At 36.2% G+C, this 144,179-nt stretch overlaps 1 protein-coding gene across 1 annotated transcript; it reads left to right on the forward strand.

Moving 5' to 3' along the window:
- Positions 1-25,647: 25,647 nt before the first annotated feature.
- FGF10 (fibroblast growth factor 10) lies at positions 25,648-106,603 on the forward strand. The gene is made up of 3 exons (XM_004265945.2): positions 25,648-27,324; positions 101,288-101,391; positions 105,602-106,603. Exons 1-3 carry the CDS (start codon positions 27,003-27,005, stop codon positions 105,797-105,799), a joined length of 624 nt encoding a protein of 207 aa, XP_004265993.1. The 5' UTR covers positions 25,648-27,002; the 3' UTR covers positions 105,800-106,603.
- Positions 106,604-144,179: the final 37,576 nt, after the last annotated feature.

Genomic DNA, 144,179 nt, shown 5'->3' on the forward strand with positions numbered 1-144,179 from the left:
ACCGCCATTCCATTCTGCTCTTCAGTGCCTGCTGCTGAATCTAAAAACTTTTGCAAGGGTTCAAGGTTCTCCGTGTACCTTGGCTTTTGGAGCTTTCTATTGAACCATTAATTATACCTGTATGTTTAATATTTTGGATAAAGTACAGTTTTCCACTCCCCAAGGAAACTTCTCAACCCTCAAAAAAAAGAAAAATCACTTGGAGCAAATACATGTGTTCTGATAATCGTGTTGCTAAAAAATACCTGCCAGTTCTACCTTATATCTCAACTCCAACTTTTCTGGAATCTTTGCTAGAAATTTGAGATGAACCTGAATATTAACTGGAACTTATGTAGGCATAGGGGCTGAAGAAAGAATTCCAGGTGAGAGGTAAAATTTGAACAAAGACTGAGAAGAAATCATTTATTCATCAAATATGTATAGCTCTGAGGCTCAGAAAAAGAAAATGACTTGTCACTTTATAAACCAGATATAATATTCTTTATATAGACTGCAAACTACCTTATGGTAGGTGCTAACTATTGTCTTCTCGGTAATCTTCAGAGAATTGATTACAAAGCCTTTTTCACTAAAAATTTAAAAGTACATCTTAGAACTCAAAAATAACACTTGGGGGCTTTACAGATCTTAGATATTAGATTTTCTCTTAAAATCAAGATCATAAGATTAGAACAAATGTAAATAGATTATAGGTGTTTTCAAGATTCAGGAAACAAACAACTAAAAATAAGGCTGAAAATAAGGATAATATATTTTAGAATTATAACCATAGGCAACAGTCCAAGGTTCATGAAACTCAGTCCTCAGAACACTGGTTAAGCAATGACATTTGGGAAAGTCAACAAGCAGCAACTCTCCAATCCTCCTCTTGAAGGACAGCGTAGACAGGCCTGGCCCAGCTGGCTGGAGTTTGAGGGGCCGCCTCAGAAGGTAGAAGTGCCTTTGCTTGCATCTGTGGTGCACGGCACCAGAGTCCAAATACCACTTGTGTTCCAAGAAGAGATGCCAAGGGTCAATTTGCAGAAATGTGTCCAAATGTGCTGTCAAACCAAAAAAGCCTGATAGTCAAATCTAAGACAGCCAAGAATCCAGGCAGGGCTACACCAGGAGACAACAGGACAGAACTAGGAACTGGGAGGTAATGACCAGGATTAATGCCTTTGGCTATCCTTGTTCTAGGTGGGGTATAAGGTGGACAAACCAGTATATTTAAAGGACCTAAGACATAGCAGACAGCAAGCAAATTGGCTTTAAAAATTATCTAGTATAGAAATTAATTCTACCAGAGAAGATTTCTAGGAATGTGAAATAAGTGGTAACAAATGTAACTTCATTTAAAAAAAAGCTGATAGACTTGGCTCTTCCTAAACATATGCTTTATTGCCTCCATTTTCGAATAGAGCTTTGAATTTTAAACACTGAAGTCACTGCTGGACAACAATCAATTATTAAAAGCAAATTTATATAAAATCTGAGAAACTTCAAAGAACCCGAAGTCATCAAGCCCTTTTTGGAACAGTTTAATTAGTTGTTGGCTATCAAGACAGAAGACTAAAGAGTGAAGATTTGATTATGACAGGGTGAGAATTTAAAAGCATATTTTTTGAGTATATCTTTCTTAGATCAAATTTCCTTGAAATAGACACAGCTACAAGAATACATGTTCAAGTGATTTATGAAGAAAGTACTCCCAGGAAAACCAGTAAGGGAGTGGGAGAAGCAGGACACGGAGAAGAAAAGCCAAGCAAGAATGCAGTTTCAGGGCTTCCCTGGTGGCGCAGTGGTTGAGAGTCTGCCTGCCGATGCAGAAGACACGGGTTCGTGCCCTGGTCCGGGAAGATCCTACATGCCGCGGAGCGGCTGGGCCCGTGAGCCATGGCCGCTGAGCCTGCGTGTCCAGAGCAAAAGGAATGCAGTTTCAGCAAAGACCCTGCCCCTATAGGCTATACCTGAGTTATCCTGTTCCAGGGCGAGAAAGCTGCCTTTCATACCCTTGCATCGCACCAGACCAAGAGAAAATATTCAGTAATGTGGATAACCCAGAATGTATTAAATTATTTTTCTATGAATGATTAACATTAAAGATGTTTCTATAAATAATACTACACTAAAATATTTTGTACATGTGTCGTTATAGGCCAGTGTTTTATTTCTGTAAATAGATACCTAAAAGTGGGATTTCTGGGTCAAAGAGTATGTTGATTTCTTTTTTCTTTTTTTTAAACAGTGTGGAGGTTTTGAGTTCTTTTAGTGTCACTGGTGGGTTTTTTAAATTATAAATTTATTTATTTTATTTATTTTTGGCTGCTTTGGGTCTTCATTGCTGCGCGCAGGCTTTCTCTAGTTGCGGTGAGCTGGGGCTACTCTTCGTTGCAATGCATGGTCTTCTCATTGCAGTGGCTTCTCGTTGCGGAGCATGGGCTCTAGGCACGCAGGCTTCAGTAGTTGTGGCTCATGGGCTCTACAGCAGAGGCTCAGTACTTGTGGTGCACGGGCTTAGTTGTTCCGCAGCATGTGGGATCTTCCCGGACCAGGGCTCGAACCTGTGTCACCTTCATTGGCAGGCAGATTCTTAACCACTGTGCCACCAGCGAAGCCCATATGCTGATTTCTAATATTAAAAGTTAAAAAGAAATTCAGTTGATGACCTTTCCTCCCATTTTACTGAGAAAATAGAAGCAATCAGAGGTGAACCTTCACAAACTGCTTCAAAGAGATTTAAGATTTACAACTGGCCAGGATCTGTATCATATACCATGTCCTCCCTCCCATTATAAATGATGTATTCATTCTCCTCTCTAAATCTGATCTCTCTGTTCATGCACTGAATCTCATGTCCTACTCAAGGACATTGTTACTCTAGCAATGCTCCGCTCTTTCTCCCTCTCCTCAACTTTTGCATTTGCTCAAGACAAAAAACTTAGCGCCATCCTTGACTATTCTCTTTCTTTCACGCTACACATACAATAAATCAGCAAATCAGGTTGATTATAGTTTAATATGTATACAGGATATAACCACTTCTCACTCACTACCTTTAATATTACAACTTTTGGTCCAAGCTATTATTTATTTTTCCAGATCATGGCCCTATCTGCCAAAATGGTCTATTTTACCTTTGTTACCTTACAATCTATTCTCAACACATAGCAAGAGTAATTCTTTTTAACTTAAGACAGATAAAGTGTTCAGAATGAATTCTATAACAACCCTATTTAAAATTGTTAATCACCTTTCACATCCCAATCCCTATATTCTTTCCTGCTTTATTCTTTTATAGCATTTATCACATTTAAATAAAATGTATAATTTACGTATTCCAGATCACTTTGGATATCTTATAATTGAATGAAAATGATTTTTTATGTTCAATTCTTATCATTGCATTTTTTGGTCCTTACATTTTCCAAGGTTTCATTATGAAAAATTTTAATATACAACAAAGTGGCAAGAATTTTGCAGTAAACATTCAGTACTCATCACCTACATTTGACCATTAATATTTTACTTTACTTGCTTTATCACGTGTCTCCATCTCTTTCCTCATTCCATCCAGCCAATCAGCTATCCTATTTTTGATACATTTCACAGTAAATTTCAGAAATCAGGTTTAATTTTTATCTTACTGATGCCTGACGATGTTGAACACCTCTTCATGTGTTTACTGTCCTTTCGTATATCTTGTTTGGTAAAATGTCTATTAGAGTATTTTGCTGATTTTTAATTGTGCTGTTTCCTTTTCTGCTTATTGAGTTACAGATTTTCTTTGTATATCCTAGACACCACTTCTTTGTCAGACATACGTTTGTGTATATTTTCTTCCCATCTGTGGTTTGACTATTCATTTCCTTAATTGTATTTCAATAAGCATAATTTTTAACTTTTGATAAAGTATAATGTGTCGATTTTATAGTTACTGCTTTCTTTAACCTTAGAAACTTTTGCCTTTTGCTTATACACACATAATGAGAAAATTCTTATATATTGTTTCTAAAAGTTTGATGATTTAAGCTTTTGCATTTAGGTCAATAATCCATCTTCAATTAATTATTGTGTGTAAGGTGAGGTAGAGATTAAGCTGCTTTTTTAAAGTAATACATTTTATTTTTTAGAGCAGTTTTAGGTTCACAGCAAAATTGAGCAGAAAGTACAGACAGTTCCTGTTGGTCAAAGTACTCTGTACCACCAATTACCAATCACAGGGCAAGACTGCAAACACTTCTGCACATTGCATCTTTGTATCAGAGTCACCAAGGGAAACACAATACAGCCAAGCACTGGATAGAATGATACTTTATTTAAATAGAGAAGAGATAGAGCAAGATCAGTTTCAATATTTGGTGTGGGTATCCCATAGCCAACAGGTCTCTCCTGGTAGAACAATTTGCTTGCTCACATCCTTCTCTAGCCTTGGTGGAAGAAACCCTGACCCCTCCCTGTGGAATATGAAATACTGAAAGTTGGGGGAATACCTGAGGGCAACTGACTCCTATGCTTAAGCAGAATAAAGGAACGCTCATTGCTCCTGAAAGGGAAAGATAGTTCCACACAAAGCTATAAGCCCTGCACGGGCTGTGTGGGCCCTTTACCGGTTGGTAAGGAAGAATTCCAGGACCAAGGCCCATTTTTGGTGGCTGAGTGAGGGGTCAAAAGACTGAATGCATGAGTCTGTATTTCTCAATAATTCCATTTTATAACCCCACATATGCATAACCTCCTCCTACTATCAATATCTTGCACCAGAGTACTTTTATTACAATCCATGAATCTACATTGACACATTATTATCACCCACACTTCACAGCTAACATTAGGGCTCCCTCTTGGTGTTGTACATTCTATGGCGTCTGACAAATGTATGACATATGCCCACCATTACAGTATTGTACAGTACTACCATAAATACCCTCTGTGCTCTGCCTATTCATCTCTCCTTCCCCCTAAAGCCTGGTTACCACTAATTTTTTTACTCTCTCCATAGTTTTGCCTTTTCCAAGGTGTCATATAGTTGGAATCATACAGTATGTAGCCATTTTGGATTGGCTTCTTTCACTTAGTAATATGCATTTAAGGTTCTTCCATGTTTTTTCATGGCTTGATTTAGATCATTTCTTTTTAGTGATGAATAATATTCCACTGTCTAGATGTACCACAGTATATTTATCCACTTACTACTGCAGTATATCTTGGTTGCTCCAAAGTTTTGGTAGTTATGAACAAAGCTGCCATAAACAACCATGAGCAGGTTTTTGTGTGGACATGAGTTTTCAACTGATTTGAGTAAATACTAAGGAGCATGACTGCTGGATTATATGTTAAGAATATGGTCAGTTTTGTTAGACACTGCCAAACTGTCTCCCAAAGTGGCTGTATCATTTTGCGCGCCTATCAGCAATGAATGAGAGTTCCTATTGCTTCACATCCTCATCAGCATTTGGTATTGTTAGCATTCTGGATTTTAATTTGCAATGTAGTAGTAACATATGATATTGAACAACTCTTTATATTTTACTTGCTCTCTGTTATATCTTCTTTGGTGAGGTGTCTGTTAAAGTCTTTTGCCCATTTTTAAAACAGATTTTTTATGTTCTTATTGTTGAGTTTTAAGAGTTCTTTGTATATTTTGTATAACAGTACTTAATCATATGTCTTTTGCAAATATTTTTGCGAAGTCTGTACTTACCTACTCATTCTCTTGACATTGTCTTTTGCAGAGCAGAAGTTTATAATTTTCATGAAGTCCAGCTTATCTATAGTTTATTTTCATGGATCATGCCTTTGGTGTTGTTTCTAAAAAGTCATTGTGATACCCAAGGTCATCTGTTTCCTCCTATGTTATCTTCTAGGAGTTTTATAGTTTTGTGTTTTACATTTATGTCTATGATTCATTTTGAGTTAATTTGGGGGAAGGTGTGAGGTCTATATCTAGATTAACTTTTCTGCATGTGGCTGTCCAGCTATTCCAGCACCATTTGTTAAAAAGACTATCTTTGCTCCATTTTACTGTCTTTGCTTATTTGTCAAAGATTAGTTGACTATACTTATTTTATGTGGGTCTATTTCTGGGTTGTTCCACTGATATATTATCTATTCACTCACCAATACTACACTGTCTTGATTACTGGTAGCTTTATAAAAATTCTTGAAGTCAGGTAGTGTCAGTCCTCCAACTTTGTTTTATCCTTCAATATTGTGTTGGCTCTTCTGGGTCTTTTGCCTCTTTATATAAATATAAACTTTACAACTACTTGTTAGTAACCAAAAAATAGCCTTGCTCAGATTTTGATTGAACTTGCATGGAATCTGTAGATCAAGTGGGGGAAACTGCCATCTTGACAACGTTGAGTCTTTCTATCCATGAACATGGAATATTTCTCCATTTATTGTTTTTCTTTGATTTCATTCACCATCATTTTGTAGATTTCCTCACATAGATGTTGTACATATTTTGTTAGACTTATAGCTAAGTATTTTATTTGGGGGATGCTTATATAAATGTGCTTTTAATTTCAAATTTCACTTGTTCATTACTGGTATATGGGAAAGCAATTGACTTTTGTATATTAATCTTTTATCCTGCAACCTTGCTATAAATGTTTATAATCTCCATGAGGTGTTTTTTGTTGTCGTTGATTTTTTTCTTCAGATTTTCTACATAGACAATTGTCATCTGCAAACAAAGACAGTTTTATTTCTTCCTTCCTAATCTGTATGTATTTTATTTTATTTTATTTGTCTCATTATACTAGCTAGGACTGATAGTACAATGTTGAAAAGCAGCAGGTAATAGGGGACATTCTTCCCTTGTTCCTGATCTTAATGAGAAAACTTCAAGTTTCTGATCATTAAGAATGATGTTAGCTATAGGTTTTTGGTAATTGTTCTTTATCAAAATTTGGAAGTTCCCTCTGTGTGTGGAGGGGAGAAGAAGCATTCTATGATTATGTCTCAGTTTTTTGGTGAATCTATCTGCTGTACTGTGAGTTTCATCATTACTTCTAAATTCTACATCCCCCTGACCTTAGGTGGGACAGAATGGCTATAGGAAAATTGATTTGGGTATTTCCCTTCTCCTACCTGGAAGGCTAGAGCTGGCCAGAGTTGGATATTTCCTTTCCCCTGGGTAGATTAGGTTCTGATAAAACCCAGAAGGTTAGGCTCTGATAAAATAGTTTTTCCTGAGAAGTCCTCATTAAGAAGACCAGAATGCTCTGGCATATTTCAAAATGGTTCCTTTTTCCTCCCCTTGCAGAAGCATAAGATTTTTCTTCAAAATTTACTCTGAGGATATGGTAGAGCTTCTGGAAGTAAAACTCCTTCCAGAAGTGTGGGAACACTCCTATGACTGGGTCCTCATGGAGTTTTTAACTCTCAAAGTCATACACACTGATCATCCAGCAACTTGCCAATTACTTTACATTTTTCTACCCTAGGCACTTCTTCCTGTGGAGATTTCTGCTGATGGATTTCTGCTTCCATAAATTGTGACTCTCAATCTACCTGTCTGTCTCTTCAATATTTGGGGTAGTGGTTTGGACTGTGACCTCGGAATCTCTAACAGATCTAAGAAGAATTGTTGATTTTTCAGTTTGTTCAGCTTTCTACTTGTTGTTAGGATGGAGTGGTAACTTCTAAACAGCTTACATGCTGGTTTCCAAACCCTCAATCTCAACTAAGTTTCTTTTTATTTTTAATCTGGATACCCAGCTATTACATGCTTTGTTGAAAATATTTTCCTTTACCACTGGATTGCTTAAGTCACTTTGCTGAAAATCAAATCACCATACAAATATGGGTCTATTTCTGAGATTTCTATTCTGTTCCATTATCAGTCTTTTTCTCTGTCCCATGCTGTCCTGATATGCAGAATTATAGTAAGACTTTAAATCATCCAATTTTGTTCTTCTTGAAGAGTGCCTTAAGTATTTTAAATTGTTTTGCATTGCTATATACATTTCAGAATCATTTGTAGATTTTACAAATAAATCTGCTAAGATTATGGTTGGGATTGCACTGAATCTATACATCAATTTTGGGAGAATTAACATCTTAAAAATACTGAGTCCTGGCTTCCCTGGTGGCACAGTGGTTGAGAGTCCACCTGCCGATGCAGCGGACACGGGTTCGTGCCCTGGTCCGGGAAGATCTCACATGCCACGGAGCAGCTAGGCCCGTGAGCCATGGCCACTGAGCCTGCACGTCTGGAGCGTGTGCTCCACAATGGGAGAGGCCACAGCAGTGAGAGGCCCGCGTACTGCAAAAAAACAAAAACAAAAACTAAATCTTCCAATTCTTGAACATGGGGTATCTCTTTATATAGCTCTTCTTAATTTCTCTCAAGAATGTTTTGTTGTTTTCAGTACAGAGATCTCATACATTTACTGTTTAATTCATCCTTAAGTATTATGTGTATTGTGACATGATTGCAAATGCAGTTTTTTAATATTTTATTTTCCAACTATTTACTGCTAGTATGTAAAAGTACAATAGGTTGTTTTTTTCTGTTGTTTGTGTTTTTTTCCCTATCGGGCTTGTATCCTGCATCACTCTCAAATTTAACTATTATATCTGGTATTTTTTGTAGATTCCTTAGGATATTCTATACAAATAATCATATCATCTGTGAATTAAAGGCAATTTTATTTCTTCCTATCTGATCTTTACATCTTAACATTTTTATTTCTTGTCTTATTCCAATGACTAGGACTTCCAATCAATGTTGAATACAAAGGGTGACTGTGAGTATTTTTGCCTTGTTTCCAATATTTGGGAGAAAATGTTCAATATTTTGCCAATGTGTATGATATTAGCGGTATATTTTTACATGTGTCCTCTATCAGATTAAGGAAATCCCCTTTTATTCTTAGTTTGCTGGGAATGTTTATCATAAATTGGTGATGAATTTTCTCTAATGCTTTCTCTGAATTTATTGAAATAATTTTTATTTTGTTAATATAGTAATTTGTTAATATAGTTAATAAAATAGATTTTAAATGTTAAAATGGACATTCCTAAGATAAACTGCTTAGTCAAGATTTAATGTGCTTTTTATGTTAATGTTTTGTTATGCTAATACTTCATTATTAGCATATATACTTCATCTATATTCAAAAGGGATATTGTTCATTAGTTTCTTTCTTCTTTTTTTTCCCTTGCAGTGCCTTAGTCAGACTTTCTACTAGTCTCATCATAATTCGGGAGAAATTTTTCCCCTTTTTCATGAAATGTTTAGCGTAATATTGGGTTATTTCTTCATTAATGTTTCTTAGAATTTATCAGTGAAACCCTCTGGGCCTGCAGTTTATTGCATGATAAAATTTTCTATAATAATTCAATCTACTTAAGAGATCTAGGGATATTTTTCATATAAGTCACTGAGCTGCTGTGAATCCATAAATTTTTGTCTTTCACAATTTCAGCCACTATTTCTCCCTCCTCCTTTTCTGCCTCCTCCTTCTTCCTGCCATATTTTCTCTTTTCTCTCCTTAGGGGTACCAATTACACATATATTAGAACTAATAACATTATTCTATAAGCCCCAGAGTCTCTTTTATGTTTTTAAAATCTTTTTCTCTATATTCTTTAGATAATTGCTTTCACCCAGTTGAGTCTCACTGATTATTTTCCTTGAAATATCCATTATATTATTAAGTGACATTTTTATTGAGGATGCTGTATTTTTCAGCTCCAGAATTTCTATTTGTTTTTCCTTTTGAATGTTTTTACCTCTATGATTTGATTTCTTACCTTTTTAGTCATTGTGAGCATATTTTTCTTTACCTTAATTTGCCTCATTGAGTAACTCCTTAAAGTCCTTCTACGCTAATTTCAACATTTGGGTTATCTTGGTATTGGTATCTGCTAATTGTCCTTTCTCTTGAGAAAGGGTCATATTTTCCTGATTTTTCATATGTTGAGTGATTTGGGGTTATATATTAGACATTGGAAATGATATGCTGTGGATCTATTATATTTCTCTGGCTAATTAATTTGATTGGATTCAAAGTACAAATTCTTCAGTAGCTCAGATCTCAGCTCAGTTATTTTATCTTCAGCTAGGGTTTGTTCCACACATGCATGTTTCAGTGGTTAGCCAGGTAATTATGCAGAGCTTGTAAAGAAAACTTGGGACTACAATTCTCTGACTCTTCACTTTCCAGAACTGCCTTCACTTTCCAATGGTTAAGGTCATCACTCTGTATTTTGCTGTTTCAGACTAGAAAGCCTGTGGTTTCATCAGAGTTTCAGTCACTGCAGATGGCTGCTTACTGTAGTCTACACCTCCCTTCATAGACACAAACTGCCATTGTTCCAGAGACCTCATCTACATAAGACAATGGCTGGCATATGAAAAAAGGCATCTCTTTATTTATCAGTAAGGTTGCCAGAAGTCTTCCCTTATTCCAGAACTATGTTACATGCCCATCCTAAAACCAATCACCAACAAAAACAATAGTATATAGAGAGTTATATGGTCCTGAAGAGGAGGGTGGATTTACCAAATAAATTAGCAACTATGTCACAAAGAGAAAGGCTGGCAATAGTTCTTGGCTTGGCAGCCGGTAGTGTCTGCTACATAAATCTCAGCATTGTGAATGCATTGCAAAATACCAGGAGACATTTTTCACATAGACTAACACAGGAATGATGGACCCCAGAATTGTGCACTGTGGTGCTGTTAAAATTAATTACTAGATAATTTTATGAAAATGGGATTGGGAAATTCATAAAGTGAAAATCAGTTTTATTTCCAGCTAATGGAAGAACCACTTAAATGGAAGTGAGATTAGTGTTGATTAAGAATTCAATGTATGAACCCTCTAAGCATGGATATATAAGAAATAAGGAGAGCATTCTAAGGGGAAAGTACACAGAGTAGTATAGAATCATACTGAGAAAATACATGGATAAAGAGAAATCATTAGACGAAGATTTTATAAAAAGTCTAAGTTTTCTCAAAATAAATAAAGCAAAACAAAAGCATATTAAAAACAAAACCCACAAAGTGATGATAAAAGCAAACTTCTGTGTTTAAAGAAGTATCCTAGAGGAGACAGGACCAAAATATGCAAGGTTGAAGTCCAGTTAGTGCAAAAGTGAGATAGGTACTAAAACGTAAGTCACCTTTCCACAGATGACAAGGAAGCCCAAGGACTACTTTCTTGGGGTAAATTCCTAGAAATCACCTGATGAAAGAGTTCATAAAAACCTGTGGGACGCAGCAAAAGCAGTTCTAAGAGGGAAGTTTATAGCAATACAATCCTATCTTAAGAGAACAGGAAATATCTCAAATAAACAACCTAACCTTGCACCTAAAGCAATTAGAGAAAGTAGAACAAAAAAACCCCAAAGTTAGCAGAAGGAAAGAAATCATAAAGATCAGATCAGAAATAAATGAAAAAGAAATGAAGGAAACGATAGCAAAGATCAATAAAACTAGAAGCTGGTTCTTTGAGAAGATAAACAAAATTGATAAACCATTAGCCAGATTCATCAAGAAAAAAAGGGAGACGACTCAAATCAATAAATTAGAAATGAAAAAGAAGAAGTAACAACTGGCACTGCAGAAATACAAAAGATCATGAGAGATTACTACAAGCAACTACATGCCAATAAAATGGACAACCTGGAAGAAGTGGACAAATTCTTAGAAATGCACAACCTGCCAAGACTGAACCAGGAAGAAATAGAAAATATGAACAGACCAATCACAAGCACTGAAATTGAAACTGTGATTAAAAATCTTCCAACAAACAAAAGCCCAGGACCAGATGGCTTCACAGGCGAATTCTATCAAACATTTAGAGAAGAGCTAACACCTATCCTTCTCAAACTCTTCCAAAATATAGCAGAGGAAGGAACACTCTCAAACTCATTCTATGAGGCCACCATCACCCTGATACCAAAACCAGACAAAGATGTCACAAAGAAAGAAAACCACAGGCCAATATCACTGATGAACATAGATGCAAAAATCCTCAACAAAATACTAGCAAATAGAATCCAACAGCACATTAAAAGGATCATACACCATGATCAATTGGGGTTTATTCCAGGAATGCAAGGATTCTTCAATATACGCAAATCAAACAATGTGATACACCATATTAACCAATTGAAGGAGAAAAACGATATGGTCATCTCAATAGATGCAGAGAAAGCTTTTGACAAAATTCAACACCATTTATGATAAAAAACCCTGCAGAAAGTAGGCATAGAGGGAACTTTCCTCAACATAATAAAGGCCATATATGACAAACCCACAGCCAACATCGTCCTCACTGGTGAAAAACTGAAAGCATTTCCACTAGGATCAGGAACAAGACAAGGTTGCCCACTCTCACCACTCTTATTCAACACAGTTTTGGAAGTTTTAGCCACAGCTAACAGAGAAGAAAAAGAAATAAAAGGAATACAAATCAGAAAAGTAGAAGTAAAGCTGTCACTGTTTGCAGATGACATGATACTATACATAGAGAATCCCAAATATGCTACCAGAAAACTACTAGAGCTAATCAATGAATTTGGTAAAGTAGCAGGGTACAAAATTAATGCACAGAAATCACTTGCATTCCTATACACTGATGACGAAAAGTCTGAAAGTGAAATTAAGAAAACACTCCCATTTACCATTGCAACAAAAAGAACAAAATATCTAGGAATAAACCTACCTAAGGAGACAAAAGACCTGTATGCAGAAAGTTATAAGACACTGATGAAAGAAATTAAAGATGATACAAATAGATGGAGAGATATACCATGTTCTTGGATTGGAAGAATCAACATTGTGAAAATGACTCTACTACCCAAAGCAATCTACAGATTCAATGCAATCCCTATCAAAGTACCACTGGCATTTGTCACAGAACTATAACAAAAAATTTCACAATTTGTATAGAAACACAGAAGACCCCGAATAGCCAAAGCAATCCTGAGAAAGAAAAACGGAGCTGGAGGAATCAGGCTCCCTGACTTCAGACTATACTACAAAGCTACAGTAATCAAGACAGTATGGTACTGGCACAAAAACAGAATGATAGATCAATGGAACAGGATAGAAAGCCCAGAGATAAACCCACGCACATATGGTCACCTTATCTTTGATAAAGGAGGCAGGAATATACAGTGGAGAAAGGACAACCTCTTCAATAAGTGGTGCTGGGAAAATTGGACAGGTACATGTAAAAGTATGAACACTCCCTAACACCATACACAAAAATAAGCTCAAAATGGAATAAAGACCTAAAGGTAGGGCCAGAAACTATCAAACTCTTAGAGGAAAACATAGGCAGAACATGCTGTGACATAAATCACAGCAAGATCCTTTTTGAACCACCTCCTAGAGAAATGGAAATAAAAACAAAAATAAACAAATGGGACCTAAAGAAACTTCAAAGCTTTTGCACAGCAAAGGAAACCATAAACCAGACCAAAAGACAACCCTCAGAATGGGAGAAAATATTTGCAAATGAAGCAACTGACAAAGGATTAATCTGCAAAATTTACAAGCAGCTCATGCACCTCAATAACAAAATAACAAACAACCCAATCCAAAAATGGGCAGAATACCTAAATAGACATTTCTCCAAAGAAGATATACAGATTGGCAACAAACACATGAAAGGATGCTCAACATCATTAATCATTAGAGAAATGCAAATCAAAACTACAATGAGATATCATCTCACACCGGTCAGAATGGCCATCATCAAAAAACCTAGAAACAACAAATGTTGGAGAGAATATGGAGAAAAGGGAACACTCTTGCACTGCTGGTGGGAATGTAAATTGATACAGCCACTATGGAGAACAGTATGGAGGTTCCTTAAAAAACTACAAATAGAACTACCATACGACACAGCAATCCCACTACTGGGCATATACCCTGAGAAAACCATAATTCAAAAAGAGTCATGTACCACAATGTTCATTGCAGCTGTATTTACAATAGCCAGGAGATGGAAGCAACCTAAGTGTCCATCACCAGATGAATGGATAAAGGAGATGTGGCACATATATACAATGGAATATTACTCAGCCATAAAAGGAAACGAAATTGAGTTATTTGTAGTGAGGTGGATGGACCTAGAGTCTGTCATACAGAGTGAAGTAAGTCAGAAAGAAAAAAAGAAATATCGTATGCTAACACATATATACGGAATCTAAGAAAAAAAAAAAAAAGGTCATGAAGAGCCTAGGGGTAAGACAGGAATAAAGACACAGACCTGCTAGACAATGGACTTGAAGACATGGGGAGGGAGAAGGGTAAGCTGGGACAAAGTGTGGGAGTGGCATGGACATATATACACTACCAAACGTAAAATAGCTAGCTAGTGGGAAGCAGCCGCATAGCACAGGGAGATCAGCTCGGTGCTTTGTGACCACCTAGAGGGGTGGGATAGGGAGGGGTGGGAGGGAGGGAGACGCAAGAGGGAAGAGATATGGGAACCTATGTTTATGTATAACTGATTCACTTTGTTATGAAGCAGAAACTAACACACCATTGTAAAGCAATTATACTCCAATAAAGATGTTAAAAAATAAAAAAAAATTAAAAAATCATTTTTCTGCTCATTCATGTAGTTTTTTGATCATTTCTTTTCAATTAATTCCTATTGGCTGAGAACGTTCAACTGCAGACTATTTCAGTATCATTGAGGACTCTAAAATATAATTATAAATAAGTAATCAAACATAATTGTCTTGTCCCATCAGGGTCACCTATGTTTACTCTTGATTTCTTATCTTTCATCAAGTACCATGGACTTGACTTCCAACCCCTTTCCATCCTAAGTAGCCAGATTTATGCCAAAGTCTTTTTTATAGTAACTTGCATAAGATTTTTTTAAAAAATCCATTTAGTCAGAGTTCCCTTTTATCTACATTTGCATTTACTCACTACATTTCTCACTCTATTACTTATTATCTTGCTAAAAACAAAAATTTTACATTCCATTTGCTTCAAAAGATGGGTATAGAGAAAAGAATATTGGAAAGTTGGGGCACACAGCTTCCACAGGTTCTGTCACTAATTAGCTGGATAATCTTGGGCAAGTAATTTTTCCTTTCTGGACCGTAGTTGCCTCCTGTGCAACTGTAGGGAGAAAAATGAAAATAGAGTATGATAGTAAATGGGCATTCAGTTCTATCATTCCATTATTCCACAAATAATTCAAGTGACAAGATCAGACTCTCAATGTTAAATGTTATTTGTTCCTACTAGTGCCATATGCAGTACTGGTAAAATACATCCTTCATTATTCTGGGTCTCACATGTTAGAGAATTTTAGAGCCAAAGGGTATCTACTCTTTTACCTAAATATTAATGCTAGGCCTCAAAATTATTAGTGTTAGAACTAGAAATATAATCTAGATTTCCTAACTTCCAGGGCTAGTGCCCTTCCCTCTTTTCCTATTCACCTGCAAATGTAATAATTACAATGATTACACTTATAAACATAATAATATACAAAAGCCTGACAAATATTCTGAGTCATTCTTTCCCCCCACATGAACAACAGTAGAAGATACTATTAGAAGAGATAATTAAAACACAGATTAACAAGCATTTGCCATTCTTCATCTAACTTGCATCTGGACAGACTTGGGCAGTCTCCAGCAATGTGAAAGTATAGAAAGTGAAGGCTGAGAAACTGCATATTTTCCTATAAGAGACAGTTCCAAGAAATACACCTCTGTCAGAAAATAAACCCAAAATAATATTCAACAGCACGTAGCATACACAACATCTGCTGAGGTAAAGACTGATTTGAGTTTCCATGTATTGCCCAGTTTCAAACACATTACTTTCTCATTCTATAAAAGATTCTCTCCCATTTAAACAAAAGCATGTTACTATTACTAACTTTGATAATATCCATACAACAGTGCTGAAACTAAAACATTACAAGAGAAGAGTGATGACTTATGTTAGGGTTCTTAAAGTGGTTTTGCTTTTAAAAAATGTGCACCAAAGGAGCAACCACTCCCTCCTGTCATGCTCCTACCTAAGCTTCCAGCCTCCTCCACTGAACCTTACACACCCTTAGAATTGAGAACAGTGCCTCATCTACTTCTCTCCACCAAAAGAGGAAAGTGCCAAGTCTCAGGCTCTTGGTCTTACAGCTGCTTTGACGAAAGGCAGGGATCTGGATCAGAACCCCCACCATTTGCATGTGAGCAGAGTGGCAGGGCTCTCTCCATCCCCCACCACTGGGCCCTAGGAGGGAACAGCCTGTGTGACAAAATATTTCACCTTCCCTTCATCCCTTCTTAATAGTAATTTACTTCCAGATTCTGCTCTTTCCTGATGGAAGTTAGAGGGTACAGAGCTTTTTCTTTCTCCACCTACCAACATAATGTCAGGCACAGATTTCCAATTTTCCCCAATAGTCACTCAGCAGAATAGCTTTGGAAAATCTACTCGGTGATAAAGACAATTCAAACAGGAAAAAATGGATTCCTTCCAAGTGACAAAAGCAAATATCTTCAAGACAAAAAATGATGTAAATGAAACTGGCTCCCAAAACTTTATACAGCAATTAATTTCTTCCTAAAACATCTATCTGCTGTCATGTGGATATAGCCTTGTGTATTTTCAGTAGGCCTAAAAGGGTAGTGTTTATCAATAAAATGTTCTTACGTACCAAAACTAATTATACTTTATGTTGCTAAATCTGAAAATTGCTTTATTAAAAAAAAATCTGAGGTTTCTGTCTTTACCAAATATGTGGCTTCCTTGCTGTCTGTATTTCATTTCCCGTGCTTATTTACCAAAAGATAAACTAGTCACTTTTTCTCACTGGCTTTGCTTAGTTATAAATTTTTTTAACATCACAGTCAATTTTATTTTGCATTTTGATAATGGGAGATCCTCTCCTTAGGTGTTCCATGTTTGTTCTAATTTAAAGTTTTACTTAATTTAAAAGTACATTAACAAAAATTCATCTGACAAACTCAAAATACAAAAGCAAAGTTGAAAATGACAGCAGTTTGTTACCTAAATTCTAATCCTTAAGCAGTGAGTAAATACGGATTTTTTACCCCCATGGCTCCCTTTGTTCTCTGAAAAAATGATTTGGCATCATGCCTCAGGTTTTAATGGTCAGATTGGGGTCTTGTGTTAAGAATCCTCACCAAAGGAAGTTCCAGTTGCTCACTGGGAATGTCCTCAAATAGTGTGAAATTTTTTTTCTCTACTAATTATGTAGAATCTATGTGCAGCCATCAGCCTTCAATTCCTAAGTAAGATAACCAAATTATTTTTTATCTTGGCACAAAATTAGCTCAGAAGTCAGGTCTCTGCCCCCAAGGGATAAAAGGAGAAGGGCAACTTAACACATAAAGCACATCCCCCAAGTTATGGGAAAAGGCTCTCTTTACCGTTACTGCTGCAATATCAATAATGAAGCAGAAGAAGCAGTTGTGCAGAACAAATGTCTGCATTTAGAAAAGGAATAAAGAAGCAGAGGACATGCTTTCATTTGAGCCTACATTCAGAACCCTGAACTTTCTGGAAGAAATAATAAAATGAGGTATCTAAAAAAGAAAACTACAAAAAGACATCATTACAAAGTACCACTGCTGTTACCCACTGGATCTTCCCAACAGATACCCCCAAACTTTGCTAACTGGCATTTCTGAGGTTCAAAGTACTCAATCTGTGTACCCAGTGTTTTTCTATTCACAGGATTGTGTGGGAATCCTGCCATTTGGGCAGGTTACTCCACCTCCCTGGACTTCAACGTGTACTTCTAAGGTCAATACTCCTTTCTACTTCCTCCGCTATCTTATTCATTGATGACAAAGAACTCACAGTTTGTCTACAGTTTCTATTACTGTAACATTTAACTTTCTTTGATAAACCAAATGTTCATAGTTGCCTTCCAATTACAATAGACTACTTTCTCTGTTCCACTAAGTAATTCCTTTGCTAGTTTTATTTCTGTCAATCTAGAAGTTGACCTCTAAAACAGAGAGCATCCAGTACTAATTTGTATAAATAACAAAAATCTGTTATAGGTAAATATTGAACTAGTGCAAAAGTGGTTTATGTATTTGGAGGAAGGTGGTCAAAAGGTTTACAAAATAAATAAGTAGTAGGGATGTAATGCACAACATGATGACTATAGCTAACACTGTATAATATACAGGGAAGTTGATAAGAGAGTAGATCCTAAGAGTTCTCATCCCAAGGAGAAATTTTTTTCTTTTTCTTTTCTTTTTGTTTTATCTATATGATATGATGGATGTTAACTAAACCTGTTGTGGTAATCATTTCACAATATATGTAGATCAAATCATCATGTATATCTTAAATTTATACAGAGATGTGTGTCAATTATTTCTCAATAAAACTGGAATAAAAGAGAAAATAATGAAAATGAGCCACTGTAATTTTTGGCCATCTTCCTAATTCAAGCTTTGGAGTTAAAAAAATTATTTTTCAATCAATTCTAAATGATCTGACAGGCTTTATTTTTCAATAATTCAAAACAAAACTAGATAGCTAACAAGAAGTGCTTAAAGGTGTGTGTGTGTGTGTGTGTGTGTGTGTGTGTGTGTAATGATAGGAATGAGGGAATGGGTAAGGTGATTTCCCACAATTAAGTTTCTAATTGCAGAAAATATGAGATTAAAATATTTCTCATATATATTTTCCTATTTTTTAACCATGGCAAATATAGGTAAAACCAATACGAGATAAATACATAAATCCAGAAAATGTAATGCTATAAAGTAGGAAGAGCATACCCTAATCCATGCACAAATGAGTATAATTTTGGTTAAAGACAAAATAATATTTCTTTCTCACAAGTTAGCCAAAGAAATATTTCTAAGTCCTTTTTCTCTCTGCCCATAAAATTTAAATATATCAAACCAAATTATCCAAACCTCCACTGATAACTGAAATAGGAACATAAAAGCCAGAATGGCAGGGACAAGAAGAAGCCCTTATAGATTCTTGATTAATTTTAAAATGACATATTTTGAACTATTATTCCAAGAGCAATCTCTTTACCCCTTAGCTAGGATTTATGTAGATGCTCTCCTAATTCGGGGGTAACTTCATATGTTAACCACAGGGACTTGCTCTTCTAAAGGCACGCACTGGAATAAACCCTGAGAATTCTCCAAACAGCATGCTAAATGCCCTGGAGATTCTGAAATGTTCCTTTTCTCCCTCCCTGTCCCACAGCCTCAGCAGGGGCCACTGTTGTTCTTGCAAGGAGATTACATCCATTAAGTATGTGAAAGCTGAAATTCTTGCAATTTGCTATTTTAGTGCATACGTACTGGCTCATCACTGTCATCCTGAACAGCTTGCTTCATCTTCCCAGGCCTTTTCTCTTCTTCCTTTTTCACCTACAAAGAACTAAGGAAGTTAAAACTCTTTTCCAGCTATAAGGCTTTATCATTGTTCAGGGTGATAAAGTGAGAGGATAGAAGTGAAATCCTTGATCTGCGCTCCATATATTCTAGGCTATATTGATTTCTATAACAAATTATACTGCTGTCAAATTTGTGGAATTGTCTGAAAGGTGGTCAGCTCACAAAATTATCTGTATATGTATTTAATTTGGGGAGTTTTGGTACCATAACCAGTTTTATGCCCAACTGTATATTTCAAGCCTGCCTACATCTCTGTTCTTAAAGATTTGTTTTTATATAAAAACAAAGTAGTCCAGAAAATAATACTGTTAATTCCCCTCCTTCCTTTCTTCACTAAACTATAAGCAAAGGTCAGTTAGTACAACAAATTTACTCACAAAAAATTAATGATTTTTAAAGATTAGTAAAGATTTAAATTAGGAAACAGTTAAATTTTCATACCAGACTAAAAAGAAGAAAGCTAATTTTAATATAGAGCTTTTTATAGCTTTCCACAAATACATATCCTTTTTATGAACACAATTTCTACTTTACTGAATTCCTTTTCTAAATTTATTTATGTAAAAGTGTTCTATTGCACATTTGGTAGCCAAAATGTTCTACTCTTTAATTTTGTACTTCAAAATCATTCACCAAATTAAAAAACTTCCACGATAATCAATCAAAACTTAATACTAGATTGTACACTTCTTGAGGGCAAATGACATGTGTCGTTATCTTTCGTACAGCTCAAGGAATATAGCACGTCAAGCAAGCACTAGATGCTCCCCAAGGTACTTTGTATTAAATTACACTCCCCTGTGGAGTTTTGCATATATACAAAATGTATATTATTATACGCTGGTTATCAGAATATATATACCGTAGTTGGTGTCCTGACTAGGACACAAAATTTACCCTCATTGCTTCATGTGAAGAGACTTGAACAAAATTACTAGTTATAGAGGTGTATGTATGTGAAAGGAAAGAGCAAAGGATGATGCAGATTAGCAATAGAGAGGAACTGTTACCACTCCTTGCACTTCAGGGCTGAGGGGAGGAAATATTGTAGGAACTCCAGTGGTAGCTGGAGCCCTGGAGGAGAGGATCTGGAGGGACACAGACACTCCTAGAAAAGTGACACTGAAACAAAGAGGAGGAGAGGAAGAAATACCCAGAAGTTCTCTAATCTTCTGAAGATCCCATTCCCCCACTGCCAAAACCAACTGCAAGTCATCCATCCGTCCAAGGGACACTGGTGATGCAGAGATGTCAGAACAGAGCTGAGCAGAAAAGGGCAGAAAATCGGTCTGGGGACCAACCCAAGAAAAACCAGCACCGTGCATATTGCATTCCTCCAAAACAATAATATTTCTGTTAATACTAATTTGTAATATTCTATGAATACTAATTCATTGATAATAAATCTTTGTCAAAGTCTATTTATCAGAGAAAAATTTGTCAAATAGGGAGAACGGATGTTAGGTCAAATTATATTTGATGATATGTATGTTTTAATGGGAAGCACACAGCAGCAGATAGATTAGGGAACTCTTAGTGGGAAATAATTAACATATTTCTAGAGCTAGAAAACACAAAATGTGCATCCAGGAGTCTGAGAATAGAAGGAAAAGAAACCGAGTCAGATTCAGTTAGCAGAAAGGACATAGCCAAAATCCCCAGAGTGCAGGAGAAACTGTAGGGGTTGTGCCAGGGCCATAAAGCCGCCAAAGATCGAGTCTTGCTCCTTCATGAAGCTGAGAATAGAGTTCAGGGTTTCCTTCAGCTCTTCCTGTAAGGAGTAGAACAACCAGAAAGAAATTTCAGGGGCTCTTCTTTCTCTTCTCAATCTCTCTATTTGCTGTCTGAGTCCTAAGATAACCCTGTTTTTTCCATCAATAATAAAGTGCCTAAAATCATTCATTTGTTCATTCATTCATTCATTCATGCTCTTTGCAAGGTAAATTGCTCTCATTTATTGGTAAAATCCTGAAAAATGTACAATGCCCAGCTAGCACACAATAGGTATCAATAAACATTAGTTGAATAAAAACCAATCAGTGAATGGATGGAGAAATGAAGATACTACAAATGTCTGTTGTTATAAAGCATTGCAACTTTAAAGAAAACGTTATTACCTGCCAATTAATTCACAAACATAAATGACTGAGATCTAAATGCTTAAAATTTTGATCTAGGATACATGACTAAGAAACCTAGAGAGCTTGAAGTGAAAGGAGGCACATTTTGACAAAGGGACAGCTGAGAACACAGAAAACAAACAGAACTCTTCAGAGACTTCACAGCTTTGTCAAGGGAAGGTTCTGTTTACCATCAGCTGGAAGGAGACAAACAGCAGCTTTGTGGAAATATGTTTGTTGTGTTTGGTGCCAAGATGCAGAGTTCAGTTTCCAGGAATTTTTGGTGATTTATTATATGATTTAAACATCCTTATATAGAATATATTTTCCTTCAAAAGGTCCTTTTCACCATCTTGACCATTTTTCCTTCTCAATAAGAGATCATTAAGTCTGTCTGAAAGCTAGGGAATAGGAAATTTACATTAGTTTCAAACTTTGAAAAACATTGTTTAAGCCAATACTTATGCTCTGAAATATCTTACTGCTTTACAGAAACTTAATAGTAGAATACAGAAAGAAGAATCAAATTATAAATCTACTTTTCTAGAAGTTGCCATAAATTTTCTGGAGGATAACTTATAAACTCAGATTATATATTTTAAAAAATCCTTGAATATTCTGGAAATATGTATATACATTGCTTTCCAATTGTGTTCATTTCACAGGCTTTGATAAAATAGCCCCCTTTGCCAAATAAATCTCAATATTTATTTGGCTAGTCAACTGGTACTTAATAATTCAACACTAAACTATTTTATTACTTTTCTCTGGCTAATCTACTGTAACAAAGAAATATTGGTTTTCCATAAGTAAAGCCTCCTAACCCTTTTTATCATTTCCCCGCTGGCATCTCCGACATTAGAGTGATGAGTGGTCAATGATAAGGAGAAGAGGAGCAGAAAGGGGAAAAGAGAAAATAGACAAGACAGGTGTTACCAAAAAATTAGGACAATAGCCCATAACCTAGTACCCGAGTTCCAAACTCTGTTCTACCACTGAGTGACTTGGGCATCAGTTGTTCATTCACCTATGAAATGAATGAGTTAGATTCAATTATTGCTAAGAGTCCCATTGGCTCTGCAGTATTACACTACTCTCCATGAGGTAAGACCTCTTTTCCTTTCATTTGAAACCCCTAGTTAAAAACCAATAAGATATCACTATTTTATTTTCCCCCAGATATTATGACTATTATCATCTCTAGCTGCATCCTAGTAAGATCACAAGTCCCAACAAAGCCTTAAAACTGGCATCTTCCGTATCCCAAAGAAAAAACGAGCTGGAGTACATACTCATAAAGGCTGCACTGCACACTTCAAAAATGAGGCCTGCACATGTCTACTTTGTAGAACAGGCTGGCTGACTTTTGACCTGACTTGGTATTATTTAAAGCAGCTTACTGACACTGCCAATAACATCGCACATAATAGAACACACATCTTGTAAGTGAACCACAGATAGTGCCAGGCAACATAAAGAATCCAACTGCTTCAACAGAATAGCTACTGAAAGATCTGGAAGCAAATACACAAACTGCTTCTCTGAGGTGAAATAACCACGTTTTAGGATTCTTCGATGGCTGCTGCCACAGTCTTGCTTTTAAAAGCCTCAATAATTTCTCAAGACATCGTGTTTAACAAAAGGCCACATCTATTTCCCCCAGTAAAGATTTAGCCTAACATTACTGGATATGTTTAGGGCATAGAAATAAAGCATGCCTTCCAGAGGTTGGAAAGAAGAGAAAAACTGCCTTTTAGAATTAGTAGGTACCATTCTAATCTGAAGCTTGTACTGTCCTTTTCAATCGTTGCAGAGAAACAATTAATAAAGGAATCCATTAAGACCTGATTATTGCTGCTAAAAAAGGAAGGTAGAATTTCAGTCCTTTGAAGTAACTGAGAATGATTCAGGCCTCATTACAGAGATATAATCTACATTCATACATTTATGTTAGTGATTCGAATCTATTGGGAGAGATTGAATTCCGTTAAATAGTGCATCTTTCCTGTGGAACTTTTCTCAGGCTTTCTCGGGCTAACCTAAGAGGTGACCTAACAATGCAAAGCAGTGAAGTATTTAGGGATTCAACTGTGCTATAAAAGAAAGGCTGTACAGAAAAGAGAAAGAAGAATGAGATATAATCTAAAAAGCTATGTCAGCTTTTCCTTTGGGCTGTTTTGTAAATGCCCTTCCTGTCATCACGCTGTACAGAAGAGAGGCGAAAGGGCTCTAGAACTTTTAAACACTGCACCTGCCGCAAGCAGATTTTAATATGGAAGTTTTAAAGATGTATTTTTCCCATTTAGGACAGAATAAAAACACAAAACCTCTCACTTAAATGTCTGAACAACTTCTTCTACTGGAGAAGAAAGTTGGTAGATGTGTGTGTGTGTGAAAGAGAGACGAGAGAGTGTGTATGCGTGAGAGAGAGAGACAGAGACAGAGAGAGACAGAGAGAGACAGAGAGACTACTTTCGAGGTTTGGGGTGGGGGGTTGTCTATTATGAGTTAAAAGAATTGAAATGATCTCAAGCTGGCACCAATACTGTTGGTGCCCAGTGCAGAGAAACCTCAAAATAATAACTTTTCATGGCAGGATTTTTATTGTACGGTTTCATCAAACATATTTTTATTTTCAAAAAAATATGTAGGTTTAATTACTTGTCAATTCAAACATTTGGATTCAGCTGAACAACTGGGCTGAAACTATTTCCTTAGAAACACTACACTCTTTTTTAGGCATTTTTCAGCTCAGGTATAAAACAGTGAACTAGAAAATTGAAATTAGCACTGTGAGTTTATTTTTAAATATCCATGCTTTAATGAAAGAACCAGACTTGTTTGACATATGCTCTTTATTTGCTTAACTCTCCAATTAATAGCTACAGAAATCAGAGCTAATTACATTGAATATAAAAATCTACTGTGTGTACCACATTGTCAAAGTCTTCTGAATAAGCATTGCAATGGTTTATAAATAATGCAGTTAAAATCCTGATTCTAGTATTAAAATGTTCTGTTTCAAAGGCTCTGAATGCACAGGAAACTATAAGAGCACGGTGTAAAGTCATTTTTCAAGTCACCAAACAACATAATTAGGCAATATTCCTAAAGCCCATTTCCAAAGGTAGATTTTTAAATTTCTTTGTCTTTTCTCCTGTTCAATGAAGACTGAGACCAAATGCACATTGCAGGGACTCTGGTTTGTAGCATATACACAAGCTCGCCTGATTAGTTCCCTCCGAATTACAGTTGCAGAGGTCAAACTCCCAAGTTCACCTTGAAGTGATTCATCCTCTTAGGATAGCTGCCTAAAAATTAGGTTGAACCATATGAAACTGCCACTTTTGAAGGTCAAAAACCATAAAATACTGGCAATTTCACATGCTTCAACATAACACAAAGGTCCAACTGCCTTACAGAACATAAATACTTTATACCAATACATCTTCAGTCACTTCTTCCAGTCAGGCTGTCCCTAGTTTAGAGTAATTCTTAAAGAGACTCTCTAGGAATTCTTACTAAGATTGGAACGGATTATCACAGTATCTCCTTCTTTGTGCCTCTTAATCCTTGGCAAAGGCTGCCTAGCCAGGGACTTGATTCTGTCTGTACCTGAGACATGAGCAAGTTTATTAGCAATGAAGGAGTTTCAGGGTGGTGAATGTGAAAAAGAGAGGGAGACTGGTGGTACAGTTATTTTATAAAATAGAGCCCTTTAAACATTAAAATTTGAAGACAGAAGAAAGAAAATACCTCTTGACGGCAAAGTGCAAAGGAAATTGCCTAGGAACCAGCAGAATATTCGGCAAAATCGTATGGTTAAATCTTCACAATCTCAATAAAGTGAGTTCGCTTTGAAGTGCACGCGTTATTCTGTAAACGACCCTTGTTAGCTATCAGAAATCGGTCATTTCGGTCCCTGATTTCATTTGCGCCGAGAGAGGCGACTTTTAGGGGTGGTGATAAATCTCCCTGAGCTTAAAAGTCAGAGAGGGCCAAAGTGTGAACTTTTTACTTCAGCAAAGGAAGCGAGAAATCAGTGATTCATTAAAGCAGAGACCTCCTTGGAAGCTGGCAGAAGAGGAGGAAAGGAAGCTAATTATGTCTTCCTTTTCTTTGCTCGCTCCCACCAGTTTATAATCTACTGCCTTGGAGGGTTTATCCTCAGCATCTTCTGTTTTCTCCCTCAGCCCTCCCCTGCTTCTGCGAGCGAGGGGGGAAAAAAAAGTCAGCCAAACCCCAGGCTCCAGGTGGCTCTCAAGTACTTCACTGCCAAAAGGAAAAAATAAATAAAAAATCCTATACTGGAAAACAAGTGAGAAAGGGGCTCCCCAGAGGGGATTGGTTCAGACTGGAAGACAGCAAAACTCGGAAAGCGTGAGGATACTGCTCGCTCCGGTGACCAGCGCTGCGAGCACAAGGACGCTTTCGCAGCAATTAGCCCAAGCTGGAGGCGCTGGCGGAGGCTGCAGGCTGCGGCGGCCCGGGTGGCGAGGAAAGGACCCGCAGCCCCCGAGCCCCAGGCAGAGGCATCGCGCTCCCTTCTCCTGGCTCCCCTGCTCTCCCCACTCCCTGCCCCCTCCCCCTCCCTCTCCTCGGCGTTCCCAGCAGCCGAGGGTTTCAGATGTCCCACCGCCGTTTGACCCCCTTTCCCCCCGCCCGCCCCCCGCTTCTCCACCCCTGCAAATGAGGTTTGGCCAGCAGAGGCAGAGCCCACCTCTGGCTTAGAATCACTGACATTTAGACTCCAGGCTTCAACCTGTTTACAAGCGGGCTTTCCAAAGGAAGGGGGGCGGCGGGGGGAGGGAAATAGGGCCAAACAAAACACCAACCGCCATCCCCTCCAAACAAGAAGTGACTTTCTGGAGGCTTCAAATCAACAGGCACCACCAAAAAGAGAAAGCAAGAGGGGGAAGAGAACAACGGCGACCGGGCAGCTGACTCCAGTTCTGACAACTCAAAGGGACTCACTTTTAGAACTGGCCAGCAAGCTGGGGCTGTGCGGAGAGGGACCAGAAGGTGCCAACCGCAGAAGGGCGCAGATACCTCCCCCAGCCTCCCACCCCAGCCCCTTTGGGTTTTGTTCACCGTGCTGTCATCTGTTTTTCAGACCTTTTTCTGCATCTAACATGGTGAAGAAAGGAGTGAAGAAGAGAACAAAGTAACTCCCGGGGGAGCGAAGATCGAGGGTTACCCACACCACGACGGCCACCACCAGCTCCTGCTACTGCGGCCACCCACGTCCACATTCACCGGGAGACCGAGGGGCGCGCGGCAGCGGATCCGAGAAAGGAGCGAGAAGAGGCAGCCGGCCCTTCCGAGGAGTTATGGATGTTGGTGCTTTCACTTCTGGCCAGATCCGAGCCCAGAGGGAGCTAACCAGCGGCCGCCACCTCCAGCTGTCTCCTTGCCTCGCACCAGGTCTTACCGTTCCAGTATGTTCCTTCTGATGAGACAATTTCCAGTGCCGAGAGTTTCAGTACAATGTGGAAATGGATACTGACACATTGTGCCTCAGCCTTTCCCCACCTGCCCGGCTGCTGCTGCTGCTTCTTGTTGCTGTTCTTAGTGTCTTCCGTCCCTGTCACCTGCCAAGCCCTTGGTCAGGGCATGGTGTCACCAGAGGCCACCAACTCCTCTTCTTCCTCGTCCTTCTCCTCTCCTTCCAGTGCGGGGAGGCATGTGCGGAGCTACAATCACCTCCAAGGAGATGTCCGCTGGAGAAAGCTCTTCTCTTTCACCAAGTACTTTCTCAAGATTGAGAACGGGAAGGTCAGCGGTACCAAGAAGGAGAACTGCCCGTACAGTAAGTAACAAATGCGCGCTCCCCTCCTTCCAATTATCCACCCCACCCCACGGAGGGGGGGGGGAATCTGTTCCAGATGTGGCCAGCTAAATATTTACGTCCCCAACTCCTGTAAAATGATTAAGTGGAATACTTTCACACTAAATCACCCCCCCCCCCCCGGGTGTATACATTGCGCCGCCTAACCCCCTCCCCGTAGCGCGCTCCCTCCCACCCCCCACCCAGGCTCTTTGCCACCCTGCCCGCCCCGTCTCTCTGGCTTGTCACTCGCGGGACCACGCAGGGCGCCCAAGAGTTGTTGCAGTGCATAGATGCCCCTCTCTGTCTCCATCGCCTTTCCCCACCTCACCCCAAGGTCTCCTTTCCCTCCCTTCTGGAAATGGCTCAAGTAAACACATTTTGTTCTTTTGGCTGGCAATCTTATTAAGAGTTTCAGGACAGTTTCCTCAAGCTGAAAATAATTATCCGCTGTCAATTATAGGGACTTTATGGGAACTTTATTTAAGAAAGAAAAGTCAATTTCACTCTCCCCCACCCCCATCCCTTTACCCTACCACCCCTCTAGATAGGAGCAAAAGCATTTTTCTGGTTTTGATTTTTTTTTTGGTCCCTCATGTTGGTTTGAGTGATTGCAGTCCATGAAGTTAGCTTTTCAGGCACCACCGCTGCTATTTGTCTTCTGCCTGCCTTCTCTCTTGGTAACATGATGCTCATGTCTGCATTGTCAATAGCATATGCGCTGCTTTGTGGTGTCCTGTTGTACTCGTTTCTTCTCAAACCTCTCATATTGCAGAGCCATAGTACTACAGCACTGTAAACATCTGGGACTGGAGTCACACAGACCTCACACAAATTTCATTGTCATTCTTTTATTTTCAAAGTAAAAGTCATAAGTCTGTTTCCATGGTGTTGGTTTATCCCATAGGATGAGGTTTTCACCTCAGTACAAATTATGCTCCATCCTTGGATTTCTTGCCTTTTTCCTTTCTCCCTCCCTCTTTCCTTCTTTAGCTCTTTCTCTTCTTTCTTTCTTGCAGGGATGTGGGTTGGGTAGGGGGAGGGAGAACCAGAAGAGGAGGAGTGAACATTGTGTCTCTTCCTGAATCAGTCCAGCAAAGCCAGATTACTCTGTTGGCTTCCTTTCCTGCTTACTTTCAAGTGGTGAGACTTATTCATCCTCTATTGATTGCAATTTGAAAGGATCCCTGAGGCTATGTAATGGCACACTGAAGACAATAACATTTAAACATCTTTAATGACCATTTAGCATTATCTCAAAGGTGGTTCCAAGTCACCTTTTCAAAGGATTTTTTTGTGTCAGTTGTTTGGGAATTCCAAGCATATATTTGCTAGCTAACTTAAATACATGAGTCATATACTTCATGATTCCTTAGCCCAGAAAGTATCTGGTATTAATGGGAAAGACAGTTAAGAAGAACTTAGCATTATCTTTTTAAAATAAAGATTTACAAGAAATAAGACATATTTCTTACTTGGGGACTCACATACCTTCAACATTAACTTCTGTTCCTCCTCAGCTGCTATTTCCATTTACTAAAATTAACAATATGTTTACAAGTAATAAAAAAGATTTGTGTAAGTGTTTTAAAGTATTCCATTTGATGTTTACTACCAGAGATGTACCTATAGTCCATTACCTATATTTTTTCCATTCTTATTCATAAGAAGTGGCTGAAGTAATGTCATTTTTTTTTTTTTGCTCCAAAGTAACTTGTTACCTGAATTTATTAGATATGATGTATAGATGTTATGGTTATTAATTTAAAATTTTAATACTTTTATTCACTTCTAAAACACAAGAGTTGTGATATCATCCAGGTAGGACGATGGGGAAGAAGTGGCCCAAACACTTACTGAAGAGTGAGCTGGGAGATAAAAAAAAAAAAAAATTCACAGGGACTGAAATTCTTTGTATTTTTAGTTCATGGAAATAACTCAAAGAAATATAATAAAATTTCAGAGTGTTAACCTTGAGCAAATTTTTTTTTACACTAACTTGACTTTGCTATTGCTGTATTTTAAGTGTCTTTATGATGTGATGTAAGGAGCAATCTATAGTGGTTTATTTATGCAACTTAAATTACCATTTTCTAAAATAATGATCACTGTGTGATTAACCATTTAGCAAATGTTTTCCAGTGTACACATTAAAATATCTTTTTACAGTAAGAATTATCTGCAAAGAGAAAAGTATATGATTTTTATCGTGTAAAAACAAGTGTGGAAAATTTTCATCCTGTTTAAAATATACTAATACGTCTTCCATGTGATAAATGATAACTAATAGTCCCTGTTAAAATTATAATATCATATAGTAATGCAATCGTAATCAATGGTTGAAAATGAAAGGGGGTGGAGCTTGCTATGTTAAATAATGTCAAACCATAAATAATTTAGGTTTTCCAAGAACATCTGTATCAAGACATAGCAAGTGAATAGTAGAGGTTGAAACAGCTTTCATTTCACATGTGGCTGGGTAATCAGAATGCTGCTACAGTTTCCAGCTGGACTGATTCAGCTGAACTACATGGTATCATTAAGATATTGTCTAAATGTTGCATAATTACATGAGAACAAACTTTTGCTATGCCTACAGGGTAACCAGCCAGCCAGCCCACCAAATGGTAGCCTGTTAAATATTAGGGTATCTAACCTCTGAAGAGTGTCAGTTCCTTGTCCAAAAACCACATTTCAGTGACATTTTCCTAAACAAGTTATTAATTATTCTCAATACACAAAGCTGTTCTTTTAAGGTTTGCTTATTTGAAGCTTAATTTTCTCTGTTACTTTTGACCCTAGTATTACTGCTGCTAAAATACAGTAACAGCTTATCTAAGAGGTTACATGTTTGTGATGGTCCTGGGTAATTAAACAACTGTTTTACTGGCTTTTTGCCAGCAAAATGCTAACAAAAGAGAAGTAAGGAAATCACCCTTGAGCACTGAAAAATCATTTTTAACTTCTACCTCCAAAGTTGGTTCCCAGAAATTGGATGGTTCTAAAAATATTACATGTGCTAGAGAAACTCTTCTCCATTTTGAGTGATTATTATAAATTTTTAGGGGTGGGGTATTTTTTGTTTGCTCCTTTGCCATTATATGAGAGTAGAATAAAGGGAGCAGTGATGAATTATGTTTCTCCTGCTAGAAGTCTGAGAAAGCTTGAATAATTTAGAATCGCTGTGGCGTATCTGTCACTAGATATGCTCGGGCTCATTTAGGTTTGTTATATCATTCTTTACATCTAGAGCTTTGCCCTTGAAACATTACCACTCGTCTCCAGTTCTGGCCTACTAGAAAGGCTGGATACAGCTGTTAGGTACCCGTGCAACTGGAACCAGTGGACTTATTTCTGGATGTGAGTAAAACAGCTGTGGGCTACTCCCCTGATTGTCACGTATAGAAAAGGGGAGTCTAGTGAAAAGAATATGTATCCCTAAACTTGAGAGAGTCAAGGATAGATACTCTCAAAATGGAAAGCCACAGTGCTTATGAGTCTTTTCAGGAAAGGAGTATGTGAGACATTAGAGAAATCAGTGTGCACTGAGTATGCAGTATGTGCCCTATTTCTTTAAATACATATCTCATTTAACACTCATAATAGTTCTGTGATTTAGATAGGACTATCCACATTTTTCAAATATGAAAACTAACCCTGAAAAAAAGTAAATTAAAAAAAAAAAAAAAAAAAAAAGTAAATTACCCAAGGTCATTCAACTAGAAACTGACAGAGCCAGATTAAAGCCCAAGTCGATTTGGTTTTATCATTACTTATTTCTTCTACCTCGCTACTACTGACAACATTGCTGTCGATATATCAGAAGTAGACACCACAAAACTCTAAAAACCAAAGTATCCAGATCCTTAATTGCTTTTTGCTATGCACACCAACTGTTCATCAGAAGGAAATTGGAAAAGCAATAAAATGACAGTGGAACAGAGTGAGTATGTTAAAGTTATTATTGTAGGTATCTGCATGTTATCAGACAATGTTAGTGCATTCTCTGGGTGAAATCTCTCTTTTGATATTACATTTGAGAATATAACTGCTCATGGACACACAATGTACACATACATCCATCTCACAGAAGGCATTAGGAATACATGACTAAGAAAAATCCAGGAATATCATTGTATATAGTAATTGTTTACAGCTGAGGGCCAAATGTTTAATTGTTCCCACATGTAATAAAACAATTTGATTGTAAGTACAAGTGTGAAATTGGGCTGCTGAAGAAACTTCTGATGTATGACTCTAAAAGGAGCAAATCTTAGAGACCTGAAGCTTTAAAATGACTCCGCAAATCAAAAAGGTATTCCACCACATAGAAATGACTGATTATTGTCTTGTAAATAAGGTTTACATTATTACTTTTTAATCAGGACTAGAGCTTATTTTAGGAAATTAAATAAGAAAATAATTTTTGAGGAAAATAAGGACTTGAACATTATCTCCTAATAAATATACAACAGTTTTCTGGGAAGAAAAACCTATATAAAACTTATGGCTTCCACTGGTGTCTTATTTAAGTTGTGGTTGTTTCTAGAGCTTGGTTGCATAATTTATAACTGGCAGCATTTAATCATGAGGATCGAGGATTTATGAAGGTGGAAGGCACTATTTAATGTTTACATGACACTGTCCTGTTACCTTTACTGCATTCCTACCATATGGACCCTCCACTTTGATGGATTTATCATAAATCCATTAAAAATGCACAATTACAGAGAGTTTCCTCTTTATAAACCTGATTTATAACCATCTACTACAAGAAACTCAAGAAAACAGTTGGCAGAAATCACATGCCAATACTGGAGTATGAGAATTCAGAGACACCAATCTCTAGCTCTTGAGTATTTTAGTAATCTATTACCGAAAGGCATGCACCATTCTTTAAAAACAGGTGTTTTCAAAATGATGTTTAAGCACAGAGCTTAAAAGAAGAAGAATTGTGCCTTATACAATGAAGGAAACTCCACTGCATGCATTTTTCCTCTACAATTTTACTACCCAGTTTAGAGCGAAAAGCCTTACTCCAGTTCATTTCTTCATTTTTTAATGAACTTATGGTAGAACCTGAATGAGCACTTTAAATTCCTACACAATTACCTTAATGTTCAGAGGCAAACCCCATTTATTATCCAAACGTCTGACTTTCCACAAGCCAAAATGTTGGAAAAAAGTTGACGGCTCATTTGAAATGGAGCTAATGTTCCTCACATTTATGAGCTGCCTATGAATATCTCCATCTTTCCTAAGCCTTAAATGTCTGTACACTTATCCAAAATTGCAGTACAAATGATATTTCTTTATTATGCTTCAGAAGGAAGAATAATACATGCGTATTAGTTCAAAGTGATTTTAATCTATCTTAACATTAATTCTGTGAACTTTGCAATGAAGAGTAATTCAGATGACGTTTTTAGTATTACTGTTCCAACATTTGTCAGCATTAATAGTTGATGTTTGCTTAGTGTAAGTAAAACATTAGCATTTCCCTCCCAGAAATTAAAGTTCTCCTTTAATTTTCCAGTAAAATTGGGCATAAGATTTATGATAATTTTAATACAGTTTTATTACAATCTAGCAGAGTAATGAAACTCATTTTGTCTCAAGCTTTTTATGCAGAAGTATCTTAATTTTTCATGTATTGATATATTGCAATGTTTTAAGATCATTTACCTTTGCCATTTGACAAATGGTGTTTGTTACTTGGCTTTGCAGATTAAAAATATTTACTTTTCATAATTGGGACTTGTTCTTTCAGTGCCTATTACCTCTACCTGTGCTGGTCAGTCGGTATAACAAGTGATAACCTAGAAATGTGCCTTATAAAATTAGTGTAAGAAAATATACCTGCACCTTGAGAAGCCACCAGTGACACTCTGGTACCGAATTAATGAATAAAATGTGTCAATGTTTTACAGAATTAGTTTAAAACCAAGTATTTATTTAGTACAGATTTTGCACAAATAGAAAATTTCAAGATATCTAAAAGGGAGCTGGGTCACCCACAAAATAATGACCTTAAAGATTTCCTTGCTTTTAAATCAGGTCAGTTGTATTCTTTCTTTGAACGCTATGTCCTAATTGGAACAATAAATCAAAGGTGACACTCAGAGTAGATTCCCATGTAAGGTGGACAACTGGACAGTGACTTTTTACTGCTGCTAACACGTGCATCCAATTACCATTTGATAGATTCATGGTGCTGGCAGTAAAGTATTGCCTCATTTTATACTTCACCTAATAATTCTTCAGCCTAAACCTGTCTACCTTTACCTATATCTAATCTGTCAGTATGTGTGTTATCATTAATGAGGAAGTTTCAAATGTTTGGCATGCTTCCTACAATGAGCAATGACATTAAGATATTAATGAATCATTTAATTAACCATAACAGATGAGGTAAAATATTAAGTCAATATATCCCCAACTTCACGTAACTGTCAACTAAATATAACCTAATAATTTCACTACAGTGATAACTTAATTATGAATAGCAGGGTTTAACTGGAACTTAATTCTAAAGAGCAAAATTAAGAACTTTAAAAATATTATTAACTTTAATAATTCTAATTAATTAATCCTAATTGCAAAATTAAGAATTCTTTTAAACAGGCATTTTTCCATAATAATTATTAGTTCCTATCATCATTATTCTTTTCTTTCAAGGACCTTACGTTAACATGTTTTACTGATAAACATATGTGTTAGCTCATCCTTAACCTTTTTTGAAGCACTGCCCCTGTTTGGGGATAACTTGACATATTCATAGAATCTACAATTCAAGACCCATCAGCTGCTTTCTAATAGTTCTATCTTGAGGCAGTTATACGTCTGAAATAGCAGCCATCTGAGGCATTGTGAATCCCTGATATTTTATCACCCCTTCACCACTTCATTATTTTCTCCTCCTTTTCTTTTCTTTTTTTTTTTTTTTTCTTTTCCCTCATGTCTAAACCCCTTACATACCACTTAAGCAAGAGAAAGTCATCCATTATCATTCCTTAGCATCCCATGTTACATTTAGAACCAGTAGCCTAGCTGTTTTTGGATGTATCACTTGGGCACATCAACAACCAAAACATGTAGTTTATATTCTATGCAAAAAAGTCTTCAGCAATGCAAATTCAACATACTCCACCAGGTGCCTCTTCTCATTTTGAATCTCCAGTGAAGTCCCATTATCCCAGCACTCAGGCCAATTTCTTAAAGCTTTGCCTTTCGTGAACTGGGCAAACCACGAATAAGCACCTTCTGAGAATGGATGCTGATTGTCTAGTTACTAAACCATCAATCTGCATTTTCCCTTCAGGTTAAATATTCTGTTCCCAGTAACTCTCCCTACACATTCATTTCACCTTTCTTCTAAAAGCTGTTTCAGTATATGCAACACTTACTAATTACTTTGTCAATTTTCTGACCTTTTTGCATTTGTCTGGACTCCTATAAGAGAAAGAAAGTGAAGATGATTTAAGAAATCAAATAATTATTTTACTTCTTTTTGAAGTCATCGTTTACTTCAAAAAGATGAACACTAATTTGGAGGTCTTTAATATTTCCAACTTCCAGAACCTCACTTAGATTATAAAGCTTCTCTGTACACCCCTGCCAACTGTAGCTCTTTAAAATGAAACGAATGTTCTCATTTTAATACTGGTTATCAAAGGGGAAAAATGTAAAACGTACATGCATGTGTATTTCAGGTTGACCAAATATAGAAATGCACATAGCTTTATTAGAAAACACTGAGACACTGACAGGAGTTAAAATTTAAATTCATAGCATATGTGTATTCACATACTTCTCTCAAGAAAGAACCTTTTGGCACTGATTGCTGAACTAGATTTATTTTTATTATATGCAGAATCTGACTATTTACGTATGTTAGATTGGTTTGTTACTGTAATAATAATTAAAAGCCAAGCTTCTTTTTACAGTTTGTTTCAAATTATATAGATAGATCGATACAGATATAGACAGATGGATTTCCATCTATCTATAGGGATAGCTTTGATTTATTGATAGAATTATTAAAAGAAAAATTAATATTCTGCAACATGAGGAAACATGACACTAATTTTTACACTATTTATGATCTGAAGTGAGATATATTTACAATGTTATTAATAACAGTAATTAGCAATGTAGCAAGCCAGATTTCTAGGGCATTTTTGGAATGTCTCTATAGAAGGATGTGATTCCACAAAGATGAAGAGAAAAAGTGCTAGGGATATTAATCAGATTATGGTATAAAAAGTTGGCGAATGAAACTACATAAATGCTTTAAAGCTGAAGCAAGAGAGATGGTAAACATATAATTAGAATGTTAGAAGCCAGAGGAAAAGCAGAAAAGGCCATAGAGCATTTAGACATAGACTGTGAAAGGAGGAGGAGATGCTTTGCTGGAGTGATGAAGACAAGGGTTTTGAACTCTCAGGAAGGAGATCAAGCTAATGAGTAGCACTGCAAAAGGGCTGACATGACAAGAAAGGTGTGAGGGAAATATAACCCAATCCCTGGCATTCAACTGGATGTTAAATTAACTGAAATGAGAACCTGTGATCTAAAAGGAATCCCACAGAAGTAATCGCAGCCACGGTATCAGAGCAAGGAAGGCTAAATCTGAGTTCCTGCTAAAGAGGCAGAAGGGTAGAGGGGTTAAAAGTGTGGGCTTTGATTAAAAGTGATTACAATTATGGGCCTGGATCAAAAGTAAGCTTTGTAGACACAGAAGTGGGTGCATTTGAGGCTCCAAACTGCCAGACAATAGTGTATCACTTGGGCAAGTTGTCATCAGTAAAACAAGGATATTAACAATACCTATCTCTCTTTTCTACATGGTAGAGATTAAATGAGATCATTTATTCATTCAACAGAAATATACTAAGTGCCTGCTTTGTGTCAGATACTGACTGACACTTAAATACATGCTGAACAAAGATGCTGGTTTTGCTCTGTCAGAGCTTCACTCTACAGACAATATCAAAAAAAACAAACAAATAAAGAGATATGTGATGAAAAATTGGGGTAACTGTATGGAAAACAAGCAGGGCACTCTAACAGAAAACAGTTGGGAAGTATTCTAGGCTAGAGAAGCCTTTTGAAGATGGGAGGTAGGAGGAAGGGAACAGCATGGGGAGAGTTTGGTACATCCTCCAAGAAGTACAGAAAAGGCACACTGAGCCTGGGGTTTGGTGAGAAGTTTGGAGAAGTTGAAGTTAGTGTTTGTAGTAGCTTAACGGTGCTCTCATCAGATGGGTATTATATAAGGGAAAAGTAAATGTGATGCTTCTCTTATTTCAAGGGAAAGTATCAGGAAAGCAACCAGCAGATTACTTGATGAAGTGGAAACTAAAACTATTAGAAAAAAGAAGGAATGAGGAATGCACTTGGCATTTTTTAAAAAACAGAAATATTAGAACACCTGAAATAATTTAAGGTTTGGAATTGTAGTATCCATAATGTTCTGAAGTTTGGGGGAAGCATAGAGTTTCATTAAGAGACTAGTAGCAGACATTTGAAAATTGAAGATGAGGAGAGAGTGAAGAACTAAAAATAAAGAATAGAAGGTAACAAATGTGTTCAAGGACAGAACAATAAAAAAGAACAAAAGAAAGAAAAACAACAACAAAATAAGGACAAAACAGGTAACCATGAAGACTAGAAGAAGACAGATTACTGCATGAAAGGAAAAAATAAAAGTGACTCAATTTTTAAATATTTCAAAATAAATCTTATATTTCAAGTTATGATATGGTTTTGAACCAGGATTATCACAGATGCTCAGCTTTCAGGATATTCTGTAGTTAAACTTGTTTCTCATCCCATGACTGTGAGCTTTTTGGCCCATACCCTCAAAGGGTTTGCAATCTAGAGATAGAGACAGATCTTCCCAGGCGGCTGGAAGGTAATATAAGGCAGTTTATACTAAATTCCAAAGAAGCAGGGTGGAATTTAAGTAAACAGCAACCTGTAACTGAGGGAGGGATGAATGACAAGGGGAGTATCACCCTGAGGATAAGGGACTCCAGATAGAATTAGATAAGAAGAAAGGAGTAAGAATATTCTAAAAGAAGGCACAGAACCTTACATGAAGTTTTCAGGAAACAACAGGCAGGCCACTGGGGTGGAGCAGAATTTACAAATTGGTGGGTATCTTATGAAATACAAAGCAAAATACACTAGAATGTGTCATCACGTGAGAGGGAAGTATGTAAATATACTTAGATTTGAGGACTTAAGTTCTCTGCTAAAATATTACCCTCATATAGTTTGCATTTAAAATCGGCCTTCTCTATTTTATATTTGCTTTACTTTTTGAAGTAAAGAAAAAAGAGAAGGCAGAGAGATATTTGAAAAGGGTATAAATTACAGTATAATTGACATAACCTAAAAATATTAAAACTGTAGCTTGATCTGACAAAAAAACCCAGAACTACTTTCATACTAGGGACATGAAAAAGTAGTTCCTGTGATCTATACCAAATGGCTTCATCTTTAGCATTCCTGATTTGCTAAATGATCACTACTTAAAATTTTAAAATAGCTCCTCCTGCAGAAGTTCTTAACTTACACATATCCCTGGGAAGGGGTTTTACAACTTCACAGCAGATTCCCAAAGGGAACTACTGAGGCATCAATATTACTTGCTCCACCTGTATATTTTTTCTTGTCATTGCCATTCTAAATTGTCTCAGATTTACTTCGTTTAGGTGATTAGGGAAAAAAAAAATCGACTACAGCTCTTTTTCTTGTGAAAGAGTATACTTAAGTCTTTTAAGGGAGCAGGCTGCTGACAGCATATATGCAACTGCATCCACTATTAAGACCGTGAGCTTTGCAGACAAACTTCTTGATGTAGAATCTGGGTTCTAAAACTGCATAGTTGTGTGGCCTTGGACAAAGGACTCCCAGGGACTTGATCTGTGCAACTGTTAAGTGAGGATAATAATATCACCTACCTGATCACTGTTAGAAGGATGAGTTTGTAAATTTACAAATGAGACTATAAATGTAAATTTCTCAATATAGGGCCTGTCACATTTTAAGAGTTCAAAAATGTTAGCTCTTATTACTGTTTTATGCTGTGACTACTGTGTTGTTTTTAATAATCCCATTTTCTGAAAAGACCCCTAAGTCATAAGATAATAAAAAATTAAACAGAAAAGTGATATCATATACCACCTTACTTTATTTTATAGTTTATAAAGAATTCTAATGTTTTCATCAGTTGGATTGTAGAAAAATTCTGTGAAATGGGTAAAAGAGTCACTGTTACCCCCATACTATCTTTAGATGAGAAGACTGAGTCTAAACGTTATGGTGCCAGACTGAAGTTATATAGTTACCATACATGAGGCAGAATTCAAACCTAGGACAGCCTTGGCTAGGGTGACCTTCCATCCCGGTTTGCCTGGAGCAGTCTCAGATGCGCCTCTTGTTCTGGCATGTTATCAGTAGCAGCCTATTCACTCTTAAAGTACCGCATTACAAAATCACCCTAGTCTTAGCCATTCTGATCTGTGTAAGGCACAAATCTACACAAGCCAGTTCTCTATGAAATACTTCAGTTTCTTCCCAGTACCCTCAAAATAATAACTTCATCTCTTTGCATGTCATGTAAAGCCCTCACCCCCACCTCCTTTCTTACTACACTCCCCATCACAGACATACTGAGTTGATTTTAGCTCCCGAACATACCTTGTTCCCTCACATGCAGCCTTTGCACACACTCCTAGGTCTGGCTGGAGTGATTGATGTTCCTGCCCCTTGTCCCCTTTCTTTCAGGTCTCAGTTAGATGTCATCTCTAGGAAACCTTCCTGACCACTCTACTGACTCCACCGAACCCAACACTCAGTATCTAGTATTTTAACACAATCTCACACTTGATTAATTTACCCACCTAGTTTCCTCATACACAGAGAGCTTGTTGAGGGTGAACACTGTATGCATCACACCGACCTTTGCCTGCCAGCCCTTAATATACTGTCTGGAATATAATGGGTCCTCTCTATATGTTTATTAGATAAATTTCTCTTTTTAACCACGTGTCCTTGAGCCAAGACACTTAAGACTTTCTTTGGTCTCGTCACCTGGTCTGGAAAGTGTGATTAACATATTACCCACCTGAAAAATGCGGTTGAAGTAAATTATCTTTTAAAATTCCATTGAGTTCTAAGTTCTACAATTCTGAGAATTTAGAAGATAAATCAGGCCTCATTACTTAACTAAATGCTAAATACTTGCATTTATACAAACTTCCGAATGAAAGTTTGTGTAATCCTTGAAATGGGTTGTTTCCCATATTTCTCCTATTTGCCTCAGGTTACTACTGACTGTTCAGTAGAGATACATGATGAATTTACTCTCTTTTAAAATTGATGCTGACTATGGGATAGTTATTTATAGCTTCAGAGTTGTATTTGGGTTCTGGGGTAATTTGGTGACAATTAAGAAATGAGCACTTCTTGGTGATTCATTTAGAGAAGAACATACTGCAAAAGAGTGGGAGTAAAGAGATATGGTTCATGGCTTGGTTGTGTCAAAACATTTGCTGTGCAATCAGACACATCATTTACTTTATCTTGGCCTCAGAAACTTAATCTATGAAATGAGTATATTAAACCAAATACAATTATTAAAATATTTTTGTTCAATCGTTTCCAAGGTTAAGGACTGGTTTCTAGGAGCATACCTATTTTAGGAGATAATAACTATAGTATGCTGAAAAACAGTCACCCAAAGATATCAGGTCCTAATCCCCAGAGTATGTGAATGTGACATTTATATGATAAAATTTTTGCAGATGTAATAAAGTTAAGGATCTTGAGATGAGGAAACCATGCTGCATTATCAAGGTCAGTCCTAAATGCTATCACTTGTTCTTATTATAAAAGAGAGACAGGGAGATTAGACCCACAGGGTGATTAGATAGCAGAAGGCACTTTGATGATGGAAGCAGACAAAGAGAGACATAAAGATGCAAAGCTCTGGCTGTGAAGAAATAGGAGCCAAGAGCCAAGGAATGTGGCTATAGAAGCTGGAAGAGGAGGAAACCAGATTTTCTCCCTAGAGCCTATGGAGGGAGCTTGGCCCTACTGATACCTTGAATTGGGCCCAGTGAAACTAATATTAGGCTTCCAGCCTCCAGAACTGTGAAGGAATAATTTCTATTGTTTTAAGACACCAAATTTGTGATAATCTGTTACAGCAGACACAGGAAACCAGCACAGGTTTTGATACCTCAGAGTGGGGTGCTGCTATAGCATATACCTAAAACTGTGGAAATGACTTTGGAACTAGGTAATGAGTATGGGCGGGAAGTATTTTGAAGCACATGATAGAAAAAGCCTAGATTGCCTTAAATGTACTTTTGGGAGAAATATAGATATTAAAGGTCCTTTGGTGAGGCTCAGAAGGAAGTGAAGAGCACAGTAGAGAAAGCCTGTGTCATCTTAGAGAATACCTGTATCTTCATAGAGAGAATGTTGGTAGAAATAGAAATATTAAAAATGCTGCTGGTGAGAGATAGGTGAAATAGGGAGCACGTTATTAGAAACTGGAGGAAAGGAAATTCATGTTATACAGTGGCAGATACTTAGGTGAACTGTGTCTTATAATTGTGTGGAAAGCAGTAAGTGGTGAACTTGGAAATTTAAATGAGGAAGTTTCTAAGGAAAGTGTTGAAGGTGCAGTCTGGTTTCTTCTTGCTGCTTACAGTAAAACGTGAGAGGAAAGAGATAAAGTGAAGAAAGAACTGTTAAGTAAAATGGAACCAACACTTGACTGGGAACTTCTCAACTTATCCAGACTGCAAAAGATGCTAAATTAAAAGATTCATTATTCGGAAAGTATGCTCTAAAGAAAAGGCCAATGGTGTGACTGAACAGCTTATGCTAGTGCGTGTGACTGACGGGTTCCCTCAGCCATCTCAACAGAAGCAAGAAATAGAAATTATCAGAGATCTGGGGAGCACCATCTTGTCTACTGATATGAATGCCTGTGATATACACAGGAGACCCACAAAGTTTTTGAGAACGTTATATCAGCAGAAACACTGCCTGCTTGCACTGAAAGAAACTGCGATAGGACAAAATGAAGGAAAACTGTCAGACTCCCCAAATTCTACAAGCAGGAAACAGGCTGACAAAACCATTCAGCTGCAAACACATACTAGCTTTCAAGTAAAGGAAGGGTCATGGTGAGGCAGATCCTTGGGCAGAGAAGGCAGAACCACAGATGCAGAAGCAGGACCCTCCAGCCACAAAGGACTAATCCCAGGTCTTGAAACCTAATGGAATTTGTCCTGCTGGCTTTTGAAATTAGTTGGGACTGGTGACCCTTTTCTTCCTTCATTTTTCCCTTTCCCTTTTTTGTAATGGGAATGTCTGTAACACTAGAACTATGCCTTTCCCACTGTTGTATTTTGGGAATAGATACTTTATTTTCAAGTTTTACAGATCCAGAGATATAGAGGACTTTTGCCCCAATGTGGATCATACCTAGAGTTTCACCCATACTTAATTTAGGTTAGGTGATGAGACTTGGGATTTTTGAGCTCATGACATTTAAATGAGATTTTGGACTGAAATTCATACTATGATGTGTGGAAATTTGGGGGGATGTTGGGGTGGAGTGAACATACTTTATGTATGGAATGGATATAAATTTTGGTGGTCCAGAAGGTGGACTGTAGTATGCTGAATAATGACCATTCAAAGATATCAGCTCCTCTAGAGACTGTCATACTGAGTGAAGTAAGTCAGACAGAGAAAGAGAAATATCGTATGATATCACTTATATGCAGAATCTAAAAAACAAAAAAATGATACAAATGAACTTATTTATAAAACAGAAACAGACTCACAGACTTGGAGAACAAATTTATGGTTACCAGGGGGAAGGGTGTTGGGGGGGATGGATAGTTAGGGAGTTTGGGATTGACATGTACACACTGCTATATTTAAAATGGATAACCGACAAGGATCTACCGTATAGCACAGGGAACTCTGCTCAGTATTGTGTAACTACCTAATTGGGAAAAGAATCTGAAAAAGAATAGATACATGAAAATGTATAACTGAATCACTTTGTTGTACACCTGAAACTAACACATTGTTAATCAACTATACTCTAATATAAAATAAAAATTTTAAAAACAAACAAAAACAAAGATATCAGGTCCTAATCACTGAAATGTGTGAATGCTATCTTATGTAGTAAAGTTTTGCAGATATGATTAGATTAAAAATCTTGAGATGAAGAGATTGAGATTATCCTGGATTATCCAAGTGAACCCTAAATACCATCACAAATGTCTTCATAAGATAGAAGCAAAGGGAGATTTGACATACAGAAGGTAGAGGGTGATTTGATGATGGAAGCAGAGAGAGATCTGAAGATACTATACCGTTGCCTGTGAACATAGAGGAAAGGCCATGAGCCAAGAAATGTGCCTCAAGAAACGTGCCTTCCTTGAAGAGGCAAGGAAGAGTTTCTCTCTGAGCGAGCCTTCAGAGGGAATATGACTCCACCAACATCTTGATTTCAGCCCGAGGAAACTGATAATGGATTTCTGGCTCCCAGAACTGTGAGAGGATACCTTTCTGTTGTTTTAAGCCACCAACTTTGTGTTAATTTGTTACAGCAGCCCTAGGAAAATAATACAGTAACCTATGACAGATTTATGTGGCCCAAATTAATGGTGATTTGACAAAAACAGTATCTTATAATAGAAAGCACTAAGCTTTCTTAGTGCTTTCTTGATTTCTTAAATCAAATAGACTTAAGTTCTAACACTTTATCCACCACTTACTACTTGTGTGACTGAGATAGGTCTCAGAGCTTCTGATTCTTCATCTGACCAATGAAGATTAAAATAATTTATCTAAAAATATCTAGAAAAGTACTAGGCTCATAATGGAACCCCATATTTTAGTTGAATCTAAATTGATGACAAGTTTAAATGACTATATATCTGTAAAACATTGTTCTAAAAATATAGTTTATTTGCACCTAGTACTTTGACTGCTGGGCACTACAGGACCAAAGGAAGAGCTCTGATTGTTTGACATAGAACCTAGCTATAAAGGTGGTCTGTTTTTCCATTGGGTTGTAAATTCAATCTGGGTTAAAGAATATTTGTTCTCTTCCTCTTCACTTGTCCAAGAGTCACTGTCCTGAAGATGTATGCTAAACCATGGGAACCTTTCCAACTTACAGTTAAGGATGATAAAAGATCTATTTTATAAATGGATAATTAGTATAATTAAAATGTAAGCAAGTGGTACTTTCTGAAATATTTCATGTTTAAATATGTTGAAGTTACTATACTTGTGCTCTCATTGAAACAATACCCTGCATCACCTATCCTCTTTCACTATGGGTAGAATTCATGCAACATCCCATGTTTAAGCCTCTCACATCTCAAAATGTTTCCATACTAGTATAACCCTCCTAAAGTTTATTATCATGACTGTTTCTGTATCTTGAAATTTTAAGGTAAGGCCTGGAAAAGCAGGATTCTAAAACTGGCATTTCCTCTTCCAGAAAATTAATTTCTCTCACAGTAATAGAAGCTATGAAGTGGTAGACAATAGATAAATGTTTTACTGTCATGTCTTAGGGTAATGGGGCTTTTTCTAAGCTGAGGCTGACAGTGGCACCTCCTAATTTAGAGTGTTATGGAGCATACTCCTTTTTATCCTTAACACTCATTGTTAACTGAGTCCTGGGGTTATAGTAATTTTGAGAAGAGAAGTAATGGTGGTGAAATGGGAAAGGTGAGTGCAATTAGGAATAGGGCTCTGGTACATGAAAACTGGGTATAAGATCTGATCCAGGACTTTCTCGAGCACAGTGAGCATGCTAACGGGGAGGATCAATCCTACCACCCCTGGACGTACTTATAGTCTCTGAAACCTGGCAAATAATATAGGTACATACAGATCTACAGCAGGCTTCTGAAACTTTCTTAGCAGTAGAATGGACAGAGAGACAGTTGGGAGTTATGGTTTGAGTTGGGAGTTATGGTTTGAGATCCAGCCCCTACCCATTTCTCTTTTTTTTTCTTTAAAGATCTATTTATTTATTTATTTAATTTTTTGGCTGCGTCAAGTCTTAGTTGCGGCACATGGGATCTTCATTGAGGCATGTGGGATCTTTCATTGCGGCACGCGAGATGTTTCGTTGTGGCGCACGGGCTTCTCTCTAGTTGTGGCGTGTGGGTTTTCCCTCTCTAGTTGTGGCGTGCAGGCTCCAGGGGGCATGGGCTCTGTAGTTCGCGGCACGCAGGCGCTCTTGTTGAGGCACTTGGGCTCAGTAGTTGTGGCGCACGGGCTTAGTTGCCCCGCTGCATGTGGGATCTTAGTTCCCTGACCAGGGATCGAACCCACAGCCCCTGCATTGTAAGGCAGATTCTTTACCACTGGACCACCAGGGAAGTCCCCTACCCATTTCTCTTAATTAAAATAAGATTCATTTTAATAAGTCATTAGAAAAGAGATTTGAAGCAAAAGGAGAGGCCAGATTTGAAACAGCTAATAATAGGTAATGCTAGGTATTTTTCAAAGTTGGGCCTATGGACCACATGATGAGAACGAACCAGGTGCTTGCTCAAAATGCACATTAGGGGCTTCCCTGGTGGCGCAGTGGTTGAGAGTCCGCCCGCCGATGCAGGGGACACGGGTTCGTGCCCCGGTCCGGGAAGATCCCATATACCGTGAAGCGGCTGGGCTTGTGCGTCCGGAGCCTGTGCTCCGCAACGGGAGAGGCCACAGCGGCGAGAGGCCCGCGTACCGCAAAAAAAAAAGCACATTAGGAGTCCTATTCCAGAAGTACTGCACAAGGGAAGAGGAGACGGATAAGAGGGGACACACAGGAATCTGAACTTTATTAAACACCCCAAGCAATTCTTAATGCCAATGAACCTCTAAGAAACAATAAAATTAAGGGTGACACTAAGTTAAGTGTAGTGGTGAGGAATGAAAGGCCAAAGGTGTTTTGAGTTTGGGATAATCTGAAAAATTTGGCAGAATGAATTTCTGGACATATTCCATTTTTGCACATATTCTGCAAAAGAAAGCGACAGTATATTCTGTAAAGAGAAAGTAATTTTTAAAGTTAAGACATATGCTAAAGTTAAATACCCCTAGGTTGGTGGAAGATTTTCTGATAAATCTGAGATTAGTCAGTTTTCAGCTCACTACAGTAAGTGTATGAGTTGTGTGTATGCTACATCTGGGGTGATGGGCAAGAAGAGACGGTACCTGTCTAACACTGGCTGTGTTCTCACCATGTCAGTACACTCTGCCACTACTATATATGAGGAAGAGCTGGGGGTGCTACACCAAATGACAATTACGTAAAAAAACTTTTAGAGATTCAGGGATCCTTCTCGCTTGTTTTTTTTCTTAAGCCACAGGAATTTGTTCATAAGCGCCTCTAATCCTAAGCGTGTTGGCAGAAACCTAGCCTTCAAAGTAATCACTTGAGTTTGTAGTACAGCTTCCAAAGCTGAAAAAGTGAAAAAGGAATACTGGTGAGATTCTATCGTTTCCTCGGGAATGATCTTTCAAGCTTACACAGCTCCTTAATGTCTTATGCGTTCTTGGGAGGAATTTCTCTTTATCGTGAGGAATTTTTTCTTTCAGCTGTGGAAAGTACCTTTGTTTCAGTTCCTGTGTATGACCTTCTCTTCATATGACTGAGACTGGCACTACAGTAAAAGCTGTGACTATGTCCACTTTGGATGTTCCAGAGTATGCAAACTATAGGTTTCCTCCAGGTGTCAGTGACATTTCTTTATACTTACAAAAGACACCTTGGACCAGATTTACAGTCCATATGGAATGTAAATGGAATGTCTACTGCTAACTCACAGGGAATATGGATCTGGAAATGTTAATAAAATTGAAAACACTTAGCACACCCTTGGAGGCATCTTTTTTTTCCTCTGTGTATTTTTTTTCTTTTTATATATTTTTTCTTTGTACTGAAGCCTTCAAAATCATTTAATAAGATTAATCAGCATATGTTCAGCTGAGCTTAGCAGTGTGTAACCACTGACACCGGCCATAATTTATTAGTCTGAGATGATTATTGTACTGAGCAACCTAAACTAGTGTGGTTGGGCTTTTCACAATCCAAAAAGACTTCCTGGGGTTTGAAATTATTTGTTATATCCTGTCGTGCTATATGAAGCAATTGGCCCAAGGCGTTTTTGCCCTAATGTTTTGTGCTCCAAAGAAGGCATCAAATTATTTCAACTATTAAAGAATCTGAAACTGAACACTGCTTCTTACTGTCCCATGTCCTTATTCAGTGACTAACACTTTAATGGAACTAACAATGTTTTCAACTAGTAACAGTGAAATTGTTTGATGGAGCAGAGCCAGATACTAGAAAGAAAAATTAGAACTTGGAATAAGTTTATTATTAATTTTATTCTTATTTTACATTAAAAATAAATGAAGCATTCAGTAATATTCTAAAATCTCTTGGACTGACTACATAAACATTTTTTGTTTTTCTATGTTGATCATGGAAAATGTTGTGAGGTAGTTCAGTTTTAATTAACATATGGATTCTTCATCCGACATTGTGCTTTTTTTAAAAAATCATTTTGGACATCAGCAGAATCCATTGAATAAACAGATACAGGGGTTTTTGTTTTGTTTTGTTTTGTTTTAAGGTAACAGGGATTTTATTAGTCAGCATTGAATGATTGATGCAAACTGGGTGAATATTCTCAACTACTGATATCAAGCTCCATGGTTTTAGACATTGTTTCAGCTGTTTTTAGAATGAGATAAAATAATAATAACAGCTAATGATACTGAATAGCCAGTCTTAAATACTTCACACGTGTATTCATTTAATCTTCAAGCAACCCTAGGGTATGGATACTAGTGTCATCCCAATTTACAGATGGGAAAATCTGAAGCCACTAAGAGACTGAGTAACTTCACTGAAGTATTGTACTTAATAAGTGGTGGAACTAGGATTTGAACCATAGTAGAGCTGCTCTAGTGCACATATACTTAAACACCATAATACTGCACCCTTCAATAAGACACAACCTGTAACTAGTCCAATCTGAAATCCTTTAGTCAAGCAGAGGCAAACGGCATTGTGGTACATCAGCAAATTAAGTTTTATAGCTGGAGGAGCCTTATATAGTATTCTATGCTTCTTGACTCAACTTTGTCTACACAAAGACCAAAGAATATCTCTTCTTGCCATCTACAGATTTGTACCTGCAGCTGAAAAAAATCTGGCCCCGATCACTTTTGTCTTCACAATGACTAAAATAAGAAACAGATCAAAAAATATATGAACCTTTCCAGTAGTAGCCTTTTTAAAGAATGACAAACTGGAAATGTTTCAAAAATAAATTTTATAGTATGAGTTCATTTTTCTATCAATTCTTTCAGCTTAAAATTCTTTATATCATTCATTTAATATCAAAGATGATACTTTTAATCTAATCACATATGAAAAGAAAATATTTATTCTGTTTTCTTGCAGTTAGGGAAATAGTTGTCTGGATGCCAAACTGCCCAAAGACATACTCTTTCACTAAGAAAGCAAAATATTAAGACAAGTTTACTTGGAATTGCTGATCTTTTCCCTTTTACTTAAGGTCTCAATAGTTTCCAAGTTCAAGACTTGAAGTATTCTCCTTATCAAAGAAAGTCATCCATATTAAACTCCTACATCTACATGTAGCCATTTTTTAAGCTCAGAGGAGAACTTAAAAATGATCCAAATATTGAATCAAACAAAATATTTATTTTCTCATCTTATCCTAATGAATTTCAACCAAACTAACCAAAAATCAGCTTCTGACATACCTCATGCTAATGGTAGATTTGCTTTCTGCTTTTGAAGGTGAATTGATATTCACAAATCATATGTCACAAGCCACTAAAAGTGTCAAAATCCCACAGCAGGCCCTTGGTGGCTTGTTAATCTCTCCTGTTTAAAGGAAACAGACTAATTCACTTAAATATAACGAAAGCCATGCCTGCTCCAGCTCGGTCCCTCAAAGAGTGTCAGCCCATGCAAGTCCTGCCTTCTTTCTTCACCTCCTTCTTTCCTGGCTCTGACAATTAAACATGAAACTAAGAAGCAATGATTTCCTTAATGTTGCCACGTCTGAGTTATTTCAGATGTCACATATGTACAAAATGTAGAATCCTTTTCTTGGGGGGGGGCATTGAAAATATGTACAAGGAGGTGTTTCTGCCCACTTCTCTCTATTGTTCTCAACAAAGCATAAAAGATAAACCAAGATGTTAAATGAGGGAACCAGATGTATATATAACCTTTTGCCCTCATTATCCTAATTGGCTTCCATTAGGGGGAGGGAGGAAAAAAATAAAGTAGTACAAAATAGGAAACAATTGTTACAGAGGTGTGAGAGTGAACTTTTACGGTAGATTGGCTAAAATCTAGAAATATTATGGTCGGAGTGATAGAAGAGCAGTTTTCAAAAGGATCAAATCAAAGATGATTGCTATAATAGTAATAGGAGGGAGGGAAAGACTTTATATTGATTCTGTGCATCCAGAAATTGTCCAACTGTGGGCAATTATGCCCAAGCTATATTATTTTTAACATTTCTCATTTATTTCTGTACTTTGGAGGGACAGTCAAATGTTCTCTCTTATTGCTCAGATACACACAACCCACACATTTTTGGCTAATTGTATCTGTAGTTAATTTCCCCCTTCTAACCTTGTGTATTTTTCCGCTTTAATAGCATTATCTGTTTGTGGTTCTCCATGCTGAAATTATCTGCAACGTTTAGTAAGTTTAGACCTTCCTATCAAGTACCTAGTGACAAAGGAAGGAACCTAGGAATGGGATGAAAACTTCCTAGGATGAAACAGAGTTTTACTTTTAACATATGTCTTAATCAAGGCTTAGAGTCATAAGAATAAAAATCTGGAGTTAGGACATTTAGGGGGAAAAAACAATTTTCATTGCAAGCATGCTGTACATGTTAGTCATGGCTCAGAGGAGTGGGAATTTCATGGAGAAAGAAGGGGGAGGTGCAAAAAGAAGGTTTTGAGTTTCCTTCCAAATGTATTTTTAAAATAACGTTACAGAATCATGATTTATGAAGAAAGGAAGACAATAACGAGAAGAGAGCTTTTTCTTTTGGCCAATTATTTGAGAACTGGATTGACCACCAGGAAAGGAACATGAAGAGACGAAAAGGAGGCAATTGATTGAAGAACTCCTTAATGTGGCAATGTCTGGAATCCTACAGGACAATCTTCTCGAGCCTGCTGACAGCTAATCTTGGGGTATAAAGTCTGAGTGGAGGTTGGAGGTATGGAAGGAGCTTTCAGAGGCCATTTACATCCCCTCCACTCTCCCTCCACAGAACCCACTCTATGTCATTTTAGACATTTCACGCCCATACTGGTATTTGACAATAATCATCATAATCGGAGAATCTACGACACTCATTAATAGCCAATTCTAGTGTTTGGCTATAATATCTGGATGTATATTAAAATTTTATGTTAAAGCTCTGGTTCTCTAATTTTAATTCATTATGTCTTGGTTTCTCAGTGAGCACGAGAGATAACTGAGTAACCTACTTAATATCTTTATAATGACCTACTTAAAATCTTTACATTTTCCATTTATTTGTGTCTTCAATTCTTTCATTAATGTTTTATCATTGTCGGTGTACAGGTCTATCATCTCCTTGGTTAAATTTATTCTTAAGCATTTTATTGTTTTTGATACTATTGTTAATGGGATCATTTTATTTCTTTTTCAGATAGTTGGTTGATAGTGTATAGAAATGCAACTTATTTTTGTATGTTGGTCTTGTATCCTGCAACTTTACATTTTCAATGTAAAAACCATCCATAGAAAACCATCCACAAAGATTATTTTGCCACATTTCTATCTTGATTTCCTTGAATCAAAAGGAGTTATATTGTGGCTGAATTCACTCAGATACTTTACTTGTTTTACAGGACTCTTTCATATATATGATCTTATTTGGTTTTCACAATAGCTCTTTGAATTAGGCAGGGTAGGTGGTAATATCTTCATTATATATGTGAAAAAACTAATCATATTGCACTTAATCTAGAATTCTCTTCCTTTGGTTACTAATTAATAATCTTTCCACTGTACTATTATATTTCTCCTGGAATAGGGTTTCCTAGCCACAGCACTTCTGACATTTTGGGTTGGATAATTCTTTGCTGTGCAAGGCTGCCCGATGAGTTGTAGGATGTTTAGCAATATATCCACTACCTCTTCCCGTTGGATGCTAGTGATAGTCCTTTCCCACTTGTGACAACCAGAAATTGTCATCGTCATAGTCCGTGAGATAGGAGACTGACAATCTGATCCTATTTGGAGAATAACTGTATTCAATTACTGTTAGATATCATGAAATTCCCCCAATATAAGATGTGTATCTTTCTATTAATATTTATAGGATTGTTGCATTGTCATCTTTTAATAATGAGTACCTGTCCACTCACAGAGGATATAATCTAGTATCTTCCCTTAATACTTCTAAAGCTTTTAGCCTCCCATCCTAATTTTCCATCTGTACTTTAGAAAGAGTCACAGTAAATTTTTTTTTTTCTAAAAGTTTTTTTTTTTGTTTTCTTAAACTACAAAAGAAGAAGATGTAACTCAGATGAGTTTGGAAGTCTCTTAGGCTCCAAAGCCAAGGTCTCAGTGTGTAGCCAAGATTTGAGCCCTGAAGTGTTCTTTCCTTTTTGCAGTACTCTCTGAAGCTATCAGTTTCTGACATGTAGAGTGAATTCTACAACTCAATTGAAATATAAAGAAGTTGTGTTTATTACCAGTTGATAATTTGTTGCCTCATTACTATGTGATCCAGGGCTATCTTGCTTGTGTAAGTGGGGGCATATGAAAGAGCTGAAGAGACAAACTATGAAGGAAAAATTTATCCAGGGTGACCTAGAAAATAGCTAATGAAAGCAAAAAGAATAATTAAGATTTCCCATAGACCACACGTGTATATAAATTATGAGTGATTTCAGGTGAATATGTAGTCAGTGACACTCTACCTTCTAAGTTAATAATAAGTTTTCTAATTACAAAGAACGAATACCAGGTTGCCAAAAATTACTTCCTTTATATTGTAAAGAGGGTCTCATTAATCAATGAAGAAAGATACTGTCAATAACCTCATTGGAAAGATATTGTCAATAACCTCATTGGAAAGTCACAAACCCTTTATGTTCATTTTTCACTTTTCAACAAACATCTTTTTTTGGTGCTCCTTGGGTGTATAAGATCATTGGTGTGAAAGTCCAAGCTCTGTGAAATGTGCTTGGTCCAACGTTCTCACAGAAAATTTAGAGTGGTCAAGCTTTATTTGAGATGTCTTTAAAAGCTTCCAATCTATATTTTTTAACTTGCTATTGATTTCAAAAATGCCTAACGGCTAAGTCTTGCTGGTTCACTGTAAGTAATAATTTACATCCTTATGAAAGTTTAAATACCCATTTCATTACTTCTACTTATCTAAGTGTCCTGATGACATTCACAATTAGCTATTAAATGAGAATTATGTTTAACTGAGATACACCAGTTATTTTAATGCAAGTTTTCACTTGAAGAGCCATTATCTTTTGTATTGCAAGTTAAAACTGTATTAATAGTGCATTAAATGATGGGCATTTAGAGATCTGAGGCAAGTGAAACAAAATTACATGTTTTTTTATAACATGTAATTTTTAGGTAAATTACATTCATCTGTTGTTTTTCCCCAAAATGAAGTCCAGGAAAATTGATATTGTCATGAACAACTGGAAAAGTCACAGAGCACACTTATTCAGGAGTACATTCATCATTCAACAAACATTTATTGACTACCTATTAAATTCCAAGTCCTGTGAAATATTTTGGGGACAACAAAATTAGTCACTGCTGTCTCCCACATGGAACTCAGTCTAGAACCAGGAATAGACACATAAACACATAATCGTATAATACTGTTAGTGCAAAAGAACAGTGCAGTGGAGGCACAAAAAGAGGGAAGAGTTAACTTTGCCTCAGAGCGTTTTGGGCGGGAACACTCAGAAATGAGTAATGTCAATTCACGTTTTTCCAGGGAGAATCTCTTCAGCAAAGGATAAAGCATATATAGAATATCTCCAAGATATTAGAGGCATTGTAAATGGAGGGAGAATAGCACATATAAGGGCAGATAGGATTGAAATAATTCGTCATATTTAGGAAAATTTTAAATTCCTTACTTATTATCAATATTTATCCTCTAGCACATAGCATCCATTGATACTCTGATATCTCTATGTAGGACAGAGGATATGACAAAACGTTTACAGGATCGGTTACTGTGAATAATATTAGTGTTATCAAATATGAGGAAATATAAGAATAGCTGCTATGCTGTATGCTGGGTTACAGGAACTCTACATATGTCTAGGTTAATTCTATCAAAAATACATGGAACAGGGCTTCCCTGGTGGCGCAGTGGTTGAGAGTCCGCCTGCCGATGCAGGGGACACGGGTTCGTGCCCCGGTCCGGGAAGATCCCACGTGCCGCGGAGCGGCTGGGCCCGTGAGCCATGGCCACTGAGCCTGCACGTCTGGAGCCTGTGCTCTGCAACGGGAGAGGCCACAACAGTGAGAGGCCCGCGTACCGCAAAAAAAACCCAACCAACCAAACAAAAACACATGGAACAGTTGATATTTTCCCATTTTGCAGAAGAATTAAAGGATCACTTGTGAAAGCTGATGAGGACAGTGAGGAGCAGGGCCACGATGTCAAGCCGCATCTGCATGACCCCAACCACTATGGAATACTGTCCTTCTTCTGTGTGTGTTATCTGATTTAGTAAGATTTTTTAGAGATTATAGTGTTCTCAAGGGACCTAAAAGAAATGGAAGCAGAAGGTATAAAAGCATAGGATTTGTTTGGACAAAATAAATACAGATCACCTTTCTGGTAAAGGGAGCAACTGAGAGAGTGCTAGGAGGTGGCTTTGTGTGTAGGTATACTTGAGACACTTTTTGCAAATGCAGATGAAAGGGAATGAGAAATAGTATCTAGGTGCTTCGGAAATGGGAATTACAAAACTGCTGAGCAGACAAACCAAAATCGGTGAAAATTTTCAAGTAAACTTACAGAAAATATCAAATGCAGATTTATTAAGTGCTACATAATAATGAGTTTGTAAGGCACAAAGAATCTGTAGAAGCCCAACATTTCTAAGTCTTGCCAGACTGTGCAAGACAGACTTCTCTCTCCTCCCTGGCTCAGCTCCTAAACAGAGCTATTATCTGGAGAGATAATTCCAGATGCTTTGACCCCTTCCAAATTCTTATTTGATGAACAGTCATCTGGAGTGGAACTCTACTGTTCATTGGGTTTTCAGAGTGATGCACCAAGCTTCACTCTCCTCATTAACACTATGGGTCATCTCCATGCACCCAGTAGTTCTTGGAGACTGTCAGATTCTCAAATCTATGACACTGCCTCTGGGGAGGATAGGGTTGGGTGGACCCCTTGAGTGGCCTTCAAATGCCGCAGTATTAAAATAGAAGTCTCTTGTGAGTGTCTGAAAAATCTCAGCTGTTATTTCTCCAAATTAAAAAAAAATTTTGAACTCGGAAAGCAATAAACTACGAGCTAAGGAGGCCCATAGAGCTTCTGTGGGACAGCAGAAGCTGTTTTTAGCTGAACTAGCAAACTCTGATTGTCATCATTCCAGTCAAGATTTCAACACTGAAGAATAATCTTGACACAGAGTTGCCTCTGCAAGGCAAGGCTTTCCCTTTAAAATTTTTATTATTGCTTGTAAGCCCATAGAATACCTTTTAATATAGATATTTCGGGGCACGTGGGTTTGTGTTCTATATTGGGCCACTGAGATAACTAGGAGGACATTTATTCAGAAAAAGTTGGAAGTTTAAACTAGACAAAAATTAGGAATTCACCTATGTTTTCATCAGCACCAGGCCTCCTTAGAAGACCCAAATCTTGAAATATCATTAAGACAGTATATTTTCTAGAGAAAGTCATACCCTTAATATTCTTTGACAATCAGTCAATTGGTGATAGGGTTGCTAGAGGTGTCTTGCTACTTTTAATGGCAGTGATAATAATGATTGCAGGCATAACATAAACAGGCATAATATTCCAGCCCCCAAGCTTGAGTCTGCAATCTAGTTTATAAGATTGAAGTTGGTCATGTAATAAGTACCTATAAAGATTCCTAATTACTGAGTACAAAAGGAATAGTATATAAAATCAATAGAGAGGCAGGCATGAAGAAGCCATAGAGGCAGACACTTGAGAGATGCTCTTTGAAGGAAATATGCAATCTAGGCAAGTGTCTGAGATGGCAAGGAACACAAGGTGGTGGCCATGGCCTAAATGAGAAGTGTGGCCAGTATGCTCAGGGTTCAAGGACAGACGCTTGTAGGAGAATGAATGGTTGCCACAGGGAAGAGAGTGTGGGAGATTGGCAGGCAAAGCTAAACGGGCATATCAAGAGCCATTAGAGAAACTCAAATGTAAGGTTAAGTAGGAAAGTTCAATCAACACACTAAATGTCTACCCTTCAAAACTTCTTGATGGAGTATTTTAAACAATTAAGTGGAATCTGTTTTAAAGATGATCCTTATGTGATTAAGATAATGTCATTTTATACTGGAACAATGAATTGTAACATTTGGACTTCAAAATTCTCCAAATGTGTCTTGACAAACATCATCCCATGAAGTTTTATATGTCACTATGAGCCAAAGCATCAAATGAACACTTGTCAGTGCAAAGCCTTTTTGTGGTTTTCTGGACTGTGAGGATTGGGATGATTTGAAAGGGGAAACTCTTAGGGTTCCTAAAAGGGTACAGGTATCCCAACAAGGGGGTTCAGTCCAGGAATGTGGCACTTTCTAAACAACCACAGGTTTAAACATAGATCACAAATTTTCAAGATGGAGTTAGGTTTTCCAGTCTAGTCAAATTAGACCACCATTACTTAGCCAGCACAAGCTACCTTGGGAACCAAGGGGCAAAGTAACCCACCATTAAAGAGTGTCTGCCATATGCAAATGATTCCATGTGCTGTTGGATAGGTCTCTACCGAAAAGTCCAATGAACAACACCCTCGCTTTGATTCAGTCTGCAGGACTGCCCCAAAAGAGGCTTATCGACTATGGAATTCCCCTCTCCCAGGTAATGTGGAAGGTTTTGTGATTTCCTTGGAAGGCTGCACAATGCCACGTAGAATAATTAAGGATTATTTTCCCTAGGAGATCCAGAATATCATATGTCATTGAATATGCATCTGATTTTTAATACTATCTTGCCAATGCATTTCAATATAATTTTTCCTTGTAAGATCCTTTATGTAAAAATGTGCAGGTTCAGAGCATACCCAATAGCAGGGAGAAAAATCTCAAGACTACTAGCACATAAACTAGATATAAGCACTCTGCAAGGTACTGTGGATGGTTCAAAAGCAGTGTAAGATGGTACCCTGCCCCCAACCCCCGACCTTTACAAGATTTCAAATCTTAGTAGGAGGCTCTCATTGGGGTATAATAAGACTGCATATAATCAACTGGTGAAAGGCTTGAGCCTTTGTGCGCACTGAGGTTTGGACGTTTGGGGTTGTGTGTATTGCATCACACGAAAAACAAATGTATGCAAAAACAGAGTTGTTCTTAGAGAATATCATTCTGAAATTTTCTATTTTGGGGAGCTAAATCTAGTCATTATATAATTTCCATTTTTCATGGCTTTAAAAATAGATACATCAATTTAAGATACAATGTACTAACTTTTAGTGTTGTCATGGGTAGAGCATGTACCATTAAAATTGATGTGTGGAGATAATATGCACCACATGGTTTCTTACTGTCTATATGTCTGGCTTTAATCACAAATTCTTCATGAAATGTTGCAATCCTGGGGTGAGTTAGCTGTGAGATTCTTCTGGGGTACAGACTGGGCTGTGGATTATAGGTGAAACTGCATTATGAGGCTACTGAGGTTAATTACATCTGAAAGTTTCCAGGACAATTCACATCAGTTGACACTCTGTGCTCACTAAATAAACAATCTGGAGGGAGTCCTTTATTAGCAGAGCAAGAAAGCAGCTAGCTGTCTGTGTTCTATAATGTCCTTTTGTTTTTCAGAGCTTCTGACTCAAATAGCCTTTCTGTTTGCTTAATGTATGCTTTATTAAGCCAAATAATGAAGAGCCAAGAGGATCAAAACCTTGAATATAAATTCTCTATCTCAAGGAACAGTTGTTAACTTAAGATTATGTGCCCCAGGACAGCAGTTCAATGCACCACAGGGAAAGAATTCCAGTATTGACCCAAAACTTGAAAGTACATGGTGTAGTGCTAAGAGCCTTCCTTACCTGCAGGAGTTTTATAAAGAAGTTAGCCAACAAGCATAAGTTAAAGATCTTCTCCCTTGAGTATGTTCTGCCTTATCTATTGGAATTTCTGCATGTAGAAGCCTCCTAATTCTCAATGAGTCACAATCCTCTTATCTGTAACACTCTTTCAGTTCTTAAACAAAGGAAGGGTAAAAAAAAAAAAACAAAAAAAACCTGGGGACCCAATAGTCTAATTTGACCTGGAAATACAACTGTCTTCCATCAAGCCTCCTGTTTTTGAAGTCACTCAGCCTCTGGGGTACACCAGTTCCACTTTTCCTCACATGGCCTCTGTTTCATTATCTTATAATTTGGTGGGTATGATAAGTTCTGAAGGCAATAGAGGGAAATATATAATTCCTACAGGTCTTCCTAGGAACCTCCATGGCAGAAAAAAAAAAAAAAATTGGGTAGCTTGTGAGGAAAAAGAGACTGTACTTAGCTATAAACAGAAACCTATATTCCCCAAGACGTTGAGAAAGCAGGAGAATTTTGCCCCCAATTGGCATCTTTGTCATTAAGCTACTTAAGCACCGTATAAAGAGAGGTGAAATACCATAAGATTAAGAGCAAGGACACTGGATTTGATGTTGAGTTTGAATCCTGGCTTCACCTTAATGAGGTACGTGACCTCAGGCACGTTACTGAACCTCAGGTGCATGTTATCTTTCAGTAAAATAGGATACTAATAGTATCTCTCTCATAGGGCTGTTAGACGGTTAAATGACTTGATCTGTGTTACCTGGTACGCTTTAAACAAAATTGCAACTGGAAATTTTTAATTTCATCCACTTCTCTGATATCAAGTTCACTTTTAGAATTCACATATAGATCAATTTTTACATCTGTAAACTAGTGAGAAAAGAAACACACACAGATGACAAGATGTAGAAGTTTTTGCCCTATCCCAGCACTGGCGAGCTGTGTGACTATGCAATTACTTGGTCTTTTGAGGTTCAGGTTTCCTCAGCTGTAAAATGAGGAGGTTGAAGTAGATTACGTCTATGGCCCCTTTCAGGTCTAACATCCAATTACTCCAACTCAAGAGATTTGTTGTTGTCCAGCCAAAATAACTCATCATGTTTCCAAATTGCATCAGAATGTTTGTTTTTTCATAAAATCTTAGGAAATTACAGATAAGTGTTAGTGATCTAAATGCCATCCCTCACCTACACGCACATACATTTTTTTCTTTGTAACAATCCTTTTTCTAAAAGTTTTGGCAGTTGGAGCAGGAAGAAGTGAAACATTAGATTTTTGAAAGCAAAGTATATTGCAGGGAAAGGGTTATAAGGTCACCCGGTTAGTCTGAAGTGTGTAATTCTTTTCTCTCTCACCTCATTCTTGCTTCTTCAGAGTAGCAGTTGAGTAATATTGCATCAGTTCGATAAGGCTCTCTTGCCCTTCCTAACAACTAAAACCATCCTGGACACCTTTTCATGGACACTCCCTCCATTAAAGTATCAGAGAACTTTAGAACTGCTTTTAAAAATAGCAGATATATTAATGATTTTCTTGAGAAATTCTTTTCACTAGAAGAGTCTGACTGAGAAACAGTGATAATGCCATATAAGATCCCCTTACTGAATAAAGACATGGAACATTTCTGTCTCCAGAAACATGCTCCGAAAATATCCCTGAGACATTGATATTAGAAAAGGAACAGACACAAGCTCCACTGCATTTGGCTGCCAGTGAAGATCTCATTTTGTTTACATTATTACTCTCCAAAGAAGACAAGATGAGATTGTCATTATCCAAATGCTGTCCAGTGTTTTCCAACTCAGTTCTTGAGCTAAAGTAAGAGATTGCCAAAAATCATGTTTACAACACTGAATGCATAGTGTAATAAAGTGTTTGGTAGATCAGCTAATAAAATTACTTTAGACTTAAATCTGAGTTGAATTTGGGTCTAATTCTCTCCCCCAAAGGGGACAAAGAGAGTTGATTTTTCAATAAACTGAAACATACTCAACTTTTTATTGATAATAGACGGTGAGATCTCTTACCTAGATGTTGCCCATGAGAAGCACTCCTTTTCAGTGGGAGAAATTAGCCAATCTCAACTGAATTGCTGATGCTCATCTATCTAATTGATTTTGATTCTCAAATTTGTTAAAATGAAGTTGGCAAAAAATATTCTTTATTGTCCCTGTTGGCTGACCTATGGACTCTGAGTCAGAAAGGAGTTGGTAAAAGTTAGGGAACGGAGATGAAATTAAATCCTTAGATTCCAATCATTGATTTCCTAAGGGAGATTGTAACAGCTTCACCTCCCACCCTTTTCTGACACTGAGAGTTGTATGATCAGCATTTCCTTGTTAAAGCATTAGTGGTTCAAGCCTCTTGGGAAAAGCAGTGATGTGCTTTGCATATTTGGCCCAAAGTACCATTAAGATAATTTATCTCAATTTATCCTACTTATAAAATTCAGATTAGGAAAACAGAATCATGATGCCTTAAATATAAACACACCCTAATCTCAAAATAGCCACACGGAGTCATATATAAGAAGTTTTCTCTTCTATGCTATGTTGTACTTACTGTTATCATTTTAGTGTTGCTAAAGTATTGCAGAAAAATATGGGCCATTGCACGCTCCTTGTTTTTATGATACCTTTGTGCACTAATACCTAATAAGTCATTCTTTGTTTTGAGCTCAGGAATCTGAGATGCTTGTTAGTTCTCTCTTTCTTAGTAAATGGTACCATTTTAATGTAGATTGTAAATATATACCAGAATATCCCACACTTTTGAGTCCTCAGCAAGTTTCCTGTTCTACTTGATTCTGTTCATGTCAGATCCTTGTAAGTTGTTTTCTCTTTCTGTTCCATCTTTTATTATGTCTACAACAAATACATTATTATCCCATGTAGAAAGCGAATATACTTTGACTTTTCTATAAATGTCCCCATAGAAGATCATTTGTAATATTAGGTTGGGGCCACATACATGAGTGTTTTGGTAGGATGAGGCTTTACACATGCTGAAGAGTCCAGGAGACAATGGCTGTTCTTCTTGAATCAACTGTCTCCTTCCCTACACCATTTTTCCAACTCTAAATACAAGTGAAATAAATGTTCTTGTAAGTCCTATTTTCCTTTTCATGCCATTGAGACCATAGTTCCACACTATATGGACACATAATTTGGAGACTGGGTGCGTGCAAAGAAGATGAAGTCATTGCCTTTTTAAGACCTGCGTTTACATCAACACTGCCTAGCCAGATAGAAAGCCTAATGAATGGAAAAGGGAACTAGTATTACAACAGTAGTGAATCATGAAAGCTAATAAAAACAAGATCCGACCAAAGCTGCATCTGGGAGTGAGGTTTTAAGGAGCAGGCAGGAATGTGCACTAATTATCAGATTGTTAATGTGTTACATGTGTTTTGGAGAGGAGATAGTGTGACTCAGGGCAGGCAGTAGCCAAACCAGTAGCCCTGGGTTTTATCCATCACAGATTTAGTATTAAAACACCAGCTGCATATAACTTTTCTAATGCAACAGATTCCCATACACAACCTGGTGCTATAACCAAACATGCTACCACTGTTAGAGATTTTAATATTATATGAAGACTGGGGTCTACTTGGATACCTTCTGAAAGGAATGAAAAGTTTAGATACATCCACCCATTGGGTGATGTTTACAGCTCTGCAAGGACAATGAACAAAATTTGAGGGCTCTTAAGGTCTTCAGATACAATTAGACTTATGAGCAAATGAATTATTTGACTTATAAAAGTCAATGTAATTGCCCTTTAGCATGAGGTAGTTGGGGTCAAGGAAGATATATTAAATATAGTACAGATTATATTAAATTTATATTTAATAAGCACTTCTAATTAAAAGTGTACTTTCCTCAGCCATTCTGAGAAATGCCATTCATTACAATATTAAGGTAATATGCATGCTAGACAAAAGCATGTAAGAACTGAGAACATAGACATCTTAACATGTCACCCATTATGAGTTTTACTTGAAAAGATTTAAATGTTGCTAGAGATGCAATTTAAGAATCTTGTATGTTCTTTGTTAAGCGGTCTGTTTCTTTCTTTCTTTTTTTTTTTTGTATTCCCCTAAGAAAAGGGAACTTTCTAACATTGAATAAATAATGTAGATCCAACATACTCTAATCCACCTAAACTAAGAATCCCAGAGAGTTATAGCTTGTGATTCACCATCTTATTTTATTCTTTATTTTATTACTTAGCTGTACTGCTCTAGTATGAGAGTCAAAGATAGAGGGAAAAATCCTCAAATTATTTATGGAATAAGTGCATTTGTTACAATTTCATTTCATTTTAGAAATGGCAACATATGAGCTAGCTGGATAAACTACAAGTACCCTTTCAAGCTCAGCTGCATTCTAGCAAGGAAAATAAGAGCCTTTTCCTTCATGATAAATTACTGAGTTTCCTCCCCCAATGATGACTTAGAAGACAGTTCACTTAATCCTAAAGCTAATAGGATGAGATTGTAGAGCCTCCACAAATTCCTTACCCCACAGCTTCTTCTGCCAAAGAAAAATTTTCCAGATACATCCAATTTTACGAACAGTCTTCCAATTTAGAAGGTATCTGAGAAGCTCTCATTATGATATTTGAAAAGTACCCTCAGGATATCTTTTATTATTTCTACCTAATTACCAAAGGATTTGAGGCAATTTAAAATAAAATACAAATGTAAACAAAACCATTAAAATAAGGAAATAAGAATATATAGGAATTATATAATAAGGGCTTTAGTTGCAATAGTTTTAATAGAAACTATGTTTGGGCTTGCTACTGAGCATAACATTTAGCTCTAAACTTATTAAAATGTAAAGAAAAAAGAAAACACAGAACAAAGCCTATAGTTCTCAACAAAAAGCCAAAGTAAAACGAACAGAGCAAAAACAAACAACCACTACCACAACAACAATAACAGAGAGGTTATCTGGACAATAAAAATATTTCTTGGCATTGGATTCTTTTGTGGATACTGAAGAGGGAGGATGGATTACAGATAAGGAAACTAATGTTAACTGAGAAAAGACTATTGACCAGACACTGTTCTAGATACTTTATCCACATAATCTAATTTATAATCATCACAAGATCTCTATGAGGTGAGTTAGTATTATCTCCATGAGAAAAATGAAAACACTGAGGTTATGTGGTTTCATTCTACCTACACATGGCACTATGTCATATTAAGGGAATTTTTTTTAACTCCAAAACATTTTTGCTAAGAAAGTTTCTCATATCCATTCTTGTAACAAGTCTAAGTAAGAAGTCTGAGAATTTATTTTTAATAGTAACAAAACAACTTATGCAAGCACATACTATACATTAACTCATTTGAACCTGAGAAAAATTCTTGTGTTAGATACTATTAACATCCCTATTTTACGGATGAGGAAAAGTAGTCACAGAGGGATCAACTGGCCTAGGTTCCCATAATTACAGAACCTAGAGCTTTCCTGGGTAATGTCCAAATCATATGCTCCTGGTGATCTGAATTAATGCAGGGATGGGTCTTAGAATACCTTGACAGATACTCTTGGATTTCAGACTACCGATTTCAAAACTCAGTTATCTCAATCAAAGTTCTGATAGGAGCTTGGTAGGAGTCAGGTAGAGTTCCTACAGTTGATATTTTGTTTCCAAAACCGAAGAGCCTGGCTTGTACCCTGGCCCAGGTAAGGGCCATGCCACCTCTGCATTGTTGCTGCATGGGGGCATGGAGTGTCAGGCATGAGTTTCCTCTGTGGCGGGTTCTGCATTGTATACAAGTAGTTCTTTTACTGAACGCTTGAGTTCTGACAGTAGATTCCAACACATCCTGCACTTGTGCATCAGAAACTTCAGAAAAGCTCCTAAAAGCCAAAGCCCCCACCTGCTAAGTGAGTCAGTAGCATGGTGTTCTTTTTGTTCATCAAGCCCAATGTTGTGGCCAGGGCTGAATGACAGTTACCCTTCCACATGTCAGTGTACCCCAAATGTGCTCTTCTTACATGGACTATAAGTTTTGGCCCTCCTTAGCCTGAGATGGAATCAGTAATAAAATAATTGATTGATTCTACAAATATCCACTAGCTTCTAAATTTTTACCACTGAATTAATATTAAAACACAGTATCCTAGTTGTTGGAAAATTCACACCTTAAAGAAAAAAAAAGACATAAATCAATAAATATTTAACTCTAGATTATGTATATGTGTGAATGGTGTGTGTGTTTTAATTTGAAGAAAGGAATACACCCATTGTGCATCTTTTGGCACAGATTGTTAGGTTGAATCATGTATTATTGACTACATTCCTCCAAATCTTATGTATAAAAATGGAAATTTACACGAGTCAGTCTAGTATCTGTAAAATACCAAACTATTGGTAGTAGCAAAATATCAATAGAAATGGTATAGAAATTTAGCCAGTGGTAACCTGGAAGCGGTCTTTCCTCGAGAAGATGAGATTCCAGTGATGAGCTGGCCTGTAAATTACATACTTCTGGTTTTCACAAGGGAAGCATACATTGTAGCATGTATATCTGTTTAATTAAGTGCACACGGTATTTGTGATTCTCTAATTCAAATTTTAATTATAGTTCTCAATTCTTCAAAGATTTTTGTTTTTAAACATTTGGAAAACCACTTAACTTTAAAAACAAGTTAGATCATATCAAATGGAATAAATCAGAGACTATCTTTCATTGAGCATAGCCTCTAAGCATTACAAATATAAGAGCAAATCCCTAACTCATTTTATCTGTTATCCATCTCTCTGTCTCTCATTTTATCTGTTATCCATGTCTCTGTCTCTATCATCATTGGATGATAATTTAAGCCAGTCTTTTATGTAAGGATATTCATAGACACTGTCATGTCTTTAAAGCATGCCTTGTGCAGCTGATTAGTGTATTTGGAGTCAGTAAATAAGAAACTCATATCATGGATTATCTTCTCTCAAGATAGAGAGAATAGGAGTACTTAAAATCCAAGAGAATTCAAATTTCAACATGGGCTAAATTGAATTAGCTTATTTTTTATTAATTTAACAACCAGAGTAAGCAATCTGACCTGAGAAGATTAATTTTCAATATTAATTTCAATATTTACTTGAGTACTTTTGAAATTCTTAGGGGCAATGTAATTCATATAACAGTGTTCATTTAGCATTATTTTCTAAGCTACCTAATGATGCAAATATAAACAAGTTTTCTCAACATGGAAGCTACTAAAAACATTCTCCTAAAAAAAATATATATATATAACTGCACTGCCATCTAAAACATGAATCAAAACCAAGAATTACTATAGTTATTTAATAAGCTATTTGCTAAACATAGATACTGATTTTTTTTCAAGTAATGAACCATGGATAGAATAAAAATAATCTTTCAAAAATTATTATTGATGATTTTAAACTGAATATATTTCTTATATAAAATTTAAGAGCATATATATTATATATACTCATGTTACATATGTATGTGTTATGCTTGTGTTTATATATACACATATATGATTTTCTTATTGCTATTATTATTGCATGTCCATTGTTAGAAATATATAAGATAAGGAGGTATTAAAATAATAATTCCTCATAATTTCACTACCCAGAGGTGACTGCTATTTTATTTTGGTCAATTTCCTTTCATTCCTTTCTCTGTGTCTATGATTATATAATTCTATATTATGCAGCTATTCCTAGTGGATATCATACTGTACATACTATATTTTATCCTGGTTATAACTTTGTTTCTTCTTGGACACTTTTTCATATTATTAAAAATATTCATAAATATTAGTTTAAGACTCCTATAAGATCCTGACATATCTATATCATAGTTTACCCATTTACATATAATATATATTTATTAGATATATATTTAGGAAATATATATGTCAATAGTTAAAATATTCAAAATAATCTTATTAGTTTAATATTCTTGTTATCCCAATCTCTCTAAACATGACTTAGATTTTCCATAGCTAGTAGATGACAAAACAAGGATTGTCCGTATGATTCAAAACACGATGCTCTTAGCCACACCTTCACTGTCTTCAAATGATTTCGTAGAAGCCAACTTTTTAGGTCAAAGAGTATTCAAATTTTTAAAGTTACCAACACATATTCCCAAACAGCTTTTCAGTTTTTTCTCAAGATATTTAACCAGAGTAAAATTAGAATATTAAACTATTTTCAAAACCTAGTATGAGTCAAACTGGTATGACATATACACCTAGGCCAAGTCTAATTTGATTTCAAAATAAAGAGACTACATTCCAGCAAGGGAAATAAAGTGATTTTTGCCAAAGGTGCGTGCGTGCGTGCGTGTGTGTGTGTGATCTCTCTTAAGGAAGAACTGCTATTTGTTAAAAAATTAAGGCCATGAAGACGTGATCTATAAAGTGATGGTGAAGAAGATAAGATGGCAAAATTGCATTGCATGTGAACTTAGAAATCGCTACTGGGCTGAGTAGCAAGACAGGAGAGAAGGTTGAAGAAATTAAAGAGGAGGTGAGACAAAATAGGAGACAAAGGACTATGGAGACAAGTGGGTAGTGAGCAACTGGTCATAGTGAAAAGTAGGAAGGGGGTAGGGAGTGTGATTAAAGTATGCTAGAAAATAAACACATCTTTTATTTAATCTTAAATTATTTAAACCGCTATGACCTGTATCCTCTCCCTAGTTTCAAATGTAAATGTTAAGTGAAGCCCACTATATACACAAATGCCTTGAATGAGTTAGAGGAACATTACAGAAAAGAAGCCCTGTTTCACAGTGTGAAACAGCTCACACAGGCAGTGTGAGCATAAAGAAGAGAAGATTCATGGAGAGTGTGGTTGAACTTTTAGTGGGCACATAATATTGAGAGTTTAGTGCAGACAAGAATTTAGAGCCATAGGTAATGTGTCTTAAATATTGCATGGGATATGTTTACACTAAAAAACGTCATTCATTGTTTATCTGAAATTCAAATTTAATTAAGCATTCTGTATTTTTATTTACTAAATCTGCAACCTACTCCTAATAACCTCCAGAGATAACAGGAAGGATGACAGGTTCCGCCTTATCTGGGACAGGAGTGAGAAATTTGTGCTGAATTTTCTTTACAATTTAGAGGATAGGGCAAAAACAAATATGCATAGTTAGTGTCAGAATTATTATGAAGTACAGATCCCATGCTAAGTGCTTGCTATGGTCTGAATGTATCTCCTCAAAATTCATATGTTGAAATCCTAAGCCCCTAAGGTGATGGTATTGGTAGGTGGGGTCTTTGGGAGGTGATTGGGTCATGAGGGTGGCACCCTCATAAACGTGATTAGTGCTCTTATAGAAGAGATCCTAAGAAACTCCCTAGCTCCTTGTGCGCTGTTAGGACATGAGAAGTTTGTGACCTGGAAAGAGGGCCCTCATCCGACCACACTAGCACCCTGATCTCAGATATCCAGCTTCCAGAACTGTGAGCAACAAATTTCTGCTGTTTATATGCCATCTGGTCTGTAGTGTTTTGTTAGCTGCCCAGCTAGAATAAAACAGTGTCCTTTTTTCTGTCTCTAGTTCTGCTCCTGTTGTGGTAGGATCATTCCATTAGTACATTTTATTAGCATTAGCTTTGTTTAATACTTATAGAATATTTCATCCTACTATCATCAGTGGTTTCATATAAGAAAATTAATAGCTCACTTCTGGCCCACCTTTAAATGCACAACTCTTTGGAATAGTTCACACATTTCCTTAAAGAAATGTTGCAAGACTAGCTATGCCTTACTAACCACCTCATCCATGGTACAGCTAGAAGGCAAGTAGAATCCTTGAGATCTTCTAACTAGCCTCATAGTTGTAAAATATTTTCACTTTGACAGGATCTATACACATTTGACACCAAAATCTGACAGTCTTAAGAAAAATGACATATTGTAGAATGGTTGTATGGAAGACTCCTATATTTACCTTCTAAATTCAATAAAAATATAATATGGCCCCAACATAAATAAAAATCATATTACTCAGACACTAAAAACAATTGTTCTATGTAGTAAAAATGGAAGAAAAGAATTACTTTTCTGTAGGAAAAATAAAAGCCTTGAGCCAGACCCACTGAGTCCCATCCATCAGTACAATGGAACCCTGCTATAAGGACATGAGCTGAATTTAATTAACAACTATCAATGGAGCACTTACTAAGTGCTACAGCTAGAATTTTGCTCTGTGCTAAGGTCATAAAAGTAAACCAAAGTCCCTGAAACCAAGTACAATATATTCATGTAGCCATCAAAGTATGAATAAGGTATTAAATGTACACATACACACAAAGGGGCTATTCTCAGCAAGAGAAGGAAGATTTGCCGTGGGTGAATCATCATACAAAACATTTCTTTGGGTTTTTGAAGGATACGTGAGGATTTGCCAAACATGAAGAAGAAGGGTTGTTCCCACCAGCCTAAGATGTGTGAAAACTGCTAGTACCTCAGTATTGCTTGAGTGTAAGATGAGAGGTGGGGAGAGCCATCTATGCAGAAGTCACCATATCATTAAGGGATGCTCATGATAGTGACTACACCAAAGTGTTTTAAGCAGGAGTGTGTCCCTTGATCACAGAAGTAACTCAAAATCATCACTTAGTGACATGAAGGAGAGATTTGAGTGAGGCAGAAGTAGGATGAGGTCATCTAGGGAGGAAACTATTATCAATAGTCTGAACTAAAGATACTACAACACAGGCCTGACTTCAGCCAGAAACAGAGGGGATGGGTTCATCCATTCTTTCATTTATCTATTTTTTCTGCAAATATTTATTGAGTACCTACTATGTGCAGGGCCCTCTTCTGGGTTCTGAGTACATAGAAACAAACAGACAAAAATGTTCCTGTTCTATGAAGCTTATACTGTAGAGAAGAAAAATGTTTTTTCAAAAGTATATCAACAAATTTTAAAATAATACTATGATTTTAAATTATACTTTTTAAAAATAGAATGAAGTGCTGTGCTAGAACTGCACTAATCAATATGGTGGCTGCTAACCACAAGTAGCTATTTTAATTTAGATTAATTTAATTAATGAAAATTAAATTATTCAGTTTCAGATTATCACTAGCCCCATGTTAAGTGCTCAATAATTACATATTGGACAACACAGATTATCAAACATTTCTTTCACTGCAGAAATTCAGGATGGAGCTACTTTAAGATAGATTCTTTATATAAATGTATTTATCTATGAGGAAATGATACTTGTACTGAAACCCGAATGATGGGATAGAGTCAGCCATGTCAAAATCAGGGGAAATAAAGCTCAGGCAGAGGACACAAGTGCAAGAGTCCTGAAGAATGAAATCAATATTTTCAAGAAAGAGAGAGAAAGCCAGAGGGGCTGGAGAATGGTGTGTGAAGGAGAGAATGGTGGGTGAAGTTTAAAAAGTAGATTGTGGTTCCCGAGGCCCATACTAGGGAGTCTGACAATTATTCTAACTTAATAGGAAGCCAATGAATGAATTAATATATATGAATGACATCATGGGACTTACGTTTTGTTCTTTTTTATAATCACTTTATTTGTGGACAAGAGATAGTTGGAGGGAAAATGAAAACATTATGGTGGTAGAAAAAAATGTTAGCGCTTTGGATTGCACTAACAACAGCACTGTAGAGAAGTAGTAGGGTCCAGACACAATTTGGAGGCAGAACAAACAAATCTTTGTGTTTGACAGTAAATGGGGGTGGGAGGTGAAGAGATGAGAGAAAGAGTGAATGATACTGCTTTGTACTGAGATGAAGAAATCTGCGGGGGCAAGGAACAGCTTTGGGAGGAAAAATCAGTTGTTTAATTTTGGAGATATTAAGATCACTATTAAAATTTAAGAGCAGCTGGCAAGTAGTTCGAGGTTTATGAGCTTAGGAAAGAAGTCAGGGCTGGAGATGTATGTTTGGGCATCATCATGATATGTACAGAATTTAAAGTCATGAAACTGAGAGATACTTGTGGAGACAACATAGAATACCTGGCTGGGTCTGAGTCCAAAGTCAACCCAATTATCTCCATATTCAGTAGAGTAAGGGGAGAAGGTAGAAGAATGACTTAGAAAGAGTACCAAAGAGATAGGAGAAAAATCCAAAGAGCAATTCTCAGAAGGCAAGTGTGAAAATTGTTTCTAGAAGTGTGGAAGAACAGTGATTTCAAATGCCACGGGAGTTGGGGTAAGACTAGAAGAGACCACCGGAACTTAGCAGCATGGAAGTTGTTGGTGCCTGATGAAAGGGTGCCAAGATGAAGCCCAGTTTCACTGAGCTGAGGAAGAGAATGAAAAGTGAAAAATGGGTATATGTAGACAACTTATGCTTTGCTGAGAAAGGGAGAAAAAAATGGAGAAAAATTGGAGAAAAGCTTGAGGTCAAAGGAATGTTTGAAGATTAGCAATACCCAGACAAACTGTAGAGAATGACCCTGTACTGGGGCAGACATTGATGATGGTAATGGTCATTTGCTTGAGCTAAGATGAACAGATGGTCAAAGATAATGCAAAATTTTTGATAATGAAAAATTTTAATGTATTAATATTCTTATAAACAGAAGACTAAAAAAAATCTGGTTGAAATCTGATATTCTCAGGCACTATAATCTTAGTTCAGTTTAACTTTGCTTATTTTTCCCCAGAGTATTCTCAAATCAAATTTTCTCATTCTATCATTTAATATTTTTCTATAATCAAATAATATACTGTAATTCACAACCTTTTAACATTTGCAGACTCTGTTTAAGGTTAATATATTTTTAGACTCCCATATGAAATCTTATAACTACCTAATGATGGAAGGCTAGTAGGTATGCTTTAAAATAAATTTCATCACTACAAAATGCTTTAAAATCAATTGTATCACTACAAAATTTCCACAATTATTGAGAAATAGTGTATACTCATTAGATACGATGCTTATTCAGATTACAGACAATGAGCAAGGGGACCATTGATCATAATAACTGAGATCCTTTAGGCACGCAGATTGGAGGGAGGTCTATATACAATATGAAAAGAAGCCAACAAATAATTGTATATACTACTGTAGCCTGAATCTGGAAAGTTACTGGGAATATATGAGTGCTTTTATCCAAATTCAAAAAGTTACTTTTCAAATGAAATCCTTTGAAAGTCCAAACACTTCCTTTCCTCTACTGACCCCTAAAAACCACTGACCCAGCACATACCATACAATTAGAACAATGCTGAAACTTACTGTTATTATTAGCAAATGTTTCAAAGAAAGTCATCTTAAAAGAAAATTTGTAATCTCTCAATCCTAAGTATTGAAAATACAAAATATTTGTCCCAGGAAGAAATCAGTCAGGGAGTTGCTTAAAAAACAAAACAAAACTATAAAACCCTAATTTTGTTAAAAAGAAAAAAATGAACTTTTACCCAAGATATCACTCAGCTTAAATCTGTCATTTTTATGGTGTTTTAAATTTAGGAAACAAAAACCATTCATTTAATATTTTAAAAATTTTCAAATCATATATCCTTTGGTTTTATAGCAAACCTAGTGTGAAGTACAATTTTTCCAAATGCTATTCTGCTAATGGTTAGTCTTTAATTGGACATGGTGTCATTATCTACCTGAATTTATCACCATGCAGGGATGAAGTTTGGTTATGCCTCAAAACTGGACTATGGCAATGGAATGCATTGAAGTACTTAGGCTGAGAAAGCAGCTTGCCTCATCCTCAGACGTGATACCTGTTCTGTGTTGTCATGCTCACCTCTCTCATTGTTCTCTTTAGATGTCCCTTTGCTCTCTGTCCAGATTTCTGACCATCCAACTTAGCTTGTCCTCTTGGTCCTATGTCTGGATTTATATCTTTCCACCTCTATGATTCCTTGGTCATAGCCTTGCCTTGATCTGTCTGCACGCAGCAGCATTTTTACTATTGGAGAGTAAAAAGTGATGTCATTCAGTCTGCAGACATCACTGAACTCCTCTAAGGAGAAACATTCCCCAACCTAAAATTCGTGAAATATCTCAAAGTATGTAATTGATTTGTTTAAAATGTAGATGAACTTTAACATGGGTGAGGTTATAAAGAATTTCATCATATTTTCATTTCCTTTACCGTAAGGGTCCCTTGCCTCCCTCCTTCTGCCTGTGTTTTACTAGAGTGCTTGACCTAAAGCTGGCAGTCAGTAAATACTCTGAATAATGGATTCTGTTTTTCCCATAAAACCTTCCATAACCTTCCTAATCCAAAATCCTTGTTCTCTTGAACTCCTGTTGAAGTTCTTCTTTATGCAATTTACTTGGCATCATATATATTACATATGGACATCTGTATCTAATATTTATTAACTTTTCAAACATTCTTTTGCCCCTTGATAGAATGTGCCTAATACAGGGTCCAGTGAATTTGAGTGGCTTAATTAAAAGTAAGATCTAGATGCTAGAGTGTGACTTCCACTTCCTTGTATCCTGTAGTAAATAATATATATGTGGTACTTCACAAGTGGTCATTGATTTGTCTGTGATGCTTATGAATATCAAATTTAAGACTAAAATAATATAACTTTATAGAGGAGACAGTTAACTAAGGAATAGCTAACAAGAGGTGGTATCCACTGAAAGTATAAGTTCACTAACTTCCAAATGGGATTAAATTCACAAATATTAAAGGTATAATGGGGTTATTAAGGAATACATGTCTAGTTTTTTTCGGTACGCGGGCCTCTCACTGTTGTGGCCTCTCCCGTTGCGGAGCACAGGCTCCGGACGCGCAGGCTCAGCGGCCATGGCTCACCGGCCCAGCCGCTCCGCGGCATGTGGGATCTTCCCGGACCGAGGCACGAACCCGTGTCCCCTGCATCGGCAGGCGGACTCTCAACCACTGCGCCATCAGGGAAGCCCAACATGCCTAGTTTTTAAAGCTTATGTTAGACAATGCTGCCTTCCCAGCTCTGCCTTCGTCATCACCAAAGGTATTTTTGCAAAGCCTTTTGGATCAGTTAGAATATAGAAATAAGAATATCCATTATTTGTTGAACATTTTCCATGCATTAAAAAATTTATTCTCTTATATAAACCTTATGAAGTAGGGGTGTTTAATATCACCCAAAATAATAATAGAAGGCAGACAGGTCTATTTGGTTTTAAATTCTGTGCTCAATCCACTGTCTCATGATTTCACCCCAGTCACTACAGCTCATATGCACATATGTTTCTGTTCTTACATTTGGGTCCTATAATAGCAGGACAGTCAGTTCCAGCCAACTGTCAGGGCCAACTATGGGACTTGATCATCCACAGATTCCAGTATCTACAACAGTTCCTGGAACCGATCCACCATGATGCTGACTGTACTGAGCAACACTAACGGTTCCCTAGTTGATTTAGGTCTTCAAATAATGGTGTAAAATCCCTTCCAAGATGACTCCCTTATAGTGGGGGTGGTCTATAATGTGGACATTATAGGACTTTCATTGTTTCGTCCAATGTCTTGAGTTTTAAAATAACTCACTTACTTGTAAACTCTGATAAATGTTGTGTCATTGTTTTCTAATGATGAGTAGCTGAGACTATCTATCTATAACTCATATACCTACCTGGATATGTAAAATAATGGACTATGTTGTTGGTCTTTCACTTATTCAGTAAATCAGACCCATAACCTAATGAAGTAGAACTGACTGATGTAGTTCTATTTTTTTAATTCTTCTTTCTAAAAATTCCTTAAAAGCTAAATCCAACCAATTTTTATCTAGCCCAGTATTTATTACATATATTAAATTTCCAAGAACACATGTTCAATGAATCTGTATAATATAAATAGGAAAAAAGTAAATTCCATTATAAAACATTATATTATAATAGTTCTTATATTAACAAACATTTACTGCCATTTATTTCACCTAGAACTCATGTGCAAACTTTTACTCTGGAACCTTATATATCAGACAGACCCCAGAGATGCTGAAAGATAAGAACAAAGGAAGAACTGATTAGAATAAATTTTTCTCGTATTACATAGACGATATATTTCAGATCATCGTATAAACCCATTTGGATGGTTCTCATGTTAACTTCTAGGATATATATAGAGAAGTGCATTTTCTTCTTCCTGGGCTGATTCTACCTTTGACTTCCATGTCTTTTTTTTTCCTTTTTGGGTAAGGGAGAATACATAAAATCCTACTTCTATTTTCTTTTCTGTATTTCTGAATTTATTCAAGGTGGTAGATCCAAAATCCTAGAAATAGGACAGCTATTCCATTGGCGCCCAAATGAATTTCATGTTTGGTAACACTCTCCAGTCATAAAGTGAACACTACAGGCTAGCAATCTATATATTACTATTGTTGGAATAACGAAAAGAAAAACTATCTCTTTGACAAAAGATAATACCTATAGCCATCATGATAAAGAAACAAACATTTAACTGTGTCCTGGGGTTAACGCTCCTTGTCTTAATGCCTGTATATGCCATGTTCTTAAACTTTCAATATTTTACTGTTTCATAGTATTTTAATATTATGTCAGTGGGGTGTGTTTTTTAAAGAGTTAAAGGGGATTACCAAAAACCTAAAAGATGAGAACTGTATGGGTAGAGGGTAGATTTCAAAGGTTAATGACTCTCACTCAAGTTGGTAACTCTCAGGCAATCCTTGAGGAAATTGGAAAAGAGGCAAATCTAAGGCATGTCATTCCTGTTCTTTGGGCCACTCTCATTTCACCTTCCTGTTCTGTGTTGGTGCATAGTTCTGCTTTCTCCCTGCACCTACTCTTTTGGTCTCAACTGCACATGTTGTTTTTAATATATCCTTCTCATCTTTATTGCCACTCCTCCTTAACTGTCCAAAGTGGTAGGTGTGTGTGAAGTGGAAAATTTCATGGTCACTTTGGCAAGACCAGCAGTTGGTGAGTGGGGCAAAGATATGACTGCATTCTAAAATCTCTCACTCCCAGTCTCCCATGAATTCTGGTTTCTTACCATTTTCTGTCCTCTTAACCAAATAGTAGAGAAAGACCTGTAAAGTTAAGGGAAATGAGCAAGGTTGTACCTTATTTTAAAGAGGTGTGTAAGAGTGGAGACCTGAGTCTTCAGAGGCAAAATGTGGGTGTTGATAGGAGAGTAAAAAGAATGGGGGCAGATGGCCTGAAGTGGTGTCCTTTGTTCAAAATAATAAGGAGTCTGTAAGAGGGGGAGAATGCAGTCAAAAGTGAGAAAGTGAGGCGCTGAAGAACAAAAAGCAGAAAGCAAGATATTAAAGATAGGGGTCAAATGGCCAGAGGAGACCTTTCAGATAAGAGGACACCTTTCAAAGAATTTCAAAAGTGAAAAAGGAAGAAATAAGTGGAATTTCTCAGCATGGGCCGAATAGGTTACAGTTTCACATATAGAGTGTTGATAGGAGGTTATCACTGCATTTTAGATAATTTGCAAATACACGACATGGAAAATTCTCTTGCTAGAGCAGAGCACAAGCCATTTGTATATAAAAAAAGATAATTTCCATAATAGAAGGCTTTATACTAAATTTTTATTCTGTGTTTTGTTTTTCTATTTTCCCCAACCTCACATTTCTTTAATATATTTTAAGGGCAGAATCATTTGTACATTTAAAAGTTAAACCCTACTTAAATTACGTGTAACATATTTGAGGGGTGGGTTAATCTACATTTACTTGGATTACTGAATTCTAAAATGATTTGTCTATTCTGACCATCACTTTATGACATTTAGAACCTTAGATATACAGGCTTCAAATAAAAATAATCAGATTTTTTAAATGTTCTTTGTGCTTGGATTTTAATCTCTGTTTTGAGACTTTAGATATTTTGGGAATTTTCAAAAATACCATATTTAAATCATATTCATTGTTTTCTTTGGTCACTTTTAGAAAAGAAAATAGTAAACAGAAAGGGGCTTTTTAAAATTAAATATACTTGGCCCTAAAAGAACAGAAAATTAGATTCATTGATTTGGCTTTACGTGAACAGCTATCCAAATTCTAATTGACATTCTTAACATGCTTTAAATTTTTATTAAGTAGATGGTTAGACAATCTCAACCTAAATATAGCTTGCTTTTCTACATTAATTCTCTATGTTATCTTCTTGCATTCCTCACTGAAGAACAATAAAATGTCTCTATTATTTGTCTTTGATACTTGAAACAGAACATATAAATCAGAAACCACTAATGAAAATTAATAGAGTACTTTAACTCAGCTGTTGGGGCATTTCTGATATAAAGTTATAGATAAACTTTACATTGTAATTCAAAGCTAGAGAGAAGCTTCTGTTACAATTCAGCCTCTTCATAATAAATGTTTCTTTGAACTTGTGCTGTAGTGAGGGAAGGCAAAGGGAAAGCTTTGCTGATCTTTTAAACACATCAAAGCCTTAGGAAGCTGAGTATGCTGGACAGATGCTTTTGTCAATCTGAATTATCTGTGCCCCATCTTCCTATGGAGATATAGCATTTATCTCCTCTAAATGGCAGACAGGAGCTCCTGTCACTGCAGGGACTCTGTGAGGTCTACATGGAACTTCATAATTTCTGTTTCTTTTAGTATCGCTCAACTTTGTTAAGTCATCTTTTCCGAAAGTCAATTCTATGCTTGGGAAAAAGGTTCTAAACACTGGTTGTAGAAAATACAGAAGATTATAAAGAAAAATAAAAATCACCAATAAAGCCAACACTCAGAAATAATCACTGTTATTTTAGATTATCTTCCTCCTTTCTGATATATAACTATATATGTCGAATTGTCATTTTTATGGAATTGTGATCATACGGTACCATGTTTAAAGCTTACATTATTAGCAATTCCTCAAATCATTAAATAATGCTATTTCCAACATTTTTTATGATTGCTAGTGGAAATAAAATATGTAATCATAAGTTAGAAGAATGATTTATTTAACACTTTTAGTTGGACATTTAGATTGTTTTCTGTTTGTCAGTATTATGTAATAATTTCAATGTACATTTAATACATAAATTTGGTTTTGGCAATTGTAACCATTTCTTCGGCATAGATTTCTAAAACTGAAATGATTTGGTTAAGGGCATAACAGTTTGAAGGCTATTCTAGCAAGTGCTTAATTGCTTTAAAAATGTTCCAGGGCTTCCCTGGTGGCGCAGTGGTTGAGAGTCCGCCTGCCGATGCAGCGGACACGGGTTCGTGCCCCGGTCCGGGAAGATCCCACATGCCGCGGAGTGGCTGGGCCCGTGAGCCATGGCCGCTGAACCTGCGTGTCCGGAGCCTGTGCTCCACAACAGGAGAGGCCACAACAGTGAGAGGCCCGCATACCGCAAAAAAAAAAAAAAAAAGTTCCAGTTTACAGGCCTATCAGCAATTCACCAAACCAATACCAACACTGGCTATTATATTTTTTTCATCTTAGCTAATTTGATAAGCAAAATATTTTACCTTGTTTTAATCTGGATTTATTTTACTAACTAGAGGACTAAATATTTTATATGCTTAAAACCTGTATTTTTCTTCTTTTGAATTATATATTTATGTTATTTGCTCAATTTTCTCTTGAGTTTTAGTTTATCTTTTTTTTATCAATTTTTGTGAGCTCTTAAAGACTTAGGTTAGTTCCCTTGTCAAATTTGTGGTAGAGAATATTCTCTTTTTTTAAATCTTTTCTTTTTATTATGTATTTTGATGTACAGAATCATTAACTTTTTAAATATTCAAATCCATAATTTTCATTTTGAGAGTTTGTCAATGTGTTTTATGTTTTTCATACCCTGAGATTAGACTACTTCCCTATATTTTTACTTCTGATCATATTATGGTATTGTTTTTCATAGGTAATGTTTTCATTAACTAGGAGTTTATTATTGATTTGAGAAAAGGATCCAATAACTCCCCTTTTTGCCCAAATAGGTAATTATCCAGCACTCTATAATGACTCTATTTCTAATTTTTATGCTATGTTAATTGTAAACTATATTTGACATACTGTTATTATTTATTATTTATTTACACTGTGTCTAGTTCCAAATTACTTAAGAAAATGTATAAAGGATAAAACAAAGGTAAAATAAGTAAAATGAAGCAAAGAAAAAATAATAATTGAAATTGTAGATAAAGTCAAGAATGAGTTAACACAAATTTTCTGCCTTCAGATGTTATACCTATGCAAAGAATAGGCCATAAATAGTGCCCCTTAGGTTTTCAAAAAGTCAGGGAGAAAAGACAAGTTTAGTGCGTTATGGGATTCAGAATTCACAGATATAAAAAACTAATGCTCTTAAAAATCACGAATTTTCTGCCCAGTGAAACCATAAAGAAGAACGCTATGTACTATGGTGAAATATATTTTTTACTATATCTTTATAACAAACAGAACAACACTAAAAATTCTGTTGTATTAACCTGCTATTTTCCAGCCCATGGCTTTAGTTTTCTGATGAATTTAATTCAAGTATAGTTTTAAAAATATTCCTAAGAATGTATTGCATATCCCTCATAATTACTGACACTCTTATACAAGCTTTTGAAAGATATTGAGTAGGCATAAATTCAAGAATATTCAACCTCAGGGGGGCCACTAATGAATGCAGCCAGCTGAGGGCAGAACAAGGATTAACAATTTGAAGAGTTAGGATAGAACTGACATCTTCTTGAGCAAATAGAAGAGTGTCAAAAGGTCATGTCAAGTTTCTGAATGGAAGTCCACTCATCCTCTGCTTGGAGGAAAATTTTATACATAGGATAATTAGTGTCTGAGCCATTTATTCCATCCATCAATCTCACTGTACTTTTCTCACATTGATTAAATTATTGTATCTATAAAATATATTTTATTACCTGAGAGTAAAATGTTCTCAAAATTACATATTTTAAAGAAAATTTGACTATTTTTAACATTTATTTTTCCCAATGAAGTATAAGACCACTTTGCCAAATTAAAATGTTGAAATTGTGATTAAAATTGTATTAAGCACATAATAAATGTAAAACTGAAATGTTTACAATATTTTATCTCTTTATACTCATCTTTTTTCTATATCTCTCAAAATTTTATGTTTCTTCTTATAAGTGCTGCATATTTCTCTTATGATTATTTATTGCTTTTTTTCTCATGATTTTACAAGGGGATTATTTTCATTTTCTTTTCTAATACTGGTTGGCGTATTTTTAAAAAGCTATTAATTTTAAATATCCTATAATGATCCAAAGTAAAGAACTATTAAGGTTTCCAGTAGATTATTTTGCCATTTAAGTTAGCTAATCCTATCACTCAAAGGTAATAACAGTGTTGCTTACTCTTTTCGATACATATTCTTCTAATCTTTGTCTAATTTTGCTGTATTGCATTGACCTGAACTTCTTGGTTAATGTTAAATACTAGTTCTGTCAATGGGTGTAGTTTACCTAATATCAAACTATATTTGAATTGCTGGATAAATCTCACTTGATCATAAAGGCATCTTCCTATATTGTGCTATTGAAATCAACTAATTAGTAGTTTATTTAGGATTCAATGCTAGCTTTCTTTGTACTATCTTTAGCATATTTCAGTGTCAGAGGTATGCTTTTTGGCAAAATAAATAGGAATTATTAATACAGCATGGGTTTACCTGTTTTAGAATATTTAATAACTTTCACAAGTATAACCACTGGTTCCTAGAGCCATTTTTAGGATTGGAGAAATTGTTTTACAATAGTAGTGGTAGTAATGGTGGTATTTTATCTCATTAAAAGTAGACCCTTTTCTCAGTTGGAATCAGGTAATGAAGAATATAGGTTCTAAGGATGTTTGAGGGTCACCTTTGGTGTTGAAGTCATTATCATTATTAACATTTATTAATTATATTCTGATGCTTTTAATATTCAAGAATATGAATAGTTATATGAGTTCTTAAAATGGGTATGCATATGTAATATAGAATATTCTCTAGAGTTTGTTTACAGAATTTTTTTTTTCCATTTTCACAACTTGTACTCTTCTGATATGTATAGTCAATAGGGAAGAAAACAGTAAATTAAAGCTAAACATACAAGAAAAGTCTAAGCATATAACTTAACTACTATGTGAATTTGTATAGAGGACTTGTTTTCTATGACTGGCTTGTATAACAAAATGAATTAAAATAGTGACCTAAATAGAACTTCATTTATCTCCATTAAGGATGTTCAAGATGTAAATCACTGAATAAATTTAGTTGTATGTGCCCCGTAGCTTTGGGATCATAAAATCTAAATTTTTCTTCCCAGTAGAATTCCCAAGAAGACTTTTGTTTAAATTTTCTTTTATTTTGATGAAGTGTCCTTAATATAAAAAGAGAGTTTTTATTATATGCTAAGATATGTACCAAGTAGAACACTAGATATGAACAGGATTGGAGATACAGCCAAAATGGAAGCTTTTCAATTATCAAAACTATCAAAATTTCTTGAAACAAAAAAGAAATCTGGAGACTTTTCCAATCAAATAGCACTTGCTTAAGAGAAAGTGGAGTAGGCCATTTCCTCTCATCATTAAGATGCATGAGTGTCTCCTGGTGAGTGACCATTGTTATGAATATCCTTGTCATGTTGTGATCTACATATTCCCACCTGTAGGCATAAGTTCTTGTAACTTATGGTTAGGAAAATACAAGCTATTTAGATTTTTAACTTATCCCCATGCTATTATTCACCATTCTTTACGTTGAAGTTAAATTCTGAGTCTGGCACTATGTAGAAAGGATTAAATTAAACCAAATACAATATTATATTATTAAAAATCTTACAGCATTAACAGGGGGAATGTGCAAGTGAGAATGATTAGGAGAGAGAAAGAAAAGGTCTTGTTATGGGGATTTTTCTCATGGTCACTTATGATTTACTCCCCAGCGTTTATGATCAATTTCCACTGAGCTTTCCCTGGGTTTGTTTATGACCAGTATCTTTATTTTCCAACCAACTAAGCAATACTGAGCAAAACTAAGCAACCAACATCAGCACTCCTGTTTGCCAGGCATTACCACCTCAGATGGTAACTACCTTGCAGAGTACCTTTTTTCTAGAGCTAGTGGAAAGAACATTTGGCTGGGATTGAAAAAACTTGCATTGGAATTTCAGCTGGGCTAACCACCAGTTGTATAAAGCCAAGTAATTCATTTAACCATTCTGTCATTCTGCCTAATCCAAATTATTGACATTCTTTAATATGACCTCTAATAACATGTGTATTGATAAGCTTCTAAAGCATTTCTGAATTCAGTTCTTCTTGTATGAAGTGGCCATATTCCCCTTCGTAGTTGGGGTGAGGCAGTGACAGGCATTTCTTTTTAGTGAATTGGGAGAAAACTTATGTTCTTTCTGGGTTTCAAGAAACTTTTGTAGAGGTGGCCTAGAGATATTCCAAACACACTTGAGGAAAGGGCCAGTGGAAGTAGTATTTTTCAATTAGATTCTCCCTCTAGAATGCAGGGATAATAAGGTAAAATGGGAGAAGATGCAAAGACTAAAGTGATAAGGCATTTATATCCTTATTCAGAAAATGATTTAGGGCATCACAAAGTTTCAAGCAACTGAGGTTTACTGAAAGCGGAATACTGGTAAGAAAAATTGGAAGTAACATTTACTATTATTGAACGGAAGTGTTGCCCTTCCTAGTTGTAGGAGCAAGAGAGATGAGAATCACCTTTGCACCAGGTGACCATTTGTTTCCGAAAAAAAAAAAAAGCGAGGCCCAGAAGACTTGGTGTAAGAGAAGTAAAGCTCTGATGGAGTGGGAGACCAGATCTAAAATACAGATGAGAGTGTCAGGCTCTGCCTTCCCTCCTCCTGCCAGCTCCTCCCTCTTCCTACAATAACATGCCCAACACATAGAATACAAACACAGAGATAGTGGGATCCAACACACATCCTTTATTATTCAAACTGGCAGCCTCAGCATTATCTCCTTCCATTGCTAACAGACTAAAGAGGCAGCTGTTGAGAATATGGAAATCAAATCACACAGAGGGAGTTTGTTAGTTAACAGTTTGAAAACCAATGAAATGCAACGTCATTTAGTGCTTAAGAGCCTGCACATTTGATGTCATATAAGAGTTTGGACCTTAACGCTGAGCTCTTTCAATTTTAGCTTCCTTATGTATATAATGGGACGTATAATGCAGCCATCAATGTTAATGACCACAGTGTTCTAAGCATAGGGTCAAGTACATAGGGATACCTATAAACTGGAGCTATAAGTTTTAACTTTTTTTTTTTTTTTTTTTTGTGATACGCGGGCCTCTCACTGTTGTGGCCTCTCCCGTTGCGGAGCACAGCCTCCGGACGCGCAGGCTCAGCGGCCATGGCTCACGGGCCCAGCCGCTCCGCGGCATGTGGGATCTTCCTGGACCAGGGCACGAACCCGTGTCCACTGCATCAGCAGGCGGACTCTCAACCACTGCGCCTCCAGGGAAGCCCAAGTTTTAACTTTTATCACAGTTATATGTTCATTTTCTCTCTTCCCTTCTGTGAAATGAACTCATGACCACTATTGTCCTCCTTGTTCAGCTCTATACCCTGAGTACCTAGGATAGTGCTTTGAACATAGATAGATAGTTTTTTGCTGCTAAACTTAGACCACTGCTTTCTGGAAAGAAATCCCACTATGCAAGAGTTCAGTGCATCTGGCCGTATGTACTCATTGTTCCATCAATACAGCCTACTTATGTAATAAGTTACACAAATATGGTGAATATTTTCTATCTAGACTGGCTTTAATGTGTGTTTTTACATAATTATAGAGTTGTAAAATCCTGACAGGTTCAACTAGTGCTAATTTTTTTGCAGGCCTATCTGTTAATTAACTAAAATATAATAAAATATTAGAAGGAGACTATGTAAGTCCAAACACATATACTGTCGTGTTAAGACTTAGAAACTTCCTAGAGATGGCTAGTGATCAAGAGGAACGTGGCTTTGCCACAAGAGCCCTTTCAGTCTGGTGGATTGATTTCCTCCTCCTCCTTTCTTCTTCTCCTCCTGTCCTTCTCTTTCCTCCTCCTTTTTCTCCTCCTCCTTCCTCTTCTACTAGCTAGAAACATACTTCTTAGCCCATGCTGAATATGCTTCCTTCCTTACTTCAACCAAGTATGTGCCAAAGAACACTAATCACTTAAATTCTTGCTACTCAAAGTGTAGTCCTAAGACCCGCAGCAGTGAAATTACTTGGGAGTTGCAGAAACTGGGACCCCACCTCAGGTGATTTGAATAAAGCTTGAGCAGCTCTGTCTTAGCCAGTCTTGTAGGTAATCTAGGGAAGATATGGTTTCACCCACTAGAGGGCAGTAGGACATGTGCGCCACTAGGCACTGCATGTATTTCCCAAGTATGATTAAAAATTCTTATAACTACCCACAGTTGCCAAAGGGATAGTACGCTTAGTTCCTTTAAAGGAAAAACAACAAAGTCAAACCAGGTTACATAGAGAAATTCAACATGTGAGATTCATGAAATAAGCAGTTCCATGGCACTAGCATAGTATAAAATCAGGTGCCAAATCCTAAATTGTAATGTTGGCTCTTGTTCATAGATCATAGAATTGTAAAGCTGGAAAAGGCTTTGATAATCACCTCTGGGGCAACCTCCTTATTTTACAGATGAGGAAGGAGACTCTGAGAGGTTAACTGCCCCTTTCAAATTCATACAGCTCACAGTTTGCCAAGCCAAAGCTGGAACTACTACCAACAGACTCCCTACCAAGAGTAAAAAGATTTTAACAAGATGCTAAACAAATCTCTGTAGTATTCATGGTAAAATGGAGTTCATACTTGTGCTTTACACAGATGATGGGTTTAATATTGTTAGCTGTTTCCTTAGAGGGAGGAGATAGCAACGGAGGCGTTTGTCTTTTTTTTTCCTTCACTTATTTATACTCAGTTGTATTACTGTCAGAACACAGCATAGGGACATCCCTGGCAGTCCAGCGGTTAAGATTTCACCTTCCAATGCAGGGGGTGTGGGTTCGATCCCTGGTCAGGGAGCTAGGCTCCCACATGCCTCTTAGGGCCAAAAGGGTCAAAACGTAAAACAGAAGCAATATTGTAACATATTCAATAAAGACTTTAAAAATGGCCCACATCAAAAAAACAAACAAACAAACAAAACACAGCATAGATGTCTCTAGCTCCAGTCCCATAAGTCTCCATGTAAATATCAACCAATCACTAAGTATTAAGTAATCATAATATTCATGGTACTGTTTCATATTCCTTTCAGCATGATGCTAGCATGATTTCTGCTCTTGGCGGTCTTTAGTTATGTCTATTATAATAGCTTGGCTGGTAACTGCTTTTAATTCTCAATCCCCATATGTTTTTTGCATGCAAAATGGGATCAACATTACGTCAGACCAGAAGATACAGAAGGCAATGAAAACTGAGCTGGTGGATCCTTATTCATCTAAGAATCTGGAAAGGCTTTACAGAAAAAGGAACCCTAATTGCACATACAACACCCTCAGTACAACTTGCTCACGTGTCTTCAAAATGACCTTTTAAAGAATGCTTTAAATATCAATGCATTTTTAGAAAACATTGAGCCAAACATGGAAATCGCATGAGAAGAATTTCTGAATCTCCAATTAAAGGCACAAAGAGCCACATTTTCAATTTCCTCTTCCTTTTCTCTTTCTCTAACTTGTCAATGCAATTATTTAATGAAAACTAAAATCACATAAAATTAGTTAGGCATAAGCATTTGAATGTTGATGGATATAATACAAGCAGTTTCTTAGACAGAGCTCCAGTTTTTGAGCAAAGTTCCAGGATAAAAATTGGGAAGCAAAGTTTTGGTGGAGTGACCCCGGCAACAAAAATGCTCCAAAAATAAGAGCATACATTTTTTAAGGAGTATCTTTTTTTTTTTTTTAACATCTTTATTGGAGTATAATTGCTTCACAATGGTGTGTTAGTTTCTGCTTTATAACAAAGTGAATCAGCTATACATATACATATATCTCCATATCTCCTCCCTCTGGCATCTCCCTCCTACCCTCCCTATCCCACCCCTCTAGGTGGTCACAAAGCATGGAGCTGATCTCCCTGAAGGAATATCTAATCTTGCTCAATTTCTAGCTTCACAAAGAAATTTAAATCTAGCTCCTGAATTAATTTTTCAGAGTCCTGATTTACCCATCTCTCCTCTTGCCTTTAGCTGCAGTGTATAAATGATGTCCTAATCAACTGTCATAATTTTACATCAAAATTGTTTATAATGAGTTACCCACAAGCTCACTTTAATTATCAAGAATATAAATGCAAAACACAGCTGCTAAGATTGGAGCAGAGTCTAAAGTAAAAGGTGTAAGTAGGTTTTGATTTTCCCATTTTAAACTAAAAAGGAAATAATCTTAGCAAAAGAATGATGATGTCTGATCAACTGAGCTAGTAATCCATAATCTATAATTTAAACAACTTAAATTGTAATTTTGATTTTCCTAAGGGATACACCAATTATATACTATTTGTATAGAATATGTGTTTTCTCTACCATTAACAGTACAACAACAATAAAGAAAAACAGTAGCATTTAAAAAACTATTTTTTAGCATTCATATAAAAGTGTATATGCAGTTATTTTAGGAGGTTAATATTACCATTTGGACTTAATTTACCTATTTTATCTGAGAACATTCTTTTTTCCCATTATAATAAAAGAACAGCTCTCAATTATTGCCAGTAATATTAGTGGCATACTCATGTTTATATCTCAAATATGCTTTTAATTTTCTGATGCAGAGGCAAATTGCTGGTGATATCTTAATGTTTTGAGGTAGTTAATGCCAAAAGGCTTGGACCTGATCTTAAACTGAATATTTCCCAGATGTGTGGTAAGGTGAAAGGTGGAACAAGTAACAGAAACCAACTTCCTATCCATGTTAGACTTACTTAGGTGAATTTTAAGTAAGGATTAATTAGACAATGAGACCTTATAAGCAGTCAACTTCACAGCTCCCAGAGATAAAAGCTGGGAACCTGCTCAGTTGTAACATAAGCCATATGTTGAGAAAGAGAAGTATCAACTACCAGTGTCTCCTTGCACCTTGTTTATAATGCTCTTTTAGCCAACTTTCTTTTGAAAATCCAATACTTTGGGAAATGTTGAAATGCTATTTACTAAAGGATGAAAAAACTTAGTTTTTGAAAAAGTATCAGATAAATATTGAAGTAGCAAAAAAATGTGAAACATTTAACTCATATGGATGGGCTCATAAATATAAAAAGACAGCTTAAGAATGACAAGAGGAAACTGCTATTAATGTGGCTTATCCTAGACCAGCTTCGTACTGACAGATACCCTGGGGACACTAATGCTCTGAAACGCTATGTCTCCGTGGGAAGCCAGGCTGCCCATTTTAGAAAGAGGAATTTGGCGCAAATTTACAGTCATTTGTCCAGATTCAGTAGAGACGAAAGATGAATTGGAACAACATCTTGCCAATTATTCATTATTAAGGGTTGGGTGCTTTAACTTGACAAGATTTTGCCACCTAAACCAGCTGTTTTGTGTTGGAAACTAGATGGTCTAGTTTAGACCATGCCAGAACTACTTAGAAGGTCTGAGCCATAAATGTCAAAGCAAATGTTTCTGATATTGGGTACATGCTCATTTTGTGATATTTTTCATTTGGATTATCATGTGGAATGGGTGCTGGCTTAGATCAGTGGTGTCGAAGTAGAAGACAGTGATGTCAAGCTAAAAGCCTAGGATCAAAATATGTCAGCCAATTAGGAAAAGATCTGCTTCAACAAACAATGAAAACTAGACTTGGTCCAAGTCATAAGAAATCAATCTGGTGCACTTATTTGCCAACAGTAAGAGCAAAATCTTCATCAATAATATCAGTTCTTCAAATAAGCCAAGTTATTCTGGGTAGAAATCTACTTGAAATAATTTTCCTTATATGGCTTTTTCCTTAGATTTTTAAAATTATGTATTAACATAGTGAGATTTTCAGGTTATAGTAAGGAATAAGGGAAATGTAAAGAATCTGAAAAAGTATCTTGCAAAGCAAGTAATTGATTATATATTTTTTCTGCCTGTAATAAATTTGCCAGAAAATCTTGTCTACCAAAAAAGTCAGTGTGTTGATATTTTGCTTCAATTTAAAGGTCAAAAATATCTGACTTTTCACGTGATTACCTTACAAAGTAGTTAGCTAGCAAGGGCAATTAAAAAAGAAAACTGTCAGATTCCAAAGAGTAGTACGCTGCTCACTCTACAGAAATGTCAGTATTTTTGGAGGGGTTGAATGAAGGTGAAAGAAAAAAAACATGAAAACAATTTTCAAGTACAGCCATTTAACAGTATAGTGTGCACATCCCTTGAAGTTTGTGAGTGGGAAGACAGCTAAGAAAGTGTCTCTGAAGCTGTCTTTCTGGAAATCAAGTTTGTGTAACTGGACAAGACATGTGGCACAAGTCTGTGCAATTAGATCACATAGCCTAGTACTGCAAACATAATTATTAGCGGCTGTTTTTGTCAACTGGCATGTTAGAGAAACAATAAAAAGAGGAGCTGATGATGATGAAAGAGGAAGGGCGTGAAATGGTTGTACTCTCCTCAGTAGCTTTTAACTTTCAACATAAAGACTTTGTCAAACTCTCCAGACTTAAAGTGTTGACTGAGAAGGCAAAGAGGGATGAGAAGGCTTTTTGTTGGCTAGAAGAATAAAGATAGGATCTCCCACCACGTCAGAAAGCTGTTAAGCACTCAAAATGAAAACACTCAGGGTTTTAGAGTCAGCAAGCAATTGTTTATATTTGGACATTTGCAGCAGACCTCATTACCTTAACATCCTTGACTAAGTTTCTGAGGCAAAAAACCATCCAGGTTGTGGACTGAGATACTGGACTTTGTGGCTAGGAGACTTCTTTTTTTAACCTTTTGAAACAGGTTGCCATGATTGTACACCTATGAAAGGAAAGGGAACAGAGTGGTTCTTGGCTTTTGCTGTGGTTGAAGCGAGCAGAATTTAGCAGGAAAAGACTGAGCAGAAAAATTTAGGGTTGGGACTCCATTTTATTCTTTCTCTTCCTGTTACACACATGTCACAGTGGTTCTTTCTATGCTCAGTAGCTGGCTTTCATACACAGAAAGCACCAAATATTTGTCAATGTGATTTTCATAGGGTTGCATTTGATAATCAGTCCTTTAAGGTACCTGTGCTTTACTCTGAGTTGAATGTACATCCATAAAATAATGCGAGGAATCAGTCTCAGGATAGAGCCCATGCTGAGGTTAGAAGACAAATTGGGACAGGATGGGGGGTGCAGAGGGTGGTATGTTCCTCTATATTCCTGCCATGGAAGATGAGGATGAACTGGCTTTTGATTTTACCCCACTGAGTACTCTGGGTAGAGTTGGCACACTCAAATACCTGCCAATGGAGAAGAGCTTTCCTTTCCTCTTTCCAGAGGAAAATAAGTTGAAACTGGTACTTTGCACATGAGTTCCTTCAGATAAATTACTAATTTGTTCCATGATTATATGTTTGGTACCTGCTATGGGCTAGGTGCTGACAGCACAGATGTGGCCCATTTGGAGAAATAGAAGAGTCATGCTTGCAATAAACTAATGGCAACTTGAGGCTCTTCCTACCTCCAGCCAAAGGCACTCTCCTCTTTCTTCACTATAGTTCTCATCTGCATACGGAACTTCTCCTTGACATAAAAATATGCCTAGTCCTTGTATCAAAATGCATAAAGAAATAAGTTCAGCTACATGACAGCTGTAACTAATCCATAAGTAAAAATTTCTTAAGAGAGTTCTAACCCTGAGTTCCATTTCCATGTTCTGCCATAGCTTAATCAAACTTTTCAAACTTTTTAAGAGCATGTCTATTTTTTAGTTTTTTGAAATTTAAAAAATTGTTTTTCTCACGGTTTGCTTATGTAAGAGAGATGTACATGTTTCTATTCATCTATCTATTTAATAACAGTAACTATGAAATGTATGTCGTCTCATGGGTCTTGAATTTCTGAGTCTGTTTTGGTAAAATATGGAGGCATCAAATATATACCCTTCTTAAATTATGACACTATATTTGACATCTATTTGTAAAGATTCTTACATGAAAACAAATAAAAAAGGTTTACTTTGAATTTTACCCAAGAAAAATACACTGAAATATACACTGAAATATTTCAACGTTTGTACTAAATCCAATTGTATTACAATCACAATTTTTTTCTGACCTACTAGAATTAGTGGGAGGAGAAACATTTACAATAGAAATTGAATGGTATGAAACTGTTGAATGTTGCTCATTCTTCTTTATAGATGTTTCCAGTAATTTATTAACCTGACTTGCTAAAAAACCAACCAACCACTTTACTTAAATGTGTTTTGCCAATCTGATGACAATTTGACAAATTATTTTCAAATTTGTATTGTCCTTTTCAGCTTCTGTTTTTCTCTACCTTAGATCCATGCACTAAAATTTTACTCACCATAAATTTTATAAATTAGTTATTTTATTTCAGTTGAATTTAATAATTATTTGACAAAACAAGCAAGTCAGAATTGAGCAAATCAATTCAAATACTTTCTTGCAATTGAGTATATGAATTAAATAATATTGAGAGTTTTTCTTTTGGGGGGAAATGCTTTCAGATTTTGACAAATAAACGTAAGTGGAAACAGTTCTTCAAAATATAATATATGGAGTTTTATCCAGCTGAACTGAAGTATACTACAAAGAAGTTTAAGATAACTTTTCTTTGAATACTTTTTCCAAATTTTTTAAGATTTTAACAATTTTGAATAAAATTTAATTGAATGCAGTGAGCCATTTGCAATTAGCATGGTTTGGATATGTATTTTAATGCAAGATATACAAAATCAAGTCGGTAGAATAATTTTAATTCTGTGGTTCTTCTCTGTTAACTTTTAGTTTTTGGTTTCCTCTCTCTGTTTTTTCCTCTGTAATCTGGATACCAGAAAGCATGTCTTATATGCATGAGAACTCAAGTACATAGTAGTTATAATCTATTTTCTACTCTCAAATGCTGAATGTTCAGCATGTTTTATTCATAACAGTTTACTAAGACTTGCATCAAGATGAGTATGAAATAACACTTGTCTGAAATACATATATATTATACACACATACATTATATATTACTCTACTTATTTGCCTCTTGGCAGTTTTTAAAGCTCTCCTATATGGTCCTGTTGATTATTTGGAACCAGCACCTACATATAACGTTCTCTGACCCATCAGTTTTCACTTTCAAACTTGGGTCAAATAGATTGTGTTTTTTCTTAAAGGGTGTGTGTTCTTTCTCAAAAGTATACTATTTTAAATCAATTTAAGCATTGATTTTTTTTTTTCGGTACGCGGGCCTCTCACTGTTGTGGCCTCTCCCGTTGCAGAGCACAGTCTCCAGACGTGCAGGCTCAGCAGCCATGGCCCACGAGCCCAGCCACTCCGCGGCATGTGGGACCCTCCCGGACCGGGTCACGAACCCGCGTCCCCTGCATCGGCAGGCGGACTCTCAACCACTGCGCCACCAGGGAAGCCCTACACTAAGTTTTAATTTTAATTTTATGCTGTCTCAAAATACTCTTTTTAAGTACCAGGAAAATGCCTTTTATTAATTTCTAAGAAAGTATTCCCTCCAGTGTACTCTGCAAAATACTGACTGTGTGATTTACTAGTGACTAGAAATGAATGTGTGATGCTGTCTTCTATCTCCAACCTAAGAGATCTGTTTTCTTTGCCAGTTGTGTGGCAAATGACAGGGCATTTTCATGAACTTTGGAGACAAAATCACTTCTACCTTGGTGTTTGACCAAAAAAGGACATCCTTTCGGTCAACGTCCAGAGAGCTATGACGTTCCCTGAGTATCTTGATTAAACTTCCCCTTTTCAGCAGAAGTCAGAATTCCTTATTGCAATATATAATTCTATATATGGCAAATGAATAAATGTTTCAATTTGACAAGTACATATAAATAAGTTATCTTTTTGCATAATCAAATAAAAATACACTTACTAAATAGTCGTGTTTATATATCTTAGTATTATAATTATCCACTACCCAAGTAACTATGGGAAGAATCTTTGAAAGAGTAAAGAAACTAATTATATACCATTCCACATTGTGCTAAAAGCTTTATAAATTTACAAAATACATGTTCAAAGTGAGCCTTGAGTTTGAACTCTAATATATGTTCTACATTAAGTATTTTAAACTACACAGGGCTGTTCATGCTTAGCTAACATTGTGAACACTTCAATGCATCAAGTAAGACTTTTTCTTACTACAAGTCCGACATCAAGATGTGCTCTACTGTGGGATGAATTGGGAGATTGGGACAACTGACATATATACACTAATATGTATAAAATAGATAACTAATAAGAACCTGCTGTATAAAAAATAAAATAAAATTCAAAAATTCCAAAAAAAAAAAAAAAGATGTGCTCTACTGACCCATATTATGCTTTTTGTTAAACTGAGGAGAAAAGATAATCTATATTACATTTAGTTGTATTCAAGAAATTAATTAAAACTTTAGTAAATGTGATAGACATTTTATAAGAATAACTTTAGAGTAAATATATTGACTTGGTGATCATTTAGCAAAATATGTCATGAAATAATTCCTCTAACCCTTTATGTTGGCTTTTAAATTTTTTCTTCCTTTATAAATAAAATATACAGTGGTCAAGCTCAACTAGAATGAATTGTTTCTGTGTAATGAGCAAGATAAATTAGGCTATAAAACATTAAGTAGATAGAAAACTTTTGCCTGGCTGCCAACAGTTTTTAAATGTTTATAGGAGGCTCATGTTGTAGTAGAAAGAACATGTACTAACTATTTATTTCAGGCTCTAAGTAATCTTTTAGAGGTGCTTGGATAAGTCCCTGGATATCCCTAGGTCCCTTGGTGTCATCTATTACAGAAGGGAAAGAGATAAACCAGACAATCTCTAGATTTCATCAAGCTCTTCTCTGACTCTACAATTTGTAAGACCTAGCTTTTTCTTAAGCCTTAAATGACCTGAACTTTTCTCACTAAAATAAATGACACGAAGTTTTCTTATTTTGTAATTTTAGTTGATTTTGAGGCTTTAAAATCTGTGCTTTAAATTAGACTGATCAGAAGTTTTGTTTGAACCAAGAATATTTCTCAAAATAATCTATGATGACTCATTTTGGGGGGTGGGGAACAGGAATATCACAATTGATATGCTTACCAAAGCCTCCTTATCTTGATAGATCTAATTTAGAGAGTTGTTTGGCTTTTTCTAGTACATAACACATCTCTAGTATTATTTTGCATTGTCTGTAGATTTTTCCAGCAGCAATAAGATTGCAGTGATTGTCCCTTATTTTCACATGGTTGATATTTAGACCAACCTTTCTACACAGAATAGCAGAAAGAAAGAAAAAAAGAAAATTTCCTTCCCTCCAATGCTCAGTGAGGAGACATAAACCACATAAGGATTCCCTCAGGCTTTTTCCCCAAATGTTAAATACTGGAGACATAATAAGAGTAGGGCCGAAGCGGGGTGTGGCTGGATGCCCAGGCAAGAAATCAGGAATTCCAGCATTTTAGAATTTTTTGAAGAATTTGCTTACTAAAGGAAATGGGGGGAAAAATAGCTTTATAACTTTATATATAAATATATTTTCTGACACAAAAATAACTTTACCTTTCAAGAAGAAATACTTTCCGTATTTACTTTCTGCCTTATTATGGCCTTATTACCTACCATTCAAATGCATTGTGCTGGGGATTTCTGAGTATATCTTCAGCCTCTCTTTTTGTTTTATGCTATTTCTCACCATTTATTCCACTGTACAATGGGATCCAATGTCAATTATCTTGGGTCACAGCAAACGATTCAAACATGTAAGTATTTCCAGTGTTCTTTTTCCAGGATTACTGTTAGTTGGAAGTAGGGCGAGGTCTCCTATCTCCAGAGGCACACAAGCTTTTCTAGGTCTTTATTTCATGCAAAATTAGGCTTACAATTTTTCTCATTTTTCAAATTAAAGTTACATCAGTACTTACTATAGAAAATTCTCAAGAATTTCAAATAAATTCTTATTCTTAGAAACATGTAATTTATGTCTCATTGTGAATCTACCCTGAGAACACAAAAGTAATGTCTGAAAACACAGCACTGTTACAATATTAGTAATTGTCTATGTCCTGGCACAGTGCAATAAAGTTAAATGAACAACCAAAAAAACTCTGCTAGTGAGGAAAAAAACTTAAAAAATATTACGTTTACTAAATCTATTGATCTAGTACAGTGTCATGAAGAGCCACATTAGATGGCCATCTGCAAATATTTATTGACTAATGATCATCGTGGAAGACCTCAGTCACATTTCATTTGTAATAAAAATACAATAGTGAGGGCTTCCCTGGTGGTGCAGTGGTTGAGAGTCCGCCTGCCGATGCAGGGGACACGGGTTCGTGCCCCGGTCCGGGAAGATCCCACATACCGCGGAGCGGCTGGGCCCGTGAGCCATGGCCGCTGAGCCTGCGCGTCCGGAGACTGTGCTCCGCAACGGGAGAGGCCACAACAGTGACAGGCCCGCGTATAGCAAAAAAAAAAAAAAAAAATACAATAATGAGATGAATCTCTAACACACTTTAAAATTCATTTATAACTAGGGAATAAAGTCTCTAGATTGTGTTGCTTCTGACACTTTAATGTTAGGTCAATGACAACGGTTAAATTACAGTACTGGTCAATTAAAATATAGCCTTAAATTGAGAAATGCTTTAGAATTTGCCACCATATTCATCAATAAGACCAGGCTAGTCACTGAGCTTATACTATGACTTGAAGTACCAGGTGAGAATTTAAAAGGTCATTCTGTACTGTAGCAAATTGGCAAAGATATATCTCCTTATATAGGGATGGTAAAGATTATCTGCTAATGTAGGTCCTGTTTCTGTCTACAATTCTAAATGAATGTCAAAGATATCTGAAAGAACTGTGGCTGATAGAAAAACGAAATAGCTCTATTGCATTATGCTGAAAAGGCAGCCAGAGTCTATAATAGTAGTACAAGGTGGACCAGATGTAGATCAATGATTAGCCCACTCTGGCATCTTCCCTTTAAAGGTAGTGAGATTATTCTAGAGGGTGGGAGATCAAGTGAATCCCTATAGATCTGTAGCAATTTCTTGGCCATTGGCGTAATTTTAAGGGAGCCATACAGTCATTTAATTCTTAGAGTGTCAACACAATTAGCCCTATGAGAATGCCTATAAAATACTTCTTTAGGGGTAGATGAAGGCACTTACATTTCCACCAGCATGTCCACACTCTTACTGAGGAGAAGAAAATAAAGATTCTGATAATAATCTTATTGCAAGTCTTCAAAAAACTGACTATAGACAACAATGTACTATACTTGTACACGAATTCCAAATCCACATTATCTCAGTTATGCAGATGTTGAATCCCACGCCTATCAAAAACAAGCAAAAGAAAAACCCAGTACTTCTTTCCACATTCTTTAACAATTTTACTTTGATGTTAAGTTGCTACCATTATTTGCATCTATTCCCGTTTGTGGTTTTGCTTCTCTGCACATGTTTCTGTCAATGCTTTTTTATATCAAAGGCCTGCTCTGTCTCTGAATGTAGTGTATAAAACACTGTGTGGTCCTTGGACCAGCAGAATCAGCACTGCCTAGGAAATTGCTAGAAATTTAAATTCTCTGGCCCTACCCCAGGTCTACCAAATCAAAAATCCAAGCAATCTGTTTAAACAAGCCTTCCAAATGATTCTGGTGCATGATCAAGTTTTAGAACCACTGGTGTAGAAGACTGGTTAACTTGACACCATTCTGACTCAGCAGACAGTAAATATCTATTCAATATCCACTGTCTGAGACTCTACGCAATCCTATGAGCTGTAGGCAGTTAGCCCCAACTTGCAAATGAGGAAACCAAGACTCTGAGTCTTGACTTATCCAAGGTCACACAGCTAGTTAAGAAAGAGAGCTATTAAGCCAAGTTCTTCTGCTTTTTAGAGCTTCCACTAATTTCCCTGTCATTTACACCTAAGTGCCTCCTCTATTAATTTCATCACATGAAATGTGACTTTGCTATTTCCTTTAAAAAATGTGTGTGTGTTTTTGTGTGTGGTTGTTAGCTGCCTATCGTGTTTGTGTGTGTGTGTGTGTGTGTGTGTAAGAGAGACAGAAACAGAGATAGGATAGGATGGAGAGGGAGAAGGGGGTGTAGATGGAGAGAAATGAGATGGGAAAATAAGTAGCTGATACAAAATTAAAATTAATATCACAAATGTTGCCGTTGTTCCAGTTACTCTCAATACACAGCAATTACTCAGGTACATTTTGACATTCTTTCAATACAGTTAAGCTAGGGTCTCCAAGCAAATATGCAATCCCAAACAAGTGTAAAGCATGTGGACCCTTAAGCTAAGAGATACTAACATAGTTGTTACCTTTCAGCTAGGTGCTTTTCTCTCCCAGTTTTCAAAAAGCCATACTTTTCTTCACTTACCAGTTGTGAACTATTTTGCTTGCACATGATACCCCTGACTTTGGTGACAGTTTTCTACTCTATAATCCTTGTGAGATTTTTTTTAATCTCACGTAACTGTCAAACCAACCAACAAACAAAAAAATCCAGCACCAGATGCTTGTTAAAGGTTACAAGACAGATTTTATTTAGACTACTGCAGTAAGGGAGAGAGACTAGAGTATTAATTGAGCTCAACTCCAACTAAGACAAAGGTGACTGAAGTTTTTAAGGGAGAACAGAGAGGGAATAAAAAGGGATTATGGGGAAGTGATAAAGGGGGGACAAAAAAGAGGCTAGTGGAAACGGAACATTACAGAAGGGAGTGGAATGGAGAATTACTGAAAATAGTTTGGCAAGGGGGGCTGGAACAATTCAGTTTGGCAGCGTTGTGTTTTCTTAAGCATGGTGGCTAGAGTCACCTTTAGGGACACAGCCTAGTGAGGCTGGAAGTCAGGGTAAAGTTTGACTGAGTCTCTTAGCACAGTGTTCAGGAAAGTCCTTTGTGCTGTGCGGGAGTTCAACAGTTCACATAATGTGTTGAGGCCTCACTGAATTTAGCTCTGTTTCACATTAAAGAGAGGTGAAAACATTATTTGAAATATTTCTAGTTAATATGATGACAATTATTTAGCTATTGAAAACCTCTGTGTATTTTTTCTGGACATGATCATGCAGACCTAGAATCTGTCGCACTTTCTAGGTGTAAAGTAGCATTTTATGCTCAAGAACTATGAATGGAATCAAGTTGTCAACAAATTCAAGGGTGTAAATGAACTACCAGCTGAAATAATTTCTGTATAATTCTTTCAACACTAGTGTTTATAAAGCAAAATTATGCCCCATTAAGTTATTTGCGAATTCGCTGTTATAATTTTTACTACATAAGAAAAATTACATGTGTTTCATCATAGACATAAAAATATCTAATTTTATGTCTATAATGAAACAAATGCAGTTTGTTCTAGACTTAAAGCTATATATTTTATGTTTACCCCAGAATTTTAACATTACACTTGTGTAGATATCCACTCTCCAGAATATAACTGAGAGCCTATCAAAAAGAAATACTAAGGTTTCTGCATAAAGCCTCATGTCCTGTACTCAGAAAAGAAAATCTCCAAACCTTGCTCATATTTTTCACTCAATTTTAACAAGATCACATATTAATTTGGCAGTTTAATGTAGAAGCTCATGAGAGCAATGTACTTTCACAGCAGAGAAAGCCATCAGTGCTAATGTCATCAAGAAAAACAAACTTGTAACTAGTAATCTCCATATATGAACAAGGAAATGAGTGAACTTGAAGATTTAGGAGCCAAGTTATTATTTTTTTTAATAAATAAAGTCTGAGAGCTGAAAAACTTTAGCTACCTAGAAAATTAGTCTATATGGAAGTGAATCCCTTTGTGTGGACTAAAAAGTATGCTTCTCTAAAATACTTTTGAAATCTTAAAATCAAGTGTTTGCTAGAATAGTATAGTACTTTGAGAATAGAATAGTACTTTGGAGAAAAGTATTTAAATAGGTAAAACAATCCTTATCATTGCCTTTGTTATAATTTACCTAAAAGGAATAATAAGCATTTATATTTTATAATTCATCAACTTTCGTTTGAAGCACACATTTTGGCATTTCCTCTAACTTTAATTTGGATGTGGAATTACTAATTAATCTCAAGATTTTACAAAGATGATTACTGTCAAAAGAAAAAAAAAATTATTTAATGAACACCCAGTTTTTCTTTCCTCAGCCAGTCATTGGACTGACCACTTATGATTCATTTGTTCATTCAATAAATACATATTGAGCACATATTATGAACTATACACTGTTCTAATAATTTTCTTAAAAAGACCACTATGATTACTACAGTTCTTTGAGAAAGATACACAATTAATGAGATAGACCCACAGTGATTCTAAACTGAATACCGTATTTGGAGCCATTTAGCCCCTCACTATTGGGTATGGTCACATAATCTCGGAGGTATACAGTGTAAATATGACAACCCAAGGCACTCCATAGGTCTTTCTATATTAGTATATAATAGAACTATTCGGGCCACTGAACAATTCATGGGGAAGAAAGAGACTTAGAGAGGATAGGATTTGTGTATCATCTTATACTAGTCATGATATGTTTCAGCACATTGACTAAAACTAACAAACTATATATAGCATTAATATCTATTTTGAGTTAAAATGTTTAGACAAAAGTAAGATGTGACTGATTCTGAATTCATAAGGCTCTGACATTTATTGAGCTGCTTCCAAGTTTCACAATAAATTTTTTGAAAAGTATATTCCTCAGGACTTTCCTCGTGGCACAGTGGTTAAGGATCTGCCTGCCAATGCAGGGGACACGGGTTCCAGCCCTGCTCCAGGAAGATCCCACATGCCACGGATCAACTAAGCCCGTGCGCCACAACTATTGAGCCTGAGCTCTAGAGCCCACGAGCCACAACTACTGAAGCCCGTATGCCTGGACCCCACGCTCCGCAACAAGAGAAGCCACCGCAACGAGAAGCCCGCGCACCGCAACGAAGAGTAGCCCCCGCTCACCACAACTAGAGAAAGCCCGTGCACAGCAACTAAGACCCAATGCAGCCAAATAAATAAAATTAAAAAAATTAAAAAAAAAAAAAAGTACATCCCTCACCCGGGAGAGCATCACTGCTACTCAATGAAGCAGAACCCTTACTTTTACTGAGTGTCCCCCACAAAGTGCAATCGGTGGGGAGAGCCAACGGTGGCTCAGGCAGACACTGAGCTCTTTCCCCTCCTCCATGCCTTTCATTACTCTTTCACTTTTCTCTACCTAAAATGTTCCCCTCGACTTTTCAATTCCCACCTATTAAAATCCTACCCCCTGAAAGGTTCACCTCAAATACCAACCACCTTCTTCAGGATGACTTCTTCACTACTTAAAACCATGGCAACATATTTTATTTCTAATAGAGCACTTAATATATTTTTCTGTGCTGTAATTACTTAAATTATTCCTGTCTTTATCCTACCCAGTTTTAAAACTCCTTGAAGGTAAAGATGGTGTCTCGTTTGTTTTTTCATCCTCCATCGTGAGAGCTAACACAAGCCCTGCACATTGGTGCTAGGTACATGCTAGCAGAATTAATTTACTCAAATAATCTCCAGGATTTATTTATATATTCATGTTCTGCTTATCTAGGAGAGCAGAATGGGATTTTGCATTTATTTTTTACATCTAACTTCCCCCCTGTATATATCCATTTTCTTAAATGACTTTTACTTTCTTTCTCCTGTTATATCCATGAAAAGGTATTTAAGGAGAAAGTTACTATCTAGGCCAATAGCTTGTTTATTATCATAGCCCAAAAAGAGTAGCCTTGGTCAAATGTAATTGCTGGAGAGAAAACAGTTCAGATGCTTCTCTTCTGAAGAAGGATGAGAGGCATAAACCGAGAAAAATGCTTTTGAATGGCTACGTCCTCAGACTGACAACTCAGTGGTTCATCAAAACATAACTCTTGCCCTAAAGTTAAAAGAATAACTGATTTACATGAAAATTGTGATGTCTACGTTATTTCCATTTGGAGTTCATCAGTTTGCAAAATCCTCCCCATTACTATGGTGATGCTGCCTCATTCGGTAGAATTTGCCAATTAACAGGAGCTGATTTTTGTCACAGTCACTTTTGTTTTATTGATTATCAAACTTTATTATTTAAGATTTCAAATACAGTTCAAAATAAAGTTAATATATTGCTATTATTAAAGGAATTTGCTTTAAAAATTGGCTTTTTCTAATATGTTCTTTTAAAAGTTATATATTTTTAGATAAAATATTTCATATTTGCCAAAATCCTTAGAGTCTGTAGAAGATGGCTGATAACTTGAGACTGACAACTCCCCAGCCTTCTAACAACTTCCTGCCTTGTTCCTCACTTTCCCCTGGCAGGCTTTCCTTCAGTTGGCATTCAATTTTGCATCAAATTATACACCCATAGAACTATAAGTTATTAATCCAACAACAAACATACTTTCCAAAAATGCTTTTATAGGCAAACTTGATCATCCTCACCAAAGAACAGAGAATATGGGAGAGATTCTTCATGAAAAAATAGGCAAGTCCTTTAGACTTGAGTTCCTTAGAAAGTCACACATTCACAGATATTTACAATAAAGACATGTCATTGTCCATTACCCACGAGATTATCAATTATGACTTAATGACATATGGTGTATCCAAAAGTTCATCTTCAGGACTCAAAAGGACTTAAATCATCCAGGTCTTCCTCTTTCTATTTTGAAGCATACTGAACCTTTTCAAGCTAGCTTTAACTGATTGCAGAGTAAGAAAAATGGTTAATTGATTGATGAATTCTTTGAATATTGTGTTCCTATTTTGTGCAAAGCAGAAAGAAACCCAAGGGCTTCTGAGCATAAATATGATCTACCATGTCCAGTGCACTCTCAGAAATAATCAAAGATTCGGTAATATTTATTACACCAGAACATTTTTGCTTCTGCCAACTCAGTCTGTTACTATAGCTTAATCCCACTACTTCTTGTTCACATTCAAAAATCTTTAATTCTTTGCTGAAATCAACCCTTTTCATTCTAACAATTTCCAGTTACAAAAGCATACATAGGGAACACCTTATAATTTACTGATAGTACTTACTTGCCTTTTTGGCAGGCAAAGCAAATAGCAGTCTAAATATTTTGCCCCAGATTCTTATCACTGCCTTGTTCTATATCTTCTGCTTGTGACATAAATAAAGTATATTAGATTTCCTTCTTTGAGACTCAGGCATCATCCTCTGTGGCCTGCCAGATCCTTGGGAGGAAAAGCATATTAGTTCGTTAAAGACTATTATCTCGATGAGTCATTACGTCAGTTGGTTTTCTAGCAGAATTCCCTTGTGTAAATGGGAAAGAAGCGGGAGATATGATGGAGAGGCAAAATAGTCAGAGATGGAGAGCAAAATAGTCTGAAAGTGAGAGGCTTAGGTGTTGGGTCCCTCATTATAGACCTATGTCACTTTATCACCTTGTGAGTTACAAAACCTCAGTATCATCCATTTTGTCATCTGTAATTGAGAATAATCATACCTCCTTAGATGACTGTTAGGAGAATTAAAGAGATAAAGTACAAGAAAGTACTTTTTAAAATGCGCAAATAAATGTGTGTATGTGTTTGTACCTTGAGGGCAACTACCAGTATAAGGAAAAGGGATGTTTAAAATACAGATACTGATTCAATATCTTGTAATAACCTATAACTGAAAAGAATCTGAAAAAGAACATATACACAGACACAGACACACAGACATACACATAATTGAATCACTTTGCTGTATACCTGAAACTAACAAAACATTGTAAACCAACTATACTCCAATGAAACAAAACAAAAAAATACAGCTACTGTCTCCCTCACTCTTCACAATCTCTCCTTGTTTAAGCTTGCTAAATGAAATCTCTTTCAATCTATTAATGAGGAGGTAGGCTGTGTTAGGTCACAGGCTTCCTGTAGAATATAAGAACAGAATGTTCTATGGCATGTAGTTCTGGCACAAGTCTCTCTAGTGATGTCAGCTTTGCTTTGGGGGCATGAAAGCATTTCTATTGACCATGACATGGCTTGTTAACCTGTGAAGAAAGGAAAGAAGGTGTCTATGTCTTAAGAACAAGACACTCTTTCCCTCTAGGAAGAGTATAAACATAATTTGTGGACCACATTTAGGATGGTGTTTTTTATGATAGTAAGTACAGGATAAATGATAACATATATTGGCTTTCAGATTTTATAGGCTAAGCCAGTGGGAATTTGTATGTTCTGTTCAGGATTTACACAGCTTGTTGAAGAAGAAGCTTCAAACTCTATAACTGTTGGAGGAAAACTTTCCTCTCATAATAATTAAGGAGGCAGTAAGCTCTAGGCAATTTCTAATCATTTTATATGTACTATCTCATTTAATCATCACAAAACTAGAAGGGAGATACTAATATGCTGCTCATTTTGCAAATGAAATTGAGACATAAGCAGTTCAGTGACTTCTCCTGTGTTCATTCACTACTAAATGCAAAGCCAGTATTCAAATTCAGTCTGGATTCAGAACTTTGCTAATCACAGTGCTGCTTCTCTGCCCTGAGAAAGCTTTCCCAAGGGTTTAAAACTAAGAAGTAGGTTTAGGACCTGAGGTCTCCTTAACCTAAACTAGGTGGGCATTTTAAGTAGATAGTTCACCTACCAAGTTTTCAGAGAAAATTATCTTTAGATGCACCAACCAAAACTTGTCTATTAGGGGAAAAGATCTCTTGTCTATCAGTTCCTAATTCCCTTAGTTTTTCATTCTTTCTAGGAAACAAGAAACTAAAACTTCAAAAAATACTAATGGATTTTCTCCCAACCTAGAGTAGTGATTCTGCTATTTTAAAGACAATGTGTATATTGGGATTAGTCTCTCAGTATTTCAGAATGTCAACACATTTGCCAAAAATAAATTTATCAGTTAAATGTAGCCAAGAGATTTAGTTTATCTAAAAGTCCTACAAAGAAGAAACAGTTTACCACTGTTTTTACAGGTTGAAGTAAATCTGACATATTATTGACATATGCTATAGGTTTAATTTAATACCATAGTACAGATGTGTGCTCTGATAAGTTTTTGTGAAACCTAGGCTAAGATGAGCAGAGCTGTTTCAATATTTATGGGGTTGAAAATGCAGAGTTAGCAAAGGAAGCATTTTAATTAAAACAATATTTTCCCCTATATGCGCAGAGTAAAATGCAAGGGAATTCATTTAAAGACTTACTATTTTTTTCCATATTGTTGCTATGTTTTTAGGCACAGTGGAAAAGGTTGGGGTTTTTTTCCCCCAATTATTTTAATTTTTGATTTTGGAGGCATCAAAAAATAAACCATAATTTCTTCTGATTTTTCTTTCTTTCAACTAAATTTATGTGACTCTTTAAGTTTAGCCTTTTTGAATTGTATATTTTAGGTATCTTGGAGATAACTTCAGTGGAAATTGGAGTTGTTGCCGTAAAAGCCATTAACAGCAACTATTATTTAGCCATGAACAAGAAGGGAAAACTCTATGGCTCAGTAAGTATTCTACTTTTATTTGAAAAATCCACTTCAGTAAATTATTACCACAGTTTTGCAATGTTTCCCCCAGACATTAAATAGTTTTGTTATCATTCTATTGCTAGTAAATAGAACCACAAAGGGCTGGTCACCAGCGTTTCAAGGGCTGGCAAGGCAGCTCTTCCAACTCTGTAATCTCTGTTGTTCACCCATTAGTCTACCGTGTAGACTGTTGCTGGCATTCATCAGTCAGTGCTCTGAATGCTAATATTCTGAATGCTCTGAGCTAACCAGTCAGACTCTCACGGAAGCATCTGGTCAGATTGTCATGGTTACTGCAGACAACTTGGGGAAGAATCATTGAAAACAAAGATCTTGGATTGAGTAGAAAACCACATACTCTGTGTGTATGTGTTATAGCTGAAGATAAAACGAGGGCATGGGTGTTTTGTATTCCGTCAAAATCTGAAATGGGGAGACACATCAGGAAATTCAACATTTTCTGTGTTGTTCAATCAACTCCAGAATTTTATTTACCTAAACAATAATGATTAATTCAGTTACGGAGCTGGTACCCAGCCAGCGCTTTGAGTACATACATCCCTGTGTTCCATAGCAAGTATCAGGGAATATCACTTTAAAAATGTGTAAATAAACTTATTGTGTTGATTAGTATAAGGATGATTGCAGTGCCTGCCTCGGGCCAGCAGCTTTCAAACTTAAGTAAGTGTCAGAATCACTCAGTGGATTTGTTAAAACACACTCCCAGATTTTCTGATTCAGTTAAATCTGTAAGACTTTGCATTTCTAACAAGGTCCCAGGTTTCCCTAATGCTCCTGGTATGGTACCCACAATGTGAGAGTCACTGGAAATTGATTCCATCATTGGTCTGGACATACAATAGCCTTGTATTTCATTCATATCAGATCCACTTATAACTGGGGAGTCAGGCATACCTTGGGTGAGCCTCTTTGACTAGGATAAATGCTTTTTGGGTGAAGGGGTCAGAAAATTTTTAGTTAAATTTTTCCATTATAGGTAGGTCTACTAATGAGCCTAGAAGAGTAATGGACCATTTTAAAAAGTGGTTCCATTTGGGAGTTCACAGCATAACCACTCTGGAGACATTTTTTGTTTTTCTTTTCAATCAACATGCCGAGGTCCCTTCCCTCCCTAATTCTTATATAAGAATTACTGAGTAAGAGGTCCAGGCACATATTCTTTGAAGAGATACTGATGCATAGTCAAAACCAATGCTTTAAAGTAAAACCTAATAAAAATTTAGATTGAGAGAGAAAATATAAAAGTTTTAATTGTAATAAAAGATTGAAATAATTTTTAATTGATAAAGTATATTTCTTTAAAAAGGTGACATCAAGGAAAAATGGATAGCTCTCAAATGAGCTGTCATAAAAATATTTAATACTTTTCCTTCCATTCCCCCACTTTTTTCTTCTATCCCAACACAGCTCACACACTGTGCCTATGCTTCTTCTTGAGCTCTAAGGCCTATGGATTATTTCATTCTCTATTTCTTATGTAGATGCTCATTTGCTTTCTATCACATCATACCATTTTAATGATCTACAATGGCATTTATCAGATATTTCTCTCAATAATGTGTCTGTTGTTGACTGTCTTCTCCCAGTAGATTGTGGACTTCAAGAGGACAGGGTTTGCCTTGTCCCACATGATTTCTTCAGCATGGAATAGCGCAATGCATTAACCTAACTACCTTTCCAATTAGCTCAGCCCATCATAGCCGATGCATTCCACTTTCAGCCTGTCTCAGAAAGAAGCTCATTCTCTAACCATAGTGTACTGTTATTGTAATTTTGCATTACCACCAGGAAGAGTAAAGAAGCATGGCTTGTTCAAAATTAAATTAAAAATCTACTCAAATTCAGTGCCCTATTCAGGGCAGAATAGGACTAGGAACTTTGCATTTAAAGGGTATACCAAAAAAAAAAAAAATTCATGAGTACACATCCTATATATTCTGTATATCAGGTGACATACTCTTGTAATTCCTATCTTTTTTTTTTTTTTCAGACAATTTCCATTGATTCCATAGCCTTCTTGAAAATAGCAATTAGGCAAAAACCCAGAGGGGTTGATTAAACTAACACTATATATTCTAGTCTCTTGAATATTTTCCTCGATTCCCTTTTGGGAAACTTATCTCTCTTAGATTTTCATTATTCACCCTCTGAGCAATGTGTCTATTGTATACTATTGTATACTGAGTTTTCTCCTGACAGATGGAATTAAGTAAATAGATTATAAAACTGAAGTATAGAGGACAAGCCCTTGTAGGGCATGGTTTAAAAACCAAAGAAATTTCCCTGGTATTCTGAGGAAATCCAAAACCTTTTTCTAAACTACCAAAACCCTACTTTTGAGATCTTGCTCTAGTCTAGATTTTTTTTAGACTTTAATATTTATGATTCACCTAAATGCTGTAAACAATAGATTCCTAGGTCTCCTCCAGAGATTCTGATACAAAAATTTGACCAATGGTCTAAGTATTCAAAATACCTGAGATGAGGAGTCTGATACAGGTGTAATTCACTTTCAGAGACATTGTTCTATAAATTAATTTTTGGGAGGAAAAATAATTTAGCATCCATTCCTACTTTTTTATACATAGCTCCATTTCAAATATAAAATCAGCTAAAATAACCTCAATCCTTCTGTAGTCTCTAAAATATGCCTTCTTTATCGAAAAAATACAATTATTCATGTAAAAAAACACTCTCTCCTTTAAAACCATAGTTTTAGACAGACTAGGATGAATAAATAGAAAAAAAAACTCAAATTAAGGATTCAAATCTTCTCTAATGCATAATTTTTATTTTAAAATTATTACCTTAAATAATTTACCTTTTCTTCTTACTTTCAACCAAATAAGTCGTTACTTGAACACTACATTTAAATATTCTTTATAGAAGAGAAGCACAGAGGATAAATAAATTCCAGAAAACAAAGCTTAAACTGGTAACATTAACATAAAATATACCCGCTCATTACAGTTGTGATAATGTTCAAAATTAGGATCTAGCCTGCAGAAACCTGGATATTTAAATATACACACATTCAGGAATTGGGAATTTAGTCAAAATTTCCAAAAGTGCAGAGGTGAGAAAAACTGAACTGCCTAGTAGAAGTTTCAGCTGAAAGATGCCTACAATGCCCTTGATTTGCATAGAGTAGACCCAGAAGAGCAAAAGCCCCAATTCCTTAGCTTTTTAACTGCTTTAGTTTGGGTATAAGGGGAAAGGGATATTTCTGAAGTCAGAGTTTTGAGATTAGTGAGGTATCTCCTCTTTGTTATTAACTCCAGAGTGAGAATCTGGATTTCTAAGATGAATGAGTGATCAATCTTTGTCACAAAAGATCCCCTTAAAAAACTTGGCCACTTGAAACAAAGCCAAAGGACTGTGTCTGTAAAGTGGAATTTCCCAGGACCCAAGTCTTCAGGCTTATACAATATAAGCAGTGCTAGTCACCAGATTTATAGTTTCTTTGACATGGAAATTCACAAAGCAAGGTTGTCTCATGTCCTACTGTTCAACTATTCCTAAACCTCAGAGTAAAACTGGTCAAAATTCCAAGTTACGGAAAATTGTAAATAATTTACAAAATTGAGAAATCTGGTATTTGGAAGAGAGAGACATCCCTCACTCCCAGGGCCTCTTGGTTATCTAGAACTATTATGGTTTTGCTTTAAAATCTGCTTTCTTATCAATGTGTGTGTATTTATTGTGGATTTATAGGTAGATAACATTTGCAAACTTGATAAGCCCACTTTTTTCCTGTAATTCTGTTTTTCCCGTGGAACCCCAGTTATTACTCTGAAAAACAGGATTATAACAACATTCTTTATCATTGGCTCATCACGAATATTGTTACTGGAATGCTTGCTTCTTAACAATCATTCTAGGCACTTAAACATGTCATGTTCAAAGCACATCAGCTTTTTAAAAGGGGCCCAATATGTGGTTATGATGATAGATTAAAATAAATCACATGCCTTCTAATGTAGAATCTGTTTTGTCTCTATGAGTTTTACTCTTCTGTTGTTGATGTTTTGTATTAAGTGCACAACTTATGTACAAATGGCAACAGTAAATAAAACCCAGGAACTGGAGTTCTCTGGATGGTTTGTGTGAAATAGAATCAAGTATCATCACCGTAGGAATAAAAGATTTTGTTTTTCCCTTGCAGAAAGAATTTAACAATGACTGTAAGCTGAAGGAGAGGATTGAGGAAAACGGATACAATACTTATGCATCCTTTAACTGGCAGCACAATGGGAGGCAAATGTATGTGGCATTGAATGGAAAAGGAGCTCCCAGGAGAGGACAGAAAACACGAAGGAAAAACACCTCAGCTCATTTTCTTCCAATGGTGGTACACTCATAGAGGAAGGCAATGTTTGTGGATGCAGGATAACCAAAGGCTCTTTTACCAGTTGGTAAAAGTTGGTGTTCTTCGTGAAGATAGTAGCTCAAAAGGAAAAGACACATTGCAAGTATCTGCTTGGTTGAAAGAAAGGAAGCCTTTGAAGGTTTTTGTACTCTCTGCTGACATATGATGTTCTCTTAATTAGTTCTGTGTCCTGCTTTGTAATTGAGATATAAGCAGATCAGATGGGATGGAAGTTATTCTTAAGTGAACAATATTGTGGCTGAGTTTTTGGGTTAAGTTTTTGTTTATGTTTTTGTTTTTAACCTCTGAGATAGAACTTAAAGGACAAGGAACAGTCTGTTGAATGATCTTCGGGAAAGTTATTTATGGAATACGAACTCATATCAAAGACTTTCATTGCTCATTCAAGCCTAATGATTCAATGAGCAGTAAGACACGCAAGCATTTACTGGAAAGCACTTGGGTCATATCATATGCACAACCAAAGGAGCTTTGGGCGTGGCATCATGGAAGAATTGGATAGGATTAAAAAATATAAACACAGTAGTGTAAAACTGTTCTAACAAAACAAATAGTATGGTATGCTTGTGCATTCTGCCTTCACCCCTTTCTATTTCTTTCTAAGTTATTTATTTAATAGGATGTTAAATATCTTTTGGGGTTTTAAAGAGTATCCTCATCAGCTGCCCTCTGATTTACCTGTTCTTTTTCTTTAGCACACCACATGCATGTTCATGACAAAGTGTTTTGAAAACTTGGCAAACACTTCAAGAGTAGGAGATAAAATCGGGGAAAGAGTGTGAGTGCCCCATGTGCTATCAGTTGACTTAATCTGCACTTCTGCCATAAGAACCATCAACAATAAATATGACAGTGCTATGGCATGGCTCGAGTGAGAGATGTTTGCCATCATTTAAAACCATACATCACTCCTAAAGCTTCCTTTCCTAAGAAATAGACCAGAAGGCCAAATTCTTCTCTTTCAATACATCAGTGTGTCTCCAAGATATTAAAAGAAGGAAAATTAATTGTTACATACAGTTTAGTAGCCTAGCCTCATTATTTACTAATGATTTTTTGGCCATATATCACAGTGGTAAGTGATGAAGAGGCTGTCTGCATATATAAGAACACTCTATAAGTCTCACATAGTGAATCTCCCCCAAAGGAACTATCAAAGAATTTGGTATGAAGTGCAACCCTCCAAGGGGCTTAAACTGAGCAAATATATTCTGGTATATGTGTAACCATATACTGCAACCTGTTCAGGCTGTTCAAGCTGTATGATCTAGTCTTTACAAAACCCAATAAAACTTATTTTCTGTAAATTTAAAGAGCTTTGGAAGGTTCCATAACGTAACCTTATTGAAATTCATTTCGTTAGAGCAGGTATAGAAAACAGTACATAAGAGCATACCAGTCATCATCACATAGTATTCCACTAAATAAATACATAAGCCTTATTTGCAGTGTCTGTAGTGATTTTTAAAAGTGTAGAAAAATACTATTTGCTCTAAATACTTTAAGTGATAACTATAAGATTATATTGATGCTGCAGTTTTACCTTCATATTTCTTGAAAAGGTCTGTTTATTTTTATTGTTTGGACACAGTATTTTGGTACAAAGGAAAGACTCACTAAATGTGTCTTTTTACTAAAGTTTAACCTCTAGAAAAGCTGGTGTTTTGTGATCCTCTCTAATAACTTAATTGTGTCAATGCTTAACCAGCACTTCCAGTTAATCTGTTATTTAAGAATTAGCTTTATTAAGAAACTTTCCCATAAAGTAATCCCATAAAAGGTCATATTTTTCTCATTCCTTAAAAAGTTGGGATTTCCAAGGAAATGCATTTGAGGCAGAGTGTTTTGCCTTATGGCTAAAGTTGCATTTTATGGTATTTGGCTTTCAACTTGCTTTTTGACAAATGGGATTCTAAAAATGTTTAATTTTGTGGTTGGAATCTGTTAAAATTTAATTGGTAACTGAGTCTGAGAGCTATAATGTAATGCATTCCTATGAGAACTAGATTATCTTTAATGTTTTATTTTAAAATAATAATTGCACCTGACACATGAACATTGACCACCCACAACCAAAATTAAATGTTTGGTGAGACAAATACAGTATTAGATGACCATGGTAACAGCAAATAGGGCACAAACTGGATTCGTATTTCACATAGCCATTTAGATTACCAAGAGACTATGTGTAAACAGTCATCATTATAGTACTCACAACAGTAAAACAGCTTCTAGCAAAATGTATCAAAGCTTGCAGAAGCCAAAAATAGAAAACATTTCCTTCACCTCTCCCCTGACTCACCCCCAAAACACACACATTAACAGAGAGAAAGACAGAAACCATTTGGTAAGGAGTAATGAGATTCTCCACTTTCAAAAATGGCATCTTTGCTTGGTATTGGGATAGAATTCTGGTCCTCTTTGCAGCTGGATTGTGCTACTGAAGGAAAAGCAGCTCCAGTCCTAAATGTCATATGTTTAAAAAGAAAATCATGATTTTGGGAGTTCTGTTTCTGTAGGAAGTGTGACCCCTGGCTACAATGTCAAGGTGCGTCAGCCACAAATGTTTGTCCATCTGAGTGTTGATTTCGAGGAGACTCCTCATAAAGATATAGATTCCCTCCCTCCTCCTACCTCCCAAAAGGCTGAACAGTGTATAGTATGTTACATTTAAATGAATCAATAAAAATGCTGCGAAAAGAAAATGAAAATATTGGCCTTGTTTGTTTTATTAACCTAAAACTATACCTGGTAATAAAGAGAGAAGCTCATGTGTTGTGTGCTTGGCAGGATGTGGTTAAATGCCCCACAGGCCCAAACAACAACAACAGAAAAAAAATCACTCAAACATTTGTAAGGTTTCTTTAATGTTTTACATGTGTGAGTCAGCTATCCCTACTCTAATAACAACCAAATGCTTTCAATTTTTCCTAAGTATTCAGGTCCACCTAGTTTGCACAGTGGATAAAGAAGGATGAATTAAAAACAAGGATGGCTTGTGAAACAATGAAAGACTTTTGGAGGAAAGCCAGGAGGCTGCAAAATCTGATTTCAAGGGGATAGAGTAAGCCAATGAGTTTGATTTGAAAAGTAGAGAGAAAAAAATACATAATAATGCAAGTTGGGTCCAGGGTCCAAGCAAGGTTGTGGACACTATTTAAATAGATCATCATTAATATGCACAGTTCTAATAATTTGGATATTTCTTAATTCAGGTTTTATGATTATTCAGCAAAAATAAAAATTACCTTTGCCTTATCAGGGAATGTTTTAGCTGTTCCAAACTTTCTTTAAATAAAGATATTTGTAGGAAGCCATGAAATATTTAAGAGAAGATGTCTAGAGCATTAGAAGTAACACATTCACATGCAAACAAGTATCCTGCTGATTAAGGATTCTTGTCTATTTCACCAGACAGGACTTTTTAAACTTAAATTAAGCTGTAAGAAAAAAAGAGGCGTATTTTGGAAAGATCTTGGAAGGAAAAGGGCAATTCTGAATTCCACCAGAACTGAGACATGAGGCAACTAAAATTCTCTTCCTCTCCGGTACTCTTACCTCTGATTGGCTTTATCTGCTTGGCTACCGCTTGCCTCCAATTCATTTCTTCCAACTTCAAAGCCCAAAACCCCATACCTCCTTTTCTCAAGATTCCAAAACGGAAACATCCAAGGTATGCCTCTTATTGGCCAAGTTTGGATAAGATACCAACTTTCAGAGGAAACAGCAGGACAAGGCATATGGGCACTATGGTTGGCCAAGCTTCAGTTGCATGATCCAGAGCTACACCGTGGGGATTTTGGCAGCCCACACCACTGGAACTGGTGAATAACAGCGTACCAAGGAAAGGGCGGTGCGGGGCAGGTGTAAAAACAACAACAGTTCTTAGCTACATCTATATAAATGAGACTACCAACAATCTTGCATTTATTGCTAATTCTAATTAAGCATCATCTTTTTCTTCAAATCAGGGAGATCAAGATTTTTAAAGGCATTTTTTAAAAGGGAGAGATTGTATTCATTTTGTTTTGTATTAAAGCCAAGAATAGGGCCCTGAATATAGGCACGCTCACTATAATTCTGCAAACTGGTCATTGAGATGAATGCAAGTTTGCACTGAATCAAAAGGTGGTTCTCATACTAAATATCAGTCTATATCACAACATGACATTATAAGTATTTCTTTACATTTATCCCGAGAGTATGTACTAGTCGTTTCAAATATATCAACGTGAAGAGAAAAATCTGAAACTCAAATGCCATTTGTTTCTTTTTTAATCGTAAAATAAAAAAGTGAAAATGTGCTCTATGTCTCTCACTATGTCTTGTATATATTCAATATGAGAGAAAAAAAGCTTTATAACATCAATATCTCTTTTCTTCGGATGATTAGAAAATAATAAAACACAAAATGCCCTTGCAAGTGAATAATCTACTGAAAACACCTTTACAAAACACCATGTTAAAATGGAATAATCATGATCAAACTAATGAGATCAAAGGAACTGGTCTCATTCCTAAGTGACTAATAATGAACATTTCCATGTGGCTGTTCCATGATAGCAGCTAAGGGCAACAATTCCATACTCAAAGAGAAAAGCCATATGCCAACCATCTATGCATGTGGCATGTATTACCTTACATGTTTTTATTATCCTCCACAAAAGAGCCTATGTTCATGTTTTAATACAGGCAATTGCATCCTCTAAAGATGAGAACAGCAAATGAAGAATCAAGACATCCCATGTTCCTTATCACAACTGTAAACTGAGCATAGGCCTTCGTACAACTTAGGCAGTGACCCCAGTTGCAGAATAACCAACTATGGTAAGGCCTTAACCCTCCTAAAGTTTGGTTTTAATTACTTTATACACATCTTAAATGCCTAAATAATCTCACGATTTTTGAAATTATTTAGTGATAATTTCTGTGGTCAATTTAAGCTGCTGACAATACAAATATTCTCAGGTCTTTCAAGGAGCAGTAAATTAAAATCAGTGTTTCGTGAGGTATTATAAATCAAAAAAAGACTACTTCTTATGGTTACAGGAGGCATTTGGGTTAAGGGTTATCAATTCAACATTAAAAATATTTTAACATCTGGTATTTAAACACCAGACTTTTCAATTGCCATTTTTCCCATGACACTATCAATATGCTAAACAATAATATTTAAGCCAATATCTACAAAAATGATATTAAAAATATCTGTTTATTAGGGAGCTTTCCAACTGAGAAAAATGAAAGAGAAACACTGACATGGTATTGCAAATAAGTAAAGATACAAACAACATCTTACTTGTTTTCCTGATAAATTGAAAATTGGATGTAAAATTCATTTTACAACGCAAGCTTACCCTCATGTAGGAAACAAATGAAACTAAGTAGTATTTTTTTTTTAAATACTAGTATTTTGGGGACTTCCCTGGTGGCGCAATGGTTAGGAATCCGCCTGCCAGTGCAGGGGACATGGGTTTGAGCCCTGGTCCGGGAAGATCCCACATGCCGCGGAGCAACCAGGCCCGTGTGCCACAGCTACTGAGCCTGAGCTCCAGAGCCCGCAAGCCACAACTACTGAAGCCCACGCACCTGGAGCCCGTGTTCTGCAGCAAGAGAGGCCACCGCAATGAGAGGCCCGCGCACTGCAGCGAGGAGTAGCCCTCGCTCGCCGCAACCAGAGAAAGCAACGAAGACCCAACGCAGCCAAAAATAATAAATAAACTAAATAAATTAAAAAAAAAAATACTGGTATTTTAAAGTCAGTATCTGCAATCCTTCCTCCTCATCTTACCCTAGGAAAGTTCTGCATTCCATCCTCCAAGATCTCCTAAGAAATAGTCAAATCACCATATTTCAACTGCAAGAATTTATCTTTCTTTCTAATTTTTGACTCCAGGTGACATTAACTAGCTATGTCAAATCTATTTCCTCATTAGAGTCACAAGAAAAATATAGGCTTTATTTAAACTAATACCTACTTCAGCTGTATCAAATGAGTATAGACTCCACAGTAATATTAGTAGAGATTGTTGGAGACAATATTGAGTACCTGAAATTATTGTTGCACACTCCTATGGGTTTTTTTAAGTTATATTTTCTCCATGCTTATGAATATTCCCTAGTGATAAAATTAATGGTTCCAAATCATTTAAGTTATTCATTCCTACTACTGGGAAAAAATTAAAACAAAATTTAAACATAGGCCCTAGTAAGGTTTGACGTCCCAGTATCTTAGAATGTGGCCTTATTAAGAAATAGGGTCCTTGCAGATGTGATTAGTTGAGATGAGGTCAAACTAGACTAGGGTGAACATCTAACCCAATATGACCAATGTCCTAATAAAAACAGGAAACTTGAACACAGTCATGCACACAGGGAGAACACCATATGAACATGAAAGCAGAGATTGGGGTGATGAGTCCACAAGCCAAGAAACACCAATGATTGCCAGCAAGTCACTAGAAGCTATTCTCCCTCATAGTGCTCAGAACGAATCAACTCTGCCAGTATCTTGATTTCAGACTTCTAGCGTTCAGCACAGTGAGACAATGAAATTCTGTTGCTTAATACAACCAGATGGTGGTACTTTGTTACGGTAGCCCGAGAAAACTAATACAGAGTCTGTAACTTAAGACCCTTAGAACTCAAGTTTAGGAGGTGCTCTGGCACATCTGGAAGCATAAGCCTTTCTTGTCAATACAACAGAATTGTTTGACACTAACCTTCATATCAATCAATCTCAACAAACTCCTAAGCCATGTCACCACAAAATCCAATATACAGTTTTGCTTAATAAATCTTTACTTAACAAACCCATAGATTTTTGTAATATACCCAGAATCATGTCACACTTCTCTACAAAAATTTATTTTATAGTTTTCTCAATGACCCCAAATATGACAGAAATCAAATAAATACATCTGACTTAAGTCTCCATATGCAATTTAGATGAGTTCTATGTAGGCCAGAAAATTTAGTGATGAATAGATATTCTATTGGGAGTTCTTATAATTTTAAATGTTGACCTTCTCTGTTAACTAGAGAAACAACAAAAAACAAAATCAAACTAGTACATACAAATATAAACCTATTTATGGTAGCCCCCATTAATTCCTGGTAATTTATAACAATTTTATGAGTTAACATCTAAATAATTATATTTATTTCAAAAATATTTGGAATTAAACTATAAAGGAGACATGACTATTAAATAGAATTGGCTAATATATCAAAATTTATATATAAAAATAAATATTGCTCACTTCAGAGTAGAACATTAGGAGACTATATTTTTATTAATAATATTCTTTACCTTAGAAATCAGCTGTTCTCTTACCCAGATCCTACCTCCTTCCAAGCATGTTTTGATCCAAGTGACTTTCCATTTCATCCCATATATAGCTGTTTACACCAGAGGTAGTTACCTGGACACACACTAATTTATAACCCTAGCTTCCATTTTTTAAATCTTAATCTTCCCAGGAGAACTGCACAGTCAACTTTTGAATCCAAATACATGATTGAATAGGTTCCTGTCATCCTACTGTGTGCAACTACAAGATGGGTGGGTAAAACGGGTGCCCTCTCCAAAAATTTTAGTAAATCCATCCAGAACCAATGTTGTATAAAACAATGGAATGCTTGTGTTATGTACCAAAAAACTACAAGGACATTTTGTAACTATAGTCACATTTGCCAACCCTTCTTTCCTCATTTATTTCTCCTTCTCTGATCATTTACTGGAGAAGCCAATAATATGCAGGATTTCTACGGTGTTCAGTGTTTTATCCTCCTTTCTTTACCATCTGAACTTCCATCTTCTTTTGTACAATAAACAAGCAAAAAGCTAACAGGCCTTCAACAAAATAGATGTCTGCTACAGAGATAAAATCACTCTGGGATAACCCAATGCTAAACCAATGTTTCATGTAACCACAGGAGTACCTGACATTCAAAATATCACAGATTGGTTCTGGGACACAACATAGTTCTGATTTGTTCAGATTTGTCTCCAGTATGAAATGCAGTAAATTAGTTGAAATTCTACTTTTACATCTTACTTTTACACCCTAATTTTGTAAGTGATAAAGTTGAAGTTCATTTTCTTTCCCAGAGCTCACTGCCAGGAAATGAATGCAGATCTCCTGATTCCAAAATTACTCTTCTCTCTATTATATGGGCACTCTACCAAAATAAAAAATAAACATTAATTTTTAAAATCAGATCTACACCATTTACAACCCAATTTTTTTTCAATTCTTTTCAGAAATGTAATTCTAAGGATAATGAAGGTGTTTTATTTTAAATGACACATTTCTCTTTATAAGATACTCTTTTGGGAGGAATGGCATGTACTTTTCAATCAGAGAGACTATTTTTTAAACCTGGCTCTGCCACTTTCTAGCAGTGTAAACATAGAAAAGTTACCTCTTTTAAGATAACAATGAATGAACAAAAAGCTTGGATAATAATTCATAACACTTGGGACAGTAGTAAGGATTGAATGTTACTATATTAGCTAACAGTCTTGTATAATGACCGGCAAGCAGTAAGTACTCAGTACATGTTGATTTTCTGCCCTCTTGCTGGTCGATGGTAAATATTTATAAAACATTTCCTAATGTGTTAAAATCATGTCTAAGTGACTTTGAAAATCTCCACATTCACTCAAGAGATTACTTCATTACACAGGTTTCAGGCTCAGTTTGTGTATTATTTCTTTCTTCCCAGGAAACATTTTTCTGACCATTGACTACACCATCAATGTATGTTAAAATCATGCTTCTCTCAGCACTGTGGATTACTGGGTCCTAGGCAAGCTCATGAGGAGGTACTTTGATTTTGAACCTCAATTTTCTCCCCTGGAGAGATGGGCTTTCTGAGGCATCAGAACAAAGGAGGCCAAGATAACTTACAAACGGACATAGCTTTCTTACTTCAGTTATGGAGATGACACTGTCTGTGGGAAGTTTGGTTTAAGAACCAAGAGGGACTGATGTTTTAAAATATTCACTTGAAACTAAGGGTACGCACTATAAGCATGATAGTTTCTAGAAAAGTTATATATGTCTTAATATAGCAATGGTTTAGCAATATTTCAGCTTTCTTCCCCCCAACAAAGCCTCATTTTCATAGAAAGTGAAAGTGATAGCTATTAAACACACAGGGAACAGGGAGCGCACACACACACGAAAACAACCAGATAAAAATATCTTGCGTATTCTGCACTGTGCAGCCACCTACCTCCTGCTAAATTCTTAATATGTTTGTAAATAAATTGGGAAATGAGGGGAAATATGCCTATCATCTTTGTTTCCAAGACAATAATTCAGCTTTTAGAATCCTGCCTAGTTATCAGGTGGTGCACTGCCCATATACCCTTCTCAGGACCTGGGCACTCATTCCCCAGATGCTGAAAGTAAGTTGCATGCCCCTCCTCTATGGCAGCCACATCCAATGACAGCTCACTGTCACGTATAAAACCCTTGTCCTCTTGCTCAATTACCAATAATTCAATGGGGGTCAGCCCTGTGGGACCAGCTGAAACATTTGTTGAGACTTCATCCCAGATCAACTTTTTTTACTCTGCCTAACCCTGCTTCCTTCACCCCTCAAAGATGTCCCAAGAGCACTCTGCAATAAACTTCCTACATGCAAATCTCCATCACAGAGTCTGTTTCCTCTGGGACTAGATCTAAAACATCCTATAAGTGCAGCTTGTTTGTTTTTAAGGTGGAGACTATTCAACAATACTGTAGCAAACCAGCTACCCCTTCTTCTGAATGATGGTTGCATCAGTTTTAACTTAAATAACATGTGAGTTTAATAAGTCCAACGGAGAAACCTAAGGACACACAACACTTCCTAGGAAAAAATTGATGAGGGAAGCAGCAGTTGTTAGGACTAGCTTGACCCAACAGCATAGGAAAGAATGGGTTTCCCATCTAGTCCAGGATATGAACTAGAGGCACATGGGCACTAAGCTAATGGCCAAAATCAAGCAGAGGCAAAATGGAAATTTGTCTAAAATCTTTCCTTTCCATTTTATGAAAGAACCAGCAGAGAGAATGCCTGATAGACACAATTCTGTTGTGGAAAACCTAAGTTAGAAAAGTATACTCAAACATTTCAAATTGAATATTCCTAAATGTTTCCTTACAGGAATAAAAAATGTCCACGTAAAGGGTAAATGAGAGATACGTAGGTATATGAACTTCACATTAAGAGAGTTTGTTTCTATTTATCATGAGTCTAAAAAGCAAAGGATAATATTCTCAAGACTAAGAAAAGTTCCAGAGTAGCCCCTCCAAACAGTTTCTGGGACCTGTCTAAGTATTTGTATTTTTGTAAAGAAAATCACGGATAAAAATTTACTATTATTTTTCCAATGTGCTATGTTGAAATTCCATTACTGGGAACCTCAAACATCATTAACCAGGACAATTCCCTATTATTATGTTGGAAATGAAACTTAATTTTAGGTTTCCAGTTCCAAGTCCCAAGTGGGAACTAAATGTCACAGAACAAAATGTCATGCAATGAGATCGGATACTAAAATATGTGACAGTAACCAGATGTTTCCCTGACAATTACCACACAGCAAAAGCCAGTCAAAGAAACGAGGTACAGCGCTTCTCACAAGTCAAAGGGCACTCCACACTGTTATTTAGCATGTTGGTATTTGTCAGTTTATATTCTGATGAGCACACCCTGAATGCCTCTGAAGAAATACAGAATAAAATGCAAAGTATGGTATTTCTATGAAAGACATGTTTAAATAAATTATTCAAATAGGTCTCAAATAGGACAACTCATAGTATCAGCAATATAACCCAATTCTCACTGAAATATGAAGTAGGAGGGAAGAGGTCCTTAAGTATTCTACTAAAAACCTCATTGCCATCATACCTGCCCCAACGCCCTGCCATTAAGTACTCTATCATCTGTGAGGCATGAAAAGAGGCAAAAGGAGGAATAAGGGGACATATGAGACAGATCTTCTGCTCAGAGATGAAGAAGCAAAATTAGAGCTGACAAAGAACAAGACCACCATTCCCCTTCACCTTAGATACTATTTATGACCCAGACCTTGGAGTTCCTTGGATTGGTTCCTCAACAACAAATTGCCAATTTCAGGAAGCAAATGATTTGCTTCAGGACAGAAATTCCTTTAGCCAGTTTTAACACAGAGGTAAAGTTACAGTGGCCAGTAGTGAAACCGAAGGTGAAAAATAGAAACACTCCTCAAGCCCAGTGGAAACACTCAACCCTCCATGAGACAAGGGTAAATATTATTTTAATGGATTTATTCATTTAATGGATTAGAGGAAATATTTCAATAACCAAAAGTCAGAAATAGATACAGGGATTACAAGACTTTTGATGTAAAAATAAACTTAGATTAAAACAAGTCTTACACGTAGTCATGGGGTACAACTAACAGTTTGATCCAAAAAAACTTAGTACATATTTAAATCACCTTATATGTGCAATGTTTCTTTTATGGAGGCTCTAAAATATTATACGAACTACTATATTTTTATATTACTTAATGAGTTTAACATAGGATAGGCTAAAAATTTTGGAAGTGTTTTAAGTTCTAATATACACCCTTGAATTTTTTTGAAGATCTTGTTCTTTGTTATATCTAAGATATAATTGGGTGGCTAAAATACAACATGCTATACACAGGCTTTATTTTAAATTCTGAGTTTGCTAATAAATCTTAAAATATAAAAGTATACAATGTCCCTCTTTTCTCACTTTCACAAAAATAATCTTTGATGAGATGTGCACATTTGTCTTCAGCAACCTTGGGATGCAGATGTAGAAAACAAGTGACCGAGTCAATTAGGAGAGGAAAGGAAAAGATACTCCTCCTATACAATTCTGTGCAAATTTTTACTTGGTACATTTGTTTTAATTGCCACATGGCATTCCATTTTATGAAAATACCACAATTTATCCATCCTCAAACTGTTGCACATACATGTTGTTTCTAAATTTTTATGACCACTGACGCAGTAAATGTCTCATACACATCCCTTGGTGTACAAGGTCAAAAGGTCTCTTCATTGTGTATCTAGAGATGGGTTTGAGCATCTTTGAATTTCTGCACACATTGTCAAGTTGCTCTCCAAAGTTTTTCCAAAAGATAATTTTTTTTAATGTGGTTTGTAATTTCATGTCATTTTAAAGAAATTCTTCCCCATCTTAATGTTGTAAAGCTTTTCTCTTATAATTATTTCTAAAAGTTATGAAGATTTTTCATATTTATATTTTTAATTCATATGGAATGTATTTTTGTTAGTGTTGAATAGGGATAAAATTTTATTCTCTTCAGTATGGATAGCCAATGATCTCTCTATTTACTTCTAGGTCCACCTCTCTCATATATATAGGATGACTGTATATATTTTCCATCTAAACCAAAAGGTGTTTGAAACTGAAAAGTGCATTATTAATAATTATGCTTGGACAACAGGCATAAGTCCCAGGAATAGTCCCATGCAAACTGGGACATACAGCCATTTTAATCATAAATCAAACTCAATGTGTGGGAATATTTCTTGATTAGTTTTCTCTGTTAAAATTTTTGTCTATTCCTACAGCTGCAACACACAGTTGTAATAATTAAAGGTTTATAATGCCAGATAGTTTCAGGCAAGTTTTAACAAAATTTTAAACAAGATAAAATCTATAGTATAGAAACTATTTCACATAATCTCAACTTTTCAGATTGAGAAACATGTGCAGCACATAATATTGAGAAGGATTAGTATGCAGAATATATCAAGAACTCCTAAAATTTTCTAGAAAATAAAACAAAAAGAGACCACTTCACATCCATCAAATCAGGAAAAATTTGAAATTCTGATAGCACTAAGTATTGAAGAAGAGTTGGTGAAATGGAAAAATCTCATGTTCTGCTGGTCTCTTGGCAAACAGGGGAAAACAGAGATCTATTTAACTTCTTCTTCATCAAAAATGTTCCAAGGTACCTTGTGGCCCTTTTCTATTCTATATGAACTTTCAGATTATCTTGCTCCTCTGAAAACTATTTTGGCTCTTCTGAGAGATTTTCCTGCTCTGAGCTGGGTACATCACAACTTGCTTGCCTAAGAGATTACCAGTGAATTTAAATTATGGATACTGTTGCTTTACTGCACCAAGGGATAAACACGCCATAGAAGATTTGGTGTCAGAACAGCCTTAACAGAAAGATGCTAGGGGAAGAGTGTCGGTTGTCCTCCAGCATCACGATGCTCATTATTTTAAATTTGTAAACTTGTATTTTCAGATACTTGTAGATTCACATGCTGTTGTAAAAAAAATAATACACACAGATCCTGTGTCCCTTTACCTAATTTTCCCAAATAGTAGTATCTTGTAAAACTATAGGACAAATATCACAACCAGGATACTGGAATTAAAAGAGTCAATATGAGAGAACATTTTTATTGCCATATACATCCCTCATCTTGCCCTTTTATAGCCACGCCCACTTTTTCTCACTTACACCCCATCCTTAACAACTGGCAACCACTGATCTGTTCTTTATTTCTATAATTCTGTTATTTCAAGAATGCTATATAATGTAATCATACAGCATGTAACCTTTTGGAAGGGGAGGAAATAGAAAGTGAGGAAGGGCAAGGGAGGGAGGTTAGGGAAGGGAAGAGAAGAAAAAGAGGGATTGCAAGCATCATTTTGGGATTTTGATTCAATTGTTGAAAATTCATAGCTTAATTAGGGGGGAATTAATTTTTTCCAATTGTCTCCTCCTCTTGTTTAAACAAGCTTTCTACCTCTTCTTGTATATTTAGGTTTCCTCTTTTTAAATTACATTCCTGCCAATTGTCCTGACAAATTTGGTGAAGGGAAGACTGAAATTCTAAACTCAAGTAGCAGAGCGCTTTCAATTGTGCATCTAAGTCACAGGAGAACAGCATCAATTTCAGTGACTGTGCTGGTTACTGTTTCTTTTCTGTATAAGCATGTACTCTAGACTCAAAGTTGAGTATCTCTTTCCTGCTCATACCCTGAACATGTCATTTGCCATTCTCCTCCATGTTCACTCCTCCCCAGCACATTGTTTTCACAGCTTCTCAAACCCATAAACACATAGGACTTTCAGACTTTCTAGTCCTACTTTGTGGGACGCTTCCCCTAGGGTATCTACATGGCTCACTCACTCATTTCCATCAGGTCTCTGCTTAAAGGTCACTTTTCAGAAAGGCCTTTCCCAACCACTGTATATAAAATATTTTTGTACATAGATTCATTTTTCTGCATGGCACTTAATACAATCTAACATATATTTATTTGTTTAATCCCCACTGGAATTTAAGGTACACAGGTCAGATTCTTTTTTTTCCACTGTTATATACCCAGAACTTAGACTAGCTCCTGGCACATAGATGGCAAGCAAATATTTGCTGAGTGAATGAAAAAAAAAGTATTTGCACACCCTTAGAAGGCTTGTATATCCCTAATGATTGGGCATGAAGAGATCTTACTGCTGCATATATTTAAGGTAGGGACATTTAGAGGAAAAGTTTGAAAACAATAACTGAATTAATGGTAAAACAAAGGGGAGAGTCCAAGCTTCAAGATCTAAAGCTTAAACTCCACCCCTCACCCCCATGAAGTGTCTGATAATTCCTTACTTTTGCATTATTATCTAAATTTTCTTTTATTATCTGCAATTTTTGCATTTGTTCAACCCACTGGAAATTTCAGAGTTTTTTAACATAAAATTTATAGCAAAAGTTGACTTCCTCAAGTTAGGTCTAAATTACCCTAAGAACAAGCCTTCCCCATAGAATTTTGGCATTTCCCCTCCTGGCTCCAGTCAGATCCCAGAAGCCAAAAGGTGTTTCAAAGTGAAAAGTAACAGGAAGGAAAAATTAACCAAACTTCTGAAGCCTCCAAAACAATTGGTTTCAAGTTACATTTGCATTTTGGTGTGGATTAGTCATGAGAGGTGAAGGGGAAGGGCTATAATTTTATTCAGTCTAAGCATTCAGGTTTGAGATGTTTCTCTGTTAAGCTTTCCTTGGAATTTCTTTGTTTAAATCTCTCCTGTTTCTTGCTGACAATTCATTTTTAACAAGGTTCTTTTTCATGTATGTTTAGAGAATTTTCTTAACGGGAGCTAGAACACATTTAACATAACCAGGATGGACCTAATTAAATAGGGGACAGATGTCGATCTTTCCACAATACATGGAAATCTTGTAAGATTTCTTTTTAAATGAGCATGAAATATGCAACAGACTTGTTGCCACCTATGTGGAATTACATTCAAGAATAAATATATATGATAGTGTACACACACATACACAATAGTTTACAAAGATACAGGAAAATAAAAAACACCTGTAGAAAATATTTTTCATGTTACTTGTTATGCAGGTCAGCCTAAAACCAAACTTAGTGGCCAAGTTTGAGAAAGAACGATCTTCCATTCCTTTCAGTAATATAGGAGTATACTGTACAGTGATGAAAATCATTATCATTTTTTGCCTCTTCTCATTATTGCCCCCCCCGCAACACACACACCCAAGATAAAGTAAGAGAATACATAGGTTTTCATAATCTATTTCACAGGTCTATTAAAGAACTAGCCTCAACAATCTCAATGTAGTAGAGAGAATACAAACATTAGAGTCTGCCATACGTACATTCAAATCCCAGCTCAGTCACTTATTAGCTGAATTCAGTGTCAGCTATGAATTATTATAAAAGAGGGATTGTAATTTTTTTCTTGAATATTGCTATAAAGATTGGAAACAATACATGTAAAGCTCCTAGCACAGATTCTGGATTATGGAAAATGCTCAATAAACACAAAATCATTTGAACTCTGAGAAGAACACCTAAAAGGTTTTTTTTTTAACCAGTATTTGTTTCAAGTGAAAAAGTAGTTTGCCCCCTAAATTTTTCAGACACATACAACTTACATAATGTTAACATTGGAATACTTTAAAGATCAACTAGTTCAACACATTTGTTTTAGAGATAGTGAAACAGAGGCCCTGAGAAATTAAGTGATGGAGGGGATCAGACCTTGGCAGCCTGGCTTTAAAGTAATAACAAAAAGTTCATAAAAAATGAAATTCATAATTCTATGACCTAGCACTTTCACTTTTCTGGTATTATTTCTCCCAACTCTTTTCATATGGATATTTCTTCTCATGTATTGGAATTATAGCCTACACATAATTTTTTTTGAAAGCCTATGATTTAAGAAGTGGGAGAAGAAAAAAACGGAATTGAAGAAACACACAAAAAGAATACTCTTCTGGGGGAATTACTGTTGTTTATAACCTTCAATTCTGGACAGCCAGTTGTCTTTACATTTATGGAACTTTCTTTTTCTTTATATATGGGTAAAAGGCCATTAGAATCTAATATCACGATCCTCACCAGGGGTAGTGGAGAAGTAGTATGTACATGTTGATTGTGAAAAAGTTTCTTTGGCGATTCTTCATCTCCCTACCCTCCATTGACAATCACTAGATTAATTCATAGGCTCTAGAAAGTGGGCATACAAGCCACAAAATGATCTGTGTGTTGCATATTATATCTTTAAATGAAAAAGTAAAACGGAAACAAAGCTTTGCTAATACCTAACATACACAGACCCTGTTGACTTCCCATAGGCCCTTTGTCCAATGGTCATGAGCACTTACTTACAAGGTGAGGTGCCCTCAGAGAAAGAAGGTGGACAGTGATGTATTTGCTTTTAAAATGTTAGCATACTGTGGAATTTGCATGTGGCCAATTAATTAGATTTACAGGTTATATTATCTAGTTTTAATTAAACTAACTCTAACAAGATGGACAAATGGTTTTAAAAGATTTCTATAAAAATTTCAGAATAAAGATAACTTTACTAATAGAATCACAAACAACTAGAAAATAGAACTTGCACTTCTCTGGAACAAGCTTTAGCTTCCTTACAAGGTTAAAAACAATGACAGTGCAATCCAATCTGACATGGTAAACTAGCATGTAGTTTCTGAAAAAATTTTAAAAAAAATCTCTTCAAAGTAAGGTTTTATCAATGAGCTTGAAAAGTAAAGCTTTTTAAGTAAATATATTTCTTATGTGGTAAGAATAATTTGAAAATAGAGGCGTGGAGATATTTCTATTGTCACATGATTTTATGTTGAAACATATATATTTATTACTTATAAAATTTCAAATTTCTGTGCTTAACTCTAACAAGTTGTGCCCGTGTGCATAGACACACACACACTGTGAATCCTTTTCCTAAATTCCATTTTCACTATTTTAATTTTCATACCTTTGCCTCTAAAACAATCCTCCTCTTTATATTTTAAAATTTGAAGACACACATCAAAGAGTTCTTTATGAGGCTTTCTTTAAGGGTTTTATAATAAAGTGACTTTTAGTCAAAATATAATTCAGTAAAACATGTGTGAGAATTTGTATTTATTCTCAATTCTTTGCTAAAGGCTGTGAGGCTGTAAAAATTAAGGCCTTATGACCTTTGTCTTTGAGATGGTAGCAATATAAAAAAGAAATCATAGACAAGAAGATAAACTTATAAAAGGTATCATGTGACAAATAATTTAATAAAGACATATTACAGAAAAGACTGGGTAAATTCTGGAAGAGGATCGTGGTGAAAGAATATTACAAACAGGTAAGATTTGAACAGGTGAATATTAGAGGAGAAGAAAGAGGAGAGGCAAAATGAATAAATAGTGCCATCAAAGGAAGGAGGAGCAAGATACTAAGGGAAGGGAATGTTGGGATAATCAAGGCCTCATTTTTCACAATAGTTTTACCACATATGGATGTATGCCCAAGCAACTTATTGTTTAGTTAAGCTTACTTTTGAACTCTCTATGAAAGGAACCAAACTGTATGTACTTTGTTACTTTTTTTCCCAAACTGGGGTTTGAAACTCATCTATGTTGATAAGTTGGCTGCAGTTAATTCATATCCATTGTTGCATAGTTTTATGAAGGTACCGCTATTTATTTATTCCAGTAGTAAAGGATTTGGTTTTGCTTGTTTGCTTGTTTCTGTCTTTTGCTCCTGTAAACACATCTTCTAGTATACACACACCTAAAAGCAGAACTGCTGGGGTATGAACATTTACTATTTAAGTGGTTTTTCACAGTATGGTAATAGTTATACTCCCACAGTGTTCCCATCACAACACATTCTCACCAACACTTTGAACTTTGAGAACTTTAAAAAATATTTTTAGTAACCTGGTCCTGTGACATGGTATCTCATTGTTACCATTTATTAATAATCATGGAAAATAATTTCCATGATTATTAATAAAGATGAGCACTTTATATGTCTGTAGGTCATACTTGGCATAAGGTCTGTCCTCAACAACTATTTCTTAAATTAGTGAATAAATGAAGAATCAAACAGCGTTATGTGAATTCTATCAAATCGTGAATAGTGTTATAGCAAGATCTATTTTTCCTAGGGAGCCAAGAATTTTGAAAACCAAACTAATGTTTGGAGAATGTTGCTGTGTATCTTTTAGGGTTGTAGCTGATTCAGTAGAAACAAAGTAGAACGGTATGTTTCTTATTTAACTCTGATTTTTCCTTATCATTTATACTGGCTCTATAAGAATATTTGCTTCTAACTATAGAAATGCCCAGACAACATTACCTTGCCCTTAAATTTCTTAAACTTTGATAGGCAATGTAAGATTAGATTTACTAATTATTTAAGAAATATGTAGTTACAGATAACATGTTTATAAATCATGAATATAGATCAGTCATAATATCCTGCTCTATATCCACATGGAATCACCCCTGATGTTCTGTTAAATCCAACATAGGTTCTAGCCACAGTGAACTTATTTCAGGTTTCTGAAGGTGCCATGAACTTTGTCACCTCCAGGTCTTTAAATACGCAGTACTTTCTGTTATTAATTCCTCCACCCCAACCCATCTTTCAGGTTCTGGGTCCATTTAGACTCTACATAACAAAAAAAATATTTTTAAAATATTGACATTAAACCACTGTGGTAGATCCTTGCAATCACTTCCTTCGCTTTTTCATGCAGTCATATTCTAGTTTATCACCTTTCCTCACTACTCCTCGATCACATAAAAATTATGTAGGATGCTGTTATTTTGAATTTATATTTTAAAAATAATCTTCAGATGTTTTAACATCCACAGGGTCCAAGAAGCCAGTAGATATTTTTATTATTAAAGACATATTTTAAAATAAAATTAATGGTGTAGTCATCAGAATCTTTTGTTTGTTCTTTACAACTTTAACATTTGGGAACAGTTATATTCTTACCACTACAAATTTTATATATATAGTCTAGAAGACTGTTTTCATAAATATATATTCACTATTTGAATAAATCCCATTTGTTTTTTTCACCATATTTAATATACATGGTTTAAATAAAGAAGAAAATGTGTTTAATTCACCATTTCAATGAAAGTAGTGAAAATAAATAGCAATTTCCAGAAAAAAAAATAAAAGAATTGAGTCAGTAGAAATGCTAGCACCAGTTTAAATATTTTTACTTATCCAGATATGACCATATCATTCCTTATATACAAATAAGACTGCCCTTATGAAACCAAAGCAATTTACTTGGTGAGCCATTTGTTTTGGTTTTCATTTGCTTCCCCCTCAAAATACAGTTAGGCACTAATACACATCTGCATCTATAGAATTTAATGTTAGAAATATGCAATTTGAAAGTGTTGTTTGTATATACTATTTCAACCTTATTCTCTAAACATTTTTCTAGACATAAAGGAAGCATCGTTTCTGTACACCGGAGGCAGAAATGTGTTTCACTTCCATCCTCCTACTCCCCAAATTCAAATTCTTCCCCTAGACCATGAGGTGGGATGGGAAACCTCTTGGTACTTCATCACCTGCCTACTCTTGGAGAGGACGTTTCCTGTTACTTCGAGTAATTATTGGGGTTGCCTTGCAGACACTAGCCATTCTATTCAAGAGTCAAAACTAGGGTTTCAATCCTGTTCCAGGAACACCAAGGTTCACCCTTAACCTCTAGAGTTTCTTCCATGGTGAATAACTTATTTTGGAAACAGTGTATTATCCCATGAGTAAAGGGGCATTGAAAGGAAACAGAGACAAAAGATACAGCTCTCTCTTGCCCTGAGTACTTAATGTGAGGTGCTGATGTGTTTCTTCAAACTGACTATCCTTATATACTCTTTTCAAAATACTAACCCATTTAATATCTTCATTATATTTAATCTAGTGAAGCAATCTTTTTAGTCTGATTCTAGCATCCTATAAGAAATGCCTTTTTTTCAAAATTTTGAATATTTTTTATTTCAACCAAAATTATTGAACATTACCAGTTAAAGCTAGATATGGAATTAGTTATTGATTTTATTTCATATCTGAAAATAGGGATAGTTATTGAAGAAGGAACAATATTCTTTGTACTTTTACATATTATATCAATACATCTTGTTATAGAAAGTGTTTCATTACTTCATTTGATATTCCTTGTATGTGTAAATTATAGCAATTTACACACAATTTACACACACATATACACATAAGGAAGCAAATCTTATTGGTTGAACAAAACCTAATCTTCTGTGTGTTATATAATATTATAATTTCCATTGAAGTAACTTAATTACTTTTAAATATATCTTGGATTTTTAAGATTTTTAAAATTATGCTTCCGTGTTTTAATTCTGTCAAGAATTTCATGAATTTTATTATTTCAAGTTACCAAGTAACTTTGGTGATTAGCAAATAATTTTGTGTTTTTGGCTTTGTTTTTGTATTGGATAACATTCTTACCATAGATGAGTAGCCTGTAAAATGAATTTGAAAATCTCTCAGCTGTGAGTCACTCCATCATAACTTGGACCTATGGATCCCAGAGAAAAAAGAATTTAGCTATATAGCTAAATTCAATAGCTTGTAGCTTGTAGAATAATTAGGACACTTTAGGTTTTGGAATTTCACTGGATCAATTCCATTCACTAGTCAGAATTTTAAAATGCCATCTTTCTTGTAACCTCTCTCACATTGTGATATGAGGTGAATACAGTCCACCTATGACCAATAATTAAGACAACCCACTATTGTGGGAGAACTATCAATTGAACACCTACTGTGGACTTGACACTAATTAATTTTGTCTGATTTTTAACCATTTCTCTCTTAAGAGTTTCTCCAACCACTCCTATTTAAGAATATGCCTAAATAACCCATTTCTATTTCCTGAACTTGATCTATCCAGGTGACACAAAGATAGAGTGATGGGACTGAGAACAGCAAATTTAGAACCTACTGTGTTATCCCAGCTACTAATTTTCATTTTTGTTCTGCTTTTACACATGTTCCTAGCAAGTATTAATGCTATGGAAGAAGTATATGACAATTTTCTAGTTTCATGGAACTATTAGTCTTATTGGGAAGAGAAGGAATGGAAACAAGATTTATACATGTGAAACAGAGAACAAAATGTGAATTTCAACCTTAGAGTGATGGTGAGAGTAAGCATACTTTCCTCTTTCCCAATCTTAAAGGGAAAGAATTCAGTCCTTCGCAATTAGTATTATGTTAGCCCTATTTTCTTGGTTGATTCTCTACTGGGTTGAAAACAATAAATTATTCCTATTTTATCAAGGGTTTTAACACAAATGGATGTTAAATTTTGTCAAATACTTCTTCTGTATAAACACAATTATATGGATTTTCTTCTTTAATAAACTGATATATTGATAACAATGATTTTGAATGTTGAACTAACCTTGCATTCCCAGGATAAATCCCACTCAATCTTGGTGTCATAATATTTTTTTAAGTTGTTGAATTTAATTTGATATGTTGTTGAGGATTTTTGCATCTATGTTCATGAGAAATATCAGTCTATGGTCTTCTTTTCTTATAGGGTCTTTGGTTTTGTTGAAAAGGTAATTCTGACTTCATAAAAATGAATCAAGAAGTGTTCACACTCCTCTTCTGTGTTCTGGAAGAGCTTGTGTAGAATTGACATTATTTCTTCCTTGAATGTTTGGTATACGTTTTTTGTTTGTTTGTTTTGCGGTATGCGGGCCTCTCACTTTTGTGGCCTCTCCCGTTGCGGAGCACAGGTTCCGGACACGCAGGTTCAGCGGCCATGGCTCACGGGCCTAGCCGCTCCGCGGCATGTGGGATCTTCCCAGACTGGGGTACAAACCCATGTCCCCTGCATCGGCAGGCGGGCTCTCAACCACTGCGCCACCAGGGAAGCCCTGGTATAGGCTTTTAATATCTAAATCAATTCCACTCCACTAAACATAATTTGAAGTCAACAATTTCATGTAAACCAATACCATCTGTATCAGAAATGCTATGTGACAACCAGCTTTTGGGGTAAGAATCCTCAATGTTTTAAAGATGTCACTTCTTAAACTGACCTTTGGAGTTGTTTGTCTAAACTGTAATAGGACTTTACAAGGAATTTGACAAGTTGATTCTAAGTTTATGTGCACAAAAAAAGAATAATCAAAGCATTGCTAAAGAAGGATAAAAATATATGTTGTACCCCATGAAATATCAATGTTTATTGCAAAACTGTAATAATTAAGTCAGTGTGGTATTGGCATAGGATAGACAAATTGACTAGCATAAATAGAGAGGAGAGAAACAAACTCCTAAATATAAGGATATGGGAATATGAGACAAATGACAGAAATGGATTATAACTCCCTGAGGAAATGTTGAACCCTTAAAAATATAAGTTCTACGACCACTGATGATAAGACCATATGGGAAAACCAAAATTTATTTCTTACTTGTGCTATTTATAAAAATTAATTTCTAATGGGTTAAAAACTAATATGAAAGGAAAACTTTAAAATTTAAAGAAACCATAGTAGAATACCCATGACCTTGAGTAGGAAAGAATGCATTAAATTAGATACAAAGAAAAAAATTCTAACAAAGAAAGTAGGTCGATTAACAAGATAACATTGAAATTAAGAATTTCTGTTAGTCAAAAGACATAAAGTAAAAAAAAGATACAGGTAAAATTGAGACATGTTACTTGCACCACAAAACTAACAAAGAAACAGTACAGCCATAATATATAAAAGACTATAAAATGATAAGATAAAATGGCCAATAAGAAAATCATCAAAAATAAAACAGACATTCCCCACAATAGTGAATATAAATGTAAATATACAAAAAAAGAAAATGTACATTCTCAGTAATAATCACATAAATTTAAAATAAGACTATGAGACATCATTTTATATCCACTACATTGGCGAGACCTAAGAAGTCGAATATCATCCAGTACTAGAGTGCAATGAGGATGGATCAATAGGAACTCATACATACTATCCATGGGAAAGCAAATTTGTTATGGCATTTTGGGAAAATAATTAGGCACTACCTTGTAAAGTGGAACTTTTTATGTCTTAAAACAGTGATTTCACTCCCAGAGAAATGTTTGCACATGAGCACCAGAATACATATATATATTCCAGAAAATATGTACAGGAATCTTCAGGGAAGCAATATTATTTATAATTGCAAAACAACAGAAACTGAAATGCCCTTCAGCATCCACAGGTAAATGAATAAATTATGCTATACTCACTCGGTAGAATATAGAATGACTTTATAGCTACACACAAAGCCACAAATAAATTGTAGAAATACAATATTGATAGAATAAACAAGCCCTAGAAGACAATATATAACACTGTTTTTTATAAAACTCAACTGGCTTAGGGATTCATCCAGGGTAGAAAAACTACTTTTTATAGCAAGGTAGTGATAATATTCAGGATAGTGGTTGTAGGAAGAGTAAGGGATTGTGATAGGAGAGGAATACATGAGCCTTCATTGATTTTGATTTCATACCTGAGTACTTTTTATTATGCTACATAATTAACCTACTTAACATATATATTCTTTGGTTTATATCAAATATATAATTTTAAAGATTAAATAAGGTTATGTATGTATGTGTGTCTATGCACTTTTAGAAGGTTTACTTGTTATCTCAATAACATGATTTAATCCTATGCAGAGGAAATGAGCAAATGACCAAATTTCCCAGATTCCTCCAACCCCTTACACTGAGTGATGAGAAAAAGGATTTCCATCTGGATTAAGGGCTCAATGACGACAATATGATTCACTCCAGCACTGTATACCACTCCTGCTAAGAGACCCAACTCCTCAGCCTGCTCTAGCTTAAAGCTTTGGCTTCCTGTTTAGGGCTTCTGTTTCTATGGTTAAAGCAATGAAAAAGTCAAAAAAGAAGCTTAATCACCAGGAATGAGCTCAGTCTTTTTGTCTCTCCAACCCCTCCCACAAAAGAGAAGCAAAGAGAAAACCACATAAGTTTAAAACTCTGAGGGTAAACAAGGCCAATGCATTCCATAATACTACAAGCTATCCATTAAATAAGTAAAATCAAAACAAACAAATGAGGGAAAGAAAAGAAACAATGCTTGACTAGTTGCTGAAATTCTTCTATTTTTGACCCTTTGAAGTTCAAGGCACATTTTTAGCTTTTAGATAAACTTGTACAACAACTGGATGCAGATAAAATGACAATATAATCCATCTTATGAGATAAATATTTTTTCAAAACTGTTCAATTTTCTAGAAGTACTTTGAGCAATCTATTGACATTCCTGTGGTCAAATTATTATGGCAATAAATATGATGCAGATGATATGTTAAGTGGTGTGAAGCAGCCCCTTCCAAGAGATGTTTTTGCCATGGCCTTGCCAAACCAAGGAGAGACAGCCCTGAATCTATCACAATTCACACTCAAAACTTTCATCCATATCAACTGCATGATTATGGCAATCTTCATGAGCATGTGGTGGTTTCAACAAACTAGGAAAAATCTCGTGAGAATTACTGTGAGATATATCTTTACTATAAAATTACTGAGCCATAACCCACTGGTCCAGTGTTACAGCAGAGATAGAACACAGAGCAATAAGTAAAAGGTAACTCAACTTATGTCTTAAATCATTTGAACACCATTAAGTGGATACACAGTAAGTCCCCTTCATATAAATGAGTTCCATTCCAAGAGCATGTTCATAAGTCCAATTTGTTCGTAAGCCCAACAAAGTTAGCCTACGTACCCAACAAACACAATCACCTATATAGTACTGCACTGTAATAGGTTTATAATACTTTTCACACAAATAATACATAAAAAACAAACACAAAAATAAAGAAAACGTTTTTAATCTTACAGTACACTACTGTGAAAAGTACGGTAGTACAGTACAACAGCTGGCATACAGGGGGTGGCATCGAGTGAACAGGCAAGAAGAGTTACTGACTGGAGGAGGGAGAGGAGGTGGGAGATGGTAGAGCTGAAGGATCATCAGCAATAGGAGACAGAGGGCAAGCTGCAATTTCACTCCTTCCTGACGTTGATGGCACAGGTTCTGGTTCTTTATTGTATTCAATTCTATCTACCCTCTTGAAAAAATGATCCAGTGATGTCTGGGTAGTAGCTCTTTTTTTCTCATCGTAGATGACATGGTAGCACTGGATTGCATTCTGAACACGTGCTGCTCCAACCTTCGTGTACCATTCTATATTCGGGTCTTGTGCCTCAAAAACTAACAGCGCCTCCTAAAACAGAACTAACTTATGTGACTGGACACATGAACACATGTTAACACCTTTGAAAGTTTGCAACTTGAAGGTTCGTATGTAGGGGACTTACTGTACTTCACAGCAACACTTATTTGAAAACTCCTGTTCTTGCCCATAAGTTTTCCTCATATACAGCTACTACTTTCATGCTAGCTTCTAAGAAAGAAAGAAAGGAAGGAAGGAAGGAAGGAAGGAAGGAAGGAAGGAAGGAAGGAAGAAAAGGAGGGAGGAAGGAAGGAAGGAAGGGAGGGAGGCAGGGAGGGAGGGAGGGAGGGAGGGAGAGAGGGAGAGAGAGAGAGAGAGAAAGAGAGAAAGAAAAAGAAAGAAAGAAAAAGAAAGAAAGAAAGAAAAAGAAAGAAAGAAAGAAAGAAAGAAAGAAAGAAAGAAGTAAGGAAGGAAGGAAGGAAGGAAAGAAGGAAGGAAGGAAGGAAAGAAAGAAAGAACAAAAGGAGGAAAGAAAGGAGGTAGAGAGGGAAGGAGGGGGGGAAGAGGAAGGAAGGAAGGAAGGAAGGAAGGAAGGAAGGAAGCAAATGTGAGAGAAAGAAAAAAGTAAAGAGAAATTCTCTAAGTCTTGATCAGCCTTCTTTTCTACCTTCTCTTTCTCTTTCTGCTATGTAGGTAGCTCCTAAAAGGGAGGGGAAGGGAAAAAACTGAATTCACAAGGCCAGAATCTTCTTTAGTTGTCAGCAGTAAAGAGGACTGTGGACAAATTTAAGTTAAACATTGTTGACTAAGGCTTTTTATAAGAATCCTTCCATATATTCTTGCCATCTAAGCAAATTTTACCTAAACCACTTGTTCTCAAACTTGGCTGTGAATTTGAGACACTGAAGGGGCTTTCATTTTTCCCTCACTACTGAAGGATAATATTTTTTATATTATATATTCATATTAATTTAAGAACGTAATATATAGTCACACAAATATACACACACATTAGTTTTTTTGAGGTATATTTGATACACACTATTATGTAAGTTACAGGTGTATAAAATAGTGATTCACAATTTGTAAAGGTTATATTCCATTTATAATTATTATAAAATATTGGTTATATTCCATGTGTTCTACAGTACATTCTTGTAGCTTATTTTATTTATTTATTTTATATACAATAGTATAAAATTAAAAAAAAATTTTAACATCTTTATTGGAGTATAATTGCTTTACAATGGTGTTAGTTTCTGCTTTATAACAAAGTGAATCAGCTATACATATACATATATCCCCATACCTCCTCGCTCTTGCGTCTCCCTCCCACCATCCCTATCCCACCCACCTAGGTGGTCACAAAGCACCGAGCTGATCTCCCTGTGCTATGCGGCTGCTTCCCACTAGCTATCTCTTTTACATTTGGTAGTACATATAAGTCCATGCCACTCTCTCACTTCACCCCAGCTTACACTGCCCATTCCCCATGTCCTTAAGTCCATTCTCTACATCTGCGTCTTTATTCCTGCCCTGCCCCTAGGTTCTTCAGAACCACTTTGTTTTCTTTTTAAATTCCATATATATGTGTTAGCATACAGTATTTTTCTCTTTCTAACTTACTTCACTCTATATGACACACTCTAGGTCCATCCACCTCACTACACATAACTCAATTTCATTTATTTTTATGGCTGAGTAATATTCTACTGTATATATGTGCCACATCTTCTTTATCCATTCATCTGTCCATGGACACTTAGGATGCTTCCATGTCCTGGCTATTGTAAACAGAGCTGCAATGAACATTGTGGTACATGACTCTTTTTTTTTTTTTCTCTTTGCGGTACGCGGGCCTTCTCACTGTTGTGGCCTCTCCCATTGCGGAGCACAGGCTCCGGATACGCAGGCTCTGCAGCCATGGCTCACGGGCCTACCTGCTCCATGGCATGTGGTATCTTCCCAGACAGGGGCACGAACCCGTGTCCCCTGCATCGGCAGGCGGAATCTCAACCACTGCGCCACCAGGGAAGCCCCCATGACTCTTTTTGAATTACGGTTTTCTCAGGGTATATGCCCATAGTGGGACTGCTGGGTCATATGACAGTTCTATTTTTAGTTTCTTAAAGAACCTCCATACTGTTCTCCATAGTGGCTGTACCAATTTACATTCCCATCAACAGTGGAAGAGGGTTCCCTTTCCTCCACACCCTCTCCAGCATTTATTGTTTGTAGATTTTTTGATGATGGCCATTCTGACTGATGTGAGGTGATACCTCACTGTAGTTTTGATTTGCATTTCTCTAATGATTAGTGATGCTGAGCATTCTTTCATGTGTTTGTTGCAAATCTGTATATCTTCTTTGGAGAAATGTCTATTTAGGTCTTCTGTCCATTTTTGGATTATTTGATTTTTTTTGATATTGAGCTGCATGAGCTGCTTGTAAATTTTGGAGATTAATCCTTTGTCAGTTGCTTCATTTGCAAATATTTTCTCCCATTCTGAGGATTGTCTTTTCATCTTGTTTATGGTCTCCTTTGCTGTTTAAAAGCTTTTAAGTTTCATTAGGTCCCATTTGTTTATTTTTGGGTTTATTTCCATTTCTCTAAGAGGTGGGTCAAAAGGATCATGCTGTGATTTATGTCATAGAGTGTTCTGCCTATGTTTTCCTTTAAGAGTTTGATAGTGCCTGGTCTTACATTTAGGTCTTTAATCCATTTTGAATTTATTTTTGTCTACGGTGTTAGGGAGTGTTCTAATTTCATTTTTTCACATGTAGATGTCCTGTTTTCCCAACACCACTTATTGAAGAGGCTGTCTTTTCTCCATTGTATATTTTGCCTCCTTTATCAAAAATAAGGTGACCATATGTGCGTGGGTTTATCTCTGGGCTTTCTATCCTGTTCCACTGATCTATACTTCTGTTTTTGTGACAGTACCATATTGTCTTGGTTAGTGTAGCTTTGTAGTATAGTCTGAATTCTGGGAGCCTGATTCCTCCAGCTCTGTTTTTCTTTCTCCAGATTGCTTTGGCTGTTCAGGGTCTTTTGTGTTTCCATATAAATTGTGAAATTTTTTGTTCTGGTTCTGTGAAAAATTGCATTGCTAGTTTGATAGGGATTGCACTGAATTTGTAGATTGCTTTGGGTAGTAGAGTCATTTTCACAAAGTTGATTCTTCCAATCCAAGAACATGGTATATCTCTCCATCTGTTTGTATCATATTTAATTTCTTTCATCAGTGTCTTATAATTTTCTTTATACAGGTCTTTTGTCTCCTTAGATAGGTTTATTCCTAGGTATTTTATTCTTTTTGTTGCAATGGCAAATGGGAGTATTTCCTTAATTTCTCTTTCAGATTTTTCATTTTTAATGCATAGGAATGCAAGAGATTTCTGTTCATTAATTTTGTATCCTGCTACTTTACCAAATTCATTAATTAGCTCTAGTAATTTTCTGGTAGAGTCTTTAGGATTCTCTAGGTATAGTTTCATGTCATCTGCAAACAGTGACAGCTTTACTTCTTCTTTTCCAGTTTATATTCCTTTTATTTCTTTTTCTTCTCTGATTGCTTCCAAAACTTCCAAAACTATGTTGAATAATAGTGGTGAGAGTGGACAACCTTGTCTTGTTCCTGATCTTAGTGGACATGGTTTCAGTTTTTCACCATTGAGGATGCTGTTGGCTGTGGGTTTGTCATATATGGCCTTTATTATGTTGAGGTAAGTTCCCTCTATGCCTACTTTCTGGAGGGCTTTTTTCATAAATGAGTGTTGAACTGTGTCGAAAGTTTTTCTGCATCTATTGAGATGATCATATGGTTTTTATCCTTCAATTTGTTAATATGGTGTATCACATTGATTGATTTGCGTATACTGAAGAATCCTTGCATTCCTGGGATAAACCCACTTGATCATGGTGTATGATCCTTTTAATGTGCTGTCAGATTCTCTTTGCTAGTATTTTGTTGAAGATTTTTGCATCTATGTTAATCAGTGATACTGGCTTGTAGTTTTCTTTCTTTGTGACATCTTTGTCTGGTTTTGGCATCAGGGTGATGGTGGCCTCGTAGAATGAGTTTGAGAGTGTTCCTTCCTCTGCAATATTTTGGAAGAGTTTGAGAAGGACAGGTGTTAGCTCTTCTCTAAATGTTTGATAGAATTTGCCTGTGAATCCATCTGATCTTGGGCTTTTGTTTGTTGGAAGATTTTTAATCACAGTCTCAATTTCAGTGCTTGTGATCGGTCTTTATATTTTCTATTTCTTCCTGGTTCAGTCTAGGAAGCTTGTGCATTTCTAAGAATTTGTCCATTTCCTCCAGTTTGTCCATTTTATTGGCATGTAGTTGCTTGTAGTTATCTCTCATGATCCTTTGTATTTCTGCATTGTCAGTTGTCACTTCTCCTTTTTCATTTTTAATTTTATTGATTTGAGCCCTCTCCCGCTTTTCCTTCATGAATCTGGCTAATGGTTTATCAATATCGTTTATCTACTCAAAGAACCAGCTTTTAGTTTTATTGATCTTTGCAATTGTTTTCTTTATTTCTATTTCATTCTTTCTGTTCTGATCTTTATGATTTCTTTCCTTCTGCTAACTTTGGGGGTTTTTTTGTTCTTTCTCTAACTGCTTCAGGTGTAAGGTCAGTTTGTTTATTTGAGATGTTTCTTGTTTCTTGAGGTAGGATTGTATTGCTACAAACTTCCCTCTTAGAACTGCTTTTGCTGCACCACATAGGTTTTGAATCGTCGTGTTTTCATTGTCATTTGTTTCTAGGTATTTTTTGATTTCTTCAGTGATCTCTTGGTTATTTAGTAGTGTATTGTTTAGCTTCCATGTGCTTATATGTTTTACAGATCTTTTCCTGCAATTGACATCTAGTCTCATAGCACTGTGGTCAGAAAAGATACTTGATACAATTTCAATTTTCTTAAATTTACCAAGGCTTGATTTGTGACCCAAGATATGATCTATCCTGGAGAATGTTCCATGACCATTTGAAAAAAATGTGTATTCTGTTGCTTTTGGATGGAATGTCCTATAAATATCAATGAAGTCCATCTTGTTTAATGTATCATTTAAAGCTTGTGTTTCCTTATTTATTTTCATTTTGGATGATCTGTCCATTGGTCAAAGTGGGGTGTTAAAGTCCACTACTATGATTGTGTTACTGTTGATTTCCGCTTTTATGGCTGTCAGCACTTGCCTTATTTATTGATCTGCTCCTATGTTGGGTGCATAAATATTTACAATTGTTATATCTTCTTCTTAGATTGATCCCTTGATCATTTTGTAGTGTCCTTCTTTGCCTCTTGTAACAGTCTTTATTTTAATGTCTATTTTGTCTGATATGAGACTTGCTACTCCAGCTTTCCTTTGATTTCCATTTGCATGGAATATCTTTTTCCATCCCCTCCCTTTCAGTCTGTATGTGTCCCTAGGTCTCAAGTGGGTCTCCTGTAGACAGCATATATATGGGTCTTGCTTTTGTATCGATTCAGACAGTCTATGTCTTTTGGTTGGAGCATTTAATCCATTTACATGTAAGGTAATTATTGATATGTATGTTCCTATTACCATTTTCTTAATTGTTTGGGGTTTGTTATTGTAGGTCTTTTCCTTCTCTTGTGTTTCCTGCCTAGAGAAGTTCCTTTAGCATTTGTTGCAAAGCTGGCTTGGTGGTGCTGAATTCTCTTAGCTTTTGCTTGTCTGTATAGGATTTAATTTCTCCGTCAAGTATGAATGAGACCCTTGCTGGGTAGAGTAATCTTGGTTGTAGTTTCTTCCCTTTCATCACTTTAAATATGTCCTGCCTCTCCCTTCTGGCTTGCAGCGTTTCTCCTGATAGATTAGCTGTTAACCTTATGGGAGTTCCCTTGTATGTTATTTGTTGTTTTTCCCTTGTTGCTTTTAGTATTGTTTTCTTTGTATTTAATTTTTGATAGTTTGATTAATATGTGTCTTGGCAGGTTTCTCCTTGGATTTATCCTGTATGGGACTCTCTGTGATTCCTGGACTTGAGTAACTATTTCCTTTCCCATATTAGGGAAGTTTTCAACTTTAGTCTCTTCAAATATTTTCTCAGACCCTTTCTTTTTCTCTCCTTATTCTGGGACCCCTATAATTTAAATGTTGGTGTGCTTAATGTTGTCCCACAGGTCTCTTGAGACTGTCCTCAATTCTTTTCATTCTTTTTTTTTATTCTGCTCTGCAGTAGTTATTTCCACTATTTTATCTTCCAGGTCACTTATCCATTCTTCTGCCTTAGTTATTCTGCTATTGATTCCTTCTAGAGAATTTTTAATTTCACTTATTGTGTTGTTTATCAGTGTTTGTTTGCTCTTTCGTTCTTCTAGGTCCTTGTTAAATGCTTCTTGTATTTTCTCCATTCTATTTCCAAGATTTTGGATCATCTTTACTATTATTACTCTGAATTCTTTTTCAGGTATACTGCTTATTTCTTCTTCATTTATCTGGTCTGGTGGGTTTTCACCTTGCTCCTTCATCTGCTGTGTGTTTCTCTGTCTCCTCATTTTGCTTAACTTACTGTGTTTGGGATCTCCTTTTCACAGGCTGAAGGTTCGTAGCTCCCGTTGTTTTTGGTGTCTGCCCCAGTGGCTAAGGTTGGTTCAGTGGGTTGCGTAGGCTTCCTGGTGGAGGGGACTGGTGCCTGTGTTCTGATGGATGAGGCTGGCTCTTGTCTTTCTGGTGGCAGGACTGTGTCTGGTGGTGTTTTTGGGGTGTCTGTGACCTTATTATGATTTTAGGCAGCCTCTCTGCTAATGAATGTGGTTGTTTTCTTGTCTTGCTAGTTGTTTGGCATAGGGTGTCCAGCACTGTAACTTGCTGGTCGTTGAATGGAGCTGGGTCTTAGCATTGAGATGGACATCTCTGGGAGAGCTTTCACCATCTGATATTACGTGGAGCTGGGAGGTCTCTGGTGGACCAGTGTCCTGAACTCAGCTCTCCCACCTCAGAGGCACAGGCCTGACACCCGACTGGCATACCAAGACCCTGCAAGCCACACGGCTCAGAAGAAAAGTGAGAAAAAAGAAAGAAAGAGAAAAAAAATGAAATAAAATAAAGTTATTGAAATAAAAAAATATTAAAAATACAAAAACAAGTAAAAAGTAATAAAAAATAGGAAAGAAGAAAAAGAAAGAAAGAAAGAGAGCAACCAAGCCAAAAAACAAATCCACCAATGATAACAAGTTCTAAGAACTATACTAAAAAACAAAACAAAACAAAACAAAACAAAAAAATGGACAGACAGACCCTAGGACAAATGGTAAAAGCAAACCTGTACAGAAAAAATCACAAAAAGAAGCATACACATACACACTCACAAAAAGAGAAAAAGGAAAAAAATATATATATCATTACTCCCAAAGTCCAACATCTCAATTTTTGGATGATTCACTGTCTATCCAGGTATTCCACAGATGCAGGGTACATCATGTTGATTGTGGAGATTTAATCTGCTTCTCCTGAGGCCGCTAGGAGAGATTTCCCTTTCTCTTCTTTGTCCACACAGCTCCTGGGGTTCAGTTCTGGATTTGGCCCTGCCTCTGTGTGTAGGTCACCTGAGGGCGTCTGTTCTTCGCTCAGACAGGACGGGGTTAAAGGAGGAGCTAATTAGGGCTCTGGCTCACTCAGGGCAGGGGAAGGAGGGATACGGAATGCGGGGCAAGCCTATGGTGGCAGCGGCCAGCATGACATTGCACCAGTCTGAAGCACACTGTGTGTTCTCCCAGGGAAGTTGTCCCTGGCTCATGGGACCCTGGCAGTGGTGGGCTGCACAGGCTCTCGGGAGGGGATGTGTAGATAGTGACCTGTGCTTGCACACAGGCTTCTTGGTGGCTGCAGCAGCAGCCTTAGCGTCTCATGCCCGTCTCTGGTGTCCACGCTGACAGCCGCAGCTCACGCCCATCCCTGGAGCTTGTTTAGGCGGTGCTCTGAATCCCCTCTCCTCATGCATCCCAAAACAATAGTCTCTTGCCTCTTAGGCAGGTCCATACTTTTTCCTGGACTGCCTCCCATCTAGCCATGTTGCACTAGCCCCCTTCAGGCTGTGTTCACGCAGCCAACCCCAGTCTTCTCCCTGGGATCTGACCTCCGAAGCCTGAGCCTCAGCTCCCAGCCCCAACCCATGCCAACAGGAGAGCAGAGAAGCCTCTCAGGCTAGTGAGTGCTGGTCGGCACTGATCCTGTGCGGGAATCTCTCCACTTTGACCTCTGCACCCCTGTCGCTGCACTCTCCTCCATCACTCCAAAGCTTCTCCCCTGCCACCCCTTGTCTCCATGTGAAGGGGCTTCCTAGTGTGTGGAAACTTTCCTTCTTCACATCTCCCTCCCAGTGGTGCAGGTCCTATCCCTATTCTTTTGTCTCTGTTTTTTCTTTTTTTAATTTTGCTCTACCCAGATACGTGGGGAGTTTCTTGCCTTTTGGAAGTCCGAGGTCTTTTGCCAGCATTCAGAAGGTGTTCTGTAGGAGTTGTTCCACATGTAGATGTATTTCTGATGTATTTGTAGGGAGGAAGATGATCTCCATGTCTTACTCTTCCACCATCTTGAAGGTCTCTTTGAAGGATAATTTTGCTGGTTGTAGAATTCTAGGTTGATGAGTTTTTTTCTTTTAACACTTTATTTTATCCCACTTTCTTCTTGCTGGCATGGTTTCTGATAAAAAGTCTGCTGTAATTCTTATCCTGCCAATCTATATTTAAGGTGCTTTATTCCCTCTCACTTCTCTCAAGATGTTCTCTTTTCTTTTGGTTTTCTGCATTTTGAATAGTATATGCCTACATGTATATTGTTTAGTTCACTCTGTTTGACTAACTCTCTCTCCACATTTGGGCAAGGTGATTTTCTCTGTGACTTCATTCTTCTGATACTTTCAACAAAAGTCACTGACTTTTAGTTCATTCAGATTTTTTCTGATTGTAAGTTCAGGAATAATGAATTCCAAACTATTTGTGTGTCAGGGCTGAAACCAGAAGAGGCTTTTAAAAGTTCAGCTGGGCTGAGTTGTTGCCAGGAATTTGGTTTTTACTACCCCAAGTGATTGTATGTGCAGCCAGTATTAACAGCCACTTCCTTAGATTTTTAGATCTTAAAACATTTCTAAATGATGTCACTACTCAAGATCACCTGATAACAGATAACATGACTCTAAATATTTATTCTTATTTTCCATAACATATTCTTTTAGCAGCATTTTTTAAATGATGAGTGTCCTTAAATCTGAGACCATGGTTGTGGCACCTCAGGCCTTGAACCTGAATATCAGAACCAATCTACCACCACTTAGAATCTCACTCACATGGGACAAAGAGCTCCTGGATCAGTCACCTATTCCAGACTAAGCCCTGTTATTATCCCAGAGAACTTCAAAATCCATATAAAATCACAAGCTGTAGTCTCATAGATCCATTACCTTAAGTCCTGAGGACTTCACTCCTGTTCCTCTTAAACTACATGGTTGCCTTCTTTATCTTACCTGACCTCAACAGCACTTAGCAATATTGTTCACTCTGTCCTCAACAATATACCCTTCCATCACTCTCATAATACTCTTCTGGCATCTCTCCTTTCTCTTTGGCTATTGCTTCTTACTTGCCTTCATGGGCTCCTATTCCTCCATTCCCTCCTAATTGTGCCTTTCAGTGTTCCTTTTCTTCCTCCCTCTTCTTGTTCTAAATACTTCCCAATGATGATTTCATCCATATTTCTGGTTTCAATTATCATCCATCAATGAAACCAAAGAACTATTCCTCCACTTTCACTAAGAAGACATGTGTACAAGTAGGTATTTCTATTATTTTGGTTATATGTATCATAATTTGAAGGTGTATAGTTTGATTAATTTTTTAATTATATAATACAATAAGTTAAAATATGTTACTTTTGCAAAAGTTTTAAATATCCATCAGATTCAAAAGGGGCCTACCACCAAGAAAAAAGTAAACATCACTGGTCTAGGTAAGTGATATAACATTTCTTACTGATTGACTAAATTTAAACATCCACTTACTGCTCCAATGCAAAAAATTGGAGATAACATTTATAGTTAGAGGAAAACTACAAGTTGTCATCAATTACTTGTTGTTTTTCTTTTCTTTTTTTTTTTTTTGTACAAATATCCAGTCTCCTATACTATATAGTAATCTCCTTCCCCTCTGCAGAAAGACTCAGGTGTCTGCTTTAGGATAACTCCCCCAGAACAATGAACCTCAAACTGGGTTAGCAACAAGATTATGGTGACCTACCACCATCCACAATTACAAACTGCCCCGATGATTCTGTTACAAAGTATAGTAGCCTAGTCTGGTTCAGTGTTGAAGACCTAGTAGTTACTGATAAGAGCTTGTTAACTGATTAAATGATTCTTCTCTAAACAGTTATAAATTTGACTCCACATTAGTTTTCTAATAGGTAAGAAAGTTTTCTTATTGCTTTTGTTTTGCCTTGCTTTGGCTTTTATTTCCTGTTTAGCAATTTGACTTTGGATGCAAATAGGATAACTTCCTTGCATCAATGGGATCATTATCCCTCTATTTTCTTTGACACATCTATTATTAAAAAAGGCTTTAGAAAGCCTGTATAAACATATGCTTTATAAATCCTCCAAAATTCTCATTAATTTATAGCATATTTACCTTTTTATGAAAGAAAAAATGATATACTCATGGTTATTCAGCATAAATCATAAGATTATCTATAATCTATTACTCCCAATGCTTCTTTCCATTTTTTCCGAGTAAGCAGTTACAACTCCATCATTAAACATCATTCAAATCATGACTGTACCCATATAAAATAATGTCAAATATGGGAGAAGATAAAGTCTAGATTCCAGCACCAATCGTGAGTTAAGCTTATCCAGGGGGTACACATTTTTGAGAGGGGAAATGTGACATAGCCTTAAATTTAGCCCTTAAGCACAGTACAATATTTAGTGAGCCATTATTTTTCACAGTTCATCAAAATAAGTAGCTTTGCCTTATTTGCTTTATAGGGAACATATTATCCACCACATAAAAATCTTTTTTCCCTCCCCTCTTCTTTAAGCAAGAGTTGATGATTAAACATTGAATTTTAATTAGTATCAGAATATCCTCATTCACTGAGATTAGAAGCTGTCATTTGCTGTCATTTTGCTAGCTTCACGAAAACTTTTCTAACCCTCTCTAGCAAAATATATTGCTACTGCTTTGAATTTCATTCACCACATAACTTCCATTAACTACCAGCAACCAGACTTCTTTGTGATGTTTTGTGCACCTGGTTTGCAGACGGGATGTAGTAACAGAAGCCAACAGAGCACACCCAGACTGCAGTACAGGCCAGAATGTTGGCTACTCTCAACTAATTTTATGTGTCTGTGGAAAACAGAGCTTTGAATTTCAAGCAGCTGAAGTTACTGTTTGCTGTTTCTCTATTCAACATTAACGTTGTTCTGTGCAAAGTCAGAAAAAGAAAAGTGAATTTTCAAGATGTTGATAAAGACATCATTTAATTTCAATCCTATTCCGATAACTATGAATTCATATGTTGAAATTAAAACTACATGGATCAAAGCCTCCCAATGATTTGGAGCTTTGTCATTGACTTTGCATATGAACAGCATAATATCTGTCTAGTAATAATTTCACAGTAAAGGCTGAGGGCTCCTCTGGAAAAAAACAAACAAAAAAATGCCTTAATATTCTGCATTCTTATTTACCATTACTGTCTGTATTAGCTCAGAGAGTTGAAACATCTCCTTAAAGTAAGTCTTAAAGTTTCTTCCCTGCATGTGGCATGAGCTGCACATCTGTAACATGGCCAATAAATATTTGGGGAGAAAAAATGATGCCTTGTTTTTATTGTGAAATAAGACTCTCTTCATTCTTATTTCTCTCACATTAACATGTTTTGCCACATTCAGGATAGGTTTTCTGACAAGGAACTAGCCACAGAAGCTCGTCCTTGGGTCTTGCTTCTCTGGGATCTCTCTAGTAAGCCCTCCAGATGAAAGTGTCGACAACCTTTTTGCGCACTATTCCAAGATAGGTCTTGTAGGATGAGTGGTGCAAGTTCTGCACAAGAGTGTGGGAAGAGTACTTTCTCAGCTTTGACTGGGGGGTAACACTGGACTCAAGATACAGATGGAGCAAAGAGCATGGCATAATTCCTCAAAGATCTACAGCACAGCTGAGTTAAAATTGATGACTACAGGCCCCTTTCAGGTACATTACAAAAATCCTCAAAACTTCAGCACTCCAAAATAAAATGCAAAAGGATATAGAAACTCTTGGACTTTATATGCTATCTCTTGACCCCCATGGACCTCAATTTAGAGAGGTCTAGGATCATGAAAACCATTCCAAAACTGCTTTTATAGCCACTATGTGGCACTCCAAGGAACTATCAGAATCTTCCCATAATAACAACAGACAATTTGGTCCAGAGTTTTGTTACTTCCCATAATGTCATCAAGAAGAATGAAATAAGGTTATTCAGGGAGACTGATTTCATGAGAGGGCTGGAGGACATGTAGAAATATTTAAAACTTAAGAAAACCAAACATTTTAAATGTTTTCTGTCATAGTTATGGCTACTTCATTTTGTGTGTGTGTGTGTATTTTGGTTTTTGGGGGGGTTTTGTTTGTTTTTGGTTTTTTTAGATCTTAATTGTAGTATAACTGCTTTACAATGTTGTGTTAGTTTCTGCTGTATAACAAAGTGAATTAGCTATATGTATACATATATCCCCAT

Source organism: Orcinus orca, chromosome 3, assembly GCF_937001465.1.
Source record: "Orcinus orca chromosome 3, mOrcOrc1.1, whole genome shotgun sequence".
NCBI lineage: Eukaryota > Metazoa > Chordata > Mammalia > Artiodactyla > Delphinidae > Orcinus > Orcinus orca.

Excerpts from the sequence above, each read along its gene's own strand:
- FGF10 (XM_004265945.2), top strand. The coding sequence starts at position 27,003 with ATGTGGAAATGGATACTGACACATTGTGCCTCAGCCTTTCCCCACCTG. Across the intron at positions 27,325-101,287 it reads GAAGGAGAACTGCCCGTACA|GTATCTTGGAGATAACTTCA; the intron begins GTAAGTAACAAA and ends TGTATATTTTAG. Across the intron at positions 101,392-105,601 it reads AGGGAAAACTCTATGGCTCA|AAAGAATTTAACAATGACTG; the intron begins GTAAGTATTCTA and ends TTTCCCTTGCAG.